The sequence below is a fragment of the Pelecanus crispus genome, chromosome 2 (genome assembly GCF_030463565.1).
Source record: "Pelecanus crispus isolate bPelCri1 chromosome 2, bPelCri1.pri, whole genome shotgun sequence".
NCBI lineage: Eukaryota > Metazoa > Chordata > Aves > Pelecaniformes > Pelecanidae > Pelecanus > Pelecanus crispus.
The window spans coordinates 65,123,049-65,267,227 of NC_134644.1; the positions used below are offsets into that span (position 1 = coordinate 65,123,049).

Below are 144,179 nucleotides of genomic sequence, written 5' to 3' on the forward strand. Positions count from 1 at the left end.
TTTTCCAGCAGTGTGTATTTTTTTTTTGAAGTCAGGGTATCAAATTTTACACTTCTGTGGAAAATACAGGTCTCTCTCACAATCAAAATATCTTTTTGCCACTGAAAAAATCCTTTTCAGAGCACAGGCGAAGGCATAGCGCCTTTCTGGTGTTTCAGGCAATCCTCTAAATTGGTTTAGGCTCCATCATTGTATGACACACTGTTGCCTGCTCTGGAGCTCTTTTTAGTGAGAGGAAGGAGGGGCAAAACGTGTCTGTTGTGTGATCTGCTTTGCTTGTCCCTCACAACTTTACTTTCTATGAATTCGTGTCCAGGAACTGTTACCTAGTAAATGATTCAGCTTTCTACTGGATCTAATCTCTGCTTATTCCAGTGTCCAGTCTTCTTTCTACATCCACATTTATTCCCTTAAAGGGTAGGAAATTTATTCTAGTCAGAGGATTAGAGGGCTTCACTTGTAAGGAGCTGTAAGAAACTAAACTAAAAATCATGATCACTGTAAAGAAAAACTCATCTAAATAGAACACTTTTTATATAGTAGGTAGGAACCGAAGGGCTGCCTCTTTCAAAATTGTTTATGTAGGGTAAACTTACATGTTTTACTACGGAGCGTTTTTTATAAATCTAAATTCTAGGAAATAAAAGGCTGTGGTGAAAACCAAGTAGTGAGATGTGTTGGATAGTTGCCTATCAAACAATACAGTCAGGAAGGTACATTCTGTCCATTCAAGGTACCTAGAGAGCTTATCTTTTTTTAACAAGCAATTTAAGGAATTTCAAAATTTACTGCTTACCCAGTAAGTCAGATACCTCTTAATATATATGTTGTTAAATGCTGTTTCAGGAAGCATTAATTAAAATCAGTCAGTGCAGTAACTTCTGGGGTAAGTACTGATTTAGGTTGGTGTTTGAATTCAGTATGTTGGCCTCAAATAAATTGGTGCCAAAGTTTCTAGTTAAGTGTGTGTCTGTGTGACTGTTTAGGAAGGACAGTTCAGCAGCTTCAGTCAAAGGCTTATGCAATTCTGATTATATTCTATTGAAGTAGGCAATGATTAAACAGGTATTGGATTGATGCCACTGAAATATCAATTAAATAACTCATTAATGAATTTTTATTTAAGGTGTATTTCTGGTAACTTTATTAGGCAGGTTAAGGGGTGCTACATCTTACCTGTTAGCTGACATCTAAATACTTACTAAGTAATGTATTTACTAAGAAGTAGCTGAGAAAGCCCCATATGAAATCAATGAGATTTTTATCCCATGGTTCTCCCATTTTTTTCCAGTTCTGACTGAGAAATTATTCTAGTCTTCAGCTTAAATGTACACAAAACCATACACCTGGAATGGAATAACCCTATGCAACTGTACAGGCTGGAGCCCATTGTCTAAAAAGACAGCTTTGTGTAAAGAGACCTACCTGAGAGGCAGGGGGTCCCGGCAGGCAGCAAGTTGAATGTGAGGTAGCAGTGCACCCTTGTGGCAAAGGCAACCAGCTGCGTACTTCGCTGTATTAGTAAGCAAGGAAACAGCAGGTCGAGAGAAGTAATCACTCCCTTCATATTCAGCACTTGTGAGATGACTTCTGTAGTACTGGGTCCATTTGCAGGCTCCCCAGTGCAAGAAAGACCTGACTGGACTGAGTCAAACAGAGGATGACGATGTTGGTCAGGAGGCAGGAGTACATGACGTACATGGAGAGGTTGAAGGCACTGGATTTGTTTAGTCTCAAAGAGAGAAGACTAAGAAGAAATCTTATTGCTGTCCACAACTACCTAATGGGAGGGTATAGAGAAGACAAAGCCAGAGTGCACTGTAGAAGGATGAGATGAAATAGAAGTTGAAACATGAAACAAGTCATAAGACTTGATACATGCAAAATAACTTTTACCATGAGGGTGGTAAAATACAGGATGAGTTAGCTCAGAAGTGTTACATAATCCTCTTCCCTGAAGAGATCAAAAACTCAACTAGATGAGGTCCTGAGAACCTTCTCTAATTGGACATGCCTGGAGCAGGTAATTGGACTAGATCACCTCCCTGGGGTCCCTTCCAATCAATATGATCCTACAATTCATGGTCAATTTAAACAAGCTATGCTCTTGACTCAGTTTTGTCCTTGAGCTTTAACAGTTCTTTTTCTACATACAATGTTAGCTGTCAAAAGTGTTTACAGAGATCAGCTAATCAAATTCCATGTCTTTGCTTTGCTGGGCAAAGACTAGCTGAGTTTCCTTTTGACCAGGCTGTTGATTTTCATTATTGTCTTAGTCTGCTTTATTCATCTTTCTGAATGCTGCATACCGCCTCCAGAAGTTATGAGCAATTCTATTAATATGCTAACATCTGTGCTATATTTTGTCTTTTTCAAAAAGACTGTGATTGGTTAATTGATAAAAGAGGTAATTCTGTAGTCACATTGAAGTGTTCAATGCTTATGGCTTCTGATGGTTATTTTGTTCCAAATTTGATAGTTGTTAATCTTCTGTTGTTGTTTATTCTGATACAGCTTTTGTACTTTTCTAATGTGTACCATTCAGTAGCTTTTACACATCTATGGGTAGAATATCTTCTGATAGAACAGAATGGATTGAATGAAAGGAAATAAAATTTGTATGGTTTTCTAGGACCCCATAAGCTGTATATGCAATTTTGTAACTCATGATACAGCTGTAATCCTTCAGTTACTACAGTGTTTGCAGATTCAAAGACAGTTAAATATTAATTTGGGGGATAATAATGTTAAAAGCAGCAGACTTTTAACAGGAGATTTATTTTAAGTGAATGAAAAAAATTATTTCAGTGCTTCATAACAGGTTTATTTTGCATCAAAGAATGTCTAAAAATAATTTAGAAATGCGTTGGCTTTTTCTTGCCACCCTTTAAGAGAGAGCTCTTGTTATTTTGAGATTAATAAAGCATTCTTTAAGTATTACCCAATATTTAATTCCTTAATGATGCAAATACTTCTAATGGCCAAACAGCTTCTATCGTCAAAAACTTACTAAAGCAAAGTCAGTTGATTCTGTGGAATGGACATCTTACCAGCTGTATAAAAAAGTTATAGAATCATAGAATGCTTTGGGTTGGAAGGAACCTTGAGAGATCATCGAGCCCAACCCCCCTGCAGTGAGCAGGGATTGAACATGTGACCTTGGCGTTATTAGCACCATGCTCTAACCAATTGAGCTAGGAAAGGTTTGTTTTCAGAAGCAAAAGGATTTGCAAAAAATACCTGAAAGAATTAGCTGAATAATGGCAGATGCATTACTCTTCAAGTGAATATAAGCTAAAACCAGTCACCCTGTAAAATATTTTTCAAAACATTATCCAGGTCTACAAATTGAAAATATTAATGTAAAAGAAATTAATATCAATGAAAAAATACTTTAAATTATGCACATTTAGAGCTAAGACTTGCCCTTTTTCCCACCAAGGTCACAGCTGAAGAGTGCAATTTTGGATTTACCAATCAGTTACTGATCCCTGTTTGGTTGTTCAGTTCAAATTCAGTCCTCCAGCCAAGTCAGTAATGATCTTTCCTCTCTCTAGGTACTGAACCCCCAAATTGTTACTAGATGGGAGGTTTGGCCATTCTAGGTGCAGAGTGGGGGTGTGGCCTCATATGAATTCGTGACAGGAGGAGTTTTAGGAAAAGCAGATTGGGCAGGAGAGAGAAAAAGGCATGGACTCAGGTAATGACTGTGGACTTTCATTTCAGAGTTCCTGGAAGATTGTATTATAGCTGGCAGTCTTTTGTCATAAGGGTGCCAAACAGACAGAGAACGCTGGAAGGGTATGGGGAGGATTTCTTTCTTTATGCTTGAAGATACGAAGGTAGCAAGGAAGGTAGCATACATCTACCACTGTAGATGAATGACACTGGAAACTGGGCTGGAGCCATATGCCTTGTGCTGTTGAGCTTGGCTTCCCAAGGACAGGTCTAAGGGTGTAAGACAGCCAGGAAACAGCAGGTTTGGCTGAGATATGGGAGGAAGAAAGCAGAGGAGCTAGGATATGTGGTGGGGAACAAAGGCATTGTGACTCCAGCAGCCCAGGTGTGGAGAGTCTTCTAGCATGCCTTAGGGTCATTAGAAGCTAGTGATATGGAATGCAGAAAATGTTGCTGAGGCATTTTCTGCTAAAAGGGCAGAAAATCAGGCTCTGGAATAAGATATGGGTGGAAACAGTCTCACAGTGACAGGAAAAGAGCAGCAGAGCAGGACAAAATGAGGAAAGGGACACATACACTCAATGGTATTCCTGAGCATATTGCAACCTGGACAGCAACCAGCAACACTCTTCGAAAACATGAAGCTGACCCAGACAATTGGAAAGTGTGGGCAGACCATTCTGGTGGCACACTGAGGGACAAAATTGCTTGAAATAAGAATGGGAGATTTAGGCACGCATGAGCTAATTACTGCAGACTGTGATCAAAGGAGAAATAGGTGGGTTATGCCTGAAGTTCATGATTATACCAAAGCTCACAGGAGAAGTAGTTTTGCATGGTAGGCAATGGGGGAAGGAGGGATATTGAGAAGATCTATTCATCCAGGCTCTTTACATGATGTTTGTTACACTTTCAAAAGGCAGCATTGTTGAAACCTCCCTCCCTTCCCCTGCCAAATGTGGGGTGGACCCTCAACCAGAGTTTGGCCTGCTTTAAAGGGTGAGCAAAGTCCCAGAGGAGTGGATGGGAATGCCAATACCCTGAAAACAATTAGCCCAGGAGACAGTGCACAACATGCTTGTTGGGTTAGGTGCCAGAAGGCTGGACAGGGTGCCAGGTAATACTATGGAGTTACAACCTATCAAAGGATAGCAAAGATAGATCTCTCTGTTCTATGACAATTTGCTGCTTAGAGGGGAAGTTTTGTTCATCCTTAAGACCAATAAATATTAAAGGGACCAGTGAATTCCGGTTGATCACCACTTGTCCTCTAACTGTAGGTATAAATTCCACTCTATTCTATTTTTGCAGAGCAGCCAGAGATGACAGAATGGATTCTCTGTTATGCTCTGGGAGATACTGTTTCTTTGGCTCAGCATCTTCAGTGATACATTCCTGTGGTTGTAGAACATGGTTTACAAAATATATTAACTGAAGATTTTAACTACTATTGGTAAGCCCCATGTGATTTTAATCTATTGAGATTCAAATTCTAAGGCCAGGCACAGTGGTTGCTCAACAGCTTGTGCAGTCTTCAAAGCAGATGAGCCCAATGCTAGAATGAAAAAATTCAAAAGACTGCTCGTGTCACACATTGTCCTAATGACTTTCCATTTGTTGCGCAGCATAGTAGGATTGTGGCTGGACTTCTGACATTTACAGGGCAGCAGATTCCTGCTAGCAGAAGACAGCTGTATTGTCTGAAGACACAAGGAGCCCCAGGACAAATTCCCCACTCTTAGGACTGGAATGAGAGAAGAAAGACAGTTGCATTCAACTAGCAATCCTGGGAAATGCTTTAGTTCTGCTGCCAAGGGTAGAAACGCTAGGTGGAGTACATGCTACTACAGTGGTCTGGGTCTTCTCAGAGTTGAAAAAGCCAGACTGTCACAGGAGGAGAACCATATGTTATACAGAAGTCATTATGAGATGCTAGTGGGCAGTTTGAGCCTGAAGGGTTTCTTGTAAAAGATCACATGAGCTGGGCCGTGAACTGAATTCCAAGGTAAGTTTCACTCAGCAGAGATTGTGGGTTGTGGGGAAACACCCTTTACCCACAGCTGTGGGGGAGCTTACAGCAACTTGTAAGACTAATAGTTGGGTTGGAAGCTTGTGTTTCCTTATCCTTAGGTTGATGTTACAAACAAAAAGCAGAAGACTAAGGATGAAATAAAGACTGTGCTGTTAGACCATGATTACTGTGGAAGCAGTTAAGACCCAGGCTTTGGGATGCAGCCTACAGACATATGGTCTTAGAGACCACAGCTATGGCTGAAAGACCAAGGGTACCAAAAAAACAGTGGGGGTTTTGCAGAGCTGAAGCCCAGGGTTATTATTTGGTACAGAGGAGTAGCAGGCAAGGTAGAGGGCATAAAAGTGCTGGTGTTGCAGATAATTCTTGGCCTGGCAAAACAGAAAACACAACAAAAACTGCTCATTAGTAAAGCTAAGCAATTTCTGCATTATTATGAGCATCTTGCTAGAGATTGTTTATGGCAACCACAAGTCCTTCAAACTGCTTTTTTGAGTCTGCTGGGCAGTGGACATGTGTCCTGCTAGGATAGAAGAGGATCCCCTGGAAGTGAAATCCATGATACTGCACTTACCGTTATAGAACAAGGGGCTGTGCCCATTGTGAACAAGTTCACAATAAGGGAAGTTCACAATGAGGATGTCTACCAGGAGGGGCCACTGGCAGCACACCCAAGTTCTGAGGGAGCATTTGAAACCACAGTGTTACCTCTGCACCCAAATGTAGCAGAGGAGGTAGAGCGGGAGGCATCCATGGCGGATGTGCAGGTAACGGCACATCCAGGGGTTTGGAGCTAGGCAATATGTAGAAGAATACAGATTTGTTAATTTAGGCCAGGTATCACTAGAACTGTATGAAATGTTTGTTTTAACCACTCATGCTAACTGTTTGAACCTGGTGATTATGCTCAGCTCCATCTTGAAGCTGTCAGTATGCACAACCCTTTCTATTCTCATGCTATTAATTTAAGCAATATGAAAGCAGAGAGAATTTTAGACTGCATCAGTACTCTCCTACAGAGTAAATGAGAGTTGTGGTTTTTATCAGACTTTTCTCTTGGCTATCATTACTATAGAAGCAGTTGGGAGCATAGGACACAGACATCTACAGTCTATCTGCCATTCTAAAATCATAGACAAAAAGTGGTACTGTTTAATTGATCTAAATAATGGTAACAACATCTGTTTTGCTGGGAGTTTCACAGGACTTAGAGTGGTGTGGGGTCTGACAGATGTACAATTGCTAATTGGTGCAAAAGAGCTGCTTCACAAACGGGTGGTCTGTGCACAAGAAGGTCATACTGAGTGAGAGTGCCTTGCCTGAAGAACTGCTGCATCTTATATATGCGTTATCTTTCTTTCTGAGGGGAAAAAAATTGGGGGGTATTTTTAAGCCAAATGATTACCATAGATATCCCAAGACCTCCTTTTTCCTTTCACATGATCAAAATTATCAGTGTTAAGGATGTCAAAGTTATTTAGGGCAAGAAACTTTGGTGCTGTATTTGTCACAGGTGGTATAATCACATTCATAACTATACATATCGCCAGCTCTGCCTGTCATATGACTGTGAAGTTAACATGCAATGCAAGAGTAAGGTACCCCAGCTGCAGACTGATGTGCAGGTCTGGGAATGTTTGCAGAAGCCCAAGGCCCTGGCTATTAAAAAACAAATTGTTTATTTGGCTATGATTTTTTTGCGAGAAATGCAAAACCTGCATGGAAACCATCATAGGTGTAAAGGCCAGAAGAGTGGAATGTGCTATGTAGATAGATCTGTAGTCTAAACAAGCACCTATGCTTCATGTTCAGACATCTAGAGGCATGGAAGGGCTATGTTTTTGATGACATAAAGTGTATGCAGAAAACAGGGATATATGTCCCAAATGACATTTGTGCCATGGAATTAGCAGCAGAACCACAGCAGAATGCTGCCCAACCCCCAACCCCTCCACTTCCACCTTCCCCCCTCTCCTACCTACACATTCTCCCAAAGCTGGTATTTTTGGTTTGTTTTTCTATTTTAGTGTGCAATGTTGGCTGTATTTTGCAGTACAGTGCAAAGCCCAAATGCTGCCCCAGGGACTACCATGGTCATCCTGGCAGCTTGGGTCACACTCACAGGATTACCCTCTTTGCATGGGGCAGGGCTTGCTTGGGGATTTCTCAGATGCCTTCTAAAACTGGGGTATAGCCCTCCTGCATGTTCTAACTTCTTGGTGTTCTATGCTTTTAAGGTTAGAGGAACTACCCTCTTAGACTGCTATTATTACTGCTAATATTACATCAACCGAACAGTGTAAAATCTGTGGACAGTCTGTAATACAGTGGTCTTGCAAGAGTGTCATATAGCAATCAGTAAGGAAGAGCAGTGTACACAGTTCAGTGGTTTAGGGAAGGAAGAGGATGGCAGTGTACTAACTTGCTCCAGCAGCTAGAATGAGGTCAGACATTATCCAGACATGTGGATAAAGCCCAGCCAGAGGAGACAAAACAAAACAAACCAAGATGGACAGAGATACAATTTTTTCAGTTATGGCCAAGAATATATTTGGTGAAGCTGGCATGTTCCAACGAAATTAGCCCAGTATCACCTGGCAAAGGAGTGGGGTTTTGGCTGTGGGAAAGTTAAATAGAAACAGCAAAGATGATACAGGGCTGGCCTGGCAGACATACAAAGAGAGAGGGGTATGTCTGTGTTGAGTTATTACAGAACAATGGCATGCAGTGGACTGATCTAGAAACAGATACAAATAGAGAATATGCTACCAGAAAGAAGAAGCGGCAGGTCACACAGGTGGATGTGGGCAGTGAACTGCTCTGGTTGCAGCCATACTCTATGGACTCTATGTTTGGTTTTCATCAAATTCAGCCCTGTGAAGAAGTCATATAAAGAAACAAGTTCCAGAGCTTGAGCTGTGACTAAGGGTCAAATGACACTTGAGGAGAGCTGAAAAAGGGCTTTTGGCCTTGCAAAAAAGTGGTAGAATCTACATGTTTCAGGAATACTAGAGGAAAGGCATAGGTGTAATCCTGCACTGAATTCCAGAGGCACTATGTGATAGTCACAGCTGCAGCTCTTCCTCTCTTCCCTGCCCTCACTCAGATCAAAGCTATATCTATTCCCTGGCTTTTCCAGCTTTCCCATTCTCTCAGCTAGACAGGAAATCACCCATTTCTGTCCATTCGAGCCTAAACACATCGTATACAATTATGACAATCGGTTCCTCCTAGTGTCTTCCTATGTAATCTTTCTCATGGGCAGTTTATTCCACCGATATTCCATTTTTCTCTTGTCCAGTTGTGAGGGCAGGTCTTCTTCACAAAGTCTGTGTTTAAAGGGGGATCTTGCAGCGGTTTCTGAGCTAATTGAACAATTTCAGACTCCTTTCTCTGATATGACTTGCTGCTGCCTATTTCCCTGGCTTTGACAGGATGAACAATCAACTGTGGCTTAGGAGGTATTTGGTCTCCTTGTTCTAATCCTATAGGAATTATAACAAGATTCATGTATCAGGGTATATATATACACATATATATGTATATATACACATTTTATACAGTATAAACACACTTTATAAACTGTATACATATGTGTATCAGGTAATAAATCCTCCAGTAACAGTCATTTTATATATTAAGCCCTTATTATTAAAAGGAATAATATATTCTTACAGGCAACAGAATCTCTAGATTTGGAGTGACTTAGGACATGTATTCTCTCCAGATAAATGTTTTGTATGTAGCAGAGTGGAAAGTGGTCTTTACAAGAACACTGTACATCTCTTCAAAATTTTAAGATTTTAACATTAAAGTTTTAACTATATTATCTATACCTTTAAATTTTGACACCATTTGTCAAAGATGTGATTCCCCCTACTGTTGTCCCAAACCAAGAACCAATTCACACACTGAGTCGAGATATTTGCTTTATTCCATTTCTGCACAGAGATGGGTGCTAGGTGGTAATTCCACAAAGCTGGCACACCCTGTTATCCTTGTTTCACATATTTATACAATTAAACAAAGTCACTACACCTACTGTTAACACCTACTTGTTAGTCATTGGTTATTTCTACTTTTGCTTGGATTTAAAGACATAGCTTCCGTTAAAATCACTACGCATGCTCAGTGGGTAGGGGTCTCCCTTTGGAGGTGGGTAGCTCTTCCAACAGAGGTGTGGTTTTCATATTATAATTAGCTGGTTCACTTAGGGGACATTAATTAGTGGATCTTGCTGACTAGTAAAAGAGGAGTAAAGGGGAGTTTTGACACTCAAGGATATATGTTCATTGTTTTAGAGATCTCTTGGCCCTTTGCTCCTGATTATAGATATCCTGGTGCCTATTACCTTTAGTACATTCCTTCAACAATCAGTCATCACTACCACTTTCCTACATAAAGGTATAACCAGCTAAAAGAAAGTATGTTCTGCAGGTATGACTTGTTCTATTTAGGATGCTGTCCTAAGGGATTGCCAGCCAAAGTACTCTTTTGCCAGTATAGGCTGTATTTCCACCTGACTGAGATAGCTCTCTGGATATTAGATTAGAAAAAACAAAATCTAAAGTCCCTTTCACTGTGGTCACCATACATCCCTCCAGTTTACATAAAATAAATCTGGTTCCAGACATTTTAAAATAATTGGTAAAGAAACTATTCCCAAATAAAACAAAAAAAAAATTATGACTAGGTAGATGGACACATGAATCAAGATGATAGCTTGTTGTTTTGTGCAAAAATGGCTGCAGACTTCAAAGAAAAGGAAAAGTAGTAGGAATAGGGATGGCTGTACAGATTTTTAAATCCATGAAGTTTAAGCTTACAGGGGAACTTACTGGATTTTGCCTAGACTGATGTACTTCAGAAGCCTTTAATCTTCCTCAGGATTGAGCCAATAGCTCTTTACCTGGTTCTGGCATCCAATCAGTTTTTTTCTACTAGATTAATTGCTCTTCAGTACCCTAATAATATCTACCTGCAAAACTAGTCTCATACTGTAATCTGATCATCTTGTGCTCTTGCTAATAGAAAATAATCTGCCTTACTCTGAGCCATTTTCTTCATTTCCTGGAACAAACACTTTTGTGAGTGTTTTCTGCACTTGTTTAAATATGCAGGCATCAATTCCTGCATTTTGAATTCTGATTCCAGTACTGCTTTGTCATCTGCCACATGCCATTATTGCCACATCAAAAACTTATTTTTAAGACCCATCGCTACATCGTGTAACTGTTCCTCTAAATTACTGTGCAAGCCTGAGAAATTTCACTCAGTACTCATTCTGTTGCCTTTAAGTAGTAGATCTTGTTATACTAATGAAATATAGTCCTTGAGTAGCAGTGAAGTAATGCATATTTTGCTACATTGATAAAATGGAAGAAGGAAGGGAGCATGGCTAAGCGGCTGGTTGCTGACCTTCAAAGATAAGGGGATGGCAGAACAAAAGGGGCATGCACAAAACAGGAGAAACTGGGTAAGAGGTAATTCAGGCAAGGGGGAGATCGCGACCACCGACCCGATTAAGGACTGAAGCAAGTACCCCGTCACACTCCTCCTGCACAAGCACAGTGAATTAAAAAAACACTATGGCTTTAAAGGCTATGCGAGTAAACTGTTAACCAATGAAGATGAGCGCACAAAGACAAGTTGATGATTATGTATTAGAAAGGTGTGGGAATTGTATATTCAATGTATAAATAAGGGAATGGAATCCGAACTTGGTGTGCTTGATTTGTGGAATTCTTCCACCTTGCACCCTGCACAGAATAAAGCAGTATCTCCTTTCAAAACCATTTTTGGTTTCGGGACCCTTATCTCCAGGTAACAGTTTTGGCAACCCAGATGGGACCCTGACTTTTTGACTTCTGCCACTTGCGCCCACGACTGGGGATTGCAACGGGAACTCCGGTGTGCGCTGGAACTATTTATCCAGGGACTTCCCCGAGCAATTCCCCGGAGTGGTGAGTAATATGCTGTAGCCAAAATTAAGAGATATTGCTTACTATTGAAAAATTCCCCAAGTAAATCATGACAATCGGAGCACGTGTTGGTGGAATATTGGTATTGGTTTTATTGGTATTGCAGCTGCATAAGGCTATTTGCGTTAATATGGTGACGACCGGAGCAAGTGGCACTGGTATTGGTTGTATTACTGTGCACGGTGGCATTGGTATTGGTTGTATTATTGTTTATGATTGTTTGAATGAGTAAGAGCTCTTTTGTGTAACTTTGTGTAATTTTGGTTAAACCTGTATTATACTGTTTATAAGAATGGGAAACGTGCTATCCTCCAGGAAGGGAGAATAGCTAAGTCTTCCCCATTAGGTTGTATTTTAAAGAATTGGAACAAAAACCACAGTTAACGCTAAGTAGTATTAAAGCAAAGGTAATACTAACTTCTATTGTATTATCTTAGTGCTTTTACCTGCAATTCATTTGACAAGGTATTGGTCTTGAAAAAAACTCTTTACATTTTTCTGATATGCTTCTATGTTTTCCTCACTTACTGGGTGTTACAAAACTTGTTTCACAATTCATTTAAACCTTGGCAATGATTAACCTGCAATGCTAATGCTGCAAGTCATTATCACTGTGTGTGCTAGTAGATGCCATTGAGAGGGTGGAGAGGCTATTCATTTTGGCAGAGGATGAGTTCACAAGGCACAATCACTTTAAATACATCCATGATGACTGAAGTTTTCCCTCCCCCAGTGCAGTGGTTTAGCAATGACAGAGGAACAGGTGCATGTGAAAGGTATGCTAGTGTACTAAGCAAACATGTTGGTGTTCCTACCTTCATCCTGTAGAGAGGTTTGCACTGCTGTTTATTAGTCCAGAGTGGTTTATTTCATAGAATCATAGAATCATTTAGGTTGGAAAAGACCTTTAAGATCATCCAGTCCAACCATTAACCTAACCTTGCCAAGTCCACTACTAAACCAGTTAAGGGCAAAGTAGCAATTTCATGTTTCCTGGCTTGGTGGCTGGGTTATTTATAATGAAATTAAAAGCTAGGAATCATTAAGATTGGAAAGGATCTCTAAGATCCTAAGATTTCACCACTTCTGTAACTAACAAAACTAGCTCCAGCTGGCACATACTGTGCAGTCAGAAAAATCTACTATGCATATTCTAAGGGTGCATCTCTGCAGTTTTGGCATCTTTTCCACGCCACAATCTCTCAGCTCAAGGTATATGTGAAACACTACATCAAGTGGACAAGGAACAAAATCACTGTAGTGCTAAATTGAATTGAGTTACTGTCTTTTGAAACAACAAGCCCTATGTGGATGGATCAATATTTAATGCAGAGGCCAAAGAAAACCAACTTTCCATTAGGAATTTTGGCATTATCTCAAAAACACTCTATCTGTAGCTGCTTGCAAACATGTCAAAGTGGCATGCCAAACAAGCTAAAAGATGCAAAACCATAGCTTTGTGCCTTTCATTTCTGTAATTAAACAAAAACAAACAAAACCAACAAATTATACCTTTGCACATTAATATTTATAGGAGCTTAACTGTCCGAGGAGGCATCAATGTCCCAACCCACTGAGCCATGCAAGCTGAGCAGGAGTCAACAATTGTTAACAATTTCACAGAGTTGTAGCAAAGAGATTAAAAATTTCAAGAGGCACTGCATACATTAGCTTCTCTTAAGAAGGAAAGTTACCTAGAGAATAAATAGAAGTACAAACAATAGTATGAAAAGTGCAGTGAGATAGGCTGAGGACACACTGTGTGTGTTCTGTGACACATTGTTAAAGAAAGCACAGAGAGGGAAAGGATGGGAAAGTTAATTCTGCAAGTGATATTGAACAATGCAACAAGGATGAACAGAAATTAGAGCTCATAGCAGTGCTGTTATATGCACCATAACACAGGCTTGGCCTTTTTCACAGGGGGAGATGGCTCTCATTCTGTTTTATCACCAGAAAAGATGGGACCTGTTGCAGTTAATACTCCTCTAGTGTTTCCTGTATGGCATGGCAAACCACAGGAGCTAGATCTCATGATGTCCCCACACCACACAATACTGACAAGGACAGGCAAAAGTAGAAGGGAGAGAGCAGATGTAGAGGCTGAAGGCAACAGATAATATACAAAGCTTTCTAGTTCTCTTCTGTTTTTCTGTTCTGTTAAAAAGCAAATTCCGTTGTGCCTAGTTAATGTGGGCTAGTGGTTGCGTTTGTAGAAAATCAGAAAGTAGTTGTGAAAGACCTCTGGAGGTCATTTAGTGCAGTCTCTTACACTAAGGGCAAACTTCAAGAGTAGATCAAGTTACTCAGGGCCTCATCCAGACAAGCATCAAGGAACAGTCAGGACTGTCTGCTCCTTTTGGGAGAGAAGCCAAGCACAGTAACAAGGCTAGCACGGCAGGAGCTTCACCAACTGGGGACTGGTTCCACAGTACCCAAGTGAGGCAAGCAGGCCAGGCTCTGGATCAATAAATCCCATGGTGAAGCATAGCTGTGATAGAACTGGAGGCAAGTACACCTATGGCATAGATCACACAGGGACAGAAGGTCCAGGCCTGAACTTCAATGGAGCCCCTCGGCCCAGGGGCAGAGGGTGTGCAGGTGGAAGTGTCTCAGGTGAGGCTGGTCAGTGCAATTAAGGCCTATTTGTGCATTCAGGGTCCTGACAGCAAGTTTTAGGTATCACTAAGGATGGAGAAGGATGGAAGCAATAGCTGCCTTTGCTAGGTTTCTTCATAAATGAGGATACTAAGCTAGAATAAGATCATTCTCCAAAGAGGAATTTCAGCTCTGCTGGTTGGAACAAATTGGAACAAATGTAAAGTCTCAGAAGAAATTTGCCTAGTGTGACCTTTTGAACAATCCTGCTGGACAATTCAGTGACTTTATGTGGCATTCCTGGAGTTAAAACACATCATGTGGTTTCTTTGCATCTGTTTCTTCCATAACTTCTAATCATTGACTATTGGTACTGGTCCTTGGGATAATCACATCCCCTTATCTTTTGGGGAGTTTCTCAGCTAATGGTGTCTTCTTGTCTGCCTGCTATGTTTTGCGCTTTTGGTCTGTTGATCAGTCTCAGTTACTGTCTAGGAAGGCAGAATCCCTATTCCAGGCTCCAGTGTCAGAGAGGTCCATGTGAAAAACACTGCATTGGCTAAGCCAGGTAAACACACACCTTTTCACTTTGCTGCTTATCCAAATGATCTTTTCAACAAAATAGACAATATGCAGGTTTTCATACAGTAAACTGAAGCCACAAATTTAAGAAATGCTGCTGTCTGTCATAGCACCTTAGGACTCTACCCAGCCTCATGGACTAAAAAACACAATAAATTATCACCATGTAAACTAATGACAGGATAAAGTGGTCCAACTCAGTCTGAGGATTTCTACAAAGCTCAGCCATGGAAAGCTTTATCAACCCAACAAAACTCTTGAGTTTTGCTCTTATTACAGAAGCCATAGGAGTTTACTGAAAGATAAAATTTTGTCATACAAAGCCTGCCCATGAGCCAACAGTATTGCTCTGCTAACAACTCAAGTAGAATCAAGATATATATGTGCATTTAATGCAAAGAAACTCATTAAAGGATTACAAAGCAAATCACAGTCCTGTTAGAAACCTGTTAGAGACCAGACCATGTGATATCAGCACATGCTCTGGCATATTATTACTCGGTAAGCATGCTGGCATTGTAACCATATGTAACACCCCTAATTTCTGCAGCCTTCAGAAAGCTAAGATTCATATACCTTCTGAATGGAGGAACAGTTGTTAAATCCAGTTGTGTTCTGAGCCTTTTATAAGTAAAAATACTTGACACTAGTTTTGCAAATACTGTTCAAAAATTATACATACCCAGTTTTTTTGTGATGGTATCCTAACATGCTTTATACTGTGGTGGATACAGCTTCCTAAATTATTCCAGGAAAGGATCCTCCAGAATGTTCTCTATCAACAATTTTCTTATTTGGAAAGAATGAGGAATCAACCATGCTGCCAGATGCCCTATCTCAGTATCATTCCACCTTCATACCAGTAAGTGCTTTTCTGTCAGCATGCTCTGACCCTGGAAGACTATAGCCAACTTCGTTCATAACAGAGAGGTCATACAGGAACACAACACAGTGTGATTACACCACTGTGGTCTTGTTCAGCCTGCCTAAAAAGTGTCAGTTCACTACTTGCATTGACTATGTTGGCAATGACTGATTTCATCAGGTTTTCATAGGCTTCCATTTCCATGTGCTCTGAGTGCAAGATAGACATGCAATCTGACACTTTGCTTCAGATGTGTCTTAATGATCACCATATATATGAAAAGCTACTGCAGCATCTCTGCAGAAATGCCTTAGGCATGAGCACTTAGGCAATGGAAACTCTCTGGCTCTCACAAAGTTAGAGTCCATTGCGATGTGCTAACCTGAACTAGATGACAGTGATAACAGACTGTAAGGAATCAGGTGATGGCAGGTTGTGATGCCCCTCTCCTCTTGTCGAGGAGAGACAAGTAGTCAGCACACTTAAGTCTTAGACTAGTACTATTTGGCATGGTGCATGGGACTCTGGGAAACACTTGTTTGTACTTAGGAAATGGAAAGCACAGTGTAACTGTCACAGTATGAGACAGAAATATTTGAAGAGTCAGAAGGTCTGGCAAAGGTCAGACTGGGAAGGTGTCACACTCAACTTGGGTTACACTGTATCCTTTTTGGAGTTATTGCTTCCCAAGGCAAATGTTCACTTCCTGCAGTCCTGAGCCTCGTATGTATTTATGGCTGCATTATAATGCCTTTATCTGTTTGATTCAGATTACAAACATTTCCCCCCATTACTTATTATTGCAACCATTGCCACCCATAGACTTTACTACAAAATCTAAATGGCTGATGAAAAAAGTGTCAGAGCAAATCCTAATCTTCCTTGCTCCCTGTCTTACATTTCATTATCTTTCTGTCTCTGCTAACACCTTGAGATCTGTCAGGAAGCGGTTTTGAAATATATGGAAAGTATAGCAAGTTAATTCCATTAAAATTTCCAACCAAATTTCAGCTGGTACCAAATCAAATGCCTCGGCTATTTTCATGTGGGCTGTAACAGTACAACAACTTTAACTGTTCAGACATGTTATCTTGTCCCTCAAAATTTGTATATCAGCCAGTTACCTCAACTTTCCTGAGTCATTCTTTTTCCTCTTTTTAGGTATTGATGACTCAATATTGATAAGGACAATCACTCATTCTTTTGGAATAGCCATCACGAGAACCAGAGGAGGAAGAACCCATAAATGAGGTGGTAACCACCCGATCCCTATCCCTGAGTGAGCTGCAAGATATGCGAAAACATTTCAATCGTCATCCAGGCGAGCACATCATCACCTGGCTGCTCCGATGCTGGGATAACGGGGCCAGTAGCCTGGATTTAGAGGGTAAGGAAGCCAAGTAGCTGGGATCCCTTTCTAGGGAAGGGGGCATTGACAAAGCAATTGGAAAAGGGGCACAAATCCTCAGCCTCTGGAGGCGACTTCTGTCAAGCGTGAAGGAAAGGTATCCCTTCAAGGAAGATGTTATATATCGCTCAGGCAAACGGAACACTGTAGAGAAGGGTATCCAGTACCTGAGGGAATTAGGCATGCTGGAGGTGATTTATAGTGACCTGAACGATGAGCAGTTACCCAAAGATCTGGATGAAGTCAGGTGCACACGACCCATGTGGCGGAAGGTGGTACAGAGTGTATCAGCATATTATGCCAACTCGTTGGCAATACTGGCCTGGAAAGAGGAAGAGGCACCCACAGTGGATGAAATGGCTAGCCGACTCAGAGAGTACAAAGAAAGTATCTCTTCCTCTCTATGGGCCTGTGTCTCGGCTGTGGAAAAACTGTCCCAGGAGGTTCAGCAACTCAGAGATGATATGTCCTACTCCCCACCTGTACGAATCAGTATCTCAGCTATTAGGAGTCAATGTCCTTATGCTCAAGAGAGAGGATGGAGAGGATACACACCACGGGGCACCCTGTGGTTTTACCTGCGTGATCACGGAGAGGACATGAGGAAGTAGGATGGAAAATCTACCTCAACCCTAGAGGCACAGGTGCATGAGTTGCAAGGAAAAGCTATTACAAAAAACAGTTCTCCCAGGAAAATTGCAGCTCCAGTTTCCTGTGAGCAGTTCCCCAGACAGAGCAAGAGGGCTAATTTTACTTCTGATCTTAATCAAGGGACTTTTGATTCACATTTACAAGGAGTGAACAACGAATACTATGACCAGGACTAGAGGGGCCCTGCCTCCAGCCAGGTGGAGGAAAGGGACAACCGGGTTTACTGGACTGTGTGGATTCAATGGGCTGGCACATCAGACCCACAGGAGTATAAGGCTCTAGTGGACACCGGTGCACAGTGTACCCTAATGCCATCAAGCTATACAGGGGCAGAACCCATCTGTATTTCTGGAGTGACAGGGGGATCCCAACAGCTCACCGTATTGGAGGCCAAAGTGAGCCTAACTGGGAATGAGTGGCAGAAGCACCCCATTGTGACTGGCCCAGATGCTCCATGCATCCTTGGCATAGATTACCTCAGGAGAGGGTATTTCAAAGACCCAAAAGGGTACCAGTGGGCTTTTGGTATAGCTGCCTTAGAGACAGAGGAAATTAAACAGCTGTGCACCTTGCCTGGTCTCTCAGAGGGCCCTTCTATTGTGGGGTTGCTGAGGACTGAAGAACAACAGGTGCTGATCGCTACCACAACAGTGCACTGGCAGCAATATCGCACCAACCAAGACTCCCTGCTTCCCATCCATAACCTGACTCATCGACTGGCGAGCCAAGGAGCAAGACTCACTCACCCTTCAACAGTCCCATATGGCCAGTGCTAAAGTCTAATTGGGAGTGAAGACTAACAGTAGAGTATTGCGGCCTGAATGAAGAAGTTACACCGCCACTGAGTGCTGCTGTGCCGGACATGCTAGAACTTCAATATGAACTGGAGTCAAAGGCAGCCAAGTGGTAGCCACAACTGATATTGCTAATGTGTTTTTCTCAATCCCTTTGGCAGCAGAATGCAGGCCCCAGTTTGCTTTCACTTGGAGGGGTGTTCAGTACACCTGGAACCAACTGCCCCAGGGGTGGAAGCACAGCCCCACCATTTGCCATGGACTGATCCACACAGCCCTGGAACAGGGTGAAGCTCCAGAACATCTGCAGTACATTGATGACATCATTGTGTGGGGCAACACAGCAGAAGAAGTTTTTGAGAAGGGAAAGAAAATAGTCCAAATCCTTCTGAAGGCTGGTTTTGCCATAAAACAAAGTAAGGTCAAGGGACCTGCACAGGAGATCCAGTTTTTAGGAATAAAATGGCAAGATGGACGTCGTCAGATCCCAATGGATGTGATCAACAAAATAACAGCTATGTCCCCACCAACTAGCAAAAAGGAAACACAAGCTTTCTTAGGCGTTGTGGGTTTTTGGAGAATGCATATTCCAAATTACATTCAGATCGTAAGCCCTCTCTATCAAGTGACCCGGAAGAAGAACGATTTCAAATGGGGCCCTGGGCAACAACAAGCCTTTGAACATATTAAACAGGAGGTAGTTCATGCAGTAGCCCTTGGGCCAGTCCGGGCAGGGCAGGATATAAAAACTGTGCTCTACACCGCAGCCAGGGAGAATGGCCCTACCTGGAGCCTCTGGCAGAAAGCACCAGGGGAGACTCAAGGTCAACCCCTAGGTTTTGGAGTCGGGGATACAGAGGATTCAAAGCCCGCTATACTCCAACTGAGAAAGAGATATTGGCAGCATATGAAGGGGTTCGAGCTGCTTCGGAAGTGGTCGGTACTGAAGCCCAGCTCCTCCTGGCACCCCGACTGCCAGTGCTGGGCTGGATGTTCAAAGGGCGGGTCCCCTCTACACATCACACAACTGATGCTACGTGGAGTAAGTGGGTTGCACTAATCACACAATGGGCTCGAATAGGAAACCCCAGTCGCCCAGGAATCTTGGAAGTGATCATGAACTGGCCAGAAGGCAAAAATTTTAGAATATCGCCAGAGGAGAAGGTGACGTGCTGAGGAGGCTCCACTGTATAAGAAATTGCCAGAAAGTGAAAAGCAATATGCCCTGTTCACTGATGGGTCCTGTCGTCTTGTGGGAAGGCATCGGAGGTGGAAAGCTGCTGTATGGAGTCCTATACAAGTCGCAGAAACTGCTGAAGGAGAAGGGGAGTCGAGTCAGTTTGCAGAGGTGAAAGCCATCCAGCTGGCTTTAGATATTGCTGAAAGAGAAAAGTGGCCAATCCTTTATCTCTATACTGATTCATGGATGGTGGCAAATGCCCTGTGGGGATGGTTGCAGCAATGGAAACAGAGCAACTGGCAGCGCAGAGGCAAACCCATCTGGGCTGCCGCATTGTGGCAAGATATCGCTGCCCGGGTAGAGAACCTGGTTGTAAAAGTTCGTCACATAGATGCTCACGTACCCAAGAGTCGGGCCACTGAAGAACATCAAAACAACCAGCAGGTGGATCAGGCTCCTAAGATTGAAGTGGCTCAGGTGGATCTGGACTGGCAACATAAGAGTGAATTATTTATAGCTCAGTGGACCCATGACACCTCAGGCCATCAAGGAAGAGATGCAACATATAGATGGGCTCGTGATCGAGGGGTGGACTTAACCTGTGCAATACTGTCCATAGTTATTCATGAATGCAAAACATGTGCTGCAATCAAGCAAGCCAAGTGGTTCAAGCCCCTCTGGTATGGTGGACGATGGCTAAAATATAAATATGGGGAGGCCTGGCAGATTGATTATATCACATTATATCACATTATATATATCACACTCCCACAAACCCGCCAAGGCAAGCGCTATGCGCTCACCATGGTGGAAGCAACCACCGGATGGCTGGAAACATATCCCGTGCCCCATGCCGCTGCCCGGAACACCATCCTGGGCCTTGAAAAGCAAGTCCTGTGGTGACATGGCACCCCAGAAAGAATCAAGTCAGACAATGGGACTCATTTCCAAAACAACCTCATAGACACCTGGGCCAAAGAGCATGGCATTGAGTGGGTGTATCACATCCCTTATCATGCACCAGCCTCGGGGAAAATCGAACAATACAATGGACTGTTAAAGACTACCCTGAGAGCAGTGGGTGGTGGGACATTCAAACATTGGGATATGCATTTAGCAAAAGCCACCTGGTTAGTCAACACTAGGGGATCTGCCAATCAAGCTGGCCCTGACCAATCAAAACTTTTACGTACTGTAGAAGGAGATAAAGTCCCTGTAGTGCACATAAAAAATATGCTGGGGAAGACAGTCTGGGTTACTTCCCCCTCTGGCAAAGGCAAACCCTTGTGTGGGATTGCTTTTGCTCAAGGACCTGGGTGCCCTTGGTGGGTAATGTGAAAGGATGGGGAAGTCCAATGTGTACCTCAAGGGGATTTGATTTTGGGTGAAAATAGCCAATGAACTGAATTGTATGATATTAATTGCTGTATAATACTGTACGTTATCTCTTTTATGTTTGCTATATGCCACATCAATGGTATTACAGTAAGAATTGCCCAGCTTAATGAAAATGAACTTTGATGAAACTATCTTGGAACAAGATCTGGCTTCAGCATGCAACAATACACCACCACACACCACTTCTCCTGCTCTGAAAGACTGTGATGACAGATGGAACCCAAAGGCATAGACTAAATGAACTCAATGGACATTTTAGAGGGATGGCCCATAGACAAAGGGAATGATATCTGTGTATATATATCAAGATAGGGAAAGTGGTGGTGATTAATTAGAATGCATTGGAAAGGGGTAGGACCTGTGCATGATGTAGATGGTATAGAATAAGGGGTGGATACTGTCCTGGTTTCAGCTGGGATAGAGTTAATTTTCTTCCTAGTAACTGGCATAGTGCTGTGTTTTGGATTTAGGATGAGAAGAATGTTGATAACACGCTGATGTTATGTTTTAGTTGTTGATAAATACTTCTTATGCTAGTCAAGGCCTTTTCAGCTTCCCATGCTCTGCCAGGTGCACAAGAACCTGGGAGGGGGCACAGCCAGGATAGTTGATCCGAACTGACCAAAGGGCTATTCCATACCCTATGACGTCATGCTCATTATATTAACTGGGGGGGGTTGGCTGGGGAACAGTGATTGCTGCTCGAGGAGTGTTTGGGTATCGGTTGGTGGGTGGTGAGCAATCGCATTGTGCATCACTTTCTTTGTATATTATTATTGTTATTATCATTATTATATTGTTATTATCATCATTACTATTTTACTTTATTTCAATTATTAAACTGTTCTTATCTCAACCCAGGAGTGTTTCTCACTCTTACTCCTCCGATTCTCTCCCCCATCCCATCGGGGTAGGGGGAGTGAGCGAGCGGCTGCGTGGTGCTTAGTTGCTGGCTGGGGCTAAACCATGACACAGGTTGAAGTAAAATTGAAGGCTGCAGTCCTAATTTCTCCCCACTCAACCTTTTGTGCATGCAGTATGATACTGTATGATATAGTTTTCATCTTTATTGTACATTAATTTCTTCTCAAGGCACCAGATGGATGGTACTTAAAAAATTATCAGCTACTTAAAATTTTCTTCTCAATGCTCATATGATCCCATGCCTTATACATTGCATGCTGTTCAATCCTTGTTTTGAAGAAGGAATTTTTATTTTTTGCATATGTTTTAAAATTACATTTACTATTCTAATTTATCATTGTATCTAGTTCCTTAGTACCATCACTTTTGGTAATTGTCTGTAGCATGACAAAATGAGCTTTAACATTAAAAGTGCCCCAGAATATCCTTGCCTCTGCCAGTAACGTCATTAACACATTGGAAATCTGCAAAGACACCATTCCAGTTGCTTTCTTGAACTTGGAAAAAGACAGAGGGAGGATGAAGAGACACATCCCCAACACAGAATCTCCTTTTTCATGCAGCCACCATTCTTGTTACCGTAGTTACACCATGATCTGAATGGGGGTGGAACTGGAAGCCCACAGCAGATATCAGAATGTTACTATGCCTCTCTCCCTCTCCTTTTCTTGCTGCCCTACTGCCTCCACAGCTGCCACTTCACTGCCACCTTTGATGGCCAGAATCACTTTCCCCACCCCTTACTTGAAGGCCTCTACACTGTGGGACAGACTGTAGTGTTAGGTAGACATGTTCCATCCCACTGAGGTGTGGGACCTACAAACCTGCCAGAGCCCCCTTCCAAAAGCCATAGATACAGACTGACATGAATACAGTCTTTCTGCTCTATTCTAGCACTTTGCTGGGAAGGTAGAATAGCAGGGACAAGAAAAAGGCCCTTGGCTTCCAAGTCTGTTTTCTCTGCTTTTGGAGTGGAGATGCTACAACCTCCTCTGGGAAAGAAGTTTAAAGTAACCAAGAGCTACAGCTCATCACTACTGCTACATCATTAATATTCAGTTCGATACACTGCCCATCCACTGATTCATTGAATCTGATTCACTTCATGTCAGAGCTTACATGCTGACTCCAATCTGAATCACAGGGCCTTCAGCTGTCCCCTGCAATCCATGGCTGCTGTGTAGGAGAGCAGATTTCTGGGAACCATCTTCATCTCCCAAGTCCAAGGCACACAGTGGAGTTTCTCCTCTGCTTGTCCGAAAGGTGACCCACAAAGCTCCTGCTTGGGCCTTCTGGATGCTGCCACCCCTTTAGAGACTTGTTGGATCAGGGCCCTACAGTCTGGCTCTGGCTTCCTTTGGAAGACAGTTTCTGTCTGCTGGGATGTGAAGAGCAGCAGCCTGGTGGTCCTAGTGCTGCAAGGCTATCTGCAAGGCAAGGTTTGAGAAAGAGAGGAAGCATTTTTTCTGCCCAACAGCCACAGCCGAAACCCAATAAAACAACCCAGGGCAGCTCTCACACACTCAGACACAGGCGCACACCCTTTCGGGCTGCTTGCCCAATGGCACTTGCTTGACTCACGGCAGACACTTCTCCCCGCCAACGCCCCGGCGCGCCTCTCCCCCTCCGCGGGACAGCAAAACCTCCGACAGACCTGCCTCGGTTCCGAGATGGGAAGTTGCGTGCATGCAAATCAGAGCTAGTCATAGCACCCCTTTCCTCCTCTTCTTCTTTCTTCTTCCTCCTTCTCCTCCTCCTCCCCCGAGGAGGCCGCCGCCTGCCCCCCCCCGGCCCCCTGCCTCTCACTTCGGAGCTGCGGCCGCAGAGCCGTCAGTCAGGCAGTGAGGGGGCGGGGGCAGGGGCAGTGGCGCGGTGCCGGCCACCGCCCCCTGCTGCGTGAGGAAATGGCTCTCACGTGAGGGAGGCGGCAGTGCCGGGCTTACCCTGCCCGCTGCCCTGGGAGGAGGCGCCAGCGGGTCCTGGGGCCGTCTGCGCCATGCCGACCAGCTTCACGGTGGTGCCGGTGGAGGCGCAGGGCCAGGAGCGGGGGCCGGTGGAACGGGATGGGCAGCGGCAGGAGGAGGAGGAAGAAGACGACGAGAGGGACCGGGGCTCTGGTGAGAGAGGGGGGAGCGGGGAGATGCTGGGGGGCAGCGCCTGAGGACAGCGCCGGCGCTTTGTGTGCGGGGGAGGGGGGCTGCCGCGTGGGGCGGGCCGGCTCGCCGCCGGAGGGCCCCTGTAGCACGTGGAGAGGCCACATCGCCTCTCCGCAGCGGGCGGTGCCGCGGATACCTGTCCAGGTGGAGAAGTGCGCCTCGGGAGAGGGCGAAAGTTCGGCGCCTGGGGTGGCTGAGAGCTTGTTTCTCTTTGTTTCCATAAGCCGTCGCCGCTGGCCGAAAGGAGGAAGTGCACCCGGGCGGCTCCGGCGCGGGGGAGCGGAGCAGCCCGGAGGCAGGCGCGGTGCCCGGCTGGGGCGGCGGCGTGGGGCGGTCAGTCTGCCTCCGCTTGCGGGGGGGAGCGGGAGTAGCCAGTGCCGCTGGCAGACTGGCAGTCGTAAAAGTTCTGTTTAAAAGCCAAGTCCTGCTGGAGCTCGCTAGAGAGAGAGGTGGGAGGGAAGATTCAGACTGTGAGGAAGAGCACAGTCTTAACCTGGCTTACTCCAGGTGTTTGTCCAGCCATGTCCTTTTGCACCAGCGACCATGTCTTGGGTTAAGTAGGTGTTTGCTACCTGATGGGGTGGTGTTAGGAGCCTTGCCTCCTGCTTAGGCCTTGCCCCTGAAGCCGCCTGGGGGAGCAGATTCAAGCCTGAGGTGGAGCTCAGGCATGGTGAGTGAGTGTCTGGTCAGGGCAGCCTCTTCTGCAGCGGGATGAGTATTTGTCTACAAGCGGTGGTGGGGAAATGAGTGCTTTTCTCGCTCGGATGATAAGGCACTGCTAGGGAAGCAATAACTCTTTTTTTTTTTTTTTTTTTTTTTTTTTCTTCTCAGAAGCCCTTAACACTTCCTCTTTCTGAAGTGTGTTCCAGCAACAATACCAAGTATGGTGCTTGAATCACTGCTAGCACTATGAGAGCTAGCTGGATCTTGCACATTATTTTGGACAGTGTGCTACAATCAATACCCATTCTTAATGGCTTCTTTTTTTTTTTTTTTCCCTGTTAGATGATCGCAGGTGAAAAGTTGGGTTTTTGTAAAAGGCAATTCCTCGTAATGGTGGCTTCTCCTTTTTGTGGTATAGATCGCAGACAAATAAGGCTAATAACATGTGATATGGCATGTGAATGTAAGGAGATGAAATCAGTTATTTGACAAACTTAGTATACTTACATTATTTTAATTTCTTTTTGCATAAAGATTCTTTAGGAAGATGATCCAGTAAAACACCAAGCTGACAAAGTTGGGTTGTTTTCTCCCAGAAGTTTCTCCCCTCTACCTACCTGTAAAAGATATATACTACATGTAGTTGCATTTCCTTTGGTATATTCAAGTGATGAGCAAGTGTGCTAATAACTGCCACTTTTTTTCTCCAAACTAAATGGAACAGAAAAACCGAAATAGTATAAACTGTGGCAACTGTTTGTTTCCTGTACTGGATGGATGACAATAGTACAGCATTGATCTGTTTGGGCAGTTATCCATACGGTAGAAGAGTTAGTCAGAAAGGCATGGAGTGTGGTGTTTGGTCAGATGGTATTTCAAAATAATGAACATACATACAGGCATAGTCAGACAGAAGTCATTAGACTATGCATGTATATATGAAGCATCTGGAAGGCTTGGAACATTTGGAAATTTTGGGAGGGTGAGGAGAAGAGTGGGACTGGCATTCTTGTAGTGGTTTATTTCTAACCTTTAGGGTTATTTCTAACCTTTAGGGTTGTGATTAAAAAAACCCAATTCTTCATGCAATTAAGTAGAATTTGTGTGGGCTAGCAGTTACACTTGCAAAATATGTTTAAATTATCTACTGTTCTGGATCTGTATCACTTGAGCAGATGGATTTATGTATGACTTTCCTGTTAATGTGCCTGTAAAACAGGGATTAGAGAGGGAAACACTGAAAAGAGAAGGCTTTGACTTGTAAACAAGGTATAGTCAGAGAGCTCTGACTTCATTAAGAGATTAAATGCTATACTCTGAGACAGGTTTGGGAATTGAATGGCATACTTAATGTTGCCTCGGGTATTATATGGATGTTTGTGGTATGTAAACCTGTAATGCATAAAATTGTGAAGTTAATGCCATATAATCAAATAATTCTCCTTGACTCAATTCTTCTGAAACCTTTAAAGAATTCTATAATATTAGTACACCTAAAGGCTGTTGTAGTGAAGCCCATCTGAAAGCCTGCTGCTCAGAGAAGGAGTGCTTGCCTTTCTCCCTGCTCCTTCCTTGAGAAAAAGGTAGGGAGTAAAACATTTCCTTCCCTGCCCTCTTCCACGTCCCTGGCTTCCCTTCCTTTTTCCTGCACTTGACCTTGGTTCTCATCAAACATTTCACTGGGCTGGTTCAACGTGCTAAACTGGCAGAAAGCGAAACTCCTGCAGAGGGAAAAACATGCTTCCCCTGTTTTGGAGTTGAGGTGAGCGAGTGCTGCAAAAAGTCCGAGAATGGCTAGAGTTGTGTCAAGGTGGGAGGCGGGTAAAGCTGAGAGCAGAGATGGAAGTAAAAATAAGAGGGAGAATGGGAACTTACCCTTTGGCTCACCCTTAGCCTGTACAGCTCAGCATATAATTTTGTTCCAATTGTTCAGGAATCTAGAATTTTATCAGTTTTGATTGAATTATCTGGCTTAAAAACCAAGTAGTTCTTCTGGAATTTCCTTGACTGCATTAGTACCTTGTTTAAAAAAACAAACAAAAAACCTCCACCAAACCCACAACACTGGTTTTTGGAGGGAAGCAGGCTGTATGCTGTTTAGCTATTAGTAAAGTAGTTCTGGTATCTTATTAGCAAGGCACTTGTCAATTATTCTATGCATTTACCCCCTTTCACACATTCTTATCTGTACTCATCTATGTAATAATGGAGTAAGCTGGTATGTTCTTACTCTATGCTCTTCACTCCTTCGTAATCATCTGAAATTCTGTAGCCTTGTATTTTCTGATTATGCGACACCCTCACATGTGTGGAGGAGGGGAAGACTTGAGTGAGTGGCTGTTTGTCTGGATTATAGCAGTGGCCAAAGTAGTGCTTGGGAAGAGTAAAGAGGCGGAGCAGAAGTTAATGCTTGGATTGAACAATGCAGTTGAGAGAGCCTGTTGACTCAAATATACGCGAAGCAGCAGAAAGCATATGTGCCTTTGCAGAAGTGTGTGCCTGTGTCTTTTAATGTGTATATAATACACTACAAGGGAAGGGTAGTCAGGAAATAGTAACTGGTTGAAGAAGAGGAGGAAACAGGAGTCTGTTGTAGGCAGTAATAGATGAAGTTTTATGAGAAATTCTGGCTTTGATTTGTGTTGGGTTTTTTGTTTGTTTTCTTCACACATATTGGTAGTGACTGTCTATTAGATAAACCTGTCAAAACTTTACAAAAAGTTGTTCAAATCTCTATTTCATTAGCAGCTCTGCATGTCAGGTGTTTCAAAGCATAACTAGTATTTTTAGCATCCCATAGTATTATTTACCTAACCACAGCAGTATCTTATTTAGAAACCAAAATGAGAACTAACTCCTACAAAATCTTCTTAAACTGAATACCCTCAAATACAAGGAATATCAATGACAAACCTGGTCATGTACCAAGAAGTCATCACGTAATTAATGAAGTGCGGGTGCTGTGAATTTCTGTAAAATGCTAATTCCTGGAAAACCAGGAAATAGTTGAGGCAGGTGTGTATATATATATGCAATGGAGGGAAGACAGGTTAATCTCACTGAGATGTCTAGTATATTTTCAGTCTGCTTCTGGTCAAACACAGAACCAGTCTATAGGTCAGAACTTACTGTACAGAAAAATACAGTATTATATGTTCCCCTTCATCCCATTGCAGTTTGTCCAGTTTTCTGTACCCTGAAAAAATGCAGACTGATGTCTTCACTTTTTTTTTTTTAATCTCCACAGGTTAGTTATCTCTATCTGCCCTGTTCATGTGCCTAGCCAGTAGTGTGCACAGCATTTCCAGTACTGGCTAAAGGCTCAGGTTTAAGGATATGCATGGGAGCGTGGGTTGGCAAATATGATGGTTTTCCATATGCTCTACCAGGCTTCAACAACTTGTGGGCTGGAAAAAGATGAGCCTTCTATGAAACTGGATTTGTTTCTCATTTTTTTTGGTGAGGTAGGTTTTTAGATTAAGTTCTAAATTTGTTTGTATTCTACATACACTCAGCAAATTTCTCTTCCATTCTCTTAGGCAGTCAGGTATGTTTTTGGCACCTCAGAAACTGTGGCAGTAAGATCTGCTGCTCAAAGGTAAATTACCTCTTGTTTGTTCATCTTCTGATGCAGTCATCAGATTAAAGGCATCAAATCATGCTAATGCTTGTCAGGTCCCTCTCCAGATCACTCAAGATTTTTATAAACCTTGTCCCATCTTAACCCTATCACCTTTTTTCCAAACTGAAGACACTTATATGGTCATCTTTACATGGAAGCTATTCCATACTTATGACTCTACTTTCTGTCTTTCTCCTAACTTTTTCCACTTCTCTTTATTTTGAAACGGGGGGAATTCCAGTATTGTGCATGATAATCAAGTTGTGAACAAAGTCTTCTGTCTTCCCCCCTGCCCCCACCCCGCTTTGTCTAACATGGACTTTTTTTTCCCTTCCTGATCTTCAGGCTGTGGTTTGAAAAGCTATTATTGAACTGCTGTTTTTATGAAATGATCATAACCAAAGCATCTAATTCATGAGAGGTAATGATCAGCTGGAGACTAACTGGTTGAGGATTGTTTTACTTTGTGTAGATATATATATCTGCTCTTAAATTTCTACATTGAATTTTGCCTGTTGGTTTAACATTCATTTAGTCTTGGCGATCTGCAGCTTTTCACAGTTGGTCTATACATTGACTATCCTAAATTACTTGAAATAGTTTCAAACTGTCACATCTCTGGTCACCTCATGTTTTTTATTTTTGTTGCTGTTTTTTATTAACCTGTGGAACTGCATGTGTCCCAGCAGAACTTCAATGACCATCTCTAAGAGTAGACCATATTTGTATTCTATTTTCTTACTCAGTTATTTACCTATGGCTTATCTAATATCTTCTCTTTTATTCTATGGCTGCTTTATTTCCTTAAGTATGTTCAGAGAAGGACTTAATCAAACGTCTTTTGGAGATCTTAGCAGACTCTATAAATCAGGTTTCCATTTTCCATGTGCTTATTGATTCTTTCAAAGAACTCTTTTAGGCATGTGAGACAGAATCTCTCTTTACAGAAGCCACATTGGTCGTCCTCCCCTGCCACCCCAATGTCATCTTGTATAATACAATGTTGGAATAGAAAATATTATTCCTGTTGCAGATAAACGCATACCTGACATTTGATCACAAGCATGGCAGTTACACACAGGGTTTTTCTTTGCTCTGAGGGGCATTGGCTGTCCAGGTCAACTCCTGATTTATGTCCAGCTCTGCTGAGGTGCTCTAATTGATCCTTTCATGGTTTAATATAGCTACATGCATCATTGTGAATATAAGTGTTTCTGTTAGCTATTGATAGCTCCAAGGGAAATGGGGGCAAATAAAGGAGGCAGGGTTAAGGATAATAACTTAAATAACTTCACTGTGCGCTAAGTCATCGCTTCACATTTTGTAACTGTTTAAACATTTCTTTTAGACTGTTGCAGTTTTGACCTTTTTTGTGAAGGAGAGGACCTTAATGCTTGAAATAGACAGCAAATTGTTATTTTTATTCCACTGTGTTAATTTCATGTGAATGAGATGCTAACGTTCTCTACTGCTCTTATTGCCTAAGAGCTAAATATAAATAATTTGAGTCATAAAACAACTTTAAATATTCCAGGAGACAGTAACATCAAATATAGTGATATCAACCTTCATAATTTTAACTTCTGTGATCTTGTAATGAAAATATTACTATTGAGATTTTTCATCTCTTACTGTTGATTTTTCTTTTGGTGATAATGCTTTTGCAGCCATCAGAATATGGTGAGTAAAGGTCTTCTGATGTAACTGTTTTTCATAACAGAACTTTGCTTGTAATGTTTTGTTATCTTCAATTTATAAGATGACTCTTATTGTGTTAAAAGCTCACAGGTAAGCTTTGTAAAGGCTGCCTTTGGTAAGGGATTTAGTTTGCTGCTGCATTGCAGATCTTGATAGCTGCTGCTGGGGAAAAGAAGTATTTCTATTTTCTCCAGTGCTACTGCTTGTGAACTGGTTTAGGGAGCCAAATCGGCAGGAAACTAGCTATGACAGAAAGCCAGTTGTTTTTAAAAAGTTGTTGTAAGAGGCTTTATTTTCTTGAATCAGCTCATTGCAGAACAGTGTTGTTCCACCACCACCCCAACACAGAAGACCACCCCTTTTGGCAGCACAGACCTGATTAATTTTTGCTGCGTCTTTGAACTATGTTGTTGCTTTACATAAAAATAGATAGTAAAGCATGGGGAATGAAACAATTAGCGCTATTTTTATTTGTTCTCTAGACTAATGAACTACAGAATGTTATCACAGGGGACTTATTTTCTGAATCTGAGTAGAAATATTAAAGCTCAAGGTTTCCCCCCATAACAAAAATGTGTTGCTTCATTTAAATTAATTCTCCTAACAATTTAAATGGATTCTCATACCAATTTTTTTTTCTACACAATCCTTTTATGTGGCTTATGTGGTATTTTTTGCATAATCAGATAGTATTTCTTTTCCTACTTGATTTGATGTACCAGTTGAACAAGGATCATTTCTGGTACACACTATAATTTGTATAACTGCAATTATTTTTATGCCATGGCTTTGTGAACTGTCCAGACAGTAGCTAGCAGAATTTTATTCTGCTAATAGTGTAGCTTATCCTGTCAGGTTTCTATTTACCTTCCCCTATCCCAGGCTAATAAGAGTACTTCAGGTTTGGAATATGTTTTCCTTTGCTCTCTACACCTTTGACACAGTGGTGACAGCAAAGACAGATTCAGTGGAGGTGGTGTCATCACTCTTGGCAGTGGTTGTGAACATTCTTTCCTTTCCTGCTGAAAGAAAAATACATAGTGAAGTTAATTTGGTTTATGTGGCAAAGTTTTGGTAGGGAGGGAGCTGCAGGGGTGGCTTCTGTGAGAAGATGCCAGAAGCTGCCCCCATGTCAGACAGAACGAGCTCCAAGATGGACTCACCACTGGCCAAAGCTGAGCCCATTGGTGATGCTGGTAAGAAAAGGTTGGGAGCGGCGGGGGGAAGCTCTGCAACAGCAGCTGGGAGAGAGAAGTGAGAATGTGAGAGACACAACTATGCAGACACCAAGGTCAGTGAAGGAGGATGTACTCCAGGTGCCAGAGCAGAGATTCTACTGCAGCTTGTGGTGAAGACCAGGGGATGCAAGTTGTGCCCTGCAGCCCATGGAGCAGATATCCACCCTGCAGCTCATGGAGGACCCCATGCCAGAGCAGGTGGATGTGCCCTGAAGGAAGCTGTGACCTGTGGAGAGCCTGCACTGAAGCAGGCTCCTGTCAGGAACTGTTGCCTGTGGAGAGGAGTCCATGCTGGAGCAGGTTTTCTGGCAGGACCTGTGACCCCATGAGGAGACCCATGCTGGAGCAGGCTGTTCCTGAAGGACTGGTGACCCCACAGAAAGGACCCCTGCTGGAGCAGTTTGTGAAGAACTGCAGCCCATAGGAAGGACCCACATTGGAGGAGGTCATGAAGGACTGTCTCCCATGGGTGGGACCCCACGCTGGAGCAGAGGAAGAGCATGAGGAGGAAGGAGCGGCAGGGACGACACGTTATGAACTGACTGCAACCCCCATTCCCTGACCCGCTGTGCTGCCTGGGGGGAGGAGGTAGAGAAGTTGGGAGTGAAGTTGAGCCTGTGAAGGGAGGGGTGGGGGGAAGGTGTTTCTAGATTTGTTCTTATTTCCCATTATCCTACTTTCTTATTAATTGATGATAACTTAAATTAATTTTGTCAAGTCCTTTTTCCCCATAATGGTAATTGCCAAGTGATCTCCCTGTCCTTTTCTCAACCCACAAGCTTTTCAATGTTATTTTCTCCCCCGTCCTGTTGAGGAAGGGGAGTGATAGAGTTGCTTGGTGAGCACCTGGTGGCTAGCCAAGGTCAACTAACCACATGAAGTCTATGAAAACTGCAGTCTCTCTGATTTCATATGCAAATTTTCAAGTAGTTGCAAAATTGGACAAAGTTTTGATGCACTAGATTGTGCAACACTAGGTTCTTGCTATGCTGCCCTGACCCTGCTTTACAAGAGGTATAACAGTTTCTTTGGCAGCTTCTCAACCCTCAAAATTGCCATCCTTGAGTTTCAGGGCTTCAAAAGCGTTACCTACTTATTTCTAATGGTCTGACAGTAATCTTCAGAAATGGATTAATGAGCAGTTAGCAGTATACAAACTTAAAGATGGTCCCTGAATAACTTTGCTCTTGAATCACAGCTATAGGAAAGCATGGCTTAATAATGTCTGTGTCAGTTGGACAGTGTTTATTATCTGCTTCCTGATTTCAACAGCTAGCATTCTTACTTAGGTACCTGAATTATCTGTACCCTTTAGCTAACTCACAGCAACAGAAAATAAACACATTCAACCTGTTTAGGAAGTCATTCTGGGAGCCTTTGGGAGGTGAGATGTTGAGTGGTAACTGCTTTGCAAAAATTGATTTTTCTTTTTGTTGTTTTAAAACAACTCTTGCGTCTCTTCTGAGGAAAAACAAATCCTCTATTTTTCTGGAAGAAGAGATGAAAAACTTGTTCTGTTTCTTGCCTACTGACAAGGGGCACACAAGTTTGAAACTTTTTAAAATTAAAGCATCTTCCTATGCACTTACTTTTTGAAGAGAATAAAACCTTTTAGCAGATTAATTCCAATCTTGAAGGATGGGAAGCTTATGTATTTTCATTCTGGCTTCAGAAAGGAAGGTTCAGAACATGCTAGAAAATATGTCAGGACTTCGCTTTGTTACCTGTAGAACTGATAGAAACTTACCAGGACATAAAGATAAAAAAAACTAATAGTTTGCTGCCATTGATTAGTGACCAGTCCTATCTGTATCCCTCTGCTGGCCTTTCTTGCTTTGTGGAACATCTGCTGAGGACTTGCACAAGCCGCTTTATTTTGCTAGTGAGAAACAAGAAGCAGTCCCTGGAAAAAAAATTTAAAAATCAAATGGGGAGGTACAGGAGGCAGGCTTTTTGCAGCATCGGTGAGTTAAAGCAGCTCTTTTAGGGGCCTAGTAAACACCAGAGCTGGTTCTAGGAAGGAGGAACTTTGGGAAATGGACTTGGAAGGAGCCTTCAACCCTTTCAGCCTTTCCACAGTTGACCATGCTTCTGGCATAGGTGTTAGGATCACAGAGAAAAGTAGATTTTGGATGTGATTCAAAGATTTGACTGCAGGAACTAGTGTTTCTAAGCAATAACATCCATTTAATAGAATTGAAACAGTTTGTATGAAGTTAAGGCTGGTATAGAATGTGTTAATTAGATTAATGCATAAACTAGAAAACAGTGATATATCTAATTTGAAAGAGAATGAACACATCATGCAGGCAGTCTTAAAGAGGACCCCTTTCATAATTTCAAAATACTTCTTTTTGTAAAGAGTGCTTGCAAAGTTACTAGAATTATATTTTAAAGTGGTTTTTTATAATCTGCTACATCTCAAGTACAACTAATGCAAGCTCTTTCTACATAAAATCAATGTTTAGCACCTATACTTATGGTTAACAATTAAGATCTGCTAATATGTACTTGATGCATAAAATTGGCTTTTTTAATATTAGATAGATCTTTGGAATTGGTCAGTACTACTCAGTGGAAGTTTTAAAGTGAATGTATTTGATGGAAAAAGAACTTCAAATGTATTTTATTAGGTAAAGATGTAGGATGTTTTAGTAACTTGATACTGCCCATATCACTAAGCATGGTGTTTATTGCTGACAGAAATCCTCCACAGAACTCTCTAAAGAGAATTAAGCTGACTGTCATGTACTTTGGATGTGTCATGTGCATGCTTCACACTGCATGCAGCCTTAATGACTTGTTTCAGGATTAATCCAATACTAGTAAGAAACAGGATTTGAGGTCTTACACAAAGCTGGGAGGAAGCAACTGTCAGTTTCCTGTTTCAGTTCTTGATACATGAAGAATCAGCGGAGGGGAATGACTTGATTTTCTTTAATCATGAGTGAACAAGATTATGAAGAAAGTGGGCCAAATCGAAGTGAGTCTCTTTCAAAAGACAATACCATGCTTCTAATGACTCTCTTAGTGAAATAGCAGGTTCTGTACTTTCAGCTATATTATAAAGAGTTTATAAAGAGCTTTTGCAGTGTGTTTTCATTAGAAGTAGGCTGTACTTGATTGTAATAGTAGTCTAAGTAAAGAAAAACTAAAGTTTAGTAATGTTGATAATGTGATGGATGCAGTATTCGAGTCCTCCATTACGTAAAGGGGTTTACAAGGAGCTTAATTATACCTTGTTCTGCTTTTCAAGATAACTTACATAAATAGTTCTAGTCATTGATAAAAATAATGCAAGAAATTGGTGATATAGTAAATATATTTAGACATTTCTTCACTAAAAAAACCTGATAACCTGCAGCTTTGAAGTAGATTGCACTGAATTCTTAAACCCATCTGATCCAAAAATTCAGAGGCAAGATGAAGGTTAACCAAACAAGGTTATTGATGCCTTTTCATAATTTGAATTAAAGCAAGGTAGTGGCTTTTGAAAACTTGAGTTTATGTTGGAGCTTTAAAGAATACTGCTATATATTTTTTCATTAGGAATGGTATGGAATTAAATTTTTAAGATTAAGTGCTCTTTAGTTGCCTGCCAATCAAAAATTTGGACATATAGGAAGTAAATATGCATGATAGAGAAGATAGAATTACAGTTTTTGTCACAGGCAGCTTTCTTTACATTAACAGTAAATGCTTGTTTACCCTTGTGCAAACAGGATCTTATCTTCATATTCTCAGTTTGTGGTGGTTTCGTTCTTAATGTGACCAATACTAACTTAATGAAAATGTTACCATCATTTTTATTAAAAACTGTTACTTTTCACCTGCATCTGGATAACTGGAACCTACTTCAAGGTACAGCCACTGTGATTAAGAGTTGCCCTTTGGAAATGATGAAAGGTTAGGACTTTTCTGTGAAGTATTATTCTTCTACTGCGTTCTGTTTCAGGCAGCAGCATATAAAGTTAGAAATTTCTAGTGGGAAGCAAAACTTCTTAGTTTTTGCATGTACAGAGAGCAGCTATATTTTATCATAGCCAAGCTATCTTATTTGAGACCATGTGGTTCAAAAGTGTTAGGCCATTCTCACTTCTTTGAACACCACCTGTATTTTTTGCCATCTAAAAAGGATCTGCTTTTATTTTTCAGGTAGATTGTAAACTCTTACAGCGTGACAGGAGACATAGATGCTTGATTTTTTTGGACAAAATGTATTTGAACACAAAGGCAAATAGGAACATTTCTTGAATGTGAACAATGACAGACATAGGGTGGGACAGCGCGGAAGCAGTGAGTCTGGAAAGGATTTAGGGGTCAAACTGGAATAGAATAGCATGAGCTTGGTTTAATACTGTGGTAAAGAGGGCTAGCCTGATCCTTGGACTGGAGGTGATGATTATACTGCTGTAAATAGCATGATTAAGACTGGTTTTAGAAGGCTGTATTTGATTTTTAAAGTTTGAAAATTTTTTTTTGCATAACTTAAATTTGAGGGAACGTTGCCACGAAAATGATTAAAGGTTAAGAAAATGTTTTATGAACTTAACTGTTTCAGTTTTTCAAAAGGAAGCTTGAGATGATTTCGTAAGTATAGTTACCTTCACATATAGAAAATACTAAGTGTGAGTGGTTAAATTTGGAAGGTGTACTAGGATGTTACAGCTAGAAGTTTGAAAAGAGCCAAATTTAAATAGAAATAAGAATTTGTTTGAGATTTTCCCAGTAATTAAAAAAGCTTAATCTTTATAAAGATAAATTTTATAGGCTTTTTTTCTTATTTTAGTTCTGAAAACATCAAGAGATACACTGGTTAAATCTTAGTATGTTTTTTCAAAGTTATAGGACCTAATGCAGAAATGAAATTCTGCAACCTGTGGAAAGACAGGAAATAAGATTAAGGACAAAAGTATTAGACCACCTAATCTCTTGAACAGGCATCCTAGTGCAAATTTAGGATGACTTAAATTATCATTTTTTCCTTCTACCCCGAGCCCTGCTCTGCCACTTTCCCTAAGACAAGACACCTGTCACACATTTTTTTCATACTCTTTTGATCTGGGGTTGGGGTGGGTGGGAGGGAAACCAACCACTGTAGTTCTATGATTTAGTAATATTGGCATCAATGCTAAGGAAATGGTTTTGCTTACACTGATGGTGTGTCTAGTGACAGCACAAGCACAAACTCATCTGGATTACAAGTAGCAGCAAGAATAAAAACAAAAGCAAACCAGCTCTCTCCCAACTCAGCATTAAGCATGCACCACTGTTGCATTTATAATAAATAGTTCTGTGTGAGGAACAGTGTCATACAGGGACACAAATGGGTGAGTAGTAAGCATGAGGGGAATGAGAGGGCCACCTCTTTGGTGGCAAAGATGGCTTCTGCCTGTTTAAGCTATACTGTTGGGTTCTGTCTTACATTGTATAAATTGGACAAGTTTGGATCAGCTTAGAAATGTTTAACTGGCAGTATACCTTAAAGTATTCTACTTGTCAATGTTTGTGAGGATGACTGCTCTGAAACTTCTGAGGAGTATGAATTTGAACAAAGTGCTGTATTTTGCCTCTGACCAACACTTTGAATTGTGATATGTAGACACATTTCTGATGCAAGCTTTGTTTGGTGTGTGGAAATGTTAATGAGAAATCATCTGATAGTGTTGGCAGTTCTAAACTTGAGGACAGTGTAACTCTGGGATGGTTTGTGATAACTTGTGTGAGTTACACTGCATCGGCAATTGGGGGGCTGGAGTGTATAGGAGTCCCCATTGTGACCATCTGCATGAACACTCTGGATATTACCTCCTATTAACTTGAGACGTGTCCTACCTTCTCTGCTTGCAGCTGTATATCTCATGTAGAAAAGAAAATGTAATTTGTTGCAGCTAATTTCCATGTAAATATAGCTACACCTATCACAGTGCTTGAGTATTTGTAGAAATCAAGAGTAGGAATTTTTACATGTCCTGTCAACACAGAAAATACTAGACAGGCAGAACCTTTCCCTAGTTACGGCTTTAGTTTGTCTACTGGTCCATCAGTAAGCACAGAGTTGTGCTATGGTATGTGAACATTCCATAGCAGATTAAAAATAGTAATAATTTAAAAGTATATATTTGAGGTGAGGGGACGGATTTATTTCTAGAGCTTAGGCTTTGATCACCTTATGTTGGGTAGAATGGAGTGTCACATCAACAAGTGGGGTTTTTTGTGTGTATCCTAAGGCAGAGAAAACATTATAGTATAATCAAGCCTATAGAAGTTTTTTTGTTTTTGTTTTATTTTGCCTTTGTTATGGATCTTTTAATACCAGTGGTGGTCGAAGATGAAATACTGGCTCAGTATTTCGTCCAGATTTAAGATTTTTGCCTGTAAACCTCTTGTCGTGGTTTAACCCCAGCCAGCAACTAAGCACCACGCAGCTGCTCACTCACTCCCCCTGCCCCAGTGGGATGGAGGAGTAAGAGTGAGAGAACTCCTGGGTTGAGATAAGAACAGTTTAATTGAAATAAAGTAAAATAGTAATGATGATAATAACAATATAATAATGATAGTAATAATATACAAAGCAAGTGATGCACAATGCAATTGCTCACCACCTGCTGACCGATACCCAGCCAAGTCCCTGAGCAGCGATTGCTGACCCCTGGCCAACTCCCCCCAGTTTATATACTGAGCATGATGTCATATGGTATGGAATAGCCCTTTGGTCAGTTTGGATCAACTATTCTGTCTGTGCCCCCTCCCAGTTTCTTGTGTACCTGGCAGAGCATGGGAAGCTGAAAAGTCCTTGACTAGCATAAGCAGTACTTCGCAACAACTAAACCATCAGTGTGTTATCAACATTCTTCTCATACTAAATCCAAAAAACAGCACTATGCCTGCTACTAGGAAGAAAATTAACTCTATCCTAGCCGAAACCAGGACAACCCTCAAACCTGAATTACTTCCAGAAATCAAGGAACAGTAAGTATAGATTTTTGGAGTGCTTTAATTGCAGAAGCTTTAACTAGATTCCAGAAGACGTGCAGTTTAGAGGAGTCATAGAATCATAGAATGCTTTGGGTTGGAAGGGACCTTTAGAGGTCATCTAGCCCAACCCCCCTGCAGTGAGCAGGGACAGCTTTAACTAGATCAGGCTGCTCAGAGCCCTGTCCAACTTGACCTTGAACGTTTCCAGGGATGGGGCCTCCACTACCTCTCTGGGCAACCTGTTCCAGTGCTTGACCACCCTCATTGTAAAAAATTTCTTTCTTATGTCTAGTCTAAATCTATTCTTCTTTAGTTTAAATCCGTTATTGCTTGTTCTGTCACAGCAGGCCTGGCTAAAAAGATTCTCCCCATCCTTCCTGTAGGCCCTCTTTAAGTACTGGAAGGTCACAATAAGGTCTCCTCACAGCCTTCTCTTTTCCAGGCTGAACAACCCCAACTCTCTCAGCCTGGCCTCGTAGGAGAATGTCCAGAACTACATTGGAAGTTAACATTTTTATTGTATGTTTTCACTCACCTCCACACCTGGGAAGAGTTTGAGGTGATGCCATTTCAAAGAAGCCTGAGGGAAAGGTGATTTGCTTGTCAAGCATTGGCACAGGCTGCCCAGGAAAGTGGGTTGGGTCACCATCCATGGCAGTATGTATAAGATGTGTAGATGTGGTGCTTAGGGACATGGTTTGGTGGTGGACTTGGCAGTGTTAGGTTAATGGCTGGACTCTGATCTTAAGGGTCTTTTCCAACCTAAATGATTCTATGACTTGGTTGTCTTTAAGATTCCTCACAGAATTCAAGGGAATAGGGTTAAAACATAAAACTGTAAATGGTTTGAGGCTTAGTAGTGGAACAAAGTACCAATTTTATATTCCATGTTACCTCAATGGAAGCAACTGAAATAGTTTATTCTGTTTGCTCTATTCTACTTGATGCACCAGAGGTGATATTTACAGCATTTGTGAAAAGTGTAAATCCTGTCTTTTTTTTTTGTTCTGGTTTTCTAATGAGTCCCTTCTTTTGAAGAAGGGATGAGCTAAAGGTTGAGATAGTAGCTTATTTCGTTAACCTCACCATAGTTGTTGACTGTGTGTTGAAGTCCTAAAGCTAATTCTTTCTACTGGATGGTATAATACATCTCAATTTGAGTTACATGTTTTTAATATGTAGCATATTAAATAAGCATACTCCCAGAGGTGGTGTTGTTTTAATATACAGGCAATATGATTTTCTTGCCAGCAATGCTGGAAACTCAAAGGAGCTTCTTCAAAGGTTCATAATTGTAGGATTAGTCAATGAACTGCAGATGAGAGAATACTTGTCAGTACATTTTTGTAGTCACTTTTTCAGCATTGATCCTCTTTCACATAGTTAAAATAGATAATGATGATCATGTCAGATACTATAAAAATGCTGTACCAAACATTCACAAAATACGGAGAGACAACTGTATTAAAGAAATGGGAGACTTCTGTAGAGTCTGGTAGTGACAGGCTATTTTGAAGACTAGCTTTAGAAAGCTTTAAAATAGGTAGACTATTGTTTGGAAACACTGAAAAATGATTTGATGAATAGGAAGCTTAAGTTCTGTGTTTTTTCCATCTGAAGTCTGTTAGGTGCATTTAACAAGGCTTGTTTTTTAGAGACATTGTGCTCTGAGCTTTTTCCTATTGGAGCAAAGCCAAGTAACTGCTTGTTTAGAAATACAGGCATATAAAGGAAGACTTCACTGTTGTTCTACCTACAATGTAAAGTACTTAAAGTACAGTGCTGAGATGCTGATTTTTACCTCCAGAACTGGTAAGACAAAACTATATTCTTTAACCTCAGAGTTGTGAATGCATTATTTGTTTGGCTACCTTTTTGATGTTTTGATTAGTCTAATTATACCAACTGAAGTAGTAACTCCAGTGACATTACGCTCTGTATGAACCCAAAACAATACTGGAAATTCCCCAGCTCACTTCTTGAAGATTAATCCTTTCTGAAGGGATTTGGAAGTACCCTGAAGGGAGTACTAATATTTCGCTAATAAGTACAGCTACCAGCTGTCAATAGGCAAGAAAGTCAATAGAAGTATGGTCTTAGCAAGACAAATATTAAGCAACCTTATTTTTATTTTAACTTGGGAATGTGCCTTGAAATGAATGCTTTGTAAAAACTTTAGCAAAAATAACATGGTCATTTCAAGGAATGGAGCTAAAAGAAAAACAGTGTTCCAGAAATCTTGGGAAGAAAGTTCAATGTCTTACTAAGAAGTTCTAGTGCTTGTACGCTTTAGCAAGATGATGAGAGGAATCAGCATGTATTTGCTTGGGGACAGAGTTGCTTTTTGTTGTCTATGGAAAGGCTAACTGAACCTTTAAGTACGATGGAGCCGATTAAAGGATAAATGCCAGTTTCTCAGACAATCTTGTGCCAAACCAGCATGTTCCATGCACTGTGAAACATTTCGAGGTGCTGTTCCATGAGGGATTCTTTTGTGTTCACAGTGTTCCTTCTGCTGGCCTTGCATTAAACATTGTTAGACGAGGGGGACCTAACCAGGCTGTAGGACTTGAAGCAATGGGGGACCAACTATAAACTGTAGAGAAACAGAAAAATGAGAGCTGGAATATATGGATAGAAGGAGATACATTGGATAAGAACAGTATTTGTGGATGAATTTGTCAACAGCTCTTCTCTGGATCGTGGAATTCATTCTAGAATGCTAATGGAGACTTACAATAGTATGTGGCTTCTATGTCATGATACCAGTAAGTATAGTGGTGCTATGAAGAGTGATAGGAAATACATCAGGGATGTAGTCACTCATCTGCTTGAGGGACTAAGATCTGCTTCTGTCTTTATCGCAACTAAGACAATACTTTGGTCTGGGACTTCATGTAGGGAGAAGTGTCCTGGAGGGGACAGAGTGGAGAACACAGGGAAAAGAGTACAACTTTTTCTCCAGCTTAATTCTGTAATGAAGAGACTGTGTAGGTGCTATTGCTGTAACTTGTAAATATAAGTGCATAGGCAAGGACTTGAGACTATTTGGAAATGCCAGTGTTGTGACAGTATCAGCATGTAATACCTTTTGTATTCCGTGGGCTGCAAAGCAGTGAAAATGATGCTGTATTTTTTGAGAGGTGTGCTGGAGCAGGTCAGGGGAGCTACAGCTTAATGAGATTATTCTATTCCTTATTGAAATACCAAATATAACATGTCATGGAATAGTTCACACAACCTTTACAAAATAATTCCTTTTACCTTGTTCTGTCATAATATCCTGCCTCAACTACTAGAATTGTTTTGAGGGAGTCAGTAATGAAAAGGTAGGTTGATTTTTTTTGTTGTTGTTGCTCAGAAGGTTTATGTGAAGTTCTATTATCAAGTGCTTCTAAGTAAGCGAGAAAGATGGGGCAGGGGAGAAGGGAGAGATCAGTATATGTATTAAAGAATAATAAGTAGTAGTGAAGAGGGAGAACACTATACAAAGATAAGAATGTTAAAGGAAACTTAATTTCCTTAAATGTGGACATTGAGTACACGTGTCTGGGACAAAGACACAGTGTTTGGCAGCCGCCTCCAGTGTTATCGAGAACTAGTTCTTAAACCAGCATCTTCTGACTACGCTTTTATGGTATATCTTGTCCTTTTTGTTTCTAATTTTCTAATTGTTGCACTTTTCCACCAGGGGATGGGATTGCCAAGGAAAGTAGTCCATTTATTAACAGTGCAGAGATGGACAGAGGGAACATGTATGAAGGAAAGAATATGGCTCTCTTTGAGGTAAGTTAAATACTCCAAAAACCTATTTCATCTTCTACTGAGGCTCTGGTATTAAGATGAAAATGAGCAAACCCCTGTACTCTTTTCTCTCTTGAAATTTGGGGGGGGGGGGGCAAATCAATTTTAATAACTCTTCACTAGTTTTGTTCCTGCTAACGTTCCATTTCAGTGGATTTGAATGATGTAATAAAAAATGTGCTCAGATTTTTTTTTCCCTCTTTATTTTAGTTTATCTGTATAGGCAAGAATAGTTGATTCTATTATGCGTTGATGTGAAGATATGAAATAAGCCTTCTTGCATTTAAAATTTTTGGGCTTGGATCTAGAAATTGTTAGAGAAAGCTGCTGAAAGTTAAGTCTAGTGGTTTTAACAAAGCAGTATCCAGTTTTAAAAGGATTAGCAAATATATTGTGTTGAACAGGGGAAATACAGACTTCTCTTAAAGCAGCAAAACTATAAAACTGTGATAGGCCATGACTTAGTTATATTGTCCAACTACAGTGTAAAGCATACCATAGCTATTTCTACTTTATAATGCAAGTTTAATACCTGTTTAATTCACTGAATGATTGCAATAATTTACAGAAAACAGTAGTATATTGATATGGTATGTTTAAGTGCCACTTTTGCAATTAAATAGTACTTTCAGTAAAGTTTAGTCTAAGTTGTTCTGCTCTGGCAGCATCAACTGGTCTTGCTTTGATGCTTATTGTTAACAAGGTCCTTCCAACATTGTTTTCTTGACCATCTTTGCATTCTACTCGCTTTTCTTGTCGTCATTTTATGCTCCTCTCTTCTTCCTTTCAAACATCTTTGCACAGAGGACATGATCTTTCAGTTCTCTCTTTCTGCCTGACCCAAATAATGTATTTTTACTATTTTTCACTAAGTCTCAGAGAATATTGTGCTAAGGATCAAAGTAATGTTGGTCATTAATTGTCTGTCTTTGTCATGTATGGGGTTTCTTACTATGTTTTGACAGAAACAGTGGTAGTAGAGTTTTGTCACTGAATTTCTCTCCTTCAAGCTCTTTTCCATGAAGCAATGTCCAAAACTTCCTGTTGTTCAAATTAGCTGTTGTATTCCTCAGTGTTGATAAACTGGCTATTGCTGCTTTTTGTGCCTTACCTCCTTTGAATATATGCTTGCATCAGTTATTTTGAATAGTGGCTGACATTAAATCCTCAGCTAATGGTATAATGATGACTATCTTTTACATATCTCAGATTATAGACCATGCTGTTGTAGTGTTACCTTGAAAGCCTTCTAGTGACTTCATCACCATTGCCGTTGTAGTGGTGAATCTTTTTTGGTAGTATATATGTTTCGTGCTGTGTTTCCTACAGCCTTATTCTTATGTTTTCAGCTGGCTGACTTTTTGAATTTTTGTATAAACTGTTACAAAGAACTTTGGCTATTAAAACCACAATTATCATGACCTAATGCCCCAGGCAGAGATGCCTTAGTCTTTCTGTTTACAATCCTGATCTCTTGTATTCCTTCCAGTATTTGATCTTGTGTACTTGATTGAATTCTCTGGTTCTGCTGTTCTTGGAATCATTGTATTGTATATGCTTCTCCTGGATTTTATTATTTGTTTTAGGATGGGGTTTTTTTGTAGCAGATATTTGGCTAAAGAAAGATGGGATGACTTCTGTGTCAAGTAAAATTGCATATGGTACACATATGTGCCTGTATTTTCAAGAAATGAATGCTTTGGAAGTAGTATGCATGGTTTAAGATAAAATATGAAAGCCTACAACAGTAGGCTTGAGAGTGATCCTTAAGTAACTTGGTGCTTGAGAGAATCATTTGAGGCTGCTCTGTAGACATAAGGAAGATGCTGGAAAAACACCCTAATGACTTGATGCTGCCAGTACAATCCCCTAAAAACTGTATTGTGATAGGAATAGATTTTTATAATTAACAATGGCCCTTCTCTAGATTTCCCTTATATTCCAGCTGTACAAGCTGCATATTGTAAGATAGTGTAAGAAAAAAAAAAGTGAAAGAAATATTGCAAGATAGCCATGTAGTGTTAAATTGCTAGAAAGATTTAGAACTCCTGTTGGTTGAAAGCTGACTGGTATTTTGTCATGCTGACTTTTGGATTTGGCTGAATCAGGCTGAGTATGTGTTTGAAGTTGTATAATAAAATTATGACTTTTAAAAAAACTATTTAATAAATGCAGTATTCTTAAAATCCTAACAGGAAGAAATGGATAGTAATCCCATGGTTTCATCTCTTCTTAATAAACTAGCAAACTACACTAATCTGACTCAAGGTGTGGTGGAACATGAAGCAGATGAAGACAGCAAGCGAAAGGAAGTAAAGGTATTTGTCTCCATAACTTATTAGAGGTTTAAAGCTAGCCACAAAGAGGAGTATTTTTTAACCTAAAAAGAAAATATGTGGACACCTGAAAACAGGAGCGAGACTTGTAATACTGTATTGTAAGTTGAAATGTTTGCAGTAGGACTTGTGTTAATTCAGTGTTCTTGTTAGCATGTTTTAGCAAGACCTTGCTGTAAAAGCCCTAGATAAAATGCGTGCAAAGCTAGGACCTGAAACACGCAGTGTACATGGTTTCCTCTTCCTTTCTTTTCTTCTTCCTTCTGTCCTTGTATGAGCATGCATACCTTTTGTCTACCTCTAGTGAGGATACAGTATGATGGGGGGGGGCTGTTTTATTAATACATTTTAATTGGCTGGGTTTTTATCTAAAGTTGAAATTTAAGGAAAACTTGAGATGAAACAGGTCGGTCATTTAAATACATAAGCATATTTGTTCCTGTTAACATGGTAACAGTTCTTCTGAGTAGCTCTCTTGTTTCTGTGTGTCGGAGTATTTTTAGTCATTAATGGACGCATTCCAAGCAAGCATTTTGTTGCATACCTCAAAAATATGATATTTATTGCGGGGGGGCAGGGAGGGGAAGGAAAGGCAAAGGCTCTGTTTGGCACATCCCTAAACACTTGCTAGAAGACAGCAACTGAATTCTTCAAGGGTTGTCTACTGGATACCCGAAGTATCTGTCATATACTCTCTGTAGAAATGGACCATATGCAACAGTCAGTCTGCAATGGGATGTTGGACTCTCCCTCTGTGAGCAGGGAGCTGTTTCAAAAGGAGAAAAGCTTGGATCAATGTGTGACCTGACAAGAGTACAAAAACTCACAGGCAAGGAGGGATGATGAGCTGGAACTGGTTGAGCATGGTGACTGAAACTAAGAAATTTAGGGTAGATACTGGGAAAAGGTGAGTACTGGACATACACTTGTCCTTTGTGTAGGAGACGGGGTGCTGCTACTGAGTTTGTATGCTGAGCTGTGGAGAAAGGAGAGGCACATAAGAATGAATAAAAGGAAATGGGCACATAGCAGAAGAGACAGATATGAAAAGGTGCTTTGAAAGTAAGGTTAGAACTGGAACTCATTTGACTGTAAGAGAGATTTTATGGTATGGTATGGTACCTGAATATTTGCAATAGAACTGTTTGCAGTAGGACTTGACTAGTGTAGGAAGTTGGTACCAGGACAATGGACAAGGAATAAAATCCTGCTGTTTGTTCTAGCTTTTTGCTTATCCTCCATTTGTCTGTGTGTGGGGTTTCTTTTTTTGTTTCATTGTGCTTGTTCTGTGTTTCTTCTCATCTGAAGATACAGCTTGAGATGCGAGAAAACCAACACTGATCAAATTACACTTTCCTTAGTGTGATCCCTGTCCTCTGTCCAGCTGCTGTGCAGAGGTTTTTGTTAATGCAGCACAGTGTTAGTCCCTCTGGAACTGACTAGCCAATGTCTTCACTTGCACGTAATCTCGTTTGAGCACCATCTAGTGCCTTGAAAACACGATGTCTTTTTTTAGTTCCATATCTGAAATTAAGTGATGGTTAAGTAGTAGCCTGGCAGAGTAATATTTTTAATGGTGTAATTGAGACAGTAGCATTAACGTTGCACATGGATATTGCCCAAGATGCTAAAAATAAAGATTATAGTCTAAGTGGCATTCCATGGTTCCTTATAAGTACTTGGAAACTTAGTGTTTTCTTAATAATTTTGTTAACTTATAAAGCACCAATGCTTGCTCATTTATTTAAATGGATTGCCTTTTTTCATAGCCTGAGCTGTGATTTAAGAAGAGCTGCTGTATCTGGAAACCTACTGTGTATAACTATTGCTCCTAAGTTGAGTATTTCAAGGCCTAATTTCTTCATAAGCATAGAAGGCTGGAACTTTAGTGGTGAAGCCCAGATGTTTTTCTGTGTGTCCTGACCCATGATGATCATCAGCAAATAAAAAGTACAAACAAATATACTATGTTGTGGCATGTTTTACATCTTTTGCAAAAACAAATTGTAGTCAGCTCTGCATTTCTTCTGGCCTTGTCATAATACCTTGTCTGTCTTTTTTTAAAAAAATTGAAAATACTTGTTGTTGAACATCATCTTGTGGGCCAGCTGCAGGGCAGTTGGTGATCAACTTCTTGAAGAATATATTTGGTATTTTGATTGTGGCAGTAACTTCTCTTGAACGGTAGTCTGTAACTAGTATTTCAGAAGAAAGTTTGTAAAGCTTTGTAATCAACAGTTAAAAGGGGCATCCTACCCCTGTCAAGGTTTCATCCTAATTCCTATGGAACAAGAGGGTTTGCTATTGCAAATAGTTTTCTGTCTTTTCAGGACTCTTTCTGCATAAATAGCCTATGAATATTTGCAAAGCTGGACACTGAAGCTACCATTCAATTTCACTTGGCATTTGTTTGTAGAGCATTTGTGATAAGTGTTTGTGGAAGAAAGTGCTTATGGACTTAAATTGCTTAGTGCAAAGGAACTAAAGTTCTGACTTCGTTTCCAGGTTCCACGTATGGGTACTTTTATTGGCGTGTACCTGCCCTGCTTGCAAAACATCTTAGGAGTCATCCTTTTCCTACGTTTAACATGGATTGTGGGAACAGCTGGAGTTCTCGAGTCTTTCATCATTGTGTTTATGTGTTGTGCTTGTGTAAGTTAACCTTTTTCTTTACTATTGGCCAAATCTTCTGTTACAGGAGTACTGCTGCCTTCTAATATATGAGTAGGAGAGAAAGATTGCTCCATAATGGTTAAGTATCAGTGCAATTGAGAGACATGGGAGATGTATATACATTTATGTGCACTGAGTGTCATGTGTCATTCGAGCCTGTATGGAGTTTCTTTTGAGTTGATCACAGTAAGCTTTTGTTTGAAGTATTTTATAGATTTTTATTAAATCAGCTTTTAGCAAATATTTAATTATTTACATTGAGATCTGAACTGTTCTGCTTCAGAACAAACTGAAATGTAAACTACAAATCAATCCACAGCATTATGTCCATAAATTAGTATTTTGGAATGTAAGACCAGTAGTAGATGATATTGTTATGACAATGACACTTGATCAGTTTGTCACTATTATTTAATTGGAATAATGAACATCTTATTTTAAGTATACTCAGTGGTCTGTATTCTTCCAGTTCTTTTTAAAGTCTGTCTCAAACATCTAAATTAACCAAATCTCCTACTGAAAAATTTAGTACTTAATTTATGTGGCTATTCCTAACCAAAGATATGATCTTTTCTGGTTGCTGTAATATCTTATCTTAAAAAAAAAAAAAAAAAAAAATTCCTAGTTTCATTTGATCACTTTGTCTTGCCCCATCTTTCAAAAAACTTTCAGTATTTTAAATTTCCTCTATTTTGTCTTTCCACAGACTATGCTAACCGCAATTTCAATGAGTGCAATAGCAACAAATGGTGTAGTTCCAGGTAATGAAGGATTTTATCTTAAATGGTGAATAGTCAAATGATGGAAGCTTAAAGGTGGGATGGGAAATTACTGTAGTCTGAGATATCGGGAGTAATGCTTTTGTGTCAAGTGCATATTGTCTTTTAACTGAATTATAAATCACTTTTTAAGGTGAGATGCAATCTTTTAACTGGACGTTCTGGATATTATGAACTGTAGCAGATTTTTTTTGTCATCAATCACTTGCTTCTGTTTGAATGAAAGATAAGATGTTATAATTTGAGCTAATGGAGACGTCTTCATGCAAAGCAGATTTCTTTATAAATTTTCAAATAAAGCTGCTTTTTTTTTTTTTTTTTCCTGAATTTGCCAAGACTCCATTTCCACACACTGGAGCTAGTTACATTGTTTTCGGCAAGAATAACAGCCAGTCTGCTGGCAGAAATCTTTTTCTATATAAGCCCATCTCCTTACATTTTCAGGATAAATAGGTGAACTTGTTCCTCTTCAGTTATGAAGCTGATTTCTTTTTTTTTTTAAGATGCAAAATCAGTTAGCCTTTGAAGCTCTTATCCTTCTCAGTTTCTCAACACATTAATTGATAATAACAGTGTTCAGACATTGTTATGAACTCTGAACAGGTTACCTAATGAACTTAAAATAATTCCTCACTTGCAGAGCTTCTCCAGCTTAGTAAGGGGTTCCAGAACTGATGCATAAGTTGTTAGGTAAAAGTAAATGGTAGAACTTGTGCAGGGTGTAGAATAACTGCATTTCATGGGTACAGGACCATGTATGAAAGATAAATACAATAGAAAATTTTGTTTCAAATACTTACATTTTATAATGAAATGTAGTTACTCTAATCAGTGTCCAGATAACTAAAATGTTCTGCTCTTATCCCCTCATATTTTTTAAAGTTCATTGTAAAGGTTTTGCTTAACATCTGAGTGTCACAGAAATCTTTGAAGTTGGCAGTTCTTACACTAGACAGGTCTTCATTTTCACTTTCTTTTTTGTTGGTGCCAGTTTCTTAGAGAAATGCTGCTTCTACTGGAATATATGGAGGAGGCAGAAAGCAGAGGTAGAAACCTAGGATTGAAAGAGACCTTCTGAGCAGCAGGATCTTGTCTTTTGCTGTTGTATGCAACAGCATTATACCGAGTAAAAGGATTGGTGATGCATCATAAATTTTTTTTGTTAGTTTCTCATTTGTTCATATTGACAAGCAGTTTCGGACTCTACCTTTTGATTAGAAGTGTATTTTTTTTTATTTGCGGACTAATTTTATACAAGGCTGGTGTATGTTTATTTGAAATAAAGCACTTCCTTTCTCTGTTTCCTCTTTCTTCCTCAGTTGTTATGAGTGGGACAAACATCGTGAATTTAAGAGAAGATGGAGAGGGAGGCAGAGAGGAGCATGCCTTGAGGGGGTTGAGGGGATAGATAAAGAGCTTGAAACTCAGAGCCTTATTGAAAGGGAAATGGTACAGTAGAAATGGAGGGGGTAGGTTATGACTTAAAGAAAGATGGTGCAGGTATATGGGAAATAGTGAGAAGAATTGAAAAATTCAGGGGCAAAGTGAATAGTATATGAGTAGACAAGAAAACGCAATCCCTACGTAACACTTTTAAATGGTACTGAAAAAAGTGCATGTAGCGAAAGTGGTAATGGTTTCATGTACAGAAAAGAAAAAGAGTGTTAGTGAGACAAATTCTATTTTGTCCCGATGTCATAAAGAAATTATTCTGGAAGTTTATCGTTAGATTGTGAACAGCTTGAGGTTAGAAACTAAAGATTGATTCACATATATTTATACCTGTATATCCTTTTCTTAATTTACTTTTAGATTGTTTACCTTGTGGATTTTTTCCTCTTTTTCCTTGTTGTGTATTTTCTGTTCCCCAGAAAATGGACATGGGGATATTAACTTTGAAATGTACATTCTAACTGCCTAATTAGTATAGACATTGAATACAGTTTTGGTATGAACATGTCAATGGAGACGCTTGCAGTAGTTATCTTGATTATGTTGACTGAATGATTCAAATTTTTGTTCTCTACTGCTGTCCTTAATCTGAAGGGCTGGAGTCTTTTTTTGCTTAAATTCACAGCTGGAGGCTCTTACTACATGATTTCAAGATCTTTAGGGCCAGAGTTTGGTGGAGCAGTGGGACTTTGTTTCTATTTGGGTACAACCTTTGCAGGAGCAATGTACATTCTTGGTACCATTGAAATTTTATTGGTAAGTACTAGTTTCTCTTAAGATTAAATGTATTTGGGCTGTTTTGGGAGATTGCTGAGGAATGCACTTGGCCTAAAATGCATTCCAGTTTGGTGATTTTTAATGTTTTAATAGTATATTTCCAGTATGTCAATATTTATTTGTAGTCTACTTGTGACTATTTGAAAAAGTTCAGAAAATTCTGATCAACCATACAAAAAAGGCTGTTTGATCTAAGTTTGCCCTACTTAAAGTAGGAACCAAATTTGGTAGGAATTTGGTAACTGACATTTACTAATTTGTACCAGATGCAATATATGTTGTCACCTCTTCATCATATGTTCTGAATACCAAATGTCCCATAAGTTATGCCTGTGCTACTGTACACCTACAGAGTTGCAAGGAAAACTATATTAATTTTACTAAGACATACCTTTAGTTTTGGAATTTTAGGTATAGGACTGAACTGGAGATGAAAAATAAGTAGGAAATACTTCAGTAGATTTTGCAGAAGAGAACATCTGATCAACAGGTAGACTTTGGAGACATCTTAAGATTTAATTCAGTGATTTTTGTACCAACTTAGAACTACAACTTTTGTATCAAAAATGACAAAAAATGCCACCAGAAATAGTGCAGTCCTTAGTGAAATATCACATTAGATTGCAGATTAAATCAGTTGACAATGCCTATTTTCAAGACCTCTGAAATGTCATTTGGATTTAGTGGTGCTAGGTCAGTTTGAAAAGATAGTTTATTTACAAATGTGAAAAAATTAATTTATTTAAATGTTTGTCTGCATATGTTCATGGTGCACCACAGCAAACTTACAAAAAGTTTGTTCCGTATATTTTGTATGTCCTCCTCTCCTTTTCTGAGCAAAACCGCAAAGATGCACATAGCACTTACTTTAGGTTACCTTAGACTTGGAATTGAAAAGCTAAAGATTCTATCTTGAGAGTCAGTTTATCTTTTTTGCCCTGGAGTCTCCCTTTTCTTCAACTCTGAATGAAGTCTTACTCATTTTTTTTTCTTTCATGTAACACAAGAAGGTTTTGGTTCCTTCCCTTGTGACTCACAAGTTTTAACAAGGATGTGGATTTCATTGTATGACTCATCCTTTGTCTTGTCAACATCTTTTTGGGGTTTTTTTGTCTTGCTGTAACTTTTCAATACGTATCTTGTTTCATTTTTCCGAGGCTGTATGCCTTTGAGCCCTGAACCGTTTGGTGAGCTCTTCAGGGGAGCTTCCACTTACTTTGTATCTACTGGAAATAATTTTCCATTTTACTGTTCTAGTTTTGAGATTATGACTATCAGATTTTAAATCTGGCAACTACTTTATAGTAAGCAGTCAACACACCTAGGTGGCTCTACATTTCTGTTAGAAGAGCTGCTTATTCTAGGTAAGTATGGCATAAGTCCTTCTAAGCCATGTTTTCTTAAGGTCTAGGAGGACTCCCCTCCTTCTTCCAAATGAAAGTCTGTGGGCTTGGCATCAGACAAGCACTCCCAGGATAACTCACAGAAACTTTTCAGCTTCTACAATGCTTGGCACTGCCATGTGCACTGGGGAAAGCTGCTGCCCCATGAAAGGTTATGGAGAACATAAAGGGTGTATCTCCTGTGAGGCAGGAATTAAGAATCTATCCCACTTCCTCCTTTTCAGACTACTGGCTTTGTAATTTCATATTCCTGTAAAGATGCTGTGGAAGACTGCCTGTATGGCAATGGCCCAGCTACTGTGGCTTCGCCTCATCTAGGAGGGGCCAGACTGTGCATATATGCACAGGAGGTACTTCAGAATTCCTCCTTCTTGTTACTTACATGTCATATATTCAAAAAAGCCTGGATCTGAAATTAGAGATAGTCCTCACTCGCTACTGCTAGCTTGTGAGATCTGATCTATGTTAACAACATTAGCACCATGTCACATTGCGGATTCGATTTGGTGTGCTGTTCTCCCTGCTTAAGAGTCATGCTGGTTTTATGTATTGCTAATAAACATGTATGGGACTTAGCTATGGAATTCAAAGTAAAAAGCCTCCCAGGATGCCATGTCGGGCAGAAGACCTCAGAACAGACCCCTGTCATAGTCACAAGGCACAAGTATTGATTTTTTTATTATTATTTATTTTTTTTCTTCCACTGGGATGTGGATTATTTGGAAGGGCAGAAATCGGTCGTCTGCCTCTGGCTTTCCCCAGCAAAGGCTGTGAACAGCAGGGCAACAAAGTGCACAAGAAAACCTTCTGGAGTATCTCCATACAGAGCCTGATACTTCCGCAACATCAGAATATAGGGTTTTTCTAATAACAATATGTAAATACTCTGTGTAATCAGTTTTTCGTTTTGCTTTTTTTGTTTTCTTTCATGGTGATGTGACAATTTTCATCTCTTCTAGCATTCTAGTAAATACTAATTTACTAGATTTAAATTTAATTTAAAATTAATCTAATTAATTTAAATTAAATTTAAAGAAGATTATGGTAAAGGATTGCCTATGTGTATTTTTGGATTTTGGTTCTGAACATCAGGATAGCCTCCTGCTCAAAGTTTCTTCCTGCCTTTAGAAGTTAGATTATTTAAGGATAGTCAGTTTAGCAGTTGTTTTCAAGGAGTGGAGTTGCCTGAAGCCCCAGTACTCCCCTAATAGCTGAGCAGAGATTCTTTTAGTAAAGGTTTTAGAAGAAGGAATAAAGATACCTTTATCATGTAGTGTAGTACACAAATGTCGCAGAACTATAGGTCAGAGTTTGTCTTTCCATTTGCATTTATCAGTATAAGTCCTATAACCTGTGCTTCCAACTTCTTTTCAGGTAGAACCCAGAACAAAATCATACGAAATTGAGATCTGTAAGAGAATCCTGTTTGAAATTACAGTAGTTTAAACTGTCTGTTTTAGCACAGGACTAAGCTTTGTCACACTAATCTTACATTGTGCTGTTGCAACATCAGATTAAAAATTAAGGTAAACTCACCATAAAACACTTTTCAAAGTACGATGTTTAAGGTACCTTTGTTTGAATTTTATAAAATATAGTTCAGGGACTATAATACTGAAAACATTTTTAGTTTTTTATTATACTTTTGTTTCTTCATATTTTGTTTCAATCAGTGGAATTATTAATCATAAAATTATTTAAATGAATCTGGGATATATCAGGTTTGAGCTGAGTGTTTGAGCTAGTTCTCTGGTTTGTTTTTTTTCTTTTAATTTTTGTCAGTAGCTCCCCTCCCCACCAGGTCCTTATTGGGTTTTGCTGTCTGGCAGAGACGTGAATTTGAGGAGTGGAAACTTAAAGGGGAGAGAAGCAGCTGAATCAAAAGCAGTACCTCATTCTCAAAACTTGTTTTTCTTCATCCTTGCCTCCCCCTTCCTTTTACCTCTACACTTACCAAATGCCCGTGTCGTCTGGTTGAACTGGTTTGTGAAAGAATAAAACTGATATTGTAAGGGAAGTTTAGATTTTGAACTTCAAGTAAATGATTTCGTAATAAAATGTTTGTTATTACATGTATGATAGTTTGCCATATCTCTTGCAGACCTACATTTCTCCAAGTGCTGCTATATTTAAAGCAGAAGAGGTTGGTGAAGAAACAGAGGCTATGTTGAATAACATGAGAGTTTATGGAACATGTATTATCATTCTGATGGCCATAGTAGTTTTTGTGGGAGTAAAGTATGTCAACAAACTTGCACTGGTCTTCCTTGCCTGTGTGATTCTTTCCATCATTGCCATATATGCTGGAGTTATTAAGACTGCTTTTGACCCACCTGACTTTCCGTAAGTGCAATATATTGCAAGTAGTGTGTGTTTTTTAAAAAAAAAAAAGTAGGGGGAGGGAATAGCTACTGTAACCACTTCATGTTTTAAGCTAAACTTCAAGCACATTGGCTTCAGTGGTAGGTTTTATGTGTTTTAGGCAATTATGTGCTCATTTGTTATTCTGAGTTACCTGTCTGAATCTTTCTGTCATTGTTCATAAGACATGATACTCTGGAGAGTGTTCTTTGGTACTTAAAGTTACTGGCTGTTATTCTGTCCACACCTAAAGAACAGAAGGTGTTTTTTGCTGACAGTAAATATAGCTGCTTAGATAAAGAATAAAACTAAAACCCTATAGAATAAAGTAAAAACTTGAAGCAAATGTAGCTATGAAAGAAACATACTTTCAGACTTTCTTTGTCATGAGGAAATTTTTGAAACTTCCATTTCTCCCTGCTTAAAATGGAGACATTGCAGTGTTAAACTCACTTGTGTTTGTGAAGGCTTTCTACCTTCTTGTTAATCAAATCAAATTGTATTGTTGTCGCACATGGTTGCTTCTGAACACCTTTAGTTTGTACCTCTCTTAGCTCACTAAGAATTACTACTTTTGTCCAGTTACCAGTATGTGAGTTGCATTTTTCTGCATCTTTTTCTGTTTGGAGGGAAAACAAAATGATATTGCTTAACACACTAGCAGCGTAGCCTGGTAACTTTTGTTACGAAGTGCCATCTGTTATGCAGGACTGCAGTTATCTTTGCTTTATAGTTGTTACAGATTTCATAGTACTTTAAAGTGTTGATGGTTGTGTTATGAATTGAGCATTAAAGCAGTATTTGTGGCCTGTACTGTAAAATAATATCAAGTCTTCTATTGAAAAAATAAAATTGCGTTCAAAATCAACATTTTTTTTTTAAAACTTGAATTTCTAAGAAATTCTAACTTCCAATAGGGAAATACTTAAATCTTTTAGTCACCTATGTAGGTAAAAGAGGGTTTATCTGGATATTTAGCATAGAATCATAGAATCGTTTAGGTTGGAAAACACCTTTAAGATCATCCAGTCCAACCATTAACCTAACACTACCAAGTCCACACTAAACCAATTAAGGGTAGACTAGTCTAAACCATGTCCCCAAGTCCATGTCTACCTGTTTTTTGAATGCTTCCAGGGATGGTGACTCCACCACTTAAACAACCCCGGTTCTCTCAGCTGCTCCTCATAAGGTCTGTGCTCTAGACCCTTCACCAGCCTTGTTGCCCTTCTCTGAACACGCTCCAGCACCTCAATGTCTGTCTTGTATTGAGGGGCCCAAAACTGGACGCAGTATTCCTGATACAAGCCAGGGTGCTGTTGCCCTTCTTGGCCACCTGGGCACGCTGCTGGCTCATGTTCAGACGGCTGTCAACCAGCACCACAGGTCCTTTTCCGCCAGGCAGCTTTCCAGCCACTCTTCCCCAAGCTTGTAGCGTTGCATGGGGTTGTTGTGACCAAAGTGCAGGACCTGGCACTTGGCCTTGTTAAATTGCATACAGTTGTCCTCGGCCCATTGGTCTAGCCTGTCCAGGTCCCTCTGCAGGGCTATCCTACCCTCGAGCAGATCGACACTCCCACCCAGTTTGGTGTCATCTGCAAACTTACTGAGGGTGCACTCAATCCCCTCATCCAGATCGTTGATAAAGATATTAAACAAGGCTGGCCCCGAAATGGAGTCCTGGAGAACACTGCTCGTGACTGGCCGCCAACTGGACTTAACTCCATTTACCACTCCTCTCTGGGCTCGGCCACCCAACCAGTTTTTTACCCAGCAAAGACTATGCCCATTCAAGCCATGAGCTGCCAGCTTCCCAAGGAGAATGCTGTGGGGGACTGTGTCAAAGGCTTTGCTAAAGTCCAGGTAAATGATATCCACAGCCTTTCCCTCATCCACCAGGCAGGTCACCCGGTCCTAAAAGGAGATCAGGTTGGTCAAGTATGACCTGCCTTTCATGAACCCATGCTGGCTGTGCCTGATCCCCTGGTTGATCCGCACTTGCCTGTTGAATTCACTCAATACGAACTGCTCCATAATCTTCCCTGGCACCGAGGTCAGGCTGACAGGCCTGTAGTTCACCGGGTCCTCCTTCTGGCCCTTCTTGTAGATGGGCATCACGTTGGCAAGCCTCCAGTCATCAGGGACCTCCCCTGTTAACCAGGACTGCTGATAGATGATGGAAAGTGGCTTAGTACTAAGTTAGTAAGACTTAGTACCAAGTTCCTGGAAACCTTATTTGTGGCTGCTACTGTGATATATTATTGTTGGGGGGGAGGGGGGGAAATAAAGAAAGGTTATCTTCCAATAAATATAATTGTTCACATTTTGGCCAATCTGTCTCAAAATGAGAAATTTGAGCATGGTTTTACATTATGGTAAAGCTGATCTGGTGGAGAGCTGGTCACCAAAAAGACCAGCTTCCACTTAGCTGGTTAGTTAGGTTGGCATCCCTAACCTCAATTAGATTTGGCCATTGTATAGGTGGTAAAATAGTTTGCCTCATGATCTCCCAGTTGAATCGAACTGGAAGAGGTTTCCATGGTTTGAATCAACTCACCATGCTGCTATAAGGGTCACCAAATCAATAGCAATTAAAAACAAAAATGAACAAAGCAAGTGGCAAGATCTTTTTAGCAGCAGCTTTCTGTTAAATCTGCTCAACTTCCATGTGGTACCATACCCTGAAGCTGTACTGGTGTCCTGTACTCTTCTCGAGGCATCTACTCTTAATTGCTATCAGAAAAAGGATAGTGCACTAGGTCAATATTCTGCTTGGCTCAGTACACTTGTTCTAATGTCAAGTGGTATATTTTTCCTGTTTGTTATCAGCTTCTTCGCTGAGCCCCTTCAGAACTGTTAGATGCGTACTATGTGTTCTGTGACTTATCTGCCTAACATGAATGTTTTATTTGATGTTCCTTCTTTCATCTTCATAGGTATTATATATAATTTCATTATTAAGTAAGCCTGGAATAGATATCTCCTAAACATATTTTGTGTAGCTTAGCGAAGAAATGTTCCTAGATCCTTAATATTGTTTGCTGCTAGGAATTTGTTTTTTGCAAACTGTTCCAAGTTTTGTAATTTTCTTTCATTTCTGAGTGTTCTAATTGTTTCCTGCTGTGTCATTTTTTAATTTGTTTTCCCATCAATGTTTTCAAATTTTGCTGTTTAACCTCCTTGGGTTATTTCCTACTTCTTGGATTTTAACATGTTTGAGGGCCATCTAAAATATTTATTTGCTAGAAAAGGGCATGATATACTTGCTTAATCATACTTTTGTGTTTTCTTGGTCAGGCTCGTCATTATATTAAGTATTACTTAATTTCACTTCTTTCTTGTAGGACTGAATTAATCATGATCTCTGTTTAGTGGCCATGCTGCCTGAGTTGCTTGTATTTTCCAGAGGATAAATCAGAAGACAAAATAGCTATTAATACCTTAAAGTAGAAATGTTTGATCAGTGTTTTAAAGATTATTGATAATAATTTTATATGCAGAGACTATATACTGTTTTAGTAGACGTAGTATAGGTCATAAGATAGACTTCTTCAGCAACCTGTTATTTATAGTACCTAGTAGACAAAAAATGGTTTAATACACAATGCTATATTGAAGGATTACTGTTTTTATTTTTTTGTTTATAGTATCTGTCTCCTTGGAAACCGTACATTGTCAAAACGCAGCTTTGATGTCTGTGCCAAATTTACTGAAAGCAATAATGAAACAAAGACTACAACTCTGTGGCACCTATTCTGTGATAGTTCTTTGCTTAATGCTACATGTGATCACTACTTTAGTCTCAATAATGTAACGGAAATTCAAGGGATTCCAGGAATAATGAGTGGAGTTCTAATTGGTAAGTTGGAAAGCACAGTGATTTAAAAATTTTTGGACATCATTGATTTGGCCTGTAGCTGTTCAGTAATGTAGTGGTCTAGCCTGTCACTACTTCTTTAGCTCTAATCTGTGAAAGATTGCTATCTGGAGCATGTTTCCTCCTATAAAGTTTCCATCTGGTAGAAGCTTAGTATCAAATGCTTTAATTTAGGGGTCATTAGAGTTATATAGGTACTCTTTCAAAAAAGTAGCAAAGTGTTTATCACAGCTAATTTTTTTTAAGTGTTTAGCTCTTTTGCATGCTAAATACACTTATTGCAATAAGCTGTTCATTAATACATTCTCGAAATCTCCTGAGGGAGAACATGTTTCCAATTTACAGGTCTTGCATTGAGGAATGAAGTCCTGTGGCTTGTCCAATGTGATACAGCAAGTTAGTGATGGAAAGATTAGTCTTTCTAGCTTCCAGTCTAGCATTTGGACAGGAGATGCTCTAAAAAGTGTGTAGATTTTCTTATGTTTACATTCCTGTACAGTTGTTGCATCTTAGGAATCCAATTGCACTGAGTCATAAGATTCATTTTGAACATGTAGTGGATTGTATTGTATACAAACAAAGAATGTTTCTGGGAATGAAATGGATGTTCTGATGCTTCTCCTTAAAATAAGGTTTGATTTGTATAAATATGCAACTCTACATAGGGACACTAGGCAAGCACTACTGCCATAGTAATTCAGTTTAAAATATCAAATATAAAGTGTACAAATACATAAAAAGATACTAAATGAAGCATAGGCTTCTCTGAATCTAAATTGTATGTTTTAAAAAAAGACAGACTCAGTTTCCTCAATGAAAAATGAAATTCTTTTTAACTGAAATGTTTGTTACAAGAAATGTGACTTTAGGGTTTGTTCTATGCATTTTATAATTTACCACACGCATATCTACAGTTTTTTCCTGAATATGTTTACGTTTTCTGTCCCAACTCAGAAGACAACTATGTGTTCTAATTTTTTGCTACAGTGCAAGCTTTAAACTGCTGTTTTGCTTTTGGAGGTTTCAGGCTGTGTACTAACTTTTCTTTTGGAAAAATGTGCTTTGGTTCTGTTCACTGATAAACATTTCTTTGAACTAGCACAACTGTATAAAAGTGCATTTCACTATTCTACTGTCACGTAATGCTAAGATCTCTAACAACCACTGAAAGTCCACTGAAGCTCAGTGTGAGGGATACACCTTCTGGTGTTTGGTTGATGCTTACCTATAGTGAATTTCATCAATTGTATTCTGTTCGCTTACTGAATCTGATATGTTTTTTCTGTAGTTCTTTGCAGTTGGTTTTGCTTCTACAGCTTTGAATAGCTGATTATTACCAGTAAGCTTTCTCATCTTGTTACTAGCTCCTTTTTCCAGTAGTGTTTGAGCGTACTGGAAAGCACTGGTTACATCCTGCTGCTGATCCTTGTAGAAGCTTACTGGTGGCTGTCCTGCATTTCACAACTGTATTTACATTTATTCTTACCTGTTGTTTTCTATGTTTGAACCATTTTTTATCCATGTGGGGAGTTTTCCTCTTATCCCATGGCTACTATAGATTCCTTGGGTGAGGAATCTTTCAAAAATGTGGGAAACTCAGTGGACTGAATGTGTATCGCCTTCATTTATGTTTTCGCTCAAGGAACACGAATACTTCCAACAACTTTCTTTTACAAAAGCTATGCTGAGACTTCTCCAGTTCCTCAAAACTCAAGAAAAAACTGTGAATAGATGCTGGTTTTGTCAGAACTCAAAGATAACACCTATGTGTTTACTGCTTCTGTCCATTGCTATTGTTGCTATCAGCTGTTTGTGTGCAGATGCTACTTGTGAGCCTTTAGTTTCCTGATCTCTCTGAAACTCTCTTAAAAAGTTGGCTTTACATTTGTCATGTTTCTGTCGTTGGGTAGCAATACAACTTCAGGTAAACTCATAGTTAGCTACCTCAGGTGCTAATCTTTCACTGTTCTTGGAGGTTTCAGGCTGAGTACTAATTTCTCTACTTTTGGAAAAATGTGCTCTGGTTCTGTTCACTGATTAACATTTCTTCGAACTAGCGCTGCTGTATAAAAGTGCATTTCTCTATCCTAGTGTCATGTAATTCTAGGGCTGAATTAAGTGGGTCACATGTCCTGCTTGCTGAGTGTGAGCACACATTCTGATACCTAATCTAAGCTTGAACTTGATGGGCAAGGATTTCTCAAGGAGGATTTTCCTCCACTGATGGGGTATGTTCTGGTTTGTGTGAAGACTGCAGCTGCAGACTCTGTTTCTCGAGCTGTGGCTGGGAATAGTCAGATATCATGCCTGGGTGTCTCAGGAAGCATGTGCGAAGTCCTCACACCATTTACTGGGCATTTGTATACAGTAAGTATGCATCTCTTATACACCTTCCATGAATGTTGTCATAAGAAAAATCATTCATTCTACAAATAGTTGACCAAACGTGCCTGTGAATGTGGCCCTAACAATAATGAAATAATTCTGGAAATAACTTTTACCAGCATTGTTCTGCTTCATGGTAGCATGTTGTTGGGTTAGATACATTATACCAGGTCTCGTTTATGTGTCCCTAAATGTTGCTAGAGGAGCCTCAGCAACCCCTGAGTGGTCCTAGAAGGGAAACCTACCTCTCCACAAATGCCTGGACTCTTCTGAAAAGTGACCCTTTTTCCTCACCCTAACTTTCAAGTCCGCTTGGAATATCACTTCTGGGAAAATGAGCATAGGAAATTAGTGTAACAAAGCTCTGTGTGACATCTTATGAAAGGGGAAAGTGATTACTGTTTTACAAAATCTCTAAGCTGATTTTACCCACTCATGCTGACATGCCCACTTCCATAGTTAGTTGTATGCATTGGAGTGCTCAGGCCATTGTTGCTTCTGTGTCATGCAGAATAAGACACAGGCTGTTGAGTCCTTATTAAGTATTTAGTGCTTTTGATTGGCAATGACAAACTGGACTTTTTTGGGGGGGGGACGACTTTTTTTTTTATGCTCCCTAGGGAGTAGATCTAATTTGGAGATCTTGTCTTGTTTTGTGTCACTCCTCAAATCTTTGCTAAAATTCCTGAAATTTACAATTATCTTGTTTCCTTAACTCTTCTTTTTGTGGCTTCAGTCTTATCTCTAGATTAGTTTATTCCTCTTCATTTGAATGAACTAACACATATAGCATTCTGTAGCCATTAATACTTACTTTCCTTTTAATCTTTGTTCTGCTGTCTCTTGTTTCTTATGCATGCTTAGATATATGCCTACCAATAAGATTTCTGTTACAAATCTGGATAGGAGTACTATTTTTGGCCACTTATGGAGATTCAGAGTCAATCTCCTATTGTGCTCAAGGTAACCTTTTGCTGTTGTGAATGCTTAGAATACTATACTGAATTCCCTTAAGTTGTACTGGATAGCTGAAAATTGGCTATCGGATCTGTCATCCTGGCAGTCATGGGAATTGCTTATTTCTGTGGTATAAAATCCTTTGGCTCTTTGACAGGGAGGGAGAGCATCTACTTTGTTTCCTCATATGTAATAGGACAAGTGGTCTCATTTTAAAATAAGAATTGGTGTTGGATGTTCTCACCATCTTGTCAAGGGACAGTGTTTCCACAGATGTAAGCTCTCAAAAGCTACTGGTTCTTTGACCTGTTAATCTTCATTGAACAAGCATCCTTAGTTTGTTGAGGAATTTGAGCCACATTCTGCTGGTTTTTGCTTGCTTTGGGTTTTTTTACTTATCAGTTCTCTTCTGGAGTCTGGTTATTCTGCTTTTGTCACAGTGTGGAATACCTTCACTGTGAACAGCTAAGTCCTGAACTGTTGTCCAGGGTTATTCTGTACAGCAGGTCTCAAAGAACTGAAGTTACTGCTAAGTAGCATTTCTTTTTTGACCTGCTCCTCAATATGTAAGAACAAGAAATATGAATATATGCTAAGATTGCCTGAACCTGGAGATATAGTTTCCTTATTTTTTGCAGTACATCCTCATAATACATCCATATGTTTGTGCAAGGTAAGTGGACATTCTATGAATATATTAGAATTTAATTCTGTAACTAAATCTTTCTTTAATGGTGAGAAAATCTTGTATGACGCACCCCATATGCTACCACATTTCTGCTGACATACAGTGGGAATGTCCACCAGTTACAATTGGTATTGTTTGTATTGCTGCTGCATTCTTGCCTTTATAAGGAAATGTTGGGAAATGTCATGATTTTTGTGTAAGAAAAGCCATCTGATTCATAAGATTATTGCATTCTCACTACTTAATATCCTGAAACAGAGAGATGACACTGGCTCTTGGTTTTTTTCCCCCCTTGTAGATAATCTGTGGAGTACCTATTCAGAAAAAGGATCAATAGTTGAGAAAAAAGATCAGCCATCAGTTGCTGGATCAGAAGAGACAAAAATGAGTGGATTGCCTTACGTTTTTACAGACATTATGACCTACTTCACAATGCTTGTAGGGATTTATTTCCCATCTGTGACGGGTAGATACAACTATTTTTCTTGAGTGAGGATGTGTACTTATAGCTGAAAAAAGATTATTTTGTGTGTGTGTGAATGTTTATTGATGACACATGATATTGCTGGTCTGTGTGTCCAAGTTTTAGGTACCTAAAACTTTCTGGTGCTAGAGAGATAACCAGCTGGTGGCTGGTTATTCTAGGGGGTTATAGGACTCAAACAAGGAATCAGTTTAAGTGCTATTTTCTATGTCTAGAAAGAAAAAAAAAGCTCCTTGTGTTTCTAAATGCTTATTCAAAATAAGATGCATACCTTTATAATATTTTAATCTTCAAATGCATGAGAGAACAGTTGAGTATTAAGATGTTTTCAAGTTGTGAACTGCCTGGGATTTGTTTAAATGTCCAATATTTTATTTCAACTGTAACTAGTAGAGAACTTTTGGTAAAGCTTAAAGGTTAGATTAGCTGTATATCATTTTCCTCAGGTCACATTTGACTGAAACAACTAGAGACATTCTTCTTCAAAAATCCCAGTTCAAGCAATTGTAATATCAAGTAACAAAACAGAACTCTGACACAAAGTTGCAGCAGTGTTTGCTAGTAGAATACCAGGCGGAGGCATCCCTTCATATTCTTGTCCCCCACTGTTCCCATTTCTCTACTTCAGGCTCTTTATCAACATTTCATTGTATCTGAACCTGTGTTAGGGTTTCATTGCATGTCGTTTGACAATGCTTTTTGCACTGGAATGTCTTGACATTAGCTTCAAAGTTTTTGCCTTCAACAGTGGTCAGGACAATTGTAGGAAAGATGACAAATTAGTCGGTTATTGTATGATTTTTCCCTTGTGTCACAGCATGTGCTAGAAAATATTTTTGTTCTCTTAGATTCAAACAGGGATATGTACATGTGATTTCATAACCATTCTTCCTGTTCTTCCTGCCTGCTCCTTTCTTTTGTTCCTATATTTTTATTATTTAGTTTATTGATTTGCTTGCATGTCTTATTATGTATGGTCTGTTTAGTAGAAAGTTAGTGCATCTGGTCACACTGGGTAAAATTGCTAAATCCACATTAGTTTATAACATCAATTCCCAACATTTTGATACTCCTCTATATTTCCCCATTTTAAAATTGATTCTGAAGTTATATTCGAAGAATCTCTTTCCTGAGATGTCTGGAATTTGTTCAGTCAACAGTGGGTGGTAACACAAATTTCTGAATAAAATTAAGGTATAAATTGAGGATTTGTGCAGGATTATAATACCTTTCTGTAGCCTGCTCCATTGGAATTGATGTGTTAAATCAGGCTTAAAGTTAAATGTTCCTATTAGTTATTTACATGGAGTTAGTATTAATTGTTCTTATGACATATAAATTTCATCTCTTTTTAAGGTATTATGGCAGGTTCAAACAGATCTGGAGATCTTAAGGATGCTCAGAAATCTATTCCTACAGGAACAATTTTGGCTATTTCAACTACGTCTTTTATTTGTATCCTTTATGCTGTGACTTTTTCTAGTGTGCGTTTTGTAGGTATAACAGTATATTTTTTTTCACTGAAAACTCATTAGAGTTGCCTGAGTATAAAATGAATGAAATCTGAACTGAATAGAAATATTTTCTATTTGTCTAAAATATAAATATGATTTATAAATATTATTAAAAATAGCTCAAATTTTCTTTGTGTATATAAATATTTTAAAATACATATTCTACTAGTGCTTCAAATCCCGATACATAATTGATGTTTTTAGTTAAATTTTTAGCATCATGCTTCAGTTGGCAGATTGCTTTGCTGTTATACTCAGTACCCAGTGAAAATTTTAAAGCAAACTACCGGTATTGTGTCTTCAATACCTAGAAGACACAAATGCTTTTTTGTGCGAGACAATACCTATTCTGTTGCATGATGTATGAACTGGCTACTTCCAATACTTCACAAATCAACTGTGCATCAAATGCACTTGTAGAGAACATAAACTAAAAAGTTGTAGCAGGGAAGAATTAAAAAAAAAACCAAAACCAACCACGAAATAACCAGAACAAACAAAATAACAACAAAAAAACCCCACTTCATTATTATGGACGCTTTCATTTCATCCCTAGGTGAAAAAAGGTTTTTTTCTTTCTCCATGTATATGATTATTTATCTTGTAATCTTCCTTCAGTCTCAGTAATAGATCTCTCGTGTATAGTGTTGTTTGGTGCATGTATAGAAGGTGTGATATTAAGAGATAAGTAAGTCGTATTCAACTTCTAATTTTACAGGGAGTATGTATGATCATGGGTTATGTTAATAGGACTCATTAATGGCTCTTCTGGGAAATATCTGTGTGATATATATTTTTCTTTTGCTTATGTTGAAACTGGTGGGAAAGTCTTATCTGTTAAACTGAGATGGCTGCAAAAACTGGTCAGGCTATCAGGCTGTATCCCTTCAAGAAGCAGAAGCAGAATCTAAGATAAATGTTTGAAGTGGAACTGTTCCTAATAAAATGTTCTTGAGAAAGAAAATCATAGTATTTGTGGAGCTGGTGGGTGGGGGTAAGGGGAGTGGTATTACTTTTGGAGAAGTAATATGCTCCTGAGGAACAAAGAAAAAGATTTTTGACAGTTACATGGCAAGGAGAGTTCATGAGAGACTGCAATGCACCATCAGGCCTATAATTTCCACTGGATGTATGGCTATTTTTTATTTTAAAATATCAGTTGTAGATCAGAAGATGTGTCAGTTTTCACCCATGTAATTGCCTGAGGATATTTGGGGCCCAACATGAAGCATGAAGAGAATAAATGTAATGGAGATAAGCATGAACAGAATCTCCAAATTTTGATAAAGTTCTCCCTTAGAAGCTGAGTTGACTAAGATGAATCTGTTGGCAGGTTTCACATTTTTTGTTTCCTTGCTGGTGTCTGGTTCTGTGCTCTACTAGAGCCACAGTTTGTTTTTTGTGATGAAGCAGTGGCATTGGAATATTGTTTGGAAGGTGATGGAAATGATGCCATTAGACATGTCTCAGACAACTTATTTCAAAACAGTCTTTTAGTCTAGAAGGAAAACCGTAAGTTAAAAGCTGGATTCTAATCAAAGCTAATTCAAGAAGCAGCAGGGGATCACTTTTACTTTAAAATGGTATTGCTGCCTCAGTGAAAATCTCCAATTTCTTTTTCTTCAAAGTAAATATACAAACCAAATCAAGCTGGTGTTTAAGAAATAGTAAATTCTGAATTATAAATTAATGAGAGCCAATATCTATAAAATCACATTTTTGAAAGTAATGTATTTTGAAATTTACTGGGGGGGAGGGCAGAATTTTGCAAGGTGTTGAGTGCAGGTGATCTGTCACTATAGGGGGATGCATTGTAGCAAGAGCATTGAATCCATGTTCTTTCATTTACACTGCTTCCAGTTCTTGTTTGGCTGAAATCCAGAATAATAGTAAAATGTATGGATCTTGGTCTGAAGACTGGTTTTTGATTTTGGGGTTTTTGGGGTTTTTTTTTTTCTTTTTCATTATGGATTGTCATATCTGCCATAGGGAAAAAGTAGGTTGTATGTTTTTTAGTGTTTGTCTTTCATTTCAGTTGTTCCTACCCCATGTTTAATTAAAACACAAGCATTAGAATTTGAATTAAGATTGAATGTGCAACTGTGTAAATGTTGCCATAGAGGCATAATATGTTTTTTCTCCTATATTTTTAAAGGGTGTGTTTTCCCTTTTTTCCATCTGCTGAAAATAGTATGTAGCCATGCATCCAAGCTTGGGCATCTGCGAGACTTTGAACACTGGCTTATTATATTAATCTGATTACTATGTTTCTTGACCTTGTTTAAGAGAAGATCTGAAAAGAGATAAAGCATTTAATTTTTCTTAGTCTGTAGCCTTTTCTTTTCTCTGATGTTTGTTTATTTTGAAAAAAACAAAAAAAAAATTATGCTATCCAGTGTAGGTAGTCTTAAAATTTATTTTGGCTGCTCACTAACAAAACTAAGATGAACTACAATTTTACTGGCTTTTAAAACAAACACATCTGTTTGGGGGAGGGGGGAAAACAACCTTTTCATAGTTGTCCATAAATGTCATAGATGTCCATAAATGAACATAAAGTTAATTATCTTAAAAAAAAAAAAAAGTACATTGGATGGGACACTCAAGACTTGTAATGAAAGCACATCTTCCTGATTTGCACCTGGTTGTTTGCCATAGTCATTTAAAAATTGCATCAGGTAGCACAACAGTCAGAAGGCATGTGGATAACTTGAGATAGTTCTGTCTAGTAGTTTCTGTATTTACTTGTCCATATGTCAGTGTCACACTATTAAAAGGAAAGGCTAATACTTTGTTTTGAGAATCTCCTGCTTATGCCCCAGGGTATATCTGTATTACTTGTAGAACATATTTCTGCAATCTAGTTCCTAGCAGTCACAAGGATCTAAAGGATGCGTATGTAAATACTTTTGCTATTGCTTTTAATTCTGTAAAGTTTGCCACAATACCTGATAATTGCTGTATGTCTGCTTAGAGGCAGCACTTACAATGAATCAATTATAATATGTTTTCTTTAAAACAGCAGAATAAGGAGAAATTGGTTGGCTGGGAAATCCTATAGTGAATACTGTGACATGCTGTTTATTGTTGAAAAGTGCTGTTGTCCAAAAACATTGAAATGTGGGTTTTGAAGCTATAGTAGAAGTTATCTTAATGCTTACTGATTTTTTTTTTTTCTTTCCCTCTCCCTGCCCTCCCCCCGCCCCCCCAAAGGTTTGGAGAAGCAGTTAATGGAAATCTAGTGGTTGGTACACTGGCCTGGCCTTCTCCATGGGTTATTGTGATTGGTTCATTCTTTTCAACATGTGGTGCTGGTCTCCAGAGTCTCACTGGTGCACCCCGTCTGTTGCAGGCCATTGCAAGAGATGGCATTGTACCATTTATTCAAGTGAGATTTTTTTTTCTTTACAGTACTTCAAATATGGCTTGTATTTTGACAAAAAAATGAGGCATTATTTCTGCTATTCCTGTAGAACTGTGAGGAAAAGATTTGGAGCTCAGTTCTAATTGTGTACAATAATAGATCAAGCTATTGTAAGACAAAGTTTCAACTTGGATATTTCTGTGCAAGGCAATTCAATTATTTCTGTTCTTACACACAAAAGTTAGTGGTTCAAAACTAGGAATATATCTTCTATAAATGGATGTAAATGAACTAAGAAGAAACTAACAGCTGAACTTCTTGTTTACAAATTGTATTTGTGAACAGAGTTGACTTAATCTCCTTATGGAACTGAGTGATACTTCTCGTATCCTAGAGATACAATTCTAATTTTTATTCATTTTTGTAAGCTAAATGAAGTCAACAAAGATGTAACAGTAGAATTCTATCCCATGACTCTGAACACTAAGATTGTTCCAATATCCTTGTGCATGTTTTAAAAATAAATAAATCAGATTTTTCTCAAAAGAAGCGAGTGAGGGAGTTGGCAAGCAGAAGAAAAGAGAACTCTTGCTGGAAGATATTTAACACAATTGCTGGGCTGCATCTACAGAAACTAGACAACTAGACTTGAGTTAAAAATAAACTTCTAGAAGATTACAATGTCTAGAGAGCGAAGCTGTGACTTCTGTGGTGAAGTTTGGAGTTTGAAAGCTTACCTTAAATTGCCAAGAATAGTCAACAGTTGCTCAGCACAATGATAACCTACCAGGAACAGGTTCAAGTATAGAAAACAGGATTGTGTCTGAGTAATGATGAATATTTTGGGAACAGAGTTAAGGGACAGTTGTCAAATTTAGCACACAGAAAGAAACTGCAGATAGCACAGACACTGAAGGTAGCTAGGGCTGAATTTAGGAGAATAGGCTGTTCTGTATGTAGAGAGTCCTGAGGATGATTTGGAGCACTTGTCTTTTTATATATCTCTTTGGGAGGTTTATATCACTATTTTGATACCTAAGTTACGTGACCAAACTTGTGTTTGAGTATTCCCAAATTTACCCATGCTTACCTCTGGAGTCTTGATCAGAAGTGTGCTCTAGGTCACTGTCCCACATCTGAGGTTGGTGTAGTATGTTATGTTAAAAATGGGCTATTACACTTGGTGAATAACTTAAGACTCTATTCAGAGATATCCATAATCTATCTTCAATGAGGGCTAGGTATAGAGTAGCAGCGGCTTGATTTGGTTTCTGAGTTTGGGGAAAACCTACAATGAGTCAGTACGCTGGTGTGTGACTTGAGGAGAAAATTCCTCAGCTAGGATATACCTAGGACTATTACGAATGGTGAGTTAGCTGGAGAATTTGAGTGGGGCTGGGGGGAAAAAATCTGAGGAGGGGGGAGACATGCAGATACATGGGAATGGGAAAATAAGAGAGGAAAGGACTTGTGCGAAGAGGGGGAAGGAGCTTGCAGGGAATAGTTTGGAGGAGATGGTTGGAAAAGCTGAGAAGCAAAGCAAAATGGAAGAGCTAGTGGCTTTGGGGGGCTGGGTTGTCTTTTGTGTGTTGTGAGTTTTTGTTGTTGGCATTTTTTTTAAAAGACAGATCATAGTGTTGTTGCCAACTTTTTTCTCAGTCTTTAATCATTTGGTTCCATCCCACTGCTGCTGCTTCCCTGGTCTGTCTGCTAGTGCCTCGTCTTGGTAGGGCTATATCCTTGATATTTTCTCTTAGGTCCTTCTCTTCTCTTGGGCTGAAGGGGAGAATGGTCACTGGAAATGTATGTTAGTATTGCTACTGGGAGCAGGAGCCAGAAGGGTTAATGAATCAAGAAGTAAAGAAGTTAAAAAGATGGCAGCTGCTGCTTCTGCAGCCCCTCTGTTGCCTGAATGTTGGCCAGCAGTGCTACTGCTAGCAGGAAATGAAACTGCTGTGTCTCTGATTCTACAGTACTGGCAACTTGTTCATTGAGAAAGTTATATCACCTTTCCCTTGGTTTAGGAGCATCTTTTCTACGAGGGGTGGAGAAAGATGGTGAGGATGTGCAAGAATATCAAACATGCTGCTGCTTTATTTCACAGTTGAGAGCAGTGGCATGTTCCCTGACTTGCAAGGTTTATATCTGTAACTGGAAGTAAATACACTAAGTATGCTGGTGTGGAGATACAGAATAATGATGGAGTTTGACTTGTGAGTGGAAAGGGGTTGTAATGCAGTAAATGGTAAATGACGGGTTGTATTGAGAGAGACAAATGAAATATTTCACTTTTGTCTGAAGTAAGAATTTTCTACTTGGTGAGAAGGTGACTGTATGATTCTGTCTTATCAGGGTTGGATTTGAGAGGAGTGAAGAATCGGAAGGAAAAAATTTACATGGTTTGGGAAGTGAGGGAAAGGGAATGTAGAAGAAGCAGGATGTTTGAAGAGGGATTTGAGACTAGAAAAGTGCTTGCAGTTTTGGAGTGACAGAGCTGCTGCATGGACAATCAAGGAAATGAATGCAAGGAGCATTCATGGGGCAAGTTTATGACATATTTAAGAAAAGTCCAAGAGACTTGAAACATCAGCAGAAAAAAATGGCTGTTTAATATAAGGAAAGGAAGATTGATGGATGACAGGAAGCTAAGGGAGGAAGACACTATGGAGAGTGAGTGAGGTGAAGAACCTAGACATTTGGAAAGGCAGCCATTATAGAAAATGGGAGTGAGGGTTCAGTCTTTATAATTGTATGGAGGAGAATAAATACAGCTGGAATTTAAGGTGAGGCATTTTACCATCTATCACTAGTACAGCTGGATAGAATTCTCCCCAAAGGAAATTACCACATGCAAAATGATTTTTGGTAGGGCTCTGTGCAGGATCATAGGCTTACCTAAGTCCTCTTTAAAGATCAATATTTATGTGCATAAGTACTGAGTTCATGCTTATTTTGTATGTTACAAAAAATACTACCCTCAACTATATTAGCTTTTTATAGACCAAGCATAAATCTCTGATGCACGTGGATTTTAAGTTACTTAAAATTATTTCAACAATTACTGCAATTTTGTTTGTGGCTTTTTGTAGTATAGATGCTTCATTTTCCTTTGTAACTAATGGCTGGTTTTGGTTCCAGTTAGAGTTAGTTTGTGATCTGCACCATATTTCATGACTGTATAATGAACAGCTTTTCCTAATCTTACTGTTTACTTGAATTGAGCTAGGTATTTGGTCATGGAAAAGCAAATGGAGAACCAACCTGGGCTCTGCTCCTCACTGCTGGTATTTGTGAAATAGGAATTTTGATAGCCTCATTGGACAGTGTAGCACCAATTCTTTCAATGTAAGTATGAATGTGGTGTTTTGTTTTCTTAAGTTAAATAGTATTTTATTTTTAAATTAATTAGGTAATGATTTTTCCTTTTGAAATAATACATGCTAGACTTTGTCTTCTAACAAGTTATATTCCTATCTGATCCTGGAGATAATATGAAACAACGAAATGTTTTGGCTGGAACTAATTTCTAGGCACAAAAAACTTTTTCCATGACAGAGTCCTTGAATGCTAGTAAAAATATGTTCAACTTTTAAAAACCTGGATCTTAAAAGAAAAAATCCTGCTATTTTAGCTCAAGTGCATCTAATAGAGACAGACAAAACAATTTACTGTTTTAGGATATGAACTGAACTTTATTTTACTGACTTTGTCTTGGAAGTTATCCCATGTGTTACGGGTTGACCCCAGTAGGCAGCTCAGCCCCACGCATTTATGTGCTCGCTCATTCCCCCCCAGTGGTGAAGGGAGGGGGAGAGAATCAGAAGGGCAAAAGTGAGAAAACTCATGGGTTGAGATAAAGACAGTTTAATAGGTAAGGCAGAAGCTCCATGCACAAGCAAGGAAAAATAAGGACTTCATTCACTATCTGTAGGCAGATGTTTAGCTATTTCCAGGAAAGCAGGGCTTCACCATGTATAACTGTTACTTGGGAAAACAAACACCATTAAGTTCAAACGTCCCCTCTTCTTCCTCTTTTCCCTGAGCTCTTACTGCTGAGCATGATTGTCATACAGTACTCAATATTCCTTTTATCAGTTGTGGTCAGCTGTGCCAGCTGTGTCCCCTCCCCAAGACTATTTGCTGGTGGGGCAGTAAGAATAACAGAGAAGGCCTTGATGCTGTGTTAAGCACTGCTCAGCAACAGCTAAAACATCGCTATGTTATCAACGCTGTTTTGGTTACAAATCCAGAACATAGCACCGTATGAGCTACTATGAAGAAAATGAAATCTATCCCAGCCAAAACTAGTACACCGTAATTGTCAATTGTTTGTTATGTTTTCTCTGAAATCTTTGTCTGAGGCTCTGTATTATGCTAACACCATTTTTGAGGCCTAACATTCTACAGGTATTAATTTAACCTACGTCTTGTGTTCTATTGGCCACTGTGAACACAGTGTACGAGTTCCTACCCTTTTTTTGGATTGTGTTCAGCCTTTTAATGCAAATCTGTCTAGTTAATTTCCTATTGGAAAATGCTTCTCTTTTTTTTTTTTAACAGGTTTTTCCTTATGTGCTATATGTTTGTAAATCTGGCTTGTGCTGTTCAGACACTTTTACGGACTCCCAACTGGAGACCTCGTTTCAAGTATTACCATTGGTAGGGGATATTCCTTCTTTCAGAAAAGTTGAAACTAATTACGCAGCCCTAAATTGTTGATTTTCTTGCAATAATAAAATCTCCTCTCTGACTTAAATAAGATGATTCATGCATTGAATAACAGCAACATTTGTTTTCATGTGTTTGGAATAGGGCTAGTAATAGCTGTGATCACAAAAACATGGCTAATGTAGAGGGTTTGGGAAGGGGCTACAGGATGAGATTGAATATTGCTTATAAGCCAAGGGATCTTCTGAATATGTGAGGTGAAGATGAAAAAAATAATATATATGTATAGATTAGGAGAACTGGTAAAAATGTTCAGGAAGGTTGATATGATTTTCACTTTAGTTATGCAAAAAAATACACAAAACCAAAACTCATACAGAAAAAAAAAATCTCATTTAATATACATCAGTTGGCTCTTTAACGATATGATCACTATTTTTAAAATATGTCACGCTTTAGACGTTGCATTTGATAACTGAAGTAAGCAAGTGGATACTTGACAAAGTCAGTAAAAGTCAGTTATACAAAAAGTGTAGGTGTGGTTTTTTGTTTAGGTGTTTTTTTTTTAAATAGCTTAAGAGTTCAAACATTTCAGACAAAGATTGGGAAACTTTTTGATTTTTTTTTTTTACCAAATGTTAAAAATACATATATTTAGCAGTAATTCTATTGAGAAATTTTAGTGTAGAAATGCCTTGAAGACTAGAGCCTTTAGGAGATAAGCCAGCCTGATTCGAGGATGTAAGAGTTGCTTATTATTTTTCCTTTTAAAGAACTGAGTGAAAATGAAAGGTCACTGGTTTAGCCCTGAAAAAAATCTTTTTGAATGTGCCCAGTAGGCACTTACTAGTTTGGCACCTAAACCTCCAAATACATCAGTGCCTGTCTCCCAGTCTATCACTGCAAACACCTAGTATTATTTGCAACATCAAGAAGGAAAATGGGGGATTGCTGTCTTTTGGGGTTCTTTTTTGTTCCACCTCCCCTGAATAATCTGATTGTGGAAGAAGTATAGTAGGAGGTACAAAGTAGCTTAAAAGCAAAGGCAGGTGGATAAGACGAAGGGTAGCAAGAGGTACAGGATGGAACATGGTGAGGAAGAAAAAGCAAAGGGTTGCGACATGGAAGCAGCAGAGTTTGTAGCTGTTTTTTTATATTTTTCCCAGAGAGATCAGTGAGCCAACTGACTTGCTGTGTGTCTATGTAATCCCTTCTAGCCAAAGCAGGTGTCAGAATGCTTGGCCAGAATTGGGATGGGACTCTTTTTTCGAGTGAAAGTAGTCTTAAGTTGGCTAAGTCAAGCATGAAAGATCAGCTGTTGTTCCTTCAGACAAACTACATTTAGATTGATGTCCTCAGAACAGGTAGAAAGCATTTCTTTGGTTTAAAACTGGATGCATTTGGACTCAGTACTTGTATGGTACTAAAGAAGCAAACTAAAGGTACCAAACAAAAGTTGGGTCTGCCGACACTCTTTGTCAAGACACTGAAAGCTAGCTCTAATTTGGAAATCAGGTGAAAAGACATCTGGAGTGTTGTATGTGACTAAAGGTATTCACAAAACGGTCCAGTTCTGAGCTGACTTACATCTATCTTGAATAATAGTGTGGGCAAACCAGGCATATAAACTTTAATCTGGAAATGCTTCTGTAACTTTTTCAGCTCACAGTCATTCCTTCTTTATAGCCTTTAAAAGATTGTTTTCTGTATTCTCTTCTACTCTCCTGTGTTCTTGCCTAAGAGACAGGCCACAATGGAAGTGGAAAATGTAATTGATGAGTCAAGTTGAATTTTAAACTAGTCAACTATTTTGCTGGAAGTAACATAGTGTCGTTTAGTAGAGTTGGAGAATTTTTTTTAGCTTAAGTTCAAATCAACACTAAGTAACTGATAGCAATGTGTTTTGAAACTGACCTTACTTGGAGGTACTGATAGGGTTTCAGAACTGACAAACATAGTAAATCTATTGTTATATCTAGTTCAATTGTATTATTTATGTCACACAAAGTTTCAGAATGTAATTTTTTTTTAATAAATGAAAATTGGGACAATTATTTTTATTTGTATCGTAGTTATGAAATGGCCTTTGTCTTCAAAAGAAAGGCCTTTCTGGAAGTTAACTTAAATAAGAAATTGACTTTGTAGAACATTTGCATGCCTATTTAAAAAAATGGAAAAAAATGGTTTCTTTTAGGACTCTCTCATTCCTGGGGATGAGTTTATGTCTTGCCTTGATGTTCATTTGCTCTTGGTACTATGCTTTGATTGCCATGCTAATCGCAGGATGTATATACAAATACATAGAATATAGAGGGTAAGCCCATATATCTTATTTATTCTATATTTAATATCTTTAACATTCAGCAAAAAGCACTTTTGTATAAAATAGATACAGCTGAAGTAATAGAATCAAGACTATTCCTTGAAACAAGGTAAGATCCCATCTCTGTTAAGGGTTGAAAGTTTTCAGGTTCTAGTTTCTCTGGAAGCTCTGTTCCAAATTTCTTGACAGCCAGAACTAATCAAAATAAGAACCAATAAGGCTGGGAAACTTTCATCTGAGCAGAGATTATGGTGTAAAAACTTTTGGTACTTCAGGAACCAAGGTATCTTTTAATGCATAACACCTTTTAATATCAAGCAGCAACTATTACGGAACTGATACCTTATTAACTTGTGCTAAAGCCCAAAAACTCCACTCTTTTGTGTGGACTTTAGCACTTTTTAGAGTGAATCATACTGAACAATCCAGAGCACACACTGAAAATTACCTATTTTCTGAAGACTTAGATAATCTTTAAATTGCAACATACTTTGTATTGTATGCATTTGACAAGGGACACATACAGAGCCACACCTGTTAAAAATGCTGTGCAAGCAGGAGACTTAAAGAGCATGCTGAGTTCATATTAAAAAAAAACCCCACTAAACAAACCCACCAGCCAACCCCCCCCCAACTAAACAACATATCCAAACATCAGAAGTGATTATGATCAGTAATGTGTGTACTTTCCCTTTCTAAGGAAAGAAATCCAATGCTGAAAGATTCTAGTCAAGAAAAATAGTAAGGTCTTGGAGCAAGAAATTGAAGTGAGGCCAGTTTTGATGAGTGTTATGTGGATCAGCTGGTATAAACTGCTCCACCTTGTGGATTCTCCATCTTTTAATAACTCCATTTCCAGATTAGATGCTTTCCTGGATTGTAACAGCTCCATTTACTGGGTTTATTATGAGGAAATTAATTTGCCTATTTTAGCCAGGATGTCAGATCAGATGAGAAGTTCTGCTTGTGTGTGTGTATGTAGGTATGTACATACATAAAGTTATATGTACATCCAAATTTGTATACAGACTCTACAACTGTTGGCATATAGCCAGCACATCTACCCTGTAGAAAGAGATTCTTTTTTGCAGAAACTTAACTTCTTTTCTCCCTGCCTTTACAAATGCAGAGGCTGATTGGCAGTGGGAAGAAATTCACCCTGCAATGTTCTAAAAACTGCTGTCTGGAGAAAACTTCTGTTTTAATTTTTGGATAACTAAATAAAAGAAACTTACATGATTGCGCAGTCTGTCAGGGTACATTTTAATTGCTACATTGTTCTTTAATAGCTTTTGAATCCAGTTGGCTTACTTCATCTAAATTTCAGAAGAAGACTAGAGCTAACAAAATTTAGTGAGAATTCATGAATGGAAATAAGAGGGAGGGAGCGCAAGGGAGAGGGACTCCTTGCCATAGTAGAATACCCACAAAGGAAAATAATGTGTTAGCCTAACAGTTCTTATTTGGTTGGCCACCTGGTGTATAGCATAGCTTTGTATTGGGAGAAAGAGAGGTGGAAAATGTAGGAAGACTGAAAGCAGTCAGCAGGGCAGAAAAAGCTTTAGGCTCATCTCGGGGAGAAGCTGAGAAGGGAAGGAAGTGGAGAAAGCTGTAGTGGTGGTGTTGGGGAAGATACAACACACTAATCCATACAAAGTCAAGTTTCACTTATTCATTCTGCTGCTTTAAAACAATTCCTTTTCAGTGGCCCTCACATTCATTCTAGTGCTTAAAATCAACTTAAGTAGCTCTCATGATTACAAAAAAGCTTTTGGTATGAATAAATTAGACCATAATAAACATTAATAAATACTTAACAAGTAGTTCTCTTGAGGGGACCTGAGACTGCTTCATCTTGGTTAGTCTTAATTCTTGATTTAAATCTGCAAGATGAGTTTTTTCATGCATTTATCCAAGAAACTGTTCATTTTTTATGCCCATTATCCCTCACATGAGAAAATGTACTTAATTTGTAAAAATAAATGGGACCCTGTTAATTGAATCTCTTCTGCACCCTGAAGAGCGGAAAAAGAATGGGGTGATGGAATCCGAGGACTGTCTCTAAATGCAGCTCGCTATGCTTTGCTTCGTGTTGAAGATGGTCCTCCTCACACCAAGAACTGGAGGTAAGTCCTATGCCTTCCAAGGTCACATAACTCTTGAAATGTGTAAATCTACTGGGAATACTGCTGGTAAAGCTAATGGCCAAAGTGAAATTCACCATTAAAGTAATGTTTTAACTTGGGCATGGTGATGATGTCATTGCAGTAGTGTTGTTTTACTGCAATAGAACGTGACTTCTGGTCAGCAAGTAATCAGCTTTGCTGGGAATATGGGAAAACTAACTTAACCTTAAATCCATGTGGTGTTGACATAGTTTTCCAAAGTGCAGAAGAATTTTAATGTTTGATTATTTGTAGATTTTTCAGATTCAAAGGAACAGTTATCATTGAGTCCAATTGTCTCTATAGAAGAAACGCTGCAATTCCATAAGTTGTGGGGTTTTTTTTTTTGCTTCTGTATATGTGTTCCCTCTGAAATACATTGTATAAATATACAGAGGATCCATTATTTGTTTAAATTCATTTTTTGTGGCAATCCTTTTTATCTAGCTTCATTTAATAGTAACGCTTTCTAAATTGCTTAGATACCATTAAAACAAAATCTCATGTTTGCTGTCCATTTGTATACAATGGGTTAGATGTCCACTGCTATTTTTGCAATGTATTCTTTTTACTTGTTGAACTATCAGTTTTCTCAAAACCTACACAAAAAATTACTTAGCATTTAAAAAAAAGGACATTTGCACATTGTCACTTCTGATGATTGTAATGCAAATCAGAGGAACTCTGATCAGTGGAACACACAAAAAAGAAATTGTCACTAAATGTGATACTTTAATTATAGTCAGTGCTCTGTGGTAGTGCCTGGATGCATGTGCATGCAGTGTTCTGTTGCCCTTCAGTGTAATGGTGGTATTTTACCATTTGTCATGGGACTAATGCTCATAAGCAGTAACTGTGGAATACATGAGCCACTGTCTTTATATGTGTCTGAACTTGGCATCTAAGATGCAGTGTTGACTAAGAGCATTCTTGTTAAATGTCTGACAGCAGTTCCAGATGAGTTATCCTTCTGTTGTGTCAATGTAATTGCTAGAATTGGACCTTCTTGTTATTTCTTAAACTGTGCTGGTTTTCAGGCAGGAAGTATGTTCCAACTCTTCATTGTGCATTTGAATTTGTAGTAATGACAGGAAAATTATAAAATGTTCGTTTGGGAACAGTCAGCAGATTGGATATTGATTAAAGGAAGCAGAATGCATCCTCATCAAGTGTGCAATTGAAACTGAACTTGGGTTGCTGTCAGTACAGTTAAGTGTATGACTGTCCTTTTGGAAAGACCTATGCAGGTAGAGGAATGGGTCAACAAGAACATCATGAAAATCCAGAAGGACAAGTGCAAAGTCCAGTACCTGGGACAGGCTTGTCCCGTATAATGGTACAAGGCTGGGAACTTGCCCTGGTGAAAAGGACCTGTAGTTCCCAGTAGGTAGTAAGCTAGCAGTGTGCCTTGGCAGTGACATGCTGGGCTGCATCAACAGGAGCATAGCTAGTATATTGAGAAGAAAATATATTGGGAAATAATATTCCTCTTTGCTCGGCACTCATTAGAATACATCTAGAATATTTCATACAGTTTTAGGCACCCTAATATAGGAAAGACATCAATAAGCTGGAATGAGTTCAGCAGAGGACCACTGAGATCATAGAATCATTTAGGTTGGAAAAGACCTTTAAGATCATCCAGTCCAACTGTTAACTTAACAATACCAAGTCTACCACTAAACCAATTAAGGGTAGAGTAGCAATTTCATGTTTCCTGGCTTGGTGGCTGGATTGTTTATAATGCAAGTAAAAACTAGAATCATTAAGATTGGAAAGGACCTCTAAGATCATCAGTCCAATCATCAACCCAACACCACTATGCCCACTAAATCATGTCCCAGAGTGCCACGTCGACCTGTTTTTTGAACACTTCCAGGGATGGTGACTCCATCACCTCTCTGGGCAGCCTGTTCCAATGCTTGACTACCCATTTCGAGAAGAAATTTTTCCTAATATCCAATCTAAACCTCTCCTGACGCAGCTTGAGCCCATTTCCTCTCATCCTATCGCTAGCTACTTGGGAGAAGAGACCGACACCCACCTCACTACAACCTCCTTTCAGGTAGTTGTAGAGAGTGTTAAGGTCTCCCCTCAGCCTCCTTTTCTCCAGACTAAACAACCCCAGTTCCCTCAGCCGCTCCTCATAAGACCTGTGCTCCAGACCCTTCACCAGCTTTGTTGCCCTTCTCTGAACATGCTCCAGCACCTCAATGTCTTTCTTGTATTGAGGGGCCCAAAACTGGACACTGTATTCCAGGTGCAGCCTCACCAGCGCCTAATACAGGGGGACAATCACCTCCCTGCTCCTGCTGGCCACTCTATTCCTGATACAAGCCAGGATGCTGTCGGCCGCCTTGGCCACCTGGGCACACTGCTGGCTCATGTTCAGCCAGCTGTCAACCAGCACCCCCGAGGTCCTTTTCGCCAGGCAGCTTTCCAGCCACTCTTCCCCAAGCCGGTAATGTTGCGTGGAGTTGTTGTGACCGAAGTGCAGGACCTGGCAAGAGGCCTTGTTAAACCTCATACAGTTGGCCTCAGCCCATTGGTCCAGCCTGTCCAGGTCCCTCTGCAGGGCCATCCTACCCTCCAGCAGATCGACACTCCCACCCAGTTTGGTGTCATCTGCAAACTTACTGAGGGTGCACTCAATCCCCTCATCCAGATCGTTGATAAAGATATTAAACAAGACTGGTCCCAGATGATAGTTGGGGCACAGGAGCATATCTCTTGTGGGGAGAGGCTGACACAGCTATGCTTATTCAGCTTGGAGGAGGCTTAAGGGGAGCCTAAAAGTTGATATAACTAACTAGTAAACATCCAATACTTAAAAGAAGGTTACTGAGAAGATGGAGTCAGACTCCTTACAGCAGTATATGGTAGGAGAATGAGAGAACATAATCAAATGGAGAAAGAAATAAAATAATAATAATAAAAAAAAATGATGATAATTAAGCATTGACGAGGTTACCCAGAGGTGATAATATCTCTGTCTCTGGAGGCTTTCAAAATCCAACTGGATGGAGCTGTTGAACAATCTGGTGTGCATTCAATGTTCAACCACTTAAAGCAGCAGGTTGCACTAGGCATTGGAAGAGTGATAATTTTGATTCAATAATTTTTTTGGTAAAACTATTCTTTAAGGTAGCTTTTCAGAATGGTGGCTCATGTAGGTATTGTGTACCTGAAGTGGTGGTGGTGTTGTTGCAAATTATGGCTTCCTTGCTTGACAGTTGAATGTCTTCTATTGAATTAAGCACTTAATCTGTATTTTATTAATTGTTAATTTTAATTTTCCAATTCTTTCTTGCTTTCCTATATGTATATGTGTGTGTTTAACTTTTTTTTTTTTTTTCTTTGGCAGACCTCAACTTTTGGTCTTGTTAAACTTGGATAGTGAGCAGTTGGTGAAACATCCTAGATTGCTTTCTTTCACCTCTCAGTTGAAGGCTGGTAAAGGACTGACTATCGTGGGCTCTGTGCTTCAGGGAATCTACTTGGATAAAAGTACAGAAACTCAGAAAGCTGAAGAGGTGTGTAAAAGACAGCTTACGAACACTTGTAACTTCGATTAGTATTTAAATTCTGCATCTGGATAACTCAGCTTGAATTAGAACAGACTGTTACAAAGTATTGAATGAAACATCAGTGTCTACTATCAGCACAATCAATGATTATATATGAAGAATAGGCTGGTGTGTGTAGCAAAATGTTTTATAAAATTTCCCAGTAGGATGAGACAATGCTGATAATATTAAAGAAAATAAGAATCTAAAAAGTGAGAGCCCTGGGCTCACAATTGAATTACAGTCCCAAAAGAGCCAAGTGATAGATTTTTTTAACAAATTACCTTATAAAGAAAACAGATTTAACAAAAAAATTTAACATTTATCTAATAAATGCAGATGTGTTTAGCATAATTTAATCCTCTGGATGTCTACATGATATTATTTTCTCCATTGGCCTAGAAATACATAGCAGAGCTAGGATTAGGAGCAGTCTTTGCTGGAATCCTACTCCGTTGCTTAACTGTAAACAGCATCCTTCTTGAGATACTTTCTCTTTTGTTCTTTCTTATTCCATATCAGCAGAGAAGGTAGGATGAGGTAGGAAAAATAAGAAGTTCCTGTGTAATTTAAGATGACATCTAACTGTGCTTACAAACGCAGGTGAATTTAATTTGAATGTTTCTCTTTTTTTCCTGACAACGTGTCAGTATTTGACTGTGCTATTCAATTGGAAATACATAGACATTTTTGTGGCAAGCCATTGAAAATACCTGATCCTAATTTTAAATTGTCCCTTGAAGGAAAAAAGGAAGGTAATAGACTGAGCTTCTGAAGATCCATTGTTCATACAGCTTGGGCTTTCAATGCAAAACAAGTTTCTGTTTTTTGTTTGGTCTTAAACAACTTGTGTACTTCTTTATTTAATCCAGTATTGGGGTAACTTGGTATAGATAATTATATTTGCTTACTTACACAAACTCTCCTACACCTGACTTTATAAAGTGGGGAAACATTTTTAGAAAATACCATGTTTCATGTATTTTATTGAATACTACTGAAAAATCTATTGCCTTTACAAAACTACTATAAAGTCTACTCCAAAAGTAGGCTTTGATTGCCATTGTATCTTCCAAAAATGGTTAATATCTTCAGTGTTCTTGAAAAGAGTATCTGTTGAAATGTCTACTGTTTTGATCCAAGTTGTCTTGAAAGCTGTGTAAAAACACCGGTGATTTATTCAGACCTGGTATCTCTAAAATAGAGGAGCACTTGAGATGGTGAAATGGACTTAAAGCTAACTGGCCTGTTTCTCCCAGCTTGCTTTTTTTTTTTTTTTTTTTAACCTCTTGGTGTTTGGGCTTGTCCCTAGTGGTTTTTAAAACAATGAAGTATGAAGCCAGATGGCCTAGCTGATATCACATGAAAAGGCTCCTTAGCTTGAAAACATGGTGGAAAAAGTCTAGCAATGATGTATTGTGAATGTAACTGTTGTTAAGCTGTTGTTACCAATATGTGTGAGTAGAAAACAAGACCAAGAATACAATCAGGCCTGTGAAATAAAACCTTTCAACAGAAACTGTTTACCCACAAGGATTTGAAATGTTAACTGTAGTTGGCTTAACTGAAGTCAACTACATTTTTGAGAGATGGAACAGAAATTAATTTAAGGGAGACCTAATTCCTGGGTTGTCTAGAAAGTCAGACCTGGTGTTAAGATCAAGGAAACTATTGCTTTTAAAATGGAAATGAACATGAATTGTAAAAGTTTGAGTGTCTGGAGGCCTCCCTGGTTTTTGGAAAATTTCAACTAGAAAATGTTTCTAGAAGATTTGTAGGAAATCAAGATTTCTCCTCTCTGTCTCTTTAAAAAAGTATCTATTTAAACCAATAAGCCCTTATGGATATTGTTTGCATAGACAGACTTGTTAGCTTTGTTACCAAATTCTCTGGAGGGTTTCCTTCTCTACTAAACAGAATTTCTTATGTGAAGCCACACTGAGTCAGTGCCAGGCATTCTGTGATCAAAGCTGTTCCTGATGGTTTTTGATAGGAATTTTGGTGCTTCCAAAATTCCAAATTTTGATGTGCTGGTTCCTCCTCCTGAAACCATGCTGGTCTCCCACACAATTCATTGATAATTGTGGGATTTCTAAAGTCGTGCTATCAAAACATAGTAAAAGCCAAAGCTGATGTTCCTTAGTCAACCTTGATATCATTTCGAATGCTACTTTTAAATTACTTGGTTATGTGTCTGTATATTTGTCAGTGTTTAAATGAAGAGGAGCCTTGTTGAAATTAAAGGGGTGTGGGAGGCTTAATCTAGTCAGTTTATCTTGTCATTATGCAGCCAGTGATTCCAATTGTCTCCTGCACATCTATTTTTCCATGTTGGGAGCTCATAAATAAAGAATCAGCCTCTTAATGTCAAAGCTGTTTCAGGAGCTTTGGCAGACTCCTCTTGTAAAGTCCTTGGCATCACATTTTTCCAAACCCTTCTAATTCCAAAAGAAAGGACTTGTCATTCCAAACATACAGTGCTTTGTTAGTCAGCAGTTTTGACTTTACCTGAAGCAGTGTTACTTTATTTATCTTTGTCAATGCGGTTTTACTCATATCTCATTCATTCTTCTTTGGAAATAAAAGGCTGAATAATTACAGTAGTGAAAAAACTGTGTGTTGTGTCTTCTGGGGAGGTGGGTGTTTTGGGTTTTAGTTGTCATAGTCATGTTCACTCTTTTGGAATTAGTGGTTTCTTCATGTTGATTGTACATTGTAGCTAATGTTTTGCTGTTATTTAGTGCTGTTACTCCTTATGGTGTTTATTACCAGTATTGATGACTGTATTTCCCCATGTGTAATCTTCCTTTTGCAGAACGTTAAGGCCTTAATGGGTGTAGAAAAGACTAAAGGATTTTGCCAGATTGTGGTGTCTCCTAATTTCAGAGATGGAATATCCTATTTGATTCAGTCAGCTGGTCTAGGAGGGATGAAGCACAACACAGTCCTGATGGCATGGCCACAGTCATGGAAGCAGACAGAAAATCGTTTCTCATGGAAAAATTTTGTTGGTATGTATTTATTGACTTTCTCCTATGCATTTGTAATACAACTATGTAACTAATATATTTCCTGTGAGGAGGAGATGTGATGCTGAACATTGAGTGGACAATTGAATGTTTCCCCACATCTGATTTCATGTGGAGCGGGTTTTCTCAGCCCTCAGTCTATTCAACCATGGCTTCTCTTGTTCTTCTCTTAAGTAGGTTAGTCACTAAACCCAGGACGTTCCTCTTTTGTCTCGGGGAGAGATTTATCTGGGAGGATTTAAGCTTTTGAATTTAAAACAAAAACAGAAGCTGTGAATGAAACTAGAAGTTCTTGATCAAATGTCCTGTTTTCCCTTGCAGACACTGTACGAGAAACAACAGCAGCTCAGCAAGCATTGCTGGTGGCTAAAAACATTGACTTATTTCCAACAAACCAAGAACGTTTTACTGAAGGAAACATAGATGTGTGGTGGATTGTTCATGATGGTGGTATGCTGATGTTATTGCCTTTTCTCCTTCGACAGCACAAGGCAAGGACAACAGAAGATGGCTGGGACTTCATTTTTTAGCAATGAATAGTCCTAAGGGTTTCTAATGAAATATTCTATCACCTTGATAGAATTATGTGTGGTGATAGCAATCACTGTGTTCCAAATTGTTATAATGTACCTTTTTGACAGGTTTGGAGAAAATGTAAAATGCGTATCTTCACTGTCGCTCAAATGGATGATAATAGCATTCAAATGAAGAAGGATCTTCAGATGTTCTTATATCATCTTAGACTGAATGCTGAAGTGGAAGTTGTTGAAATGGTATGTTACTGCATATTTTTTGGGTGCAGTTGAAACTTGGGGAGACTGGATTTAGCATTTTTGAAACTAAGAGATTAGGCCAACTATAAAAATGGAAAGATTGCAGTCCCACCGAGTACAAGAAGTTTTTTAAAGCAACATTATCTTACCATGTCACAGTACTATTGTATGTGGTAGTGAGTTTAATGGTTTTGTCAAGCAGAGTTGAGCCATTTTGATGTGTTAATGCCTATTTTACTTATTGAGGACTAGTACATAGAGACAGTTCATTCAGAAAGGAAAAAGCTTGAATTTTTAGCAGGCAGTGAATTGGAGGGCTGAATGTGCTTAATCCATGGCATCCAGCATGAGAGAGGATGAACACGTTTGTGTCTCCAACTGCCGTATGAATATCTCTCTGGAATAAGGAATCCCTAGGCCCCCATGAGGGTATGTCAGTGGTTTTTAGCGTTGCCAGCCTCTTTGGCACTGAAGAGCAAGGCAATATAGCTACGGATTCACGAGTCAAATAGTGACAAAATGAATTTTGTAACTTTTTTTTCCCCTTTTGAAATACTGGTTGTAAACTGCTAAAGAGAAAGGGCTGAAGCCTTAGTCTGTCTAGACCCGCTTTTTCTCGCGACTAAGGAAAAACTTCATTTCCAGCACTCAGAGGTGACTAGCATAATGTCCAAAGAAAGACCAAAAAAAAAGAAAACCTTTTAAGCTCATTCTGAAGTGGGATGGAAAAGATGGGTCAACTGGTTCAAAACTTCTACCACCACCAGGTCCTGGAATGAACAAAACCTATCAAAAAGATTTATCATGCCAATCAGCCATAAAGCAAGTTGTAAGACTCATTTAAATTACTTATGAAAAATTTGGTTAGTATTTTGAACTAGGAAGTACGATGAATCCTTTTGTTTGTTTAATTAATTATTATTTTGTTTAAAGTACTGAATATAAAAGACTAAAATGCTGTTGCATGTGCAGGTGAAAGACGATGAACGGAGGGCCATACAAGAGGCTGGGCCTTGGTTGGATTTTGAGCAGAAGATAGTATAGGAAGCACAACTTGTTCTTTTCTTATGTGGGTCATATTTAACCCTGAGACTCTTCCAAAAGATGAGACACACACTACGAGTCAGTGACAACACAGATGACTCCTATAGATTTTTACGTTGTATTTTAACTTTGAGCTGATGTGAGAATATATGCCGGAGTTTCTTCATAAATGCTTCTATTTGTGAACATTTCTCACTGGTGAAAGGACAATGTGTTATTTTGTGTCTCTAGCCAGTTTTTAAGGAAACAAGTGAACGCACGTGCTCAGGAGGCTGCAATGCAGACCCGGTTTAAATAAGTGCTTTCAACCCTTTCTCATTTCTGCAGCTGAGTTGGAGCGGAACTAATGGGAAGTTTGTCCCAAGTACCTCAAATTTAGATAAAAATCACATTGATATTGGGACAGTAGGATAGCTCATTGTACGAGATTGCTGTTTGAAGATGACATTTTAAGAATGAGGACAGAAATGATTGATCAATTATATGCTTGGGATTGCTCTAATGCCAATAATACATCCAGGACTGAATGAATGCAGGAATGAATGTGCTACACTCTCTAAACGTTGTTCTTTTGAGTAGTACTTTTCTTCTGACATTTCTAATGCCAGTCTCTTTTGCAGTTTGAAAATGATATTTCTGCATTCACATATGAGAAGACACTTATGATGGAACAGCGATCTCAGATGCTAAAACAGATGCAGCTATCAAAGAACGAAAGGGAAAGAGAGGTAGGGACTTTGGCTTGGCAAGATGTTCTGTGAAAAAATCTGGAAGTGGTATTTCTTGGCCTTGGCTTCTTCCAAATCAGTTTCTAACTAGTCAAAAGCTTTTATGACTGCATTCTATGTTAACTTCCCTACAGCAGGTTTCACTTGCAAGGTTAAAATAAGGGGTGTGGGGGGGTGGTGGTGAAGATCCTCTTTTATTTGAACAGGTGTTTGGAGTTTTCCTGTTCTTGTTAAGATTAGTGCAAGCATTTACTAGCAAAACATTTAGAGCATCAGTGTGGAATATATCCAGATCATTTCCAGACTTGACATATATCAGTAGCTAAGGTTCGTGATTATTCAACTGGGCTGATTAGCTTTGTTTGGGACTTGGTCTTGTTCAATTCATACTGACTATTTTTTAGTTTCTGCATTATTTTGAATATTTTCTGTGTCAACTAATTGTTGTTTCTGGAGGCAATAATCCTATGATATCCAGGTGGGAATGCTACAGTTGCTGCTCCCCTACCCTTACTAGTCCCTGGTGGTATTTTGCACATTGTACAGCTCCATGCAGCTGTATTTTTGTGAACAGTTGTAACTTTTAAATATTTTTCTTTTGGCTTGTGCTTCTACCCCCTCATTTATTCTGTTAACTATTCCATTCTTATCAACACTTTTTAATGATGTAAAATGTGTTAAATGCTTTGGCTTTGCTGTCACTTCTAGTGATTTCCCTCCCATGCCAAATAGGAGATCTCAACTGTGTTTAACTGCTCATTCATAAAAATAAATAGAATTTTTTCTTGTGGCTGTTTTTGTCTACTGATAACTGTAATTCATTTTATGCCTAAGCCTTTTTGTTGTTAATCCCACAAGTCTGTGCAGTTCCTTTGTTGTTTTTTTTTTTTTAATCCCTCCTTTTTTATCCGTTTTTCTATTTTGCGGGACCTTTTTTTTTTTTTTTTTAAGGTTCTTAAAGATGCCTTGTAATGCCACAACAATGTGTTGCTGTAAATCCTCCTCCTCATCTGTGTCATGGTAGTTTTTGGTTTTGGGGTTTTTTTTTGATCTGAGCGTGCCTAACATCTTTTCAGTAAAAAACAAGCTCTCCTGTACTCCTTTGTCAGTGTGTTTAAAGTTTTCTCACTTCTTTATTTAAAACTAGTATTTTTCCAGTGGAGTTAGAGTGATTAATTAATCTACAGTAGGCTTTTAAGGATTTAACTTCCTCATGAATGCTTTTACAAGTAACCCAATGATGTAAGGCTGTGTATTCTATTGCATGTAAATTGTAGTGGAGTCAAAAGAATTTCCTCTGAGCTCTGAGTTGGTTGGAATCTGCACTGCTTCAGAGTGTTCTTGGAAGTTTTCATTTCTTTCTTCTCCCCACCCCCATGTTTGTGTGTTTGGTTTTGGGGTCTTTTTTATTATTTGCTTTTATCTGAATGTAACCATCACTATTATAGCTTCATTGTTTTCTTCATATCAGGCAGGGTAAAATCTGAGATGTTCAAAATACCACTTCATGTATGTCATGGTCTGAATTAAAATCCTTGATAATTCCAGGAACTTGGAGTTCTTATTTCCTGCCTTGTCCAACAATAAAATCCATATCCATCTGCTGTTTCCAATTAGGATATCTTAATCTACCTTGTTCTTCTTTATTTTCATCACAAAATGTTGTTTAGGTATGCCTTCTCTTCCTTTGGAGCTACAGTTTTAGTATATGCACTCAGTGTGCCAGGCCCTTTCTTAATCTGAGCATCTTCTCTTAAATGAGCTGAACTATCCCCTCCAGTTGTACGATGACCTTCAAAACATTTCTGTCATTAGTATCACTAGTCAAATTAGCATTGCTTTTGGTTTTGTTGTCTGTCTCCAGACATTCAAATATAACCCTGATATTCCAGCTTTGAATGGTGTTTGTAGCTTTGTTTCCTGTTACCACCAAGGTTGGTATTTTAACCTCACTTTTGTGTTTATACCTCTTCAAATGACGTTCAAACCTTTGCAAAGAGAATTTGGTTTTGTACGGTGTTCTTTTGCTGTTTCCCTTATAGGCATTGCCCTATCCCTGAGGAATCACCCTCACCCTCCCCTTTTCTGTCACTTTTAAAATGGTACTTTATTTGATCTTGCCCCTGGGTTTTCCTGTGGAAGTGGGGCACGGGGACTCATTGGATTTTTGTTTCCTTTTCTGTGAAACTTGTTTGATTTGCTTCTATTCAAGTGTAAATAGAACACATGGCCACAAAGCATAAGATCTGCAGACTTAGGTGCAACTGCCAAACATTTATTTATTTGACTTTGACAATAGTGCTGCAAAGATGAAAGAAAATGTAGAGCCTTGTTCACTGCCTTGCTGCCCTTTCTGGTGGTTGTTTGCTTCCTTCTCTGGCTAGTCCTGACTGAAGACAGTGATACTGTTGGAGCTGTGAGAAGGCAGGCATCCTTCCCGCCACTACTTTGTGCTGGGTTGCACAGCACAAGTGCTGTTGTGCAGATTGCTGCTGCTAGGTAAGATTGGCAGAAATGTGGGTGCATGTAGGTGAGGAGCATAATTACAGTTTGTGAACCACTGGGAAATAAATCAGTGTTTAGAGTCAGAAAGCAGCTGAAATTTTTTTTCATACTTTTGATTGTAACTGAATAGAATCAATTCATCTGAATCATCACATATATGAAGGGACGTTCCCCTCAAAAACAAGTGAATATTTGAGGTTACCATACAGACTGAAGGATTCAATTCACTTCATGTTTTCACAAGTCTCTGTAAAGAGACTAACGGCTAAACATTTCAAAAAGAGCCCTATAGTATAAAGAAATGTCATGTTTGTGAAAACAAACCAAGTTTATAACAAGCTACAATACCAAATCTCATCTATTTAAATGAAGACAATTTTTATTTTTAATACTATGATAATCTGCTTTTTTCTGTAGTGGGGGGTGGGGTTTGTAATTGGTAACATTTTTGTCCCAGATTCAGAGCATCACTGATGAGTCTCGAGGCTCAATCAGAAGAAAAAGCTGCTCAAGTCCACAGTCCGTTGGCCAAGATGCACAGGCACTGCTGACTAATGATTATCGAGAGGAGGAGGTAGTTGGACATAGTACTGGCTAGATATATTTTACCATTGCAACACTTGAAGTGCCACTATTGCAAATTGAACTACAAATGAACAACTTGATCACTCATAGTTATAGAACAGTTCTTCATAAATTTTAATTTTACTATTTTTCTAAATTCATTATCTTACCCTCTATTTTTTTCTCTAGATGATGCTTCTGTGACATGAACTACATCCTGTTTTTCCCATACTTATTTTTCATAAAATAAACACTTAGGTTTCTGAGAGTGCCTGTTTTTCTTAAGAGCCAAAAGGAAAGTTATTTCTCTGCTTTCTATCTCTTAAAAAGTCTTGATAGTGGGTGTTTCGTTAATCAGCATATTTCATGCTTTCACAAAGCATTGTCTTCCTTTGTAGTTCCGGTATTGAAGTATTGAAGCTTCTCAGAGGCTCTATAGATATACTAGGCCTTTTCAAGGTGATTTCTATGCTTATTGACAAGCCATTATTAACCCATAAATGCCAGTACTACTTTCTGTATGGCAAGTTTGAAAGGAAATGGGCTGATGTAATCAATGGTTTTAGTGTGCACTTGAAGTGTTGCTCATATCTAAAGATGTGTAGCCTAGTTTGTAGAAATGCTGTATACCTTTGTGTTTCCCTTTCTTCATGAAATATGAGAAGAATGTGTTGTATTCCATGTAATTAATTTGGTATCAAAATAGCACTACCAAAAACGTGCTTTTCTTGTCTTTGCATTTTATAAACGTGTGCTATAGGTCCAGAATTTCTCTTGGCCTGTCTTTCTAAAAATGGCAAACTTTCTTCCATTGAAGCATAGTTGTACTGAACTTACTTTACAGTTGTTAATTTGAAATTTTAGTTCATTGGATACTTCTGTATGGCACATAGTTTCTGCATATATTTGTTAGTTTTTTCCATTCTCATGATAAAACTATATTCACAGTAACTTCTGATTCACAGTCTTGACTTGTGATTTAATCTTCTGGGGAGAAATTAAGATCATCAAACAAATAGATATTTATGTGAGCCTCAGAACTGAACTCTAGGATTTGGGAATCCTCAAGGATAGGGACTAGGGAAATAATTTAGGAAAAATGCAGAAGCTTTTAGGCATTCAAAACCAGCTGCAGTTACAGTTTGTGAACCACCAGGGAATTGCTATTCAGAGATAGGAAGTAGTTTTTCTCATCTGCTTTGATTTTTTTCATGCTTTTGATTGTGACCTGAATGAAATCAATTCTTCTGAATCATCACATGTATGGAGGGACATGACCATCACTAACGTGGATAATTGAGGTCCCCAAATGGAGCAGGAGCTTCAACTCACGATTTAACAAGTCTCTGAAGAGACTTCATAACTGCTGAAGATCTTAAAAAAAAAAAACCAAAAACAAACAAACAAACAAAAAAACCACCCCCCCAAAAAACCCAAACCACAACAAAACCAAAAAACCCCACACACAAAAAAAAAACAACCCAAACCAAAAAACCCCAAACCCAAAAGCCCCCTAAAACACAAAAGCAATTCTCCCTCATACCAATTCACTTAATAACGATTTTAAGAGTCTAAAGTACTGTATTTATGTTGCTTTTGATGGAAATACAGAAGTCTATGGACAAAGTATTATGAGGGAAAGTAAGTTACATGTGTTAAATATTTCTTCCTTCTTTCCTCAAGGAGAAAGGGGAATGGAAATGGGCAACACAGAAGTGTATATGCATGTGGGAACAACAATATTGTGTTCTTAAAGATGTGATTTGAGTTTCTGGTATTATAAAGGAAGAGAAGGCCCCTCCATGGTTTGATTGGCTTTTGTTATGTAGTATGCACTTGCATGCCTGAATAATCTAATGGAATGTAGCCAGCCTTCAATTCAGCCAGTCCAATGTTGTGTTACTGGGATCATTAGAGTCATGCTGGTAGTTCAGCTAAAAGCATGTGAAATGGGCAGTGTTTCTGACAATATCTGAGAAAACAACAGTGTAACTGATGAAGAATGGACAGTGGCTTTCAAGTTTTTCACTGGCAAAACATAAAGTACCCTCAGGTTGGATTTATTACAAAAATAATGGCCCAGCACAGATGTAATCCTGCAAATATAAACAACTAACTACATTTTTACAAGCAGTTTCATTTCATGCTGAAGTCAAAACAGTCTGGTATTTGTTCACAAATTAAGGTGCATTTTTCTGCATCTTCTTTTGTTTGACTACTTTGAAATTCCTTTTCAGAATTTTAATAATGTGTAATCTACAAATGCTCTTTTTGGCTGAATCTTGGGGTAATTGTTTGTTTTGTGGACAGGCTCAGCTGATCCATGACAGAAACACTGCCTCGCACTCAGCTCCAGCGGTCAAAACAAGCATGGCTGCTGCTGTGCCGGAAAAAGTGCAAATGACCTGGACTAAAGAAAAGTTTGTAGCTGAAAAGCATAAAAACAAAGATTCAAATGTGTCTGGCTTTAAAGATATTTTCAACATGAAGCCGTAAGTATATATGTGGTGTTTGCAGTTTTTTATTTGACTGTGTGTATTTTAGTGAATGTTTTTTTCTTTCTTTCTGTTTTTGTTGTTGTTGTGCTAGGTTTTGGTGGAACGACTGTAAAGAGTCATTCACAAGAATGTTGTGAATGAAGCTTAAATATGACAGACTTCAGGCTGTAAACTCAACTTTTGTACCAGAAAGCATATATGTTAAAATGCTAACTAAACAGATAACTTCTGGTTTTCCTCTCTTCCTGTGTAATTTGTTACCACAAATTACTGTGTGTCATTTCCCTGTCTCACTGTGTTTCAATGGGGGTGGAGGGAGTACGAAAGAAGCAGATAGACTCTTTCAAGACATTTAGCTTATGTTTTGGTTTTGGGGTGGAGTTTTTTTGGGGGTGGAGGGTTTTTGGGTGTGGGTGGTTTGTTTGGTGTGTTTTTTTTTTTTTTTTAAAATGGACATTCGGCCCTCATCCTGTAAATAAGGCAATAGAAAATTTGTGTATGTCTTGTTATAGTATTTCCTGTTGAAATATTCTTTAATGTCTTTTGTTAAATTTAAGTCACTTAATAGGTAAGAGCTACTGCCTGTGTCAAGCCTGGTGTAGTAGACACAAAGCCAACGACAGAAAGGCATTAGCTTGTTTGCTTCCTCATGTTGTGATTCAAGCACAGACGTGCATCTCTTCTGAATTCTGGAAGAATGCAGTTATAAGCATGGCCTAGACTATTTTCTGCACATGCCCAAAGCAAAACTGTGGGTGTCAAGGGAAATTTTAATATCTAAAGGAAATATATCTTAAGTCTAAGACTTGTAGAGTTAGAAGGTACACTTAGAATCAGCACCTTAAAATCTTAAGTTGTTTTGTGGATTTGCTCTTTAGAAAAAGTTTGCCTTCTGCAAATTCCAAACATCATCTTGCTCATGCTCTAAAGCACTGGTTTTGTTCTGGGCTGCTGTATACTCTAATTCTTTGGGGGGGGTGGGGGGTGGGGGTGGGTGGTTAGTATCTTGGAAATATTTCCTACTACTTCTTTAGAATTGTGCAAGCTGCAGACTTCAGATACTATTTTAAAACTACAGTATGTGGTTGGGGGTAGAAATTACAGTTCATATTTGGTGTGCCTGTACAATATATTAATATCATTGAATTAAAAATGTAACTGATGGCATTTTTTTTGTGCATTTGCTTGCCTTCCATGTAGAGAATGGGGAAATCTGTAAGTCTAAATTGCATTTCATTTAAGCAACATAGGCTGTTCCCTGGTTCTTGTGGTCTTGTACATTGTATGCATGTTTCCTAAAACATGATTTGCAGTGTATGTATTCTTTTGTACCTTGTTTTATATACTGTGATTCAGCATTTATCACTGAAAAATATTCTTCATCATGACTTAGTGTTTCCTTCTAAATATCATCAACTTTCCATTCGACATAAGTCACAGAACATGTATTTTAGTTTCTGTAAGAATGTAAAACTTGACAGTACTCCTCTCCACCAGTGTAATATTTAGTTTTCTGATTAACTACAGTAAAAAGTGAATATATTTTTGTTCTGGAAAAATAGCTCCCGTTGTGATATAACTACTTGGACAATAAGGATGAATTTGTTCACAAAGGGAATGTTCACGTTTCATCAAATGCCAGTTCTTGCCTCCCTTCTACCAACCCCTGCATGTGTAGAAATGACCTAAGTTCAGATATACCCTGGGTATGACAGCATACAAAAATGAGATGCTACATCTCTATTTGTTCTTGGGTGGAACTGAGGTGACTGCTCTGCTTCTTTTCAGAGCCCAGTGTTGTCTTCATTTTGTCTGTTTCAAAAATTGAGCTGTTTATGAAAACTTAGCTTACTTTGTGTGCCATGTACGATCTCAATTCTACCAGTGCTTGAAGGCTAAATGAAGTTAGTCAGCCTCAGTTCACATTGTACACAATTTACCTTTAGTCAATTTGAGCCTTTATTTCAGTGCTGAATGCTTGCCCACTCCATCACAAACTTATGTGCTCCGTATTTCCCCTACATTTTATCTTTAACAATATTTTGACTTCAATATTTATACAGCTCTTCAGTTACACGCTCTTGCCTCTCTCTTATTCATAGCTGTTCTCTGGTCTTCTCAAGCTGCTGTTCTGCTTCTGAAAAACTGAGCTTCAAGTACTCTTTTGTTCCATTGGTTTTTGTACAGTTGGTTCTTAGGACAGAAAATCCCCCAGGAAGGACTGATAAAAGTTTTGGAAATGTCATTGTCTTTGGGGAAATTGCAGAGGGTGGCAGAGGGGAGAGAGAATCAATTGAAATTGATGGGGCTGGTCTACACTGGACTAAACTTCAGGCCAAATGTCTGGGTTTTTTTCTCCTAATTGCCCCTGCAAAATCAAAGGATGAAAATAGAACATGAGACATGCTACTTCTAGCAGTATCCTGTTAACAGCTTTTCCCTTCATAGTAAAAAACCAGGACTTTGTAGCAAGTATGTATTCTCCCAGCATTCTCCATCTTCCTTGGTCCTCTATGTTTGAGTGAACTTAGATAACCTGAGAGTGGCCTCATATTGCTAGAAGATTCTAGGATTAAGTGTTGGTGTAGTCCCCTGAAATGACCTCTGGTAGTAGACAAAATTGTGCATTTCCTTTTGTAAATTTTGGCCTCCTAAATGTTTTTCTTTTGGGAAAAGAGATCTCATTAATTTCTATTGTTTACTTGAGCTGAAACAATGCTGGGGTTTATGCTGTAATTTTGATTGCTGTTAGTGGAATTCAAAAGATGCCAAACTTGATCAGGTATTTCAGAGGATGTCTTATGTCCTGCTGCTACTAACCTGCCAGTCCTCTCTCTGCCATAGGATATTATGTGAGCCCAGCTGAGCAGGGTACAGTTGTGCTTTTATGTGAGACCACTAGTTACAGTGCTAGAGAATTGCACAGAATAGACTGATACAAGCATCTTGCATCAGCACACCAGCATCTCTGTTCTTGAGATATGCTGTTGCCCTGTGTTTCCAAGGTTCCCTTTAAGTGACTCACTTCACTTGTAAAAAAAAATAAAAACCAAACGTTTTTGGGCAGTGGATCTTCTGGTTAAATGGGCTTAGGTAGAGTCTGGATATTTCTGTTGCACTGTAGCATATGACTCATTTCCAGTCTTGGCTAGTTTTACACAGATTGCAGTTTCTCAGGAACTATAAGGAAACTGTTCTTTTGTTTTGTTCTGAAGAGCAACTAAATCATCCAAGGCAGATCCTAAAATAGGAAATCTCTGAAGTCCTAGCAGTTTCTTCCTCTTGCGCACAAATTTACAACAATTGTATTTGTGGACACAACAAGCAAAGCATTAGTTAGTTTTGGGGACAGGCTCAATTTCAGTTCATTGCTTACTGCCTTACTCTTATGACATGAGAAACTAGTAATTTTTTCATAAATTCCATGCTATTTCTGAATTTTCTTCACCAGGCTTATAGTAATCTTGTAATGTTTCCAAAGGAGCATGAGGGAAATTTTGTACTGTACAACATAAATACTGTAATCTTTCCATTGCATTCCTGTAATTCCTTTGTTTGGAATTTCTTGTACAAATCCAGTTACTTTTTTATGTTCTCAGTGTTTGTGACTAAACTTAATTTCTATTGAAATTTAAGTTTTTGCTTCATCTTTGTAAAAGTTAACTGACAATTGGAAGATTTGTGCATTTTGGCAATCTGCTTAGAATTGTTTGAATTTGAGTTAAATGTTCTTTTCAAAGGAAAAAACACTATTTACACCTAGGTATTGCATTTTCTCAAATTTATTTTGAATTTGTACAAATAATGGTGTCCATGAAAACAGGTTATTCTATGTGCATATAGATTACATTTATAAATTCAAATACATAACATATAATTCAAATACTTAAAAATGTTTCTTTCTGTGCTAGGAATCAGTCAAATGTGAGAAGAATGCACACCGCTGTGAAGCTCAATGGAGTAGTGCTTAATAAATCACAGCATGCTCAGCTAGTTCTCCTGAATATGCCTGGACCTCCTAAAAACAGAAAAGGGGATGAAAACTGTATCCTCTAATACATTGCTTCTATTATTTCTTAAAATTGGGAGTTTGATTTGTGTGGTTGTGCCATTGTCTACTTGTCAGGATAACCATTAGTAACAATGGTAAGCATAAGTTTGCCTTTAAGAAATGACTTTTGATTCCTCAAACAGTTTCAAGAAATGTTGATAGCAGGGCGGGGGGAGGTATTGAATTGATGTAAAGCATTCCTCAATTTTGAACTTTTGAAATTTCTCTATTTTTATCTTTTCTGTAGGTGAGTAGGGCAGAACTAGGAGTTTCCCCCAAATAAGGCCTTGCTTCCACTTGAGCAAGCAGGTGGATTACATAATGGGACAGTAAAGGGTAATACAGGAAAACTCCTTGAAGAAATTGCTGAACTTGATTTTTGCATTATATGTCAGACTTTTTGAGAGATTAGCGGCTAGTTTGTTTCTTTCTGAATAAATTCCTTGACTTAATATTTCAGACATGGAGTTTTTGGAAGTTCTGACAGAAGGTCTGGATAGAGTTCTCCTGGTCCGAGGCAGTGGACGTGAAGTGATCACCATTTATTCTTAACCTGTTTGTACATTTTGTTTGCACCCTGCCTGCCCCCCCCCCCCCCCAAGAAAACAAAGTTATTCGCCATAATTTGAGCAGCTTCATTAAGAGTTCTAGTGCATTGAAAATTACATGCAAGCTGAATCTTCTTAGGATGTGTTGTTTTTTCTATTAAAAAGTTGTATTTAAATTATATTTTAAGAAGATAAATTTACGTAGAAAATTTCTGTAGTGAATTAACAAATGGTGGATGGGTTAGGATATTTATATGTAGCATATTCTGACACTTGCTAAATTGTGGTGAAACACAAGAAAAGGGATGGTAATGCAATGATATTTTTAAACACACAGAAATGTAAGCAACTTTTGATGATTTTAATCTTTGTTCTGCATCTAAATAAAAGGGAAGGTTTTACAAAAAGTTGGCTTCCTCCCTTATCAAAATGCTGCTATGTTGCTTCTGTTGGGATTAGTCCTGGTTCAGGAAACATCATTCAGAAAGGTATACAACCACTCAAATTTGTACATTATGTGTGTAAATTGTTTCCCTGAAGTTCACGATTTGCCATACTTTTAAATAACATTTCTCTATTTAAAATACGTAGTTGGGTAGCTGAGGCCTCCAGGTGACAGTAATAGTAAATTGACAAGTTGGGGTTGTTTTTCATGAGCTACTAGCAGTTCTAATATATTGCACAATTATACCAGTGAAACCTAAGAGCATCCAACTTATAGGAAGGCTATGGTGCGGTAACTCCACCTGTTTGCAAGTATAATTGTAAGAATCAATAACCACAGCAAGCTGGTTAATGAAGTGCAGTCTCATTTTCAAATATGTATATCTTGAAATGTTGTACGTATGTGCTGCTGTTTAAAATAAAATCTGCTTTTCTGAACTGAACCAGCTCTTAAGTGTTTTTCACTTGAAATTGTTGAACAACTTAGTTTAGGTGCTCAATAGAAACTTTTTGCTTCTGTCAGAATACTGCCCCTTTTCAGACGCTGTTTAGTTTTGTAAGTGTTGTTTAAGACCTAAAATGTTTGTCAGCTATCAGAAGATTATTCTACTCTAAAAGAATGGTTTTATTTAAACATGTATATAAACTATTCTTTTTATAATACAATCAACATCTCTTGCTCAGACTGGGACAGCAGTGATGCAGGGCCCAAATACCTGACTAGGCTCAAGGCCAGTGCTTCTATCATAAAAGACAAAGCTATAAAGAGGAAAAGCTGAAACCTGCCATTATCAATCCCTGTAGTTTGCACAGCAACACAGGGAACACAATCGGATGACCCAGTGAACTTCAGATGGCTCTCAAACACTGCTGGGGCACACAGAAAGGCACTTGGAAAGGCACACTGTGCACCAGAAGTCACCTGTAAATCACTGGGTGTGGATATAGGCTTTGGGTTAGCATTAGGTTTGTGTAGGCACTCAGAGGTACTCCACATGGAGGCCCTGTGGACTGATCAGAAGACATCTGAAGGCACTAGATTTGCACAGCGTATCAAGAAGAGCATGAAAATGCGTTGTCACGACCACTGGGGAGAAGAGAAATGTAATTGGATGTTCCTGGTGCACTCCAAGTGGCTCTTGGCTTCTGGGATACTTCCCTTTCTAAGGAAAGATACCCAATGCTGAAAGATTCTAGTCAAGAAAAATAGTAAGAAAAAAAAAGTTTTTTCATGCATTCATGCAAGAAACTGTTCAATTTTTATGCCCATTATCCCTCACATGAGAAAATGTACTTAATTTGTAAAAATAAATGGGACCCTGTTAATTGAATCTCTTCTGCACCCTGAAGAGCGGAAAAAGAATGGGGTGATGGAATCCGAGGACTGTCTCTAAATGCAGCTCGCTATGCTTTGCTTCGTGTTGAAGATGGTCCTCCTCACACCAAGAACTGGAGGTAAGTCCTATGCCTTCCAAGGTCACATAACTCTTGAAATGTGTAAATCTACTGGGAATACTGCTGGTAAAGCTAATGGCCAAAGTGAAATTCACCATTAAAGTAATGTTTTAACTTGGGCATGGTGATGATGTCATTGCAGTAGTGTTGTTTTACTGCAATAGAACGTGACTTCTGGTCAGCAAGTAATCAGCTTTGCTGGGAATATGGGAAAACTAACTTGACCTTAAATCCATGTGGTGTTGACGTAGTTTTCCAAAGTGCAGAAGAATTTTAATGTTTGATTATTTGTAGATGTCATGATCCAATTTGGATGAGAGGAGGGTCCCCTTGCATTCTAAACAACCTCAGACAAGTCTGGGGGGCTAGGGGCGGCTAGACTGACCTCTTATTTCAGGTTCGATCCCTTTAAGCGAGATTAAGACACAAACGAGGTCAGATGTCGTAAGTCCACCCGTTTATTAACCGCTCAGAGAAGAGAGAAAAATAGCGGTAGAGAAGGAAGGAAAACAAGGGAGGAAAATTAAGCAAGAATTCGGGATAGGAAAGTGCAAATAGTCACCACCATGGATCCATGGCATCCCGGGGGTCCATGCTTCTGGGGTCTTCGGTGGCGGCTGAATCACACCAGGGTCTTCGGTCAAGAGTGATCACACGGGGGTCTGGGGTGGGGGTCTTTTATAGGCTCCGTGCCTGAGGCAACAACTTCACGCTTGCGCAGAACTCCCTCGCGTCCTGCTTGCCCAGGGCGATGGCACCACGTATCCTGTGTCTCCGAGCCCCCCGTGCCCGGGGTCTCACGCGCTGACCGCATGCACACGCCCACAGCCAATCACCTGCTCCGAGCAGGCTGTTACCAGGGCCTCGCCGCCATCCTTGTTGGCGTGCGAGCGGGCGACACCCCGCACACTTTCCTGCAAGGGCCTGCCAGCTTCATGTGGGCAAGCTTTGAGACATGTCCAGCCATTTTGTCCCTCACACTAGATTTTTCAGATTCAAAGGAACAGTTATCATTGGGTCCAATTGTCTCTATAGAAGAAACGCTGCAATTCCATAAGTTGTGGGGTTCTTTTTTGCTTCTATATATGTGTTCCCTCTGAAATACATTGTATAAATATACAGAGGATCCATTATTTAAATTCATTTTTTGTGGCAATCCTTTTTATCTAGCTTCATTTAATAGTAACGCTTTCTAAATTGCTTAGATACCATTAAAACAAAATCTCATGTTTGCTGTCCATTTGTATACAATGGGTTAGATGTCCACTGCTATTTTTGCAATATATTCTTTTTACTTGTTGAACTATCAGTTTTGTCACAGCTTGTTTTTTACTGAAAAGATGTTAGGCATGCTCAGATCAAAAAAAAACCCCAAAACCAAAAACTACCATGACACAGATGAGGAGGAGGATTTACAGCAACACATTGTTGTGGCATTACAAGGCATCTTTAAGAACCTTAAAAAAAAAAAAAAAGGTCCCGCAAAATAGAAAAACGGATAAAAAAGGAGAGATTAAAAAAAAAAAAACAACAAAGGAACTGCACAGACTTGTGGGATTAACAACAAAAAGGCTTAGGCATAAAATGAGTTACAGTTATCAGTAGACAAAAACAGCCACAAGAAAAAATTCTATTTATTTTTATGAATGAGCAGTTAAACACAGTTGAGATCTCCTATTTGGCATGGGAGGGAAATCACTAGAAGTGACAGCAAAGCCAAAGCATTTAACACATTTTACATCATTAAAAAGTGTTGATAAGAATGGAATAGTTAACAGAATAAATGAGGGGGTAGAAGCACAAGCCAAAAGAAAAATATTTAAAAGTTACAACTGTTCACAAAAATACAGCTGCATGGAGCTGTACAATGTGCAAAATACCACCAGGGACTAGTAAGGGTAGGGGAGCAGCAACTGTAGCATTCCCACCTGGATATCATAGGATTATTGCCTCCAGAAACAACAATTAGTTGACACAGAAAATATTCAAAATAATGCAGAAACTAAAAAATAGTCAGTATGAATTGAACAAGACCAAGTCCCAAACAAAGCTAATCAGCCCAGTTGAATAATCACGAACCTTAGCTACTGATATATGTCAAGTCTGGAAATGATCTGGATATATTCCACACTGATGCTCTAAATGTTTTGCTAGTAAATGCTTGCACTAATCTTAACAAGAACAGGAAAACTCCAAACACCTGTTCAAATAAAAGAGGATCTTCACCACCACCCCCCCACACCCCTTATTTTAACCTTGCAAGTGAAACCTGCTGTAGGGAAGTTAACATAGAATGCAGTCATAAAAGCTTTTGACTAGTTAGAAACTGATTTGGAAGAAGCCAAGGCCAAGAAATACCACTTCCAGATTTTTTCACAGAACATCTTGCCAAGCCAAAGTCCCTACCTCTCTTTCCCTTTCGTTCTTTGATAGCTGCATCTGTTTTAGCATCTGAGATCGCTGTTCCATCATAAGTGTCTTCTCATATGTGAATGCAGAAATATCATTTTCAAACTGCAAAAGAGACTGGCATTAGAAATGTCAGAAGAAAAGTACTACTCAAAAGAACAACGTTTAGAGAGTGTAGCACATTCATTCCTGCATTCATTCAGTCCTGGATGTATTATTGGCATTAGAGCAATCCCAAGCATATAATTGATCAATCATTTCTGTCCTCATTCTTAAAATGTCATCTTCAAACAGCAATCTCGTACAATGAGCTATCCTACTGTCCCAATATCAATGTGATTTTTATCTAAATTTGAGGTACTTGGGACAAACTTCCCATTAGTTCCGCTCCAACTCAGCTGCAGAAATGAGAAAGGGTTGAAAGCACTTATTTAAACCGGGTCTGCATTGCAGCCTCCTGAGCACGTGCGTTCACTTGTTTCCTTAAAAACTGGCTAGAGACACAAAATAACACATTGTCCTTTCACCAGTGAGAAATGTTCACAAATAGAAGCATTTATGAAGAAACTCCGGCATATATTCTCACATCAGCTCAAAGTTAAAATACAACGTAAAAATCTATAGGAGTCATCTGTGTTGTCACTGACTCGTAGTGTGTGTCTCATCTTTTGGAAGAGTCTCAGGGTTAAATATGACCCACATAAGAAAAGAACAAGTTGTGCTTCCTATACTATCTTCTGCTCAAAATCCAACCAAGGCCCAGCCTCTTGTATGGCCCTCCGTTCATCGTCTTTCACCTGCACATGCAACAGCATTTTGGTCTTTTATATTCAGTACTTTAAACAAAATAATAATTAATTAAACAAACAAAAGGATTCATCGTACTTCCTAGTTCAAAATACTAACCAAATTTTTCATAAGTAATTTAAATGAGTCTTACAACTTGCTTTATGCTGATTTATCATGCTGATTTATCATGCTGATTGGCATGATAAATCTTTTTGATAGGTTTTGTTCATTCCAGGACCTGGTGGTGGTAGAAGTTTTGAACCAGTTGACCCATCTTTTCCATCCCACTTCAGAATGAGCTTAAAAGGTTTTCTTTTTTTTTGGTCTTACTTTGGACATTATGCTAGTCACCTCTGAGTGCTGGAAATGAAGTTTTTCCTTAGTCGCGAGAAAAAGCGGGTCTAGACAGACTAAGGCTTCAGCCCTTTCTCTTTAGCAGTTTACAACCAGTATTTCAAAAGGGGAAAAAAAAGTTACAAAATTCATTTTGTCACTATTTGACTCGTGAATCCGTAGCTATATTGCCTTGCTCTTCAGTGCCAAAGAGGCTGGCAACGCTAAAAACCACTGACATACCCTCATGGGGGCCTAGGGATTCCTTATTCCAGAGAGATATTCATACGGCAGTTGGAGACACAAACGTGTTCATCCTCTCTCATGCTGGATGCCATGGATTAAGCACATTCAGCCCTCCAATTCACTGCCTGCTAAAAATTCAAGCTTTTTCCTTTCTGAATGAACTGTCTCTATGTACTAGTCCTCAATAAGTAAAATAGGCATTAACACATCAAAATGGCTCAACTCTGCTTGACAAAACCATTAAACTCACTACCACATACAATAGTACTGTGACATGGTAAGATAATGTTGCTTTAAAAAACTTCTTGTACTCGGTGGGACTGCAATCTTTCCATTTTTATAGTTGGCCTAATCTCTTAGTTTCAAAAATGCTAAATCCAGTCTCCCCAAGTTTCAACTGCACCCAAAAAATATGCAGTAACATACCATTTCAACAACTTCCACTTCAGCATTCAGTCTAAGATGATATAAGAACATCTGAAGATCCTTCTTCATTTGAATGCTATTATCATCCATTTGAGCGACAGTGAAGATACGCATTTTACATTTTCTCCAAACCTGTCAAAAAGGTACATTATAACAATTTGGAACACAGTGATTGCTATCACCACACATAATTCTATCAAGGTGATAGAATATTTCATTAGAAACCCTTAGGACTATTCATTGCTAAAAAATGAAGTCCCAGCCATCTTCTGTTGTCCTTGCCTTGTGCTGTCGAAGGAGAAAAGGCAATAACATCAGCATACCACCATCATGAACAATCCACCACACATCTATGTTTCCTTCAGTAAAACGTTCTTGGTTTGTTGGAAATAAGTCAATGTTTTTAGCCACCAGCAATGCTTGCTGAGCTGCTGTTGTTTCTCGTACAGTGTCTGCAAGGGAAAACAAGACATTTGCTAAATCCAGTCTCCCCAAGTTTGGTGTCAGCTCTTCCCACACTGAACTGGCCAGGACTGGAAGCTGTGGGAGGCCTTCACATTTCCTGTGCTGGTTATTGACATTCTGAGCAACACTGCTGCTCTGCACTTTCTAGCCATAACTGTCCCCTCTCCACTCACCATGGCCAGAGTCCAGTTAGAATATAAAGTGCTGTCAGGTGGTGCTTAAAAACAGAAGTGGCCCAGAGAAGGGTGGTGGTTTGCTTATGGCTTTACCTCATAGAAGACAGATGATTTCTTGTCATTTCACCATTTTGCCATCTCCTGCGCAGTGTCACTTCCCCTTCTTGGCCCTCACTACACTGCATTGTTCCTAATGTGTCTATATCATGTCAGAAGTTGTGAGTCACACACAGCAGAAGGCTTTTCACGAGCGTGAAGAGCACTGGGGAGCACTTGAAGGACAGATCTTCTAATTAGAAGACAGTTAAGTGACTAAGTGTTTTGAAAATTTCTAGGGTGATAATTTACTTGTTAACTTTTTGCGCAATGCCAGACATCATGTGGTTGCCTTGCGACTTGTACATAATGCTCTCGCACGGCACGTTAAAAAGCTTAGGTTGAAGCTGTGTGCCACCGAGGAGGGAAAGTGCAGCTGAGACTTTGTGGCAGTGCCAAGCCTGTAGCTTTCAGTGTGGTGTTACAGTTTTGAATATGCATTCCCAAGAGGTGACAACTCAGTGGTAGCGTTAATTCAATATGTCAACGATTCCTATCTGAGTGGAAACCCTCAGTAAAACACAAGGCTTAAAAGAAGAGGGACGTTGTCTGCTCTGTCTGCAGGCACGCTAGCCTCCCAGTCCAGAAGAAGGAGGTGATGTTTTCTTTAGAGATCTTAATTTCCATTTTCATGAACAGTGACAGTAGTAAACACCTTTGCCACAGCTGAGCATTGTGAATCCAGACTGTCTGAGGCACTGAAGAATCTTTACATGAGTGTTGGTCACCTTGCTCCGTTCCCGCATTGCTCTGTTTGTGGCATGCCAGCAGGTCTCAGAGCTAATGAATGGAGAAGATTCAGAAACTGGGATAAAACTAACAAGCACAATATGTGTAGGGTGAGAAACCAGGACGGAAGCTACTGCATCATGCTGATTTGGGACCATGTATTACTTGTTATAAACATTCACTGATGTGTACGCACCCAAGTGGGTGGGTAATAATGAAATTATTACTCTACCTTTAATTGGTTTAGTGGTGGACTTGGTAGTGTTAGGTTAATGGTTGGACTTGATGATCTTAAAGGTGTTTTCCAACCTAAACGATTCTATGATTCTGTGTCAGTGGCCCTCACCTTCCCTTGGTACCTCATTCATGGTATGACCAAAACAGCCACTGTGCGCTTTGCTATATTATCTCATCATAAACCTCCCCTCTGTGCTTCACCATGGCCAGAGTCCAGTTCTAAAAGGAGCTTCCATTATCTAGTGATTACACAGAGAAATGACGAGGCCTGAAAGCTGTTGGTGGCTCTCACCTTCCCTTGGCACCTCATTCACAGTATTTACCAAAAGTGCCACTGTGTGCTTGCTATATGATCTGACCATAACCCTCCCCTCTGTGATCACCATGGCCAGAGCCCAGTTCCAAAATGAAGTGCTGCGAGCTAGTGATTACACAGGGAAGTGACCAAGACTGAAATCTGTCATTGGCACCCCATTCATAGTATTGTTATCCAAAAATTGATGCTGCTGTAGATGCCCATTTGTCCTGGTTTTGGCTGGGATAGAGTTAATTTTCTTCCTAGTAGCTGGTATAGTGCTGTGTTTTGGATTTAGGATGAGAAGAATGTTGATAACACACTAATGTTTTTAGTTGTAGCTAAGTACTGCTCATGCTAGTCAAGGACTAATCAGCTTCCCATGCTCTGCCAGGTGCACAAGAAAACTGAGAGGGGGCACAGCCAGAATAGTTGATCCAAACTGACCAAAGGGCTATTCCATACCATATGATGTCATGCTCAGTATATAAACTGGGGGGGGGGGGGGGGCGGGGGCTGGCTGGGAAGCAGCGATTGGTGCTCGGGAACTGTCTGGGTATTGGTCGGTGGGTGGTGAGCAATTGCATTGTGCATTACTTGCTTTGTGTATTATTATTATTATTATATTGTTACTCTTATCATCACTATTTTACTTGATTTCAGTTATTAAACTGTTCTTTTTTCAACCCAGGAGTGTTCTCACCCTTACTCTTCTGATTCTCTCCCCCATCCCACCGGGGCAGGGGGAGTGAGCGAGCAGCTGCGTGGTGCTTAGTTGCTGGCTGGGGCTAAACCACGACAGTCCTTTTTGGTGCCCAACATGGAGCCTGAAGGGTTTGAGATAATAACAGATTAACCAGAGTGTGTTAAGAAATCCGTTAACAGTTGCCAGTCACAATATTAGTTCATCTGATCTGCACCATGCTCCTTTTTTTGCTGTACATGTTAAAGATTGGTGTTGGTTTGTGCAGTTTACTGTGTTCTGCAGTGATTAGTGATGTTTTGCCTGGGAGATTTGTTATTAAAACACTGACCTTGAGCGCTATTTGGTATCTGGGGTTTGTACTGAAGCCATTACTGTACTTTGGGTATCACCTTATGTAGAGGATTAGCAATTATACCTCTTCCTCTGAGAGGTTTTTTGGGGAGGAAATACAGAACAGTACCTTTGCTACCTTCTTCTATGATGTTTCCTCCTTCATTACAATAACTTTTCAGTATGTTGAACATCCTTGGGTAGTTAAAATATATCTATTGCTCTTTGGGAATACTGTTTCGGTTTTGATGAAAGTTAGTAAGCAATTTAAGAATATCACCCAGAGATCTGCGCTAAGGCTGGAGAGTTCTGAGTGGCAAGGTGTGTGGGATAGTATGGGCAAGTACCTAGGGCAGTGGGCCCCTCCCATGTTTTGGAACTTCACCCCTGAACAAGTGCAGAATCCTGAAGAACTAGTAAAGTATTTGGAAAAAGTATGTTGTCACCCTGGCAACTCGAGAGACACAAATCATTGCAACATGCTGGGGGCTGGCCCATGCCTATCAAGCTGTGGTCAACACTATTCAGTACCCTCAAGGGAAAGAGGTGGTCTCTGGATCTGATGACAAGACGACAGGCACTGCGGCCACTCCAACTCCCGCCACAGGCACTGTGGCCGCTCCAACCCCAGTAACAGGCACTGTGGCTACACCAGAGAACCAACCCACACTGGTATCTGTTGCCCATACAGAAGAAAAAATACACAAGAAAATCAGCTCGTTTAGTAAGGGATGAAGATGAACCAGGGCCATCACGAGAACCAGAGGCGGTTACAAAAGGCAGTTCTCCCAGGAAAATTGCAGCTCCAGTTTCCTGTGAGCAGTTCCCCAGACAGAGCAAGAGGGCTAATTTTACTTCTGATCTTAATCAAGGGACTTTTGATTCACATTTACAAGGAGTGAACAACGAATACTATGACCAGGACTAGAGGGGCCCTGCCTCCAGCCAGGTGGAGGAAAGGGACAACCGGGTTTACTGGACTGTGTGGATTCGATGGGCTGGCACATCAGACCCACAGGAGTATAAGGCTCTAGTGGACACCGGTGCACAGTGTACCCTAATGCCATCAAGCTATACAGGGGCAGAACCCATCTGTATTTCTGGAGTGACAGGGGGATCCCAACAGCTAACCATAGTGGAGGCCGAAGTGAGCCCAACTGGGAATGAGTGGCAGAAGCACCCCATTGTGACTGGCCCAGACACTCCATGCATGCTTGGCATAGATTACCTCAGGAGAGGGTATTTCAAGGACCCAAAAGGGTACCAGTGGGCTTTTGGTATAGCTGCCTTGGAGACGGAAGAAATTAAACAGCTGTGCACCTTGCCTGGTCTCTCAGAGGGCCCTTCTATTGTGGGGTTGCTGAGGACTGAAGAACAACAGGTGCCGATCGCTACCACAACAGTGCACTGGCAGCAATATCGCACCAACCAAGACTCCCTGCTTCCCATCCATAACCTGACTCATCAACTGGCGAGCCAAGGAGTGATCAGCAAGATTCGCGCAGCCAAACACATTCTGGGGATCTGCCCTTGCCTTGCCTCCCAGTACTCCCAATACACACGCATTCTCAAGCTCACTCTCAGTCTCAGCACAGACCAGCTCACAAAGTGCAAATGTCCAGCAATTTCCCCCACAGCATAGATCTAAGGGCTTAGTGCTCTTGCTGTTCCTCACCTTCCCTTGCCAGCACTTTCACAGGCAAACACACTCTGGGGATGTGCCCTTGCCTTGCCTCCCAGCACTCCCAATACACACGCATTCTCAAGCTCACTCTCAGTCTCGGCATAGACCAGCTCCCAAAGTGCTAACATCCAGAGATTTCTCCCCACACCATAGCTCTAAGGGCTTAGTGCTCTTGCTGGTGTTCACCTTCCCTTGACAGCACTTTCACAGGCAAACACAAACTCAGGATCTACCGTTACCTTGCCTCCCAACACTCCCAATACACATTCTCAAGCTCCCTCTCAGTCTCGGCACAGACCACTTCCCAAACTGCAAATGTCAAGCAATTTCCCCCACACCATAGCTCTAAGGGCTTAGAGCTGTTGCTTGTCCTGACCTTCCCTTGACAGCACTTTCAGAGCCTAACACACACTCAGGATCTGCACTTGACTTGCCTCCCAGCACTCCCAATACACACACATTCTCATGCTCACTCTCACCCTTGGCACAGACCAGCTCCCAAAGTGCAAACGTCCAGCTATTTCTCCCACACCATAGGCCTAACAGCTTAGTGTTCTTGCTGTTGCTCACCTTTCCTTGCCAGCACTTTCACAGGCAAACACAATCTGGGCATCTGCCCTTGCCTTCCCTGCCAGCACCTGCAATACACACACATTCTCAAGCTCACTCTCACTCTCAGCACAGACCAGCTCCCAAACTGCAAATGTCCAGCCATTTCTCCCACGCCATAGGTCTAAGAGTTTAGAGGTGTTGCTGGTCCTCACCTTCCCTTGCCAGCGCTTTCACAGCCAAACACAAACTAAGGATCTATGCTTGCCTTGCCTCAAGCACTCCCAATACACATTCTCAAGCTCATTCTCACTCTCAGAAGAGACAGGCTCCCAAAGTGCAAACATCCACTGATTTCTCCCACACCATAGCTCTAAGGGCTTAGAGGTGTTGCTGCTCCTCACCTTCCCCTGCCAGCGCTTTCACAGTAAAACAGCAACAAAGCATCTGCCCCTCCATTGTCCTCCAGCACTCCCAATACACATTTTCAAGCTCATTCTCACTCTCGGCACAGACCAGCTCCCAAAGTGCAAACATCCAGTGATTTCCCACACACTATAGCTCTAAGGGCTTTGAGGTGTTGCTGGTCCTCACCTTCCATTGCCAGCGCTTTCACAGCAAAACACACACTACACATCTCCCCTTGTCTTGCCTCCCAGCACTCCCAGTACACAGTCTCAAGCTCACTCTCACTCTCAGCACGGACCAGCTCCCAAACTGCAAACATACAGCCATTTCTCCCACACCATAGCTCTATGGGCTTAGAGCTGTTGCTGGTCCTCACCTTCCATTGCCAGCGCTTTCACAGGCAAACACACACTCTGGGCATCGGCCCTTTCCTGGCCTCCCAAAACTCCCAGTACACATTCCCAACATCACTCGGAGCCTCAGTGTGTATTTGGCTGTGAATGAAGTGGCAAGCAAAGCTGAAGAGCAGCAAGAGCTTTGACTGCTTTCACCTTTGCTGTGGGAGAAATGGCTGGACATTTGCAGTGTCGGAGCCGGGTTCTACGCATACTGAGAGTGAAGCAGAGTGTTGTCAGTGTGTGGAGAATGGGCAAGCACGAAGCCCCGGTGTGTGTTTGACTGTGAAAAAGGTGGCGAGGGAAGGAGAGAAGTAGCAACAGCTTTGAGTGCAGGCACCTTTGCTGCGGGAGAAACCTCTGGACGTCTGCAGTGTCAGAGCAGGGCTCTGCCGATCCTGACAATGGACAGAGTGTGGGCAGTGTTAGGAGCTGGGCAAGCACGCAGCTCCGGTGTGTGTTTGAATGTGAAAGTGGTGGTGAGGGAAGGTGAGGAGGAGCGGCAGCAGCTTTCCGTGCTGTCAACTTTGTTGTGGGAGAAATCGCTGGCCATTTGCAGTGTGGCAGCAGAGGACGTTTGCACTTTGAGAGATGGTCTGTGCCGGAAGTGAGACTGAGCTTGGGAAAATGTATTGAGAGCACTGGCAGGCAAGGAAAGTGCAGTTCACCATTCTGCTTCGTTGCGACAGCGATAGCAAGGGATGACGAGGAATGAGATCTTTCCCTGCTGCACCACAGTGAGACATGGTGTGGGCACTGCAGGAAATAAGAAAGCACGCAGCGCCACCGCGTGTTTGGCTGTGAAACAACATACGAGAGAAGGTGAGGAGAAGCAAGGCTTTCCCTGCCGGCACCTTGCTGTGGGAGACAATGGCTGGCCCTTGGCAGTATCGGAGCTGGGCTCTGCCTATCGCACACAGCAGCGTTGCGGGCTCGCTTAGCTCCTAACACTGCCTTCACTCCCCGTCACTGTCGCGATCGGCAGAGCGGTGCTCCGACACTGCAAACGGTCCAGCGGTTTCTCCTGCAGCAAAGGTGCCGGCACGGAAAGCCCTTGCTGCTCCTCAGCTGCCCTTGTGTGTTGTTTCACAGCCAAACACGCGGTGGCGCCCCGGGCACGCTGATTTCCTAACACCGCCAGAACCCTGTGCCACTGTAACGCTAGGCAGAGCCCTGCTCCGACACTGCAAACAGCCCAGCGATTTCTCCCGCGGCAAAGGGGATGGCACGGAAGGCTCCTCCTGCTGCTCCTCACCTTGGAGGTGACCTTTTCGTGGCCGGCACCTTTGCTGTGGGAGAAATAGCTGGACGTTTTGCAGTGTCAGGAGCAGGGCTCTGGCTATCGTTAGAGTGACACGGAGTTGTGGCAGTGTTAGGAGCTGGGCAGGCGCGAAGCCCCAGAGCGTGTTTCGGCTGTACAAGCAGTATTGTAAGGGAAGGAGAAGAGCAGCGAGCATTTTCTGTGCTGGCACCTTTGTTGTGGCAGAAATCGCTGGCCGCTTGCAGCACTGGAGCAAGGGCTCTGCCGAGCGTGGCGGTAACGGAGAGTGTTTGGCTCTGCATAGGAGGGCTGAGCAAGGCCGGAGCCCCGGCACGGGTCTGGCTGTGAAAGCGCTGGCAAAAGAAGGTGAGGAGGAGGCAAGGGAAAGCCGTGCTGGCCACCTTTGGCGCGGGAGAATTCGCTGGACGTTTGCACCTTGGGAGCTGAGCTGTGCGTGCCAAGACGTAGCGTGACCTTGAGAACGTGCATTCGAAGTGTCTGGAGGAAAGGCAGGCGCAGTTCAGCGTCGTGTGCTTCGCTGTAGAAGCTGTGGCAAGGGAAGGTGAGGCGGAGCGAGAGCTTTTCCGTCCTGGCACCTTTGCTGTGGAAGAAATGGCAGGACTTCTGCAGTGCCGGAGCAGGGCTCTGCCGATCGTGACAGTCAGAAAGACTTTTGGAGTGTTTGGAGGCTGGGTAAACGCGGAGCCCCAGTGTGTCAAAGATCACCTGTGATAGCTGCGGCAAGCCAAGGTGAGGAGCAGCAGGAGGAGCCTTCCGTGCAATCCCCATTGCCGCGGGAGAAATCGCTGGACTGTTTGCAGTGTCAGAGCAGGGCTCTGCCGATAGCAGCAGTGACGGGGAGCGATGGCAGTGTTAGGAGCTAAGCGAGCCCGCAGCACCACTGCGTGCGATAGGCAGAGACTAGCTCGGATAATGCCAATGCCCAGCCATTGTCTCCCACAGCAAAGGCGCCAGCACTCAAAGATCTTGTTCGCCTCCTCCTTCCCTTCCCTTGCCAGCACTTTCACAGCAACACACGCTATGGAGCACAAGGCAAGGTCAGATTCTTAGTATATGCTTGGCTGTGAAAGCACTGGCAAGGGAAGGTCAGAAACAGCACGGGCTCTAAGCCCTTAGAGCTCTGGTGTGGGAGAAATGGCTGGACGTTAGCACTTTGGGAGCTGGTCTGTGCCGAGAGTGAGAGTGAGCTTGAGAATGTGTATTGGGAATGCTGGGAGGTAAGGCAAGTGCAGATGCTCAGTGTGTGTTTGGCTGTGAAAGCGGGTGGCAAGGGAAGGTGAGGACCAGCAAGTGCTCCAAGTCCTTAGAGTTATTAAGTGGGAGAAATGGCTGGACATTTTCAGGTTTTGAGCTGGTCTGTGCCGAGAGTGAGAGTGAGCTTGCGAATGTGTCTTGGGAGTGGTGGGAGGCAAGGCAAGGGGAGATTCTTAGTGTATGTTTGGCTGTGAAAGCACTGGCAAGGGAAGGTCAGAAACAGCAAGAGCTCTAAGCCCTTAGAGCTCTGGTGTGGGAGAAACGGCTGGACGTTTTCAGGTTGTGAGCTGGTCTGTGCCGAGAGTGAGAGTGAGCTTGCGAATGTGTCTTGGGAGTGGTGGGAGGCAAGGCAAGGACAGATGCTCAGTGTGTGTTTGGCTGTGAAAGCGGTGGCAAGGGAAGGTGAGGACCAGCAAGTGCTCCAAGTCCTTAGAGTTATTAAGTGGGAGAAATGGCTGGACATTTTCACGTTGTGAGCTGGTTTGTGCCCCGAGAGTGAGAGTGAGCTTGCGAATGTGTCTTGAGAGTGCTGGGAGGCAAGGCAAAAGTACATCCGCAGTGTCTGTCTGGCTGTGAAAGCGGTGGCAAGGGAAGGTGAGGACCAGAAAGAGCTCTAAGCCCTTAGATATTTTAAGTGGGAAACATGGCTGGACGTTTTCAGGTTGTGAGCTGGTCTGTGCCGAGAGTGAGAGTGAGCTTGAGAATGTGTCTTGGGAGTGGTGGGAGGTAAGGCAAGGGCAGATGCTGGGTGTGTGTTTGGCTGTGAAAGCGGTGGCAAGGGAAGGTGAGGACCAGCAAGTGCTCCAAGTCCTTAGAGTTATTAAGTGGGAGAAATGGCTGGACATTTTCACTGTGTGAGCTGGCTTGTGCCCCGAGAGTGAGAGTGAGCTTGAGAATGTGTGTTAGGAGTGGTGGGAGGCAAGGCAAAGGAAGATCTTGCTTGTGAGTTTGTCTGTGAAACGCTGGCAAGGCAAGGTGACGACAACCAAGAGCACTAAGCCCTTAGAGCTCTGGCATGGGAGAAATGGCTGGACATTTGCAAGTTGGGAGCTGGAATCTACCAAAAGTGAGAGTGACCTTGAGAATGTGTCTTGAGAGTGCTGGGAGGCAAGGCAAGAGTACATCTGCAGTGCCTGTCTGGCTGTGAAAGCGCTAGCAAGGGAAGGTGAGGACCAGCAAGAGCACTAAGCCCTTAGAAATATTAAGAGGGAAACATGGCTGGACGTTTTCAGGTTTTGAGCTGGTCTGTGCCGAGAGTGAGAGTGAGCTTGAGAATGTGTCTTGGGAGTGGTGGGAGGCAAGGCAAGGGGAGATTCTTAGTGTATGTTTGGCTGTGAAAGCACTGGCAAGGGAAGGTCAGAAACAGCAAGAGCTCTAAGCCCTTAGAGCTCTGGTGTGGGAGAAATGGCTGGACGTTTTCAGGTTGTGAGCTGGTCTGTGCCAACAATGAAAGGGAGCTTGAGAATGTGTCTTGGGAGTGGTGGGAGGTAAGGCAAGGGCAGATGCTCGGTGTGTGTTTGGCTGTGAAAGCAGTGGCAAGGGAAGGTGAGGACCAGCAAGAGCCCAAAGCCCTTATAAATATTAAGAGGGAAACATGGCTGGACGTTTTCAGGTTGTGAGCTGGTCTGTGCCGAGAGTGAGAGTGAGCTTGAGAATGGTTCTTGGCAGTGGTGGGAGGCAAGGCAAGGGGAGATTCTTAGTATATGTTTGGCTGTGAAAGCACTGGCAAGGGAAGGTCAGAAACAGCAAGAGCTCTAAGCCCTTAGAGCTCTGGTGTGGGAGAAATGGCTGGACGTTTTCAGGTTGTGAGCTGGTCTGTGCCGAGAGTGAGAGTGATCTTGAGAATGTGTCTTGGGAGTGCTGGGAGGTAAGGCAAGGGCAGATGCTCGGTGTGTGTTTGGCTGTGAAAGCACTGGCAAGGGAAGGTCAGAAACAGCAGGAGCTCTAAGCCCTTAGAGCTCTGGTGTGGGAGAAATGGCTGTATGTTTTAACTTTGTGAGCTGGTCTGTGCCGAGAGTGAGAGGGAGCTTGCGAATGTGTCTTGGGAGTGGTGGGAGGCAAGGCAAGGGGAGATTCTTAGTGTATGTTTGGCTGTGAAAGCACTGGCAAGGGAAGGTCAGAAAGAGCAGGAGCTCTAAGCCCTTCGAGCTCTGGTGTGGGAGAAATGGCTGCATGTTTTAACTTTGTGAGCTGGTCTGTGCCGAGAGTGAGAGTGAGCTTGCGAATGTGTCTTGGGAGTGGTGGGAGGCAAGGCAAGGGGAGATTCTTAGTGTATGTTTGGCTGTGAAAGCACTGGCAAGGGAAGGTCAGAAAGAGCAGGAGCTCTAAGCCCTTCGAGCTCTGGTGTGGGAGAAATGGCTGTATGTTTTAACTTTGTGAGCTGGTCTGTGCCGAGAGTGAGAGGGAGCTTGAGAATGTGTCTTGGGAGTGGTGGGAGGCAAGGCAAGGGCAGATGCTCAGTGTCTGTCTGGCTGTGAAAGCGGTGGCAAGGTTAGGTGAGGACAAAAAAGAGCACTAAGCCCTTAGAGCTCTGGTGTGGGAGAAATGGCTGGACGTTTTCAGGTTGTGAGCTGGTGTGTGCCGAGAGTGAGAGGGAGCTTGAGAATGTGTCTTGGGAGTGGTGGGAGGCAAGGCAAGAGGAGATTCTCAGTGTATGTTTGGCTGTGAAAGCGGTGGCAAGGGAAGGTGAGGACCAGCAAGTGCTCCAAGTCCTTAGAGTTATTAAGTGGGAGAAATGGCTGGACATTTTCACGTTGTGAGCTGGTTTGTGCCCCGAGAGTGAGAGTGAGCTTGCGAATGTGTCTTGAGAGTGCTGGGAGGCAAGGCAAAAGTACATCCGCAGTGTCTGTCTGGCGGTGAAAGCGGTGGCAAGGGAAGGTGAGGACCAGAAAGAGCTCTAAGCCCTTAGATATTTTAAGTGGGAAACATGGCTGGACGTTTTCAGGTTGTGAGCTGGTCTGTACCAACAGTGAAAGGGAGCTTGAGAATGTGTCTTGGGAGTGGTGGGAGGTAAGGCAAGGGCAGATGCTGGGTGTGTGTTTGGCTGTGAAAGCGGGTGGCAAGGGAAGGTGAGGACCAGCAAGTGCTCCAAGTCCTTAGAGTTATTAAGTGGGAGAAATGGCTGGACATTTTCACTGTGTGAGCTGGTTTGTGCCCCGAGAGTGAGAGTGAGCTTGAGAATGTGTGTTAGGAGTGGTGGGAGGCAAGGCAAAGGAAGATCTTGCTTGTGAGTTTGTCTGTGAAACGCTGGCAAGGCAAGGTGACGACAACCAAGAGCACTAAGCCCTTAGAGCTCTGGCATGGGAGAAATGGCTGGACATTTGCAAGTTGGGAGCTGGAATCTACCAAAAGTGAGAGTGACCTTGAGAATGTGTCTTGAGAGTGCTGGGAGGCAAGGCAAGAGTACATCTGCAGTGCCTGTCTGGCTGTGAAAGCGCTGGCAAGGGAAGGTGAGGACCAGCAAGAGCACTAAGCCCTTAGAAATATTAAGAGGGAAACATGGCTGGACGTTTTCAGGTTTTGAGCTGGTCTGTGCCGAGAGTGAGAGTGAGCTTGAGAATGTGTCTTGGGAGTGGTGGGAGGCAAGGCAAGGGGAGATTCTTAGTGTATGTTTGGCTGTGAAAGCACTGGCAAGGGAAGGTCAGAAACAGCAAGAGCTCTAAGCCCTTAGAGCTCTGGTGTGGGAGAAATGGCTGGACGTTTTCAGGTTGTGAGCTGGTCTGTGCCGAGAGTGAGAGGGAGCTTGAGAATGTGTCTTGGGAGTGGTGGGAGGTAAGGCAAGGGCAGATGCTCGGTGTGTGTTTGGCTGTGAAAGCACTGGCAAGGGAAGGTCAGAAACAGCACCAGCTTTTAGGCCTTAGAGCTCTGGTGTGGGAGAAATGGCTGTATGTTTTAACTTTGTGAGCTGGTCTGTGCCGAGAGTGAGAGTGAGCTTGCGAATGCGTCTTGGGAGTGGTGGGAGGCAAGGCAAGGGGAGATTCTTAGTGTATGTTTGGCTGTGAAAGCACTGGCAAGGGAAGGTCAGAAACAGCAGGAGCTCTAAGCCCTTAGAGCTCTGGTGTGGGAGAAATGGCTGTATGTTTTAACTTTGTGAGCTGGTCTGTGCCGAGAGTGAGAGTGAGCATGCGAATGTGTGTTGGGAGTGGTGGGAGGCAAGGCAAGGGGAGATTCTTAGTGTATGTTTGGCTGTGAAAGCACTGGCAAGGGAAGGTCAGAAACAGCAAGAGCTCTAAGCCCTTAGAGCTCTGGTGTGGGAGAAATGGCTGTATGTTTTAACTTTGTGAGCTGGTCTGTGCCGAGAGTGAGAGGGAGCTTGAGAATGTGTCTTGGGAGTGGTGGGACGTAAGGCAAGGGCAGAGGCTCGGTGTGTGTTTGGCTGTGAAAGTGTTGGCAAGGCAAGGTGCAGCCATTTCTCCCACACCAGAGCTCTAAGGCCTAAGAGTTGGTGCTGTATTCAACTGCCCTTCCCACCGCACTCACAGCCAGACACCCCCCTGGCATCTCCCCTTGCCTTGCCTCCCACCAGTCCCAAGACACATTCGCAAGCTCACTCTCACTCGCGGCACAGACCAGCTCACAAAGTTAAAACATACAGCCATGTTTCCCTCTTAATATTTCTAAGGGCTTAATGCTCTTGCTGGTCCTCACCTTCCCTTGCCAGCACTTTCACACCCAGACAGACACTGCGGATGTACTTTTGCCTTGCCTCCCAGCACTCTCACTACACATTCGCAAGCTCACTCTCACTCTCGGCACAGACCAGCTCACAAAGTGCAAACATACAGCCATTTCTCCCACACCAGAGCTCTAAGGGCTTAGAGCTCCTGCTGTTTCTGACCTTCCCTTGCCAGTGCTTTCACAGCCAAACATACACTAAGAATCTCCCCTTGCCTTGCCTCCCACCACTCCCAAGACACATTCGCAAGCTCCCTCTCACTCTCGGCACAGACCAGCTCACAAAGTTAAAACATACAGCCATTTCTCCCACACCAGAGCTCTAAGGGCTTAGAGCTCCTGCTGTTTCTGACCTTCCCTTGCCAGTGCTTTCACAGCCAAACATACACTAAGAATCTCCCCTTGCCTTGCCTCCCACCACTCCCAAGACACATTCGCAAGCTCACTCTCACTCGCGGCACAGACCAGCTCACAAAGTTAAAACATACAGCCATGTTTCCCTCTTAATATTTCTAAGGACTTAATGCTCTTGCTGGTCCTCACCTTCCCTTGCCAGCACTTTCACACCCAGACAGACACTGCGGATGTACTTTTGCCTTGCCTCCCAGCACTCTCAATACACATTCGAAAGCTCACTCTCACTCTTCGCACAGACCAGCTCACAAAGTGCAAACATGCAGCCATAACTCCCACACCAGAGCTCTAAGGCCTAAGAGCTGGTGCTGTATTCAACTGCCCTTCCCACCGCACTCACAGCCAGACACCCCCCTGGCATCTCCCCTTGCCTTGCCTCGCACCACTGCCAAGACACATTCGCAAGCTCACTCTCACTCTCGGCACAGACCAGCTCACAAAGTTAAAACATACAGCCATGTTTCCCTCTGGATATTTCTAAGGACTTAATGCTCTTGCTGGTCCTCACCTTCCCTTGCCAGCACTTTCACACCCAGACAGACACTGCGGATGTACTTTTGCCTTGCCTCCCACCACTCTATATACACATTCGCAAGCTCACTCTCACACTTCGCACAGACCAGCTCACAAAGTGCAAACATGCAGCCATTTCTGCCACACCAGAGCTCTAAGGGCTTAGAGATCCTGCTGTTTCTGACCTTCCCTTGCCAGTGCTTTCACAGCCAAACATACACTAAGAATCTCCCCTTGCCTTGCCTCCCACCACTCCCAAGACACATTCTCAAGCTCCCTCTCACTCTCGGCACAGACCAGCTCACAAAGTTAAAACATACAGCCATTTCTCCCACACCAGAGCTCTAAGGGCTTAGAGCTCCTGCTGTTTCTGATCTTCCCTTGCCAGTGCTTTCACAGCCAAACATACACTAAGAATCTCCCCTTGCCTTGCCTCGCACCACTGCCAAGACACATTCGCAAGCTCACTCTCACTCTCGGCACAGACCAGCTCACAAAGTTAAAACATACAGCCATTTCTCCCACACCAGAGCTCTAAGGGCTTAGAGCTCTTGCTGTTTCTGACCTTCCCTTGCCAGTGCTTTCACAGCCAAACATACACTAAGAATCTCCCCTTGCCTTGCCTCGCACCACTGCCAAGACACATTCGCAAGCTCACTCTCACTCTCGGCACAGACCAGCTCACAAAGTTAAAACATACAGCCATGTTTCCCTCTTGATATTTCTAAGGACTTAATGCTCTTGCTGGTCCTCACCTTCCCTTGCCAGCACTTTCACACCCAGACAGACACTGCGGATGTACTTTTGCCTTGCCTCCCAGCACTCTCAATACACATTCGCAAGCTCCCTCTCACTCTCGGCACAGACCAGATCACAAAGTTAAAACATACAGCCATTTCTCCCACACCAGAGCTCTAAGGGCTTAGAGCTCTTGTTGTTTCTGACCTTCCCTTGCCAGTGCTTTCACAGCCAAACATACACTAAGAATCTCCCCTTGCCTTGCCTCCCACCACTCCCAAGACAAATTCGCAAGCTCACTCTCACTCTCGGCACAGACCAGCTCACAAAGTTAAAACATACAGCCATTTCTCCCACACCAGAGCTCTAAGGGCTTAGAGCTCCTGCTGTTTCTGACCTTTCCTTGCCAGTGCTTTCACAGCCAAACATACACTAAGAATCTCCCCTTGCCTTGCCTCCCACCACTCCCAAGACACATTCGCAAGCTCACTCTCACTCTCGGCACAGACCAGCTCACAAAGTTAAAACATACAGCCATGTTTCCCTCTTGATATTTCTAAGGACTTAATGCTCTTGCTGGTCCTCACCTTCCCTTGCCAGCACTTTCACACCCAGACAGACACTGCGGATGTACTTTTGCCTTGCCTCCCAGCACTCTCAATACACATTCTCAAGCTCACTCTCACTCTCGGCACAGACCAGCTCACAAAGTTAAAACATACAGCCATTTCTCCCACACCAGAGCTCTAAGGCCTAAGAGCTGGTGCTGTTTCTGACCTTCCCTTGCCAGTGCTTTCACAGCCAAACATACACTAAGAATCTCCCCTTGCCTTGCCTCCCACCACTCCCAAGACACATTCTCAAGCTCCCTCTCACTCTCGGCACAGACCAGCTCACAAAGTTAAAACATCCAGCCATTTCTCCCACACCAGAGCTCTAAGGGCTTAGAGCTCTTGCTGTTTCTGACCTTTCCTTGCCAGTGCTTTCACAGCCAAACATATATTAAGAATCTCCCCTTGCCTTGCCTCGCACCACTGCCAAGACACATTCGCAAGCTCACTCACTCTCGGCACAGACCAGCTCACAAAGTTAAAACATAGAGCCATGTTTCCCTCTTGATATTTCTAAGGACTTAATGCTCTTGCTGGTCCTCACCTTCCCTTGCCAGCACTTTCACACCCAGACAGACACTGCGGATGTACTTTTGCCTTGCCTCCCAGCACTCTCAATACACATTCGCAAGCTCACTCTCACTCTTCGCACAGACCAGCTCACAAAGTTAAAACATACAGCCATTTCTCCCACACCAGAGCTCTAAGGCCTAAGAGCTGGTGCTGTTTCTGACCTTCCCTTGCCAGTGTTTTCACAGCCAAACATACACTAAGAATCTCCCCTTGCCTTGCCTCCCACCACTCCCAAGACACATTCTCAAGCTCACTCTCACTCTCGGCACAGACCAGCTCACAAAGTTAAAACATACAGCCATTTCTCCCACACCAGAGCTCTAAGGGCTTAGAGCTCCTGCTGTTTCTGACCTTCCCTTGCCAGTGCTTTCACAGCCAAACATACACTAAGAATCTCCCCTTGCCTTGCCTCCCACCACTCCCAAGACACATTCTCAAGCTGCCTCTCACTCTCGGCACAGACCAGCTCACAAAGTTAAAACATACAGCCATTTCTCCCACACCAGAGCTCTAAGGCCTAAGAGCTGGTGCTGTTTCTGACCTTCCCTTGCCAGTGCTTTCACAGCCAAACATACACTAAGAATCTCCCCTTGCCTTGCCTCCCACCACTCCCAAGACACATTCTCAAGCTCACTCTCACTCTCGGCACAGACCAGCTCACAAAGTTAAAACATACAGCCATTTCTCCCACACCAGAGCTCTAAGGGCTTAGAGCTCCTGCTGTTTCTGACCTTCCCTTGCCAGTGCTTTCACAGCCAAACATACACTAAGAATCTCCCCTTGCCTTGCCTCCCACCACTCCCAAGACACATTCGCAAGCTCACTCTCACTCTCGGCACAGACCAGCTCACAAAGTTAAAACATACAGCCATTTCTCCCACACCAGAGCTCTAAGGGCTTAGAGCTCTTGCTGTTTCTGACCTTCCCTTGCCAGTGCTTTCACAGCCAAACATACACTAAGAATCTCCCCTTGCCTTGCCTCCCACCACTCCCAAGACACATTCTCAAGCTCCCTCTCACTCTCGGCACAGACCAGCTCACAAAGTTAAAACATACAGCCATTTCTCCCACACCAGAGCTCTAAGGCCTAAGAGCTGGTGCTGTATTCAACTGCCCTTCCCACCGCACTCACAGCCAGACACCCCCCTGGCATCTCCCCTTGCCTTGCCTCCCACCACTCCCAAGACACATTCGCAAGCTCACTCTCACTCTCGGCACAGACCAGCTCACAAAGTTAAAACATACAGCCATTTCTCCCACACCAGAGCTCTAAGGGCTTAGAGCTCCTGCTGTTTCTGACCTTCCCTTGCCAGTGCTTTCACAGCCAAACATACACTAAGAATCTCCCCTTGCCTTGCCTCCCACCACTCCCAAGACACATTCGCAAGCTCACTCTCACTCTCGGCACAGACCAGCTCACAAAGTTAAAACATACAGCCATTTCTCCCACACCAGAGCTCTAAGGGCTTAGATCTCCTGCTGTTTCTGACCTTTCCTTGCCAGTGCTTTCACAGCCAAACATACACTAAGAATCTCCCCTTGCCTTGCCTCCCACCACTCCCAAGACACATTCGCAAGCTCACTCTCACTCTCGGCACAGACCAGCTCACAAAGTTAAAACATACAGCCATTTCTCCCACACCAGAGCTCTAAGGGCTTAGAGCTCTTGCTGTTTCTGACCTTCCCTTGCCAGTGCTTTCACAGCCAAACATATATTAAGAATCTCCCCTTGCCTTGCCTCGCACCACTCCCAAGACACATTCGCAAGCTCACTCACTCTCGGCACAGACCAGCTCACAAAGTTAAAACATAGAGCCATGTTTCCCTCTTGATATTTCTAAGGACTTAATGCTCTTGCTGGTCCTCACCTTCCCTTGCCAGCACTTTCACACCCAGACAGACACTGCGGATGTACTTTTGCCTTGCCTCCCACCACTCTATATACACATTCGCAAGCTCACTCTCACACTTCGCACAGACCAGCTCACAAAGTGCAAACATGCAGCCATTTCTCCCACACCAGAGCTCTAAGGGCTTAGAGATCCTGCTGTTTCTGACCTTCCCTTGCCAGTGCTTTCACAGCCAAACATACACTAAGAATCTCCCCTTGCCTTGCCTCCCACCACTCCCAAGACACATTCTCAAGCTCCCTCTCACTCTCGGCACAGACCAGCTCACAAAGTTAAAACATACAGCCATTTCTCCCACACCAGAGCTCTAAGGGCTTAGAGCTCCTGCTGTTTCTGACCTTCCCTTGCCAGTGCTTTCACAGCCAAACATACACTAAAAATCTCCCCTTGCCTTGCCTCCCACCACTCCCAAGACACATTCGCAAGCTCACTCTCACTCTCGGCACAGACCAGCTCACAAAGTTAAAACATACAGCCATTTCTCCCACACCAGAGCTCGAAGGGCTTAGAGCTCCTGCTGTTTCTGACCTTCCCTTCCCAGTACTTTCACAGCCAAACATACACTAAGAATCTCCCCTTGCCTTGCCTCCCACCACTCCCAAGACACATTCGCAAGCTCACTCTCACTCTCGGCACAGACCAGCTCACAAAGTTAAAACATACAGCCATTTCTCCCACACCAGAGCTCTAAGGGCTTAGATCTCCTGCTGTTTCTGACCTTTCCTTGCCAGTGCTTTCACAGCCAAACATACACTAAGAATCTCCCCTTGCCTTGCCTCCCACCACTCCCAAGACACATTCGCAAGCTCACTCTCACTCTCGGCACAGACCAGCTCACAAAGTTAAAACATACAGCCATTTCTCCCACACCAGAGCTCTAAGGGCTTAGAGCTCTTGCTGTTTCTGACCTTCCCTTGCCAGTGCTTTCACAGCCAAACATATATTAAGAATCTCCCCTTGCCTTGCCTCGCACCACTCCCAAGACACATTCGCAAGCTCACTCACTCTCGGCACAGACCAGCTCACAAAGTTAAAACATAGAGCCATGTTTCCCTCTTGATATTTCTAAGGACTTAATGCTCTTGCTGGTCCTCACCTTCCCTTGCCAGCACTTTCACACCCAGACAGACACTGCGGATGTACTTTTGCCTTGCCTCCCAGCACTCTCAATACACATTCGCAAGCTCACTCTCACACTTCGCACAGACCAGCTCACAAAGTGCAAACATGCAGCCATTTCTCCCACACCAGAGCTCTAAGGGCTTAGAGCTCCTGCTGTTTCTGACCTTCCCTTGCCAGTGCTTTCACAGCCAAACATACACTAAGAATCTCCCCTTGCCTTGCCTCCCACCACTCCCAAGACACATTCTCAAGCTCCCTCTCACTCTCGGCACAGACCAGCTCACAAAGTTAAAACATACAGCCATTTCTCCCACACCAGAGCTCTAAGGGCTTAGAGCTCCTGCTGTTTCTGACCTTCCCTTGCCAGTGCTTTCACAGCCAAACATACACTAAAAATCTCCCCTTGCCTTGCCTCCCACCACTCCCAAGACACATTCGCAAGCTCACTCTCACTCTCGGCACAGACCAGCTCACAAAGTTAAAACATACAGCCATTTCTCCCACACCAGAGCTCTAAGGGCTTAGAGCTCTTGCTGTTTCTGACCTTCCCTTGCCAGTGCTTTCACAGCCAAACATACACTAAGAATCTCCCCTTGCCTTGCCTCGCACCACTCCCAAGACACATTCGCAAGCTCACTCTCACTCTCGGCACAGACCAGCTCACAAAGTTAAAACATACAGCCATGTTTCCCTCTTGATATTTCTAAGGACTTAATGCTCTTGCTGGTCCTCACCTTCCCTTGCCAGCACTTTCACACCCAGACAGACACTGCGGATGTACTTTTGCCTTGCCTCCCAGCACTCTCAATACACATTCGCAAGCTCACTCTCACTCTTCGCACAGACCAGCTCACAAAGTTAAAACATACAGCCATTTCTCCCACACCAGAGCTCTAAGGCCTAAGAGCTGGTGCTGTTTCTGACCTTCCCTTGCCAGTGCTTTCACAGCCAAACATACACTAAGAATCTCCCCTTGCCTTGCCTCCCACCACTCCCAAGACACATTCGCAAGCTCACTCTCACTCTCGGCACAGACCAGCTCACAAAGTTAAAACATACAGCCATTTCTCCCACACCAGAGCTCTAAGGGCTTAGAGCTCCTGCTGTTTCTGACCTTCCCTTGCCAGTGCTTTCACAGCCAAACATACACTAAGAATCTCCCCTTGCCTTGCCTCCCACCACTCCCAAGACACATTCGCAAGCTCACTCTCACTCTCGGCACAGACCAGCTCACAAAGTTAAAACATACAGCCATCTCTCCCACACCAGAGCTCTAAGGGCTTAGAGCTCTTGCTGTTTCTGACCTTCCCTTGCCAGTGCTTTCACAGCCAAACATACACTAAGAATCTCCCCTTGCCTTGCCTCCCACCACTCCCAAGACACATTCGCAAGCTCCCTCTCACTCTCGGCACAGACCAGCTCACAAAGTTAAAACATACAGCCATTTCTCCCACACCAGAGCTCTAAGGCCTAAGAGCTGGTGCTGTATTCAACTGCCCTTCCCACCGCACTCACAGCCAGACACCCCCCTGGCATCTCCCCTTGCCTTGCCTCCCACCACTCCCAAGACACATTCGCAAGCTCACTCTCACTCTCGGCACAGACCAGCTCACAAAGTTAAAACATACAGCCATTTCTCCCACACCAGAGCTCTAAGGGCTTAGAGCTCTTGCTGTTTCTGACCTTCCCTTGCCAGTGCTTTCACAGCCAAACATACACTAAGAATCTCCCCTTGACTTGCCTCGCACCACTGCCAAGACACATTCGCAAGCTCACTCTCACTCTCGGCACAGACCAGCTCACAAAGTTAAAACATACAGCCATGTTTCCCTCTTAATATTTCTAAGGACTTAATGCTCTTGCTGGTCCTCACCTTCCCTTGCCAGTGCTTTCACACCCAGACAGACACTGCGGATGTACTTTTGCCTTGCCTCCCAGCACTCTCAATACACATTCGCAAGCTCCCTCTCACTCTCGGCACAGACCAGATCACAAAGTTAAAACATACAGCCATTTCTCCCACACCAGAGCTCTAAGGGCTTAGAGCTCTTGCTGTTTCTGACCTTCCCTTGCCAGTGCTTTCACAGCCAAACATACACTAAGAATCTCCCCTTGCCTTGCCTCCCACCACTCCCAAGACAAATTCGCAAGCTCACTCTCACTCTCGGCACAGACCAGCTCACAAAGTTAAAACATCCAGCCATTTCTCCCACACCAGAGCTCTAAGGGCTTAGAGCTCCTGCTGTTTCTGACCTTTCCTTGCCAGTGCTTTCACAGCCAAACATACACTAAGAATCTCCCCTTGCCTTGCCTCCCACCACTCCCAAGACACATTCGCAAGCTCACTCTCACTCTCGGCACAGACCAGCTCACAAAGTTAAAACATACAGCCATGTTTCCCTCTTGATATTTCTAAGGACTTAATGCTCTTGCTGGTCCTCACCTTCCCTTGCCAGCACTTTCACACCCAGACAGACACTGCGGATGTACTTTTGCCTTGCCTCCCAGCACTCTCAATACACATTCGCAAGCTCACTCTCACTCTTCGCACAGACCAGCTCACAAAGTGCAAACATGCAGCCATTTCTCCCACACCAGAGCTCTAAGGGCTTAGAGCTCCTGCTGTTTCTGACCTTCCCTTGCCAGTGCTTTCACAGCCAAACATACACTAAGAATCTCCCCTTGCCTTGCCTCCCACCACTCCCAAGACACATTCGCAAGCTCACTCTCACTCTCGGCACAGACCAGCTCACAAAGTTAAAACATACAGCCATGTTTCCCTCTTGATATTTCTAAGGACTTAATGCTCTTGCTGGTCCTCACCTTCCCTTGCCAGCACTTTCACACCCAGACAGACACTGCGGATGTACTTTTGCCTTGCCTCCCAGCACTCTCAATACACATTCGCAAGCTCACTCTCACTCTTCGCACAGACCAGCTCACAAAGTGTAAACATGCAGCCATTTCTTCCACACCAGAGCTCTAAGGCCTAAGAGCTGGTGCTGTATTCAACTGCCCTTCCCACCGCACTCACAGCCAGACACCCCCCTGGCATCTCCCCTTGCCTTGCCTCCCACCACTCCCAAGACACATTCTCAAGCTCACTCTCACTCTCGGCACAGACCAGCTCACAAAGTTAAAACATACAGCCATTTCTCCAACACCAGAGCTCTAAGGGCTTAGAGCTCTTGCTGTTTCTGACCTTTCCTTGCCAGTGCTTTCACAGCCAAACATATATTAAGAATCTCCCCTTGCCTTGCCTCGCACCACTCCCAAGACACATTCGCAAGCTCACTCACTCTCGGCACAGACCAGCTCACAAAGTTAAAACATACAGCCATTTCTCCCACACCAGAGCTCGAAGGTCTTAGAGCTCCTGCTGTTTCTGACCTTCCCTTGCCAGTGCTTTCACAGCCAAACATACACTAAGAATCTCCCCTTGCCTTGCCTCCCACCACTCCCAAGACACATTCGCAAGCTCACTCTCACTCTCGGCACAGACCAGCTCACAAAGTTAAAACATACAGCCATTTCTCCCACACCAGAGCTCTAAGGGCTTAGAGCTCTTGCTGTTTCTGACCTTCCCTTGCCAGTGCTTTCACAGCCAAACATACACTAAGAATCTCCCCTTGCCTTGCCTCCCACCACTCCCAAGACACATTCGCAAGCTCACTCTCACTCTCGGCACAGACCAGCTCACAAAGTTAAAACATACAGCCATTTCTCCCACACCAGAGCTCTAAGGGCTTAGAGCTCCTGCTGTTTCTGACCTTCCCTTGCCAGTGCTTTCACAGCCAAACATACACTAAGAATCTCCCCTTGCCTTGCCTCCCACCACTCCCAAGACACATTCGCAAGCTCACTCTCACTCACGGCACAGACCAGCTCACAAAGTTAAAACATACAGCCATGTTTCCCTCTTGATATTTCTAAGGGCTTAATGCTCTTGCTGGTCCTCACCTTCCCTTGCCAGCACTTTCACACCCAGACAGACACTGCGGATGTACTTTTGCCTTGCCTCCCAGCACTCTCAATACACATTCGCAAGCTCACTCTCACTCTTCGCACAGACCAGCTCACAAAGTGCAAACATGCAGCCATTTCTCCCACACCAGAGCTCTAAGGCCTAAGAGCTGGTGCTGTATTCAACTGCCCTTCCCACCGCACTCACAGCCAGACACCCCCCTGGCATCTCCCCTTGCCTTGCCTCCCACCACTCCCAAGACACATTCGCAAGCTCACTCTCACTCTCGGCACAGACCAGCTCACAAAGTTAAAACATAGAGCCATGTTTCCCTCTTGATATTTCTAAGGACTTAATGCTCTTGCTGGTCCTCACCTTCCCTTGCCAGCACTTTCACACCCAGACAGACACTGCGGATGTACTTTTGCCTTGCCTCCCAGCACTCTCAATACACATTCGCAAGCTCACTCTCACTCTTCGCACAGACCAGCTCACAAAGTGTAAACATGCAGCCATTTCTTCCACACCAGAGCTCTAAGGCCTAAGAGCTGGTGCTGTATTCAACTGCCCTTCCCACCGCACTCACAGCCAGACACCCCCCTGGCATCTCCCCTTGCCTTGCCTCCCACCACTCCCAAGACACATTCGCAAGCTCACTCTCACTCTCGGCACAGACCAGCTCACAAAGTTAAAACATACAGCCATTTCTCCAACACCAGAGCTCTAAGGGCTTAGAGCTCTTGCTGTTTCTGACCTTTCCTTGCCAGTGCTTTCACAGCCAAAAATATATTAAGAATCTCCCCTTGCCTTGCCTCGCACCACTCCCAAGACACATTCGCAAGCTCCCTCTCACTCTCGGCACAGACCAGCTCACAAAGTTAAAACATACAGCCATTTCTCCCACACCAGAGCTCGAAGGTCTTAGAGCTCCTGCTGTTTCTGACCTTCCCTTGCCAGTGCTTTCACAGCCAAACATACACTAAGAATCTCCCCTTGCCTTGCCTCCCACCACTCCCAAGACACATTCGCAAGCTCCCTCTCACTCTCGGCACAGACCAGCTCACAAAGTTAAAACATACAGCCATTTCTCCCACACCAGAGCTCTAAGGGCTTAGAGCTCTTGCTGTTTCTGACCTTCCCTTGCCAGTGCTTTCACAGCCAAACATACACTAAGAATCTCCCCTTGCCTTGCCTCGCACCACTGCCAAGACACATTCGCAAGCTCACTCTCACTCTCGGCACAGACCAGCTCACAAAGTTAAAACATACAGCCATGTTTCCCTTTTAATATTTCTAAGGGCTTAATGCTCTTGCTGGTCCTCACCTTCCCTTGCCAGCACTTTCACACCCAGACAGACACTGCGGATGTACTTTTGCCTTGCCTCCCAGCACTCTCAATACACATTCGCAAGCTCACTCTCACTCTTCGCACAGACCAGCTCACAAAGTGCAAACATGCAGCCATTTCTCCCACACCAGAGCTCTAAGGGCTTAGAGCTCCTGCTGTTTCTGACCTTCCCTTGCCAGTGCTTTCACAGCCAAACATACACTAAGAATCTCCCCTTGCCTTGCCTCCCACCACTCCCAAGACACATTCGCAAGCTCACTCTCACTCTCGGCACAGACCAGCTCACAAAGTTAAAACATGCAGCCATTTCTCCCACACCAGAGCTCTAAGGGCTTAGAGCTCTTGCTGTTTCTGACCTTCCCTTGCCAGTGCTTTCACAGCCAAACATACACTAAGAATCTCCCCTTGCCTTGCCTCCCACCACTCCCAAGACACATTCGCAAGCTCACTCTCACTCTCGGCACAGACCAGCTCACAAAGTTAAAACATACAGCCATTTCTCCCACACCAGAGCTCTAAGGGCTTAGAGCTCCTGCTGTTTCTGACCTTCCCTTGCCAGTGCTTTCACAGCCAAACATACACTAAGAATCTCCCCTTGCCTTGCCTCCCACCACTCCCAAGACACATTCGCAAGCTCACTCTCACTCACGGCACAGACCAGCTCACAAAGTTAAAACATACAGCCATGTTTCCCTCTTGATATTTCTAAGGGCTTAATGCTCTTGCTGGTCCTCACCTTCCCTTGCCAGCACTTTCACACCCAGACAGACACTGCGGATGTACTTTTGCCTTGCCTCCCAGCACTCTCAATACACATTCGCAAGCTCACTCTCACTCTTCGCACAGACCAGCTCACAAAGTGCAAACATGCAGCCATTTCTCCCACACCAGAGCTCTAAGGCCTAAGAGCTGGTGCTGTATTCAACTGCCCTTCCCACCGCACTCACAGCCAGACACCCCCCTGGCATCTCCCCTTGCCTTGCCTCCCACCAGTCCCAAGACACATTCGCAAGCTCACTCTCACTCTCGGCACAGACCAGCTCACAAAGTTAAAACATACAGCCATTTCTCCCACACCAGAGCTCTAAGGGCTTAGAGCTCTTGCTGTTTCTGACCTTCCCTTGCCAGTACTTTCACAGCCAAACATATATTAAGAATCTCCCCTTGCCTTGCCTCGCACCACTCCCAAGACACATTCGCAAGCTCACTCACTCTCGGCACAGACCAGCTCACAAAGTTAAAACATAGAGCCATGTTTCCCTCTTGATATTTCTAAGGACTTAATGCTCTTGCTGGTCCTCACCTTCCCTTGCCAGCACTTTCACACCCAGACAGACACTGCGGATGTACTTTTGCCTTGCCTCCCAGCACTCTATATACACATTCGGAAGCTCACTCTCACACTTCGCACAGACCAGCTCACAAAGTGCAAACATGCAGCCATTTCTCCCACACCAGAGCTCTAAGGGCTTAGAGCTCCTGCTGTTTCTGACCTTCCCTTGCCAGTGCTTTCACAGCCAAACATACACTAAGAATCTCCCCTTGCCTTGCCTCCCACCACTCCCAAGACACATTCGCAAGCTCACTCTCACTCTCGGCACAGACCAGCTCACAAAGTTAAAACATACAGCCATTTCTCCCACACCAGAGCTCTAAGGGCTTAGAGCTCTTGCTGTTTCTGACCTTCCCTTGCCAGTGCTTTCACAGCCAAACATACACTAAGAATCTCCCCTTGCCTTGCCTCCCACCACTCCCAAGACACATTCGCAAGCTCACTCTCACTCTCGGCACAGACCAGCTCACAAAGTTAAAACATACAGCCATGTTTCCCTCTTGATATTTCTAAGGACTTAATGCTCTTGCTGGTCCTCACCTTCCCTTGCCAGCACTTTCACACCCAGACAGACACTGCGGATGTACTTTTGCCTTGCCTCCCAGCACTCTCAATACACATTCGCAAGCTCACTCTCACTCTTCGCACAGACCAGCTCACAAAGTGCAAACATGCAGCCATTTCTCCCACACCAGAGCTCTAAGGCCTAAGAGCTGGTGCTGTATTCAACTGCCCTTCCCACCGCACTCACAGCCAGACACCCCCCTGGCATCTCCCCTTGCCTTGCCTCCCACCAGTCCCAAGACACATTCGCAAGCTCACTCTCACTCGCGGCACAGACCAGCTCACAAAGTTAAAACATACAGCCATGTTTCCCTCTTAATATTTCTAAGGGCTTAATGCTCTTGCTGGTCCTCACCTTCCCTTGCCAGCACTTTCACACCCAGACAGACACTGCGGATGTACTTTTGCCTTGCCTCCCAGCACTCTCAATACACATTCGCAAGCTCACTCTCACTCTCGGCACAGACCAGCTCACAAAGTGCAAACATACAGCCATTTCTCCCACACCAGAGCTCTAAGGGCTTAGAGCTCCTGCTGTTTCTGACCTTCCCTTGCCAGTGCTTTCACAGCCAAACATACACTAAGAATCTCCCCTTGCCTTGCCTCCCACCACTCCCAAGACACATTCGCAAGCTCACTCTCACTCTCGGCACAGACCAGCTCACAAAGTTAAAACATACAGCCATTTCTCCAACACCAGAGCTCTAAGGGCTTAGAGCTCTTGCTATTTCTGACCTTCCCTTGCCAGTGCTTTCACAGCCAAACATACACTAAGAATCTCCCCTTGCCTTGCCTCCCACCACTCCCAAGACACATTCGCAAGCTCCCTCTCACTCTCGGCACAGACCAGCTCACAAAGTTAAAACATACAGCCATTTCTCCCACACCAGAGCTCTAAGGGCTTAGAGCTCCTGCTGTTTCTGACCTTCCCTTGCCAGTGCTTTCACAGCCAAACATACACTAAGAATCTCCCCTTGCCTTGCCTCCCACCACTCCCAAGACACATTCGCAAGCTCACTCTCACTCGCGGCACAGACCAGCTCACAAAGTTAAAACATACAGCCATGTTTCCCTCTTAATATTTCTAAGGACTTAATGCTCTTGCTGGTCCTCACCTTCCCTTGCCAGCACTTTCACACCCAGACAGACACTGCGGATGTACTTTTGCCTTGCCTCCCAGCACTCTCAATACACATTCGAAAGCTCACTCTCACTCTTCGCACAGACCAGCTCACAAAGTGCAAACATGCAGCCATAACTCCCACACCAGAGCTCTAAGGCCTAAGAGCTGGTGCTGTATTCAACTGCCCTTCCCACCGCACTCACAGCCAGACACCCCCCTGGCATCTCCCCTTGCCTTGCCTCGCACCACTGCCAAGACACATTCGCAAGCTCACTCTCACTCTCGGCACAGACCAGCTCACAAAGTTAAAACATACAGCCATGTTTCCCTCTTGATATTTCTAAGGACTTAATGCTCTTGCTGGTCCTCACCTTCCCTTGCCAGCACTTTCACACCCAGACAGACACTGCGGATGTACTTTTGCCTTGCCTCCCAGCACTCTCAATACACATTCGCAAGCTCACTCTCACTCTCGGCACAGACCAGATCACAAAGTTAAAACATACAGCCATTTCTCCCACACCAGAGCTCTAAGGGCTTAGAGCTCTTGTTGTTTCTGACCTTCCCTTGCCAGTGCTTTCACAGCCAAACATACACTAAGAATCTCCCCTTGCCTTGCCTCCCACCACTCCCAAGACAAATTCGCAAGCTCACTCTCACACTTCGCACAGACCAGCTCACAAAGTGCAAACATGCAGCCATTTCTCCCACACCAGAGCTCTAAGGGCTTAGAGATCCTGCTGTTTCTGACCTTCCCTTGCCAGTGCTTTCACAGCCAAACATACACTAAGAATCTCCCCTTGCCTTGCCTCCCACCACTCCCAAGACACATTCGCAAGCTCACTCTCACTCTCGGCACAGACCAGCTCACAAAGTTAAAACATACAGCCATTTCTCCCACACCAGAGCTCTAAGGGCTTAGAGCTCCTGCTGTTTCTAACCTTCCCTTGCCAGTGCTTTCACAGCCAAACATACACTAAAAATCTCCCCTTGCCTTGCCTCCCACCACTCCCAAGACACATTCGCAAGCTCACTCTCACTCTCGGCACAGACCAGCTCACAAAGTTAAAACATACAGCCATTTCTCCCACACCAGAGCTCTAAGGGCTTAGAGCTCTTGCTGTTTCTGACCTTCCCTTGCCAGTGCTTTCACAGCCAAACATACACTAAGAATCTCCCCTTGCCTTGCCTCGCACCACTGCCAAGACACATTCGCAAGCTCACTCTCACTCTCGGCACAGACCAGCTCACAAAGTTAAAACATACAGCCATGTTTCCCTCTTGATATTTCTAAGGACTTAATGCTCTTGCTGGTCCTCACCTTCCCTTGCCAGCACTTTCACACCCAGACAGACACTGCGGATGTACTTTTGCCTTGCCTCCCAGCACTCTCAATACACATTCGCAAGCTCCCTCTCACTCTCGGCACAGACCAGATCACAAAGTTAAAACATACAGCCATTTCTACCACACCAGAGCTCTAAGGGCTTAGAGCTCTTTTTGTTTCTGACCTTCCCTTGCCAGTGCTTTCACAGCCAAACATACACTAAGAATCTCCCCTTGCCTTGCCTCGCACCACTCCCAAGACAAATTCGCAAGCTCACTCTCACTCTCGGCACAGACCAGCTCACAAAGTTAAAACATACAGCCATTTCTCCCACACCAGAGCTCTAAGGGCTTAGATCTCCTGCTGTTTCTGACCTTTCCTTGCCAGTGCTTTCACAGCCAAACATACACTAAGAATCTCCCCTTGCCTTGCCTCCCACCACTCCCAAGACACATTCGCAAGCTCACTCTCACTCGCGGCACAGACCAGCTCACAAAGTTAAAACATACAGCCATGTTTCCCTCTTGATATTTCTAAGGACTTAATGCTCTTGCTGGTCCTCACCTTCCCTTGCCAGCACTTTCACACCCAGACAGACACTGCGGATGTACTTTTGCCTTGCCTCCCAGCACTCTCAATACACATTCTCAAGCTCACTCTCACTCTCGGCACAGACCAGCTCACAAAGTTAAAACATACAGCCATTTCTCCCACACCAGAGCTCTAAGGCCTAAGAGCTGGTGCTGTTTCTGACCTTCCCTTGCCAGTGCTTTCACAGCCAAACATACACTAAGAATCTCCCCTTGCCTTGCCTCCCACCACTCCCAAGACACATTCTCAAGCTCCCTCTCACTCTCGGCACAGACCAGCTCACAAAGTTAAAACATCCAGCCATTTCTCCCACACCAGAGCTCTAAGGGCTTAGAGCTATTGCTGTTTCTGACCTTTCCTTGCCAGTGCTTTCACAGCCAAACATATATTAAGAATCTCCCCTTGCCTTGCCTCGCACCACTCCCAAGACACATTCGCAAGCTCACTCACTCTCGGCACAGACCAGCTCACAAAGTTAAAACATAGAGCCATGTTTCCCTCTTGATATTTCTAAGGACTTAATGCTCTTGCTGGTCCTCACCTTCCCTTGCCAGCACTTTCACACCCAGACAGACACTGCGGATGTACTTTTGCCTTGCCTCCCAGCACTCTCAATACACATTCGCAAGCTCACTCTCACTCTTCGCACAGACCAGCTCACAAAGTTAAAACATACAGCCATTTCTCCCACACCAGAGCTCTAAGGCCTAAGAGCTGGTGCTGTTTCTGACCTTCCCTTGCCAGTGTTTTCACAGCCAAACATACACTAAGAATCTCCCCTTGCCTTGCCTCCCACCACTCCCAAGACACATTCTCAAGCTCACTCTCACTCTCGGCACAGACCAGCTCACAAAGTTAAAACATACAGCCATTTCTCCCACACCAGAGCTCTAAGGGCTTAGAGCTCCTGCTGTTTCTGACCTTCCCTTGCCAGTGCTTTCACAGCCAAACATACACTAAGAATCTCCCCTTGCCTTGCCTCCCACCACTCCCAAGACACATTCGCAAGCTCACTCTCACTCTCGGCACAGACCAGCTCACAAAGTTAAAACATACAGCCATTTCTCCCACATCAGAGCTCTAAGGGCTTAGAGCTCTTGCTGTTTCTGACCTTCCCTTGCCAGTGCTTTCACAGCCAAACATACACTAAGAATCTCCCCTTGCCTTGCCTCCCACCACTCCCAAGACACATTCTCAAGCTCCCTCTCACTCTCGGCACAGACCAGCTCACAAAGTTAAAACATACAGCCATTTTTCCCACACCAGAGCTCTAAGGCCTAAGAGCTGGTGCTGTATTCAACTGCCCTTCCCACCGCACTCACAGCCAGACACCCCCCTGGCATCTCCCCTTGCCTTGCCTCCCACCACTCTATATACACATTCGCAAGCTCACTCTCACTCTCGGCACAGACCAGCTCACAAAGTTAAAACATACAGCCATTTCTCCCACACCAGAGCTCTAAGGGCTTAGAGCTATTGCTGTTTCTGACCTTTCCTTGCCAGTGCTTTCACAGCCAAACATATATTAAGAATCTCCCCTTGCCTTGCCTCGCACCACTCCCAAGACACATTCTCAAGCTCACTCTCACTCTCGGCACAGACCAGCTCACAAAGTTAAAACATAGAGCCATGTTTCCCTCTTGATATTTCTAAGGACTTAATGCTCTTGCTGGTCCTCACCTTCCCTTGCCAGCACTTTCACACCCAGACAGACACTGCGGATGTACTTTTGCCTTGCCTCCCACCACTCTATATACACATTCGCAAGCTCACTCTCACACTTCGCACAGACCAGCTCACAAAGTGCAAACATGCAGCCATTTCTGCCACACCAGAGCTCTAAGGGCTTAGAGATCCTGCTGTTTCTGAACTTCCCTTGCCAGTGCTTTCACAGCCAAACATACACTAAGAATCTCCCCTTGCCTTGCCTCCCACCACTCCCAAGACACATTCTCAAGCTCACTCTCACTCTCGGCACAGACCAGCTCACAAAGTTAAAACATACAGCCATTTCTCCCACACCAGAGCTCTAAGGGCTTAGAGCTCCTGCTGTTTCTGATCTTCCCTTGCCAGTGCTTTCACAGCCAAACATACACTAAGAATCTCCCCTTGCCTTGCCTCGCACCACTGCCAAGACACATTCGCAAGCTCCCTCTCACTCTCGGCACAGACCAGCTCACAAAGTTAAAACATACAGCCATTTCTCCCACACCAGAGCTCTAAGGGCTTAGAGCTCTTGCTGTTTCTGACCTTCCCTTGCCAGTGCTTTCACAGCCAAACATACACTAAGAATCTCCCCTTGCCTTGCCTCGCACCACTGCCAAGACACATTCGCAAGCTCACTCTCACTCTCGGCACAGACCAGCTCACAAAGTTAAAACATACAGCCATGTTTCCCTCTTGATATTTCTAAGGACTTAATGCTCTTGCTGGTCCTCACCTTCCCTTGCCAGCACTTTCACACCCAGACAGACACTGCGGATGTACTTTTGCCTTGCCTCCCAGCACTCTCAATACACATTCGCAAGCTCCCTCTCACTCTCGGCACAGACCAGATCACAAAGTTAAAACATACAGCCATTTCTCCCACACCAGAGCTCTAAGGGCTTAGAGCTCTTGTTGTTTCTGACCTTCCCTTGCCAGTGCTTTCACAGCCAAACATACACTAAGAATCTCCCCTTGCCTTGCCTCCCACCACTCCCAAGACAAATTCGCAAGCTCACTCTCACTCTCGGCACAGACCAGCTCACAAAGTTAAAACATACAGCCATTTCTCCCACACCAGAGCTCTAAGGGCTTAGAGCTCCTGCTGTTTCTGACCTTTCCTTGCCAGTGCTTTCACAGCCAAACATACACTAAGAATCTCCCCTTGCCTTGCCTCCCACCACTCCCAAGACACATTCGCAAGCTCACTCTCACTCTCGGCACAGACCAGCTCACAAAGTTAAAACATACAGCCATGTTTCCCTCTTGATATTTCTAAGGACTTAATGCTCTTGCTGGTCCTCACCTTCCCTTGCCAGCACTTTCACACCCAGACAGACACTGCGGATGTACTTTTGCCTTGCCTCCCAGCACTCTCAATACACATTCTCAAGCTCACTCTCACTCTCGGCACAGACCAGCTCACAAAGTTAAAACATACAGCCATTTCTCCCACACCAGAGCTCTAAGGCCGAAGAGCTGGTGCTGTTTCTGACCTTCCCTTGCCAGTGCTTTCACAGCCAAACATACACTAAGAATCTCCCCTTGCCTTGCCTCCCACCACTCCCAAGACACATTCTCAAGCTCCCTCTCACTCTCGGCACAGACCAGCTCACAAAGTTAAAACATCCAGCCATTTCTCCCACACCAGAGCTCTAAGGGCTTAGAGCTCTTGCTGTTTCTGACCTTTCCTTGCCAGTGCTTTCACAGCCAAACATATATTAAGAATCTCCCCTTGCCTTGCCTCGCACCACTGCCAAGACACATTCACAAGCTCACTCACTCTCGGCACAGACCAGCTCACAAAGTTAAAACATAGAGCCATGTTTCCCTCTTGATATTTCTAAGGACTTAATGCTCTTGCTGGTCCTCACCTTCCCTTGCCAGCACTTTCACACCCAGACAGACACTGCGGATGTACTTTTGCCTTGCCTCCCAGCACTCTCAATACACATTCGCAAGCTCACTCTCACTCTTCGCACAGACCAGCTCACAAAGTTAAAACATACAGCCATTTCTCCCACACCAGAGCTCTAAGGCCTAAGAGCTGGTGCTGTTTCTGACCTTCCCTTGCCAGTGTTTTCACAGCCAAACATACACTAAGAATCTCCCCTTGCCTTGCCTCCCACCACTCCCAAGACACATTCTCAAGCTCACTCTCACTCTCGGCACAGACCAGCTCACAAAGTTAAAACATACAGCCATTTCTCCCACACCAGAGCTCTAAGGGCTTAGAGCTCCTGCTGTTTCTGACCTTCCCTTGCCAGTGCTTTCACAGCCAAACATACACTAAGAATCTCCCCTTGCCTTGACTCCCACCACTCCCAAGACACATTCGCAAGCTCACTCTCACTCTCGGCACAGACCAGCTCACAAAGTTAAAACATACAGCCATTTCTCCCACACCAGAGCTCTAAGGCCTAAGAGCTGGTGCTGTATTCAACTGCCCTTCCCACCGCACTCACAGCCAGACACCCCCCTGGCATCTCCCCTTGCCTTGCCTCCCACCACTCCCAAGACACATTCGCAAGCTCACTCTCACTCTCGGCACAGACCAGATCACAAAGTTAAAACATACAGCCATTTCTCCCACACCAGAGCTCTAAGGGCTTAGAGCTCTTGTTGTTTCTGACCTTCCCTTGCCAGTGCTTTCACAGCCAAACATACACTAAGAATCTCCCCTTGCCTTGCCTCCCACCACTCCCAAGACAAATTCGCAAGCTCACTCTCACTCTCGGCACAGACCAGCTCACAAAGTTAAAACATACAGCCATTTCTCCCACACCAGAGCTCTAAGGGCTTAGATCTCCTGCTGTTTCTGACCTTCCCTTGCCAGTGCTTTCACAGCCAAACATACACTAAGAATCTCCCCTTGCCTTGCCTCGCACCACTGCCAAGACACATTCGCAAGCTCACTCTCACTCTCGGCACAGACCAGCTCACAAAGTTAAAACATACAGCCATGTTTCCCTCTTGATATTTCTAAGGACTTAATGCTCTTGCTGGTCCTCACCTTCCCTTGCCAGCACTTTCACACCCAGACAGACACTGCGGATGTACTTTTGCCTTGCCTCCCAGCACTCTCAATACACATTCGCAAGCTCCCTCTCACTCTCGGCACAGACCAGATCGCAAAGTTAAAACATACAGCCATTTCTCCCACACCAGAGCTCTAAGGGCTTAGAGCTCTTGTTGTTTCTGACCTTCCCTTGCCAGTGCTTTCACAGCCAAACATACACTAAGAATCTCCCCTTGCCTTGCCTCCCACCACTCCCAAGACACATTCTCAAGCTCCCTCTCACTCTCGGCACAGACCAGCTCACAAAGTTAAAACATCCAGCCATTTCTCCCACACCAGAGCTCTAAGGGCTTAGAGCTATTGCTGTTTCTGACCTTTCCTTGCCAGTGCTTTCACAGCCAAACATATATTAAGAATCTCCCCTTGCCTTGCCTCGCACCACTCCCAAGACACATTCGCAAGCTCACTCACTCTCGGCACAGACCAGCTCACAAAGTTAAAACATAGAGCCATGTTTCCCTCTTGATATTTCTAAGGACTTAATGCTCTTGCTGGTCCTCACCTTCCCTTGCCAGCACTTTCACACCCAGACAGACACTGCGGATGTACTTTTGCCTTGCCTCCCAGCACTCTCAATACACATTCGCAAGCTCACTCTCACTCTTCGCACAGACCAGCTCACAAAGTTAAAACATACAGCCATTTCTCCCACACCAGAGCTCTAAGGCCTAAGAGCTGGTGCTGTTTCTGACCTTCCCTTGCCAGTGTTTTCACAGCCAAACATACACTAAGAATCTCCCCTTGCCTTGCCTCCCACCACTCCCAAGACACATTCTCAAGCTCACTCTCACTCTCGGCACAGACCAGCTCACAAAGTTAAAACATACAGCCATTTCTCCCACACCAGAGCTCTAAGGGCTTAGAGCTCCTGCTGTTTCTGACCTTCCCTTGCCAGTGCTTTCACAGCCAAACATACACTAAGAATCTCCCCTTGCCTTGCCTCCCACCACTCCCAAGACACATTCGCAAGCTCACTCTCACTCTCGGCACAGACCAGCTCACAAAGTTAAAACATACAGCCATTTCTCCCACACCAGAGCTCTAAGGGCTTAGAGCTCTTGCTGTTTCTGACCTTCCCTTGCCAGTGCTTTCACAGCCAAACATACACTAAGAATCTCCCCTTGCCTTGCCTCCCACCACTCCCAAGACACATTCTCAAGCTCCCTCTCACTCTCGGCACAGACCAGCTCACAAAGTTAAAACATACAGCCATTTTTCCCACACCAGAGCTCTAAGGCCTAAGAGCTGGTGCTGTATTCAACTGCCCTTCCCACCGCACTCACAGCCAGACACCCCCCTGGCATCTCCCCTTGCCTTGCCTCCCACCACTCTATATACACATTCGCAAGCTCACTCTCACTCTCGGCACAGACCAGCTCACAAAGTTAAAACATACAGCCATTTCTCCCACACCAGAGCTCTAAGGGCTTAGAGCTATTGCTGTTTCTGACCTTTCCTTGCCAGTGCTTTCACAGCCAAACATATATTAAGAATCTCCCCTTGCCTTGCCTCGCACCACTCCCAAGACACATTCTCAAGCTCACTCTCACTCTCGGCACAGACCAGCTCACAAAGTTAAAACATAGAGCCATGTTTCCCTCTTGATATTTCTAAGGACTTAATGCTCTTGCTGGTCCTCACCTTCCCTTGCCAGCACTTTCACACCCAGACAGACACTGCGGATGTACTTTTGCCTTGCCTCCCACCACTCTATATACACATTCGCAAGCTCACTCTCACACTTCGCACAGACCAGCTCACAAAGTGCAAACATGCAGCCATTTCTGCCACACCAGAGCTCTAAGGGCTTAGAGATCCTGCTGTTTCTGAACTTCCCTTGCCAGTGCTTTCACAGCCAAACATACACTAAGAATCTCCCCTTGCCTTGCCTCCCACCACTCCCAAGACACATTCTCAAGCTCACTCTCACTCTCGGCACAGACCAGCTCACAAAGTTAAAACATACAGCCATTTCTCCCACACCAGAGCTCTAAGGGCTTAGAGCTCCTGCTGTTTCTGATCTTCCCTTGCCAGTGCTTTCACAGCCAAACATACACTAAGAATCTCCCCTTGCCTTGCCTCGCACCACTGCCAAGACACATTCGCAAGCTCCCTCTCACTCTCGGCACAGACCAGCTCACAAAGTTAAAACATACAGCCATTTCTCCCACACCAGAGCTCTAAGGGCTTAGAGCTCCTGCTGTTTCTGACCTTCCCTTGCCAGTGCTTTCACAGCCAAACATACACTAAGAATCTCCCCTTGCCTTGCCTCCCACCACTCCCAAGACACATTCGCAAGCTCACTCTCACTCGCGGCACAGACCAGCTCACAAAGTTAAAACATACAGCCATGTTTCCCTCTTGATATTTCTAAGGACTTAATGCTCTTGCTGGTCCTCACCTTCCCTTGCCAGCACTTTCACACCCAGACAGACACTGCGGATGTACTTTTGCCTTGCCTCCCAGCACTCTCAATACACATTCGCAAGCTCCCTCTCACTCTCGGCACAGACCAGATCACAAAGTTAAAACATACAGCCATTTCTCCCACACCAGAGCTCTAAGGGCTTAGAGCTCTTGTTGTTTCTGACCTTCCCTTGCCAGTGCTTTCACAGCCAAACATACACTAAGAATCTCCCCTTGCCTTGCCTCCCACCACTCCCAAGACAAATTCGCAAGCTCACTCTCACTCTCGGCACAGACCAGCTCACAAAGTTAAAACATACAGCCATTTCTCCCACACCAGAGCTCTAAGGGCTTAGAGCTCCTGCTGTTTCTGACCTTTCCTTGCCAGTGCTTTCACAGCCAAACATACACTAAGAATCTCCCCTTGCCTTGCCTCCCACCACTCCCAAGACACATTCGCAAGCTCACTCTCACTCTCGGCACAGACCAGCTCACAAAGTTAAAACATACAGCCATGTTTCCCTCTTGATATTTCTAAGGACTTAATGCTCTTGCTGGTCCTCACCTTCCCTTGCCAGCACTTTCACACCCAGACAGACACTGCGGATGTACTTTTGCCTTGCCTCCCAGCACTCTCAATACACATTCTCAAGCTCACTCTCACTCTCGGCACAGACCAGCTCACAAAGTTAAAACATACAGCCATTTCTCCCACACCAGAGCTCTAAGGCCGAAGAGCTGGTGCTGTTTCTGACCTTCCCTTGCCAGTGCTTTCACAGCCAAACATACACTAAGAATCTCCCCTTGCCTTGCCTCCCACCACTCCCAAGACACATTCTCAAGCTCCCTCTCACTCTCGGCACAGACCAGCTCACAAAGTTAAAACATCCAGCCATTTCTCCCACACCAGAGCTCTAAGGGCTTAGAGCTCTTGCTGTTTCTGACCTTTCCTTGCCAGTGCTTTCACAGCCAAACATATATTAAGAATCTCCCCTTGCCTTGCCTCGCACCACTGCCAAGACACATTCACAAGCTCACTCACTCTCGGCACAGACCAGCTCACAAAGTTAAAACATAGAGCCATGTTTCCCTCTTGATATTTCTAAGGACTTAATGCTCTTGCTGGTCCTCACCTTCCCTTGCCAGCACTTTCACACCCAGACAGACACTGCGGATGTACTTTTGCCTTGCCTCCCAGCACTCTCAATACACATTCGCAAGCTCACTCTCACTCTTCGCACAGACCAGCTCACAAAGTTAAAACATACAGCCATTTCTCCCACACCAGAGCTCTAAGGCCTAAGAGCTGGTGCTGTTTCTGACCTTCCCTTGCCAGTGTTTTCACAGCCAAACATACACTAAGAATCTCCCCTTGCCTTGCCTCCCACCACTCCCAAGACACATTCTCAAGCTCACTCTCACTCTCGGCACAGACCAGCTCACAAAGTTAAAACATACAGCCATTTCTCCCACACCAGAGCTCTAAGGGCTTAGAGCTCCTGCTGTTTCTGACCTTCCCTTGCCAGTGCTTTCACAGCCAAACATACACTAAGAATCTCCCCTTGCCTTGACTCCCACCACTCCCAAGACACATTCGCAAGCTCACTCTCACTCTCGGCACAGACCAGCTCACAAAGTTAAAACATACAGCCATTTCTCCCACACCAGAGCTCTAAGGCCTAAGAGCTGGTGCTGTATTCAACTGCCCTTCCCACCGCACTCACAGCCAGACACCCCCCTGGCATCTCCCCTTGCCTTGCCTCCCACCACTCCCAAGACACATTCGCAAGCTCACTCTCACTCTCGGCACAGACCAGATCACAAAGTTAAAACATACAGCCATTTCTCCCACACCAGAGCTCTAAGGGCTTAGAGCTCTTGTTGTTTCTGACCTTCCCTTGCCAGTGCTTTCACAGCCAAACATACACTAAGAATCTCCCCTTGCCTTGCCTCCCACCACTCCCAAGACAAATTCGCAAGCTCACTCTCACTCTCGGCACAGACCAGCTCACAAAGTTAAAACATACAGCCATTTCTCCCACACCAGAGCTCTAAGGGCTTAGATCTCCTGCTGTTTCTGACCTTCCCTTGCCAGTGCTTTCACAGCCAAACATACACTAAGAATCTCCCCTTGCCTTGCCTCGCACCACTGCCAAGACACATTCGCAAGCTCACTCTCACTCTCGGCACAGACCAGCTCACAAAGTTAAAACATACAGCCATGTTTCCCTCTTGATATTTCTAAGGACTTAATGCTCTTGCTGGTCCTCACCTTCCCTTGCCAGCACTTTCACACCCAGACAGACACTGCGGATGTACTTTTGCCTTGCCTCCCAGCACTCTCAATACACATTCGCAAGCTCCCTCTCACTCTCGGCACAGACCAGATCGCAAAGTTAAAACATACAGCCATTTCTCCCACACCAGAGCTCTAAGGGCTTAGAGCTCTTGTTGTTTCTGACCTTCCCTTGCCAGTGCTTTCACAGCCAAACATACACTAAGAATCTCCCCTTGCCTTGCCTCCCACCACTCCCAAGACACATTCGCAAGCTCACTCTCACTCTCGGCACAGACCAGCTCACAAAGTTAAAACATACAGCCATTTCTCCCACACCAGAGCTCTAAGGGCTTAGATCTCCTGCTGTTTCTGACCTTTCCTTGCCAGTGCTTTCACAGCCAAACATACACTAAGAATCTCCCCTTGCCTTGCCTCCCACCACTCCCAAGACACATTCGCAAGCTCACTCTCACTCTCGGCACAGACCAGCTCACAAAGTTAAAACATACAGCCATGTTTCCCTCTTGATATTTCTAAGGACTTAATGCTCTTGCTGGTCCTCACCTTCCCTTGCCAGCACTTTCACACCCAGACAGACACTGCGGATGTACTTTTGCCTTGCCTCCCAGCACTCTCAATACACATTCGCAAGCTCACTCTCACTCTTCGCACAGACCAGCTCACAAAGTTAAAACATACAGCCATTTCTCCCACACCAGAGCTCTAAGGCCTAAGAGCTGGTGCTGTTTCTGACCTTCCCTTGCCAGTGCTTTCACAGCCAAACATACACTAAGAATCTCCCCTTGCCTTGCCTCCCACCACTCCCAAGACACATTCGCAAGCTCACTCTCACTCTCGGCACAGACCAGCTCACAAAGTTAAAACATACAGCCATTTCTCCCACACCAGAGCTCTAAGGGCTTAGAGCTCCTGCTGTTTCTGACCTTCCCTTGCCAGTGCTTTCACAGCCAAACATACACTAAGAATCTCCCCTTGCCTTGCCTCCCACCACTCCCAATACACATTCGCAAGCTCACTCTCACTCTTCGCACAGACCAGCTCACAAAGTTAAAACATACAGCCATTTCTCCCACACCAGAGCTCTAAGGGCTTAGAGCTCTTGCTGTTTCTGACCTTCCCTTGCCAGTGCTTTCACAGCCAAACATACACTAAGAATCTCCCCTTGCCTTGCCTCCCACCACTCCCAAGACACATTCTCAAGCTCCCTCTCACTCTCGGCACAGACCAGCTCACAAAGTTAAAACATACAGCCATTTCTCCCACACCAGAGCTCTAAGGCCTAAGAGCTGGTGCTGTATTCAACTGCCCTTCCCACCGCACTCACAGCCAGACACCCCCCTGGCATCTCCCCTTGCCTTGCCTCCCACCACTCCCAAGACACATTCGCAAGCTCACTCTCACTCTCGGCACAGACCAGCTCACAAAGTTAAAACATACAGCCATTTCTCCCACACCAGAGCTCTAAGGGCTTAGAGCTCTTGCTGTTTCTGACCTTTCCTTGCCAGTGCTTTCACAGCCAAACATATATTAAGAATCTCCCCTTGCCTTGCCTCGCACCACTCCCAAGACACATTCTCAAGCTCACTCTCACTCTCGGCACAGACCAGCTCACAAAGTTAAAACATAGAGCCATGTTTCCCTCTTGATATTTCTAAGGACTTAATGCTCTTGCTGGTCCTCACCTTCCCTTGCCAGCACTTTCACACCCAGACAGACACTGCGGATGTACTTTTGCCTTGCCTCCCAGCACTCTCAATACACATTCGCAAGCTCACTCTCACTCTTCGCACAGACCAGCTCACAAAGTGCAAACATGCAGCCATTTCTCCCACACCAGAGCTCTAAGGGCTTAGAGCTCCTGCTGTTTCTGACCTTCCCTTGCCAGTGCTTTCACAGCCAAACATACACTAAGAATCTCCCCTTGCCTTGCCTCCCACCACTCCCAAGACACATTCTCAAGCTCACTCTCACTCTCGGCACAGACCAGCTCACAAAGTTAAAACATACAGCCATTTCTCCCACACCAGAGCTCGAAGGGCTTAGAGCTCCTGCTGTTTCTGACCTTCCCTTGCCAGTACTTTCACAGCCAAACATACACTAAGAATCTCCCCTTGCCTTGCCTCCCACCACTCCCAAGACACATTCGCAAGCTCACTCTCACTCTCGGCACAGACCAGCTCACAAAGTTAAAACATACAGCCATTTCTCCCACACCAGAGCTCTAAGGGCTTAGATCTCCTGCTGTTTCTGACCTTTCCTTGCCAGTGCTTTCACAGCCAAACATACACTAAGAATCTCCCCTTGCCTTGCCTCCCACCACTCCCAAGACACATTCGCAAGCTCACTCTCACTCTCGGCACAGACCAGCTCACAAAGTTAAAACATACAGCCATTTCTCCCACACCAGAGCTCTAAGGGCTTAGAGCTCTTGCTGTTTCTGACCTTCCCTTGCCAGTGCTTTCACAGCCAAACATATATTAAGAATCTCCCCTTGCCTTGCCTCGCACCACTCCCAAGACACATTCGCAAGCTCACTCACTCTCGGCACAGACCAGCTCACAAAGTTAAAACATAGAGCCATGTTTCCCTCTTGATATTTCTAAGGACTTAATGCTCTTGCTGGTCCTCACCTTCCCTTGCCAGCACTTTCACACCCAGACAGACACTGCGGATGTACTTTTGCCTTGCCTCCCAGCACTCTCAATACACATTCGCAAGCTCACTCTCACACTTCGCACAGACCAGCTCACAAAGTGCAAACATGCAGCCATTTCTCCCACACCAGAGCTCTAAGGGCTTAGAGCTCCTGCTGTTTCTGACCTTCCCTTGCCAGTGCTTTCACAGCCAAACATACACTAAGAATCTCCCCTTGCCTTGCCTCCCACCACTCCCAAGACACATTCTCAAGCTCCCTCTCACTCTCGGCACAGACCAGCTCACAAAGTTAAAACATACAGCCATTTCTCCCACACCAGAGCTCTAAGGGCTTAGAGCTCCTGCTGTTTCTGACCTTCCCTTGCCAGTGCTTTCACAGCCAAACATACACTAAAAATCTCCCCTTGCCTTGCCTCCCACCACTCCCAAGACACATTCGCAAGCTCACTCTCACTCTCGGCACAGACCAGCTCACAAAGTTAAAACATACAGCCATTTCTCCCACACCAGAGCTCTAAGGGCTTAGAGCTCTTGCTGTTTCTGACCTTCCCTTGCCAGTGCTTTCACAGCCAAACATACACTAAGAATCTCCCCTTGCCTTGCCTCGCACCACTCCCAAGACACATTCGCAAGCTCACTCTCACTCTCGGCACAGACCAGCTCACAAAGTTAAAACATAGAGCCATGTTTCCCTCTTGATATTTCTAAGGACTTAATGCTCTTGCTGGTCCTCACCTTCCCTTGCCAGCACTTTCACACCC

At 42.4% G+C, this 144,179-nt stretch overlaps 1 protein-coding gene and 1 long non-coding RNA gene across 5 annotated transcripts; one reads left to right on the forward strand and one right to left on the reverse strand.

Moving 5' to 3' along the window:
* The first annotated feature begins 24,087 nt into the window (after positions 1–24,087).
* On the forward strand, positions 24,088–95,802 carry LOC104027594 (solute carrier family 12 member 7-like). 4 transcript variants are annotated; one of them, XM_075706549.1, is made up of 27 exons: positions 24,088–24,233; positions 41,216–41,226; positions 42,138–42,232; positions 44,446–44,568; positions 47,092–47,238; positions 47,966–48,020; positions 50,116–50,246; positions 53,772–54,013; positions 57,679–57,890; positions 62,237–62,404; positions 63,779–63,877; positions 64,567–64,624; positions 67,150–67,324; positions 70,527–70,645; positions 71,861–71,959; positions 74,163–74,282; positions 76,313–76,417; positions 79,821–79,989; positions 82,838–83,033; positions 83,373–83,542; positions 83,693–83,824; positions 85,489–85,596; positions 88,559–88,675; positions 90,976–91,157; positions 92,364–92,378; positions 95,075–95,208; positions 95,675–95,802. In XM_075706549.1, exons 1-27 carry the CDS (start codon positions 24,088–24,090, stop codon positions 95,764–95,766), a joined length of 3,420 nt encoding a protein of 1,139 aa, XP_075562664.1. In that variant the 3' UTR covers positions 95,767–95,802. The 4 variants fall into 4 exon arrangements, with proteins under 4 accessions (XP_075562664.1, XP_075562665.1, XP_075562662.1 ...); XM_075706550.1 differs by lacking the exon at positions 41,216–41,226 and having other exon boundaries at positions 24,088–24,208; XM_075706547.1 differs by lacking the exons at positions 41,216–41,226; positions 92,364–92,378 and having other exon boundaries at positions 24,088–24,208.
* Positions 95,803–100,139: 4,337 nt separating this feature from the next.
* On the reverse strand, positions 100,140–102,182 carry LOC142593071 (uncharacterized). The gene is made up of 3 exons (XR_012830873.1): positions 102,147–102,182; positions 101,865–101,996; positions 100,140–100,175 (listed from the first exon to the last, which is right to left on the reverse strand). It is a non-coding gene; the product is annotated as an uncharacterized LOC142593071 (long non-coding RNA).
* Between the last annotated feature and the right edge of the window lie 41,997 nt (positions 102,183–144,179).

Bases quoted from the DNA above. Each gene is read 5' to 3' on its own strand.
- LOC104027594 (XM_075706549.1), top strand. From the start codon at position 24,088: ATGCCGACCAGCTTCACGGTGGTGCCGGTGGAGGCGCAGGGCCAGGAG. The intron at 50,247-53,771 runs GTAAGTACTAGT...TATCTCTTGCAG, and splicing joins GTACCATTGAAATTTTATTG to ACCTACATTTCTCCAAGTGC. The intron at 71,960-74,162 runs GTAGGGGATATT...GGTTTCTTTTAG, and splicing joins CGTTTCAAGTATTACCATTG to GACTCTCTCATTCCTGGGGA.